The 107,442-nt window shown below is 41.7% G+C and overlaps 2 protein-coding genes across 2 annotated transcripts; both read left to right on the top strand.

Moving 5' to 3' along the window:
* Nucleotides 1-4,212: 4,212 nt before the first annotated feature.
* On the top strand, nucleotides 4,213-79,020 carry cux2b (cut-like homeobox 2b). The gene is made up of 22 exons (XM_029511433.1): nucleotides 4,213-4,275; nucleotides 33,598-33,708; nucleotides 35,859-35,906; nucleotides 55,440-55,518; nucleotides 65,280-65,420; nucleotides 65,582-65,741; nucleotides 66,099-66,178; nucleotides 66,776-66,842; nucleotides 68,722-68,770; nucleotides 69,438-69,542; nucleotides 70,861-71,052; nucleotides 71,175-71,233; nucleotides 71,335-71,383; nucleotides 71,605-71,704; nucleotides 71,947-72,576; nucleotides 73,573-73,674; nucleotides 73,846-74,684; nucleotides 76,550-76,715; nucleotides 76,897-77,205; nucleotides 77,464-77,652; nucleotides 77,736-78,033; nucleotides 78,207-79,020. The coding sequence occupies exons 1-22, from the start codon at nucleotides 4,213-4,215 to the stop codon at nucleotides 79,018-79,020; spliced, it is 4,650 nt and encodes a 1,549-aa protein (XP_029367293.1).
* A 3,265-nt stretch (nucleotides 79,021-82,285) lies between these two features.
* mtmr3 (myotubularin related protein 3) lies at nucleotides 82,286-107,049 on the top strand. Its single transcript, XM_029511434.1, has 20 exons — nucleotides 82,286-82,454; nucleotides 84,322-84,395; nucleotides 85,324-85,380; nucleotides 88,153-88,242; nucleotides 89,412-89,528; nucleotides 91,393-91,475; nucleotides 92,629-92,795; nucleotides 92,871-92,967; nucleotides 93,258-93,371; nucleotides 94,176-94,366; nucleotides 94,637-94,768; nucleotides 94,916-95,027; nucleotides 95,770-95,965; nucleotides 98,470-98,655; nucleotides 98,921-99,091; nucleotides 99,812-99,957; nucleotides 100,391-101,870; nucleotides 101,989-102,099; nucleotides 102,259-102,347; nucleotides 106,116-107,049. The coding sequence occupies exons 3-20, from the start codon at nucleotides 85,378-85,380 to the stop codon at nucleotides 106,285-106,287; spliced, it is 3,657 nt and encodes a 1,218-aa protein (XP_029367294.1). The 5' UTR covers nucleotides 82,286-82,454; nucleotides 84,322-84,395; nucleotides 85,324-85,377; the 3' UTR covers nucleotides 106,288-107,049.
* The last annotated feature ends 393 nt before the right edge of the window (nucleotides 107,050-107,442 follow it).

The raw sequence follows: 107,442 nt of genomic DNA, 5'->3' as shown, positions 1-107,442 counted from the left end.
GCTGTGTTGTTGTTGTTGTTTTTGTTTTTTTTTACTTTAGAGCACTGTTCAATAGTTATTCTCCATATATGAGACAAAACATCTGTGTAACATAGACCTTGGCTTTGTATGCCTAACCAGTTAGGAGGCGCTTTAAATACACAAGATACACAAGAGTGTATCAAATGAAATGGTTGTCATAACAGTGGTTTAGTGGCTATCAATTTAAGATTCAAAAATCTAAAGAAATAAAGGTCTGACCCCAAATTATTGAGAGTAGATACATATAATTTTGTTTAACTTTGAGAGTTACATGGTTAAAATGAATACTTTTTAGTTTAATTGGATCAAGTAAATAACACCAGACACTTACAATGATCATTTTAAATTTGCCCTTCTCAAGAATACAATGTTACTTCACTTAAATGTACCTGCCAAATTTTGACACCATAAGACTTTTTGTACATTCATCTATAGCACATACAAGTGATAAATATCTGTACTCTCCTCAAATCTCAGTTTATGATGTTTTGACTCCACAACCAGTGTAAAAGTGGACTGCATGTTCACTAAGAATGGACTTTATAGTTAGTAAGGAAACATATAGTGTCCAGCTATTAAACTAAACTCTGGAAATGAAATATATTTGCACACATCACAAATCCTGCACTTTCATATCAGAGGACATAGATGTGATTTTTACAGTAAAAAAATATTTTTTAACAAACCACATTAGAAACAATATTTTATTATATTTGTGCATCCTAAATATATTTCACTTTCTTTGGGTCTCACAAAGGAATGACTTCTTTAAACATAAAACATATCTTTTTGAGCCACTCTGAGAAGCTGGTACCACTGACCTGTAAGTTCCTGCTCAAAAGCTGCTTCTGCAATAGCTACTATTAAATATCCCTATCTGTCATTATTAATCACTACTATTATTACTTATTCTGATATTTTTACTCAGTGAATGTATTTACTAGTATACTTTGTGTGGTATCAAACATTATGCTTCCTTACATCTGTATGTTTTACTTGTATTTTTAATGTGCTCTTTTTACTCCTGCCCTTGTTCTCTCGCTCAACCCAACCAGTTAAGGCAGAAGGCCGCGCACCCTGAGCTGGCTTCTGTTTGAGGTTCTTGTCTCTTAAAGGAAGTTTTTCCTTGCACTTGTACTTACTGGAGTTTGGTCTTGACCTGTTGTTTGTAAAATACTGATGCACTATTATGATTTGCTGCTATATACATTAAATTTGACTGTATTTGATATGATTTTTAATTCGTTAAACTGGAAACTAGCAGAATTTAGCTTTCTAGGAACTGAAGAACAGAACAGTCTCAAACATCAATGATTCATCTAAATTAAGATATACACACATGCACACACACAGACTGTGACAAAGGGAGCAATCCATATCAGGTTACAACATTGCCATCATGTATCAGGAACCATGACACATCATCCCAATAATCTCTCAGGCATTGAATATGGTTGAAGTCTGGTGACTGTGAAGGCAATAACATTTCATATACCATAACTTTCATACTCATCAAACCATTCAGTGTCACCTCATGTCTTAGGTGTGTGAGAGCTGACATCCTAGTGGAGACAATTCCATTTAGGATAGAGCGCTTTCATTGAAGATAAATGTGATTCAGAAAAACTTTATTATGATTAGCACTGACCCCTCTGTTAAAGAGAAGACGGGAATCCAAGTCATGTCGACATAATTCCCTAAACAGTATAACAGAGCACCTACATACCCTTAGAGTAGGGAAAAGCAAGCAGGTCTGTTTAGTCTGCCTGGTACATACCACACATACACTTGCCCACTTATTAAGAATGTGGTGATGGATAACTGATCTGAATGATAGATAGATAGATAGATAGATGGACAGACAGACAGACAGACAGACAGACAGACAGATAGACAGATAGATGGTTGATTGTTTAACAGTAAACATCTATATTGGTCTTCAACCATTCATTTACCTATTTTGTCCAGTAGGTAGTGCTAGTAATCCACAACATTCAGCATCTAAACTGTTGTGGAAGTCTGATTTTATCTCATCGTCAGGTATGCTGAATCAGCCCACAGTTGCTCCATTTAATTTAAACTAAATACATAGATTACATAGATTTTTCTAGAAATGTTTTTTTTTTCTTGGAAATTTGGTTTCAATAAAAGCAACTGGTAATTCAACTGGTATCATGTGCCAAACTGGATTTTTTTATTATGTTGGAAAAATTTATATTCATACTATTTGCTGCACATTTTCAGTTGTAGTATTTTGTTAAACTCTTATACTATACAGAAATCACATTTAAAGCAAAACCTTTTTTTTTTTTTTTACTATTAAAATGCTGATATAGATTGCCTTTTGTTCACTAAGATACATCTAAATGATAAGTTAGCTTAATATTTTTTATAAAACGCTGCAATACATATAAAAATGATTTCTCGACTTCACCTTGTTCCTTCTCAGGGCTGTGATGTCACACTGTGGCACAGGTGGGCAGAGACCTTTCACATTTCTTTTCGGTACGGCGTTGCTCAGGTTTTATCAACTCATTTGGTTGGCCATTTGTTGAATTCACAACAGTAAAAAGGCATGAAAAGATATAATTCATAGATTTAGTAAAAGTGAATGGATTATGCTCACACCAACCTACTAGAGTTTGGGTGCCAAGGGCACTGACACTGTGGCACACAATCAAATTGGGCCTATATCCTCCTGAATAAGAAACAAACAGAAACTAAGCCCTTCGAGGAGCTGGAGCTGCAGTTTCTATAGAGTAAAATCAGAAAAAGCTACGGTGTACATGATGTTTCTAATGACAATAAAATCTTCAAAGGCACAGCTATTGGTCATCAAAAACAAGACATTTTGTTAAATATTTTTCAAAGAAATCCCTCATTCAGTGTAATCCCTAACTTATTAAAACAAATATTTACTATGCTCCTCAATAATTTCCCCTCTGAGTACACATTTACTCTTATTTACAATATTCTTTGGTGATGTGTTAAATGTGTTAAAGAGGTGACCAGGTGACTGGACATCATGCTTTATTGATAACAGCAGAGAAAGTGGGCTCCAGATTATGCCCAGAGATACAGAATTGATTGAGGCTAGATTCACCTGTTCTGAAGGCTGAATGTGGATTCAGGGTCCTGACAGATTGGCATCAGTATCTAGAGATTATGGCTTCAACCTGGGCCCCTACTGAGGCCAAGTGCTCTACATTCTTCTTAATACAGAGCACATCCTTGCTGGCATATGATTTCAAACGCTATTTAGGCAAGAAGAAGGTTTTTTGGATGACTGGCTATATTTCTGGGGGATAGAGACAAAAAGAAATGTGTGCATGGCACGACCTTACTTGAAGAGCGCTGGATTAGGGTTTTAGGCTGTTGAGGTGTCACTCTTCTCTTTAACTGACACAGCTCTATACAACCCTCTGTTGAGTTACAGTGAATTATTTTCATAATGTGTTCAATGGCAATTAGATACCAGAAAAAAAAAATCACAAAAAGATTTCACTCACCAAATTATAGAGAGATGCACTTTAATACTTAATTTTACTTATTATCTTGTCCATACAACAATATCTTGGGCAGTACCAGTAATTTTTTAGGGGGTCATTTTATGTTTATTTCTTTAATGTGTAAAGATTTAAAAGACATTGTTTAAAGAGAGAACCTTGCAGCACAGATCATTTTCGAATATTTATACTAAAATACCTTTAACCATATTGACACAATGCACCCTATTTCCATTTCCAACGAGGGCTATAATTTCACAGACCCAGATGTAATAAAGCCGGTAAAAAAGTAGACTTTTCCCTTCATTTCCTTCCCTCTTCCAGACGCTATTGATTAATCCGGACTTCACGTCATTATTGATAACTTTTCCAGCGCAAAATCAAGTGCAATTGCCCAGTTAACGCTTCTTACGGAGTGACGGATATGCTTGCTCTTTACTTTTCACCAACCTGGGCAGTTCGCTAAAAAAAAAAAAAAAACTACTTCTTTCCGCCTCGCTTCTACAGAAAACATGTTGGCAGGCTTGTCAAACATATTGGTGGACTCTCGTGTTGAGTGTGTACGTTACTTTTTTTTTTTTTTTTTAAAGTGGGACCAGTGATCGTAAACGTTGTTTAACAAGGGGGAATCCAGCCCACATATTTATTGCAGCCGCTGAAAAAAATCTCCTCAATATCCCCCAAGATGGCCGCCGATGTAGGATCGATGTTTCAATATTGGAAGAAATTTGATCTACGGCGGCTTCAGGTTAGTGTTATTCTTACCTTTCTCGGGGTATTTTCCCAGTGGCATGTGTTCTTACTGTACACGGGCGTGTGTTGTCTCATTTCGGGCGATTGGAAAGCGAAAGCCGGCGATGTTTGCATTGATAGTTATTAGAAATTGATCTCTCTTCTGCCTTTGTTCAGTTCAATCATTGATCAGCAGTGGAGGGACCATGGAGCAGCACAGCCTCTGTGTTAGCCATACCGATCTGGGATCAGCACCGCGGACAGCACTGATGTTTACATGCTCTCGCTCTTTTTGCCTTTTTACTCTTTATCGTCTGCGACAACATCCGCCGCACTTAAATGTACGGAAACTTTTAATGCGCCCCTGAATCGCTGTTCTTGGACGTAGGCTCTAACTTTTTTCACCCAGCTTAATGTTTTATGCGTTTTGTGTCGACGAGCCGTTACGTTGCTGCTGCATCTTTCAGTAGGCTTTAGTACAATTCTTGTCATTATTTTTCACATCTTTTTTGGGGGTATCTTGTAATGTTTTGCATGTTTGGAAGTTTTATTTTGTGATCTGGAAAGTTAATTTCGTGGACGTTTGGTCATCGTGTTCGGACATTTTTGCGATTGAATATTTCCCCGGTGTGTAGACTATCGGTTTAGAGACGTTTGTCACGTTAATGCAGCACAGAAGCAGTTATTTGTTTCAAAGCGACCCGTTAAGTGTTTGGCCGTCGAAGCGTTGGTCTCTCTAATGTCTCTGCTATTTGTTTCTAATTGATAGTGTGAAGAATGTGGCAGGTGGGCAGTTTGTATCACAGCCACAACGGGCACCTACATAGTCCCCTTAAATAGCAAATATGTAGCCTTTAGCTTAATCCTCTGAGCTGGAAGTTGGATTATAGAGCACAACGGTGACAAGATATAATATTTATATCCCAGAAAGCCAACCTTGGAAAAAGGTTTGGGGAGCTAAACGCTGCTTTCAGTGAGCAGTGCCCTCCTCTTCCTCTGCTCTCCTCTCTCCTGAAGCCGCATAGGGCTGCTGGGCCGGGGGGGCTGTGTAATTGTATTCCCCGCTAATGTTTGTAAATCAGCTGCGGCCGGTGCAAGGGCACCGTCTCTGCCATGTAACTGATGTTCTGTAACATGAGAAATGACACGAGTCATGGCAGTCCTCGGGAAAAAAAAAAACCTACCGGGGAGAACAAATCACATCTGGTGGCTCTCGGTTGTCTCGTGGCTGGTCGAGCCTTGTTCCAGCTACCAGCCGCTGGACCTCTTTTTCATCCAGGCTGGGATCTGGAGGGGCGAGGGAGCTATTGTTGTTGCGGCTTCATGTAACGTCTCTCTCTGCGGGCTCTCATCCCGATGCACCCCGGCATTTATGATTTATGTGTACATTAAAGCTTTTTCCATGAAATGTGACTGACTAACCTGGGTTCTCCATTTGAACTTGGCCCTTAGAATGCTCGCACCATCACCTCGTGTCATGAGCAGTGATGTAGTGGTTTATAATAAAAAGGGACCGTCCCGTCAGTAATCATTTATAAGGCACACAGGCACTGATGTTGAGGGGAAAAAAATTCATGATACTTGCAGAAAAGTCTTAATTGATGCTCGTGTTCCCTTGACTGACCTTATCCTCATGCCATGTATCCCCATTAATAACTTGCTAAGAAGCAGAAGCAGAGAGGGATCGTTGTCAGAAAATGGATAATCAGTTGGACCAATGAGGAATAGGTGAATAGGTTTACCTCCACTGCATCCATATCCTATACTCTTTTGGGTTATTTGGCCATTTAATGCAAACTAAAAGTAAAACACTGAAACTCTATAACAGGTAATTTTGTAAACAGAGCGTCTTTATAAATACATATTAGTTCAGATAATCTCAGCCTTAAAAATTAAATAAGCTCAAACACATATGAATCGTCTTGAAAGGTAGAAACTGTAGATGATGTATAATTAAGGGTTTGTGGTCTTGTTATTTGTGGTCTTGGTCTTTATCCTCTTGAACCTATTTGGCAGAGAACTGATGGTTTTACAGGTTATTTTGATGGGCTACATGCGTTAAAAGCAGGGGTTGTTTAAAAAAAAGAAACATTTTTTACTTAAAGTTAACGTTGAAGCCATTACTATCTCACAGGACTATCTGTCTGACTATTTATCTGACTGCATATTTGCCAGCGCTGGTAAATATTCTTAGAGCAATCTGCTTGTGCACATATCTGTAGCTCAAATGTGACAATCTCTGCTACATGTGTCACAAATTAATTATTTCACCAATTTCTCATCCAGTCATGGTTGAAGCTAGTTTCTTATAGTGTAAAATAATTACAGCCTTTTCACCATCTGAGTACATATACTAAATCTGAGGACTACCACAAGCTATTAATTATAATGGCTCAGACTACAATCTCTCTGAGTATAAGTTATTATATCAGTGGACTAAGTGTGCAGTTTTTCCTGTTTGTGCAGTAAATTTGTGCCTCTGAGTTGTACAGGATGAATAATTCACCTGCAGGCTGATGAAAAGAGGGCAGGGAAAGTGCGAAGTGCTGAGGTGGAGTGACCTTGGTTCCTGCTGGCTGCAGGTCACCCGGCCGTTGCTGTGGTAATCATTCACACAAGCCAGATGGCATTTCCGTGGGTGAGCATGAAAAGGACGGGTCAGGGTCTGTCCTGCCAGGTCTTGCTAGGCCCAAAAACAACTCCTGGCCAATATGGTACTTCTAGAGAGATTGCATCGAATGTGTAGAAGCCCACTACAGAATCAGCTGATGACAAGATGTGATCAGATCTGGTGGAAATGCAATTTGATAACATTCATGATTTTGTCCAATGCTACTATCTGAAATTTTTATGTACCAGTAATTAATTGCGCAGATAGCTCTTGATGCCCTTTGATTATGCTAAAAATGCTTTGCATGGATATCATTAGAGCAAGAAATTTGTACTTGGATATAATCCAGAAAACCTTCAAGGATTTACCAACTACTGTAACCATTCTATTAGTTTCAGTGATATTGAAATGCTGTGATCTTATGGTGGAATAATGCCCCACTTACTTTAAAAAAATAATTTCTTTGCGTTGTTTCTACATGGTCTTCCATGAATCTAAAAAGCAATCGGGTTTTAGATCAAGAACAAAAGCTTGTGATTGTACTACATTTAGCATGACTCAGTTGCTCCTGTGTCAGCTCTAATCTACACACAGAAACAACAGTATTGCCAAACAGTGAAATTGCTTTGCAGCCTGCGAGCCTGGCTGCCTCTGCTGCCAGCTTGGTCTGTGTGCTCTTTGCCAGCCCCCACCCACCCACCCCACACACACACACACACACACACACGCATTCACATTCACACACAGACACAAATACACTAACACTGCTATCTCAAATTGGCTGTGAAAATCACTCTCTGTCTTCCTTTCATTCATGCTTTCATATGTTTGTTTGTTGATATTGTTGATGTCACATACATCAGTATAATCTCATTGTAGTGGAGAGTAAGTAAGTCCAGAGCGCCTCACATCTTGTATTATTTATCATAATGACTCTATCATTTTACTCATATGCTGTGATGCATATAAAAAGCTTCCAAACTGACCTCCGCAGTTGGTGCCATATGTTTTCATTAATTCATTTCTCAACAATCATCTTCTTGTCAGGTCTTTTAAAATGTTCAACAGATTGAATGCTACTTAAATGTAGAGGCTTCCCTGCCATGACAATCAGCAGTAGTTTGCCTCTTGTTTAAATATTTCTTAACATGCTTTCCTTGTTGGCACTTCTGTGAATGAACGGAGTGGATGTTGTCCGTCACTGTCCCATATCCTTCAAGTTGCCCCGGTCTTCCTTTGACAGTGACAATAAAGCAAATAAGAGAAAGGGGAACTTTTTACAAGACTGACTGGGGCAAATTGAGATGTGAAATCTAGGAGCCATAACCCTGATGCATAAAAATGCAGTGAACAGAAGAGAGCAAGAAGAGTGAAACAGACTTCAGCATTAAGCTGTTTAACCTCTCTGTGTAGCATTAGTGGTAGAGACTTCAAAGCAGATGCTTGAGCGTTGGAAGCAGAATGACAAATGGGTTTAAAGACGGCTGCGGTGAGCATTCTCACAGGAAGACTGGGACTGTCATTAATGTCAGCTTAATCACTGTGACCTTCCTTCAAGTTGATTTCCATACCTATCCAATCATTTTGCCCCGTTTGAGCTCATGTTCGCAGCCTATACTCCTGTTTGATGAGCCTAAGCGTGATGATATTCTTTATTCTTTATTTACAAGGATAGCCCCATGAGATGGTCCATCTCATTTTCAAGGGGGTCTATGTTGTAAGTGTTTACGATTGTCTACTTGGAGTAACTTGGAAGCTTACATTTTAATGTTTCATGCAGGTGCGGTTTATCATAACTAAAAAAACACATTCTACTGTGTTCCAGTCAGGTTTGGTGTTACTTTCCCCGTGACTTACAGGCCTGAGTTTTCTGCCTCCACCTCAGTATAGTGATGTTGAATGCAGTTTCTTTACTTGTCTTATTATATTTAATGTTGCAGCAACTAAAGCTCACAAAATAACGATCCAGAATGAATCTGATCCGAGACTGTCATGTTATCAAACAAAAAGCAACCAAACAAATAACAACAACAGCACAAAAGTTCCTCCTGTGATTTACTGTCCTCAGTTACAAGTGTGCATTGTGCAAAACGAAGGGTGGAAGTGATATATAAATGAAACTAGTGCTTCAGTCAGGGGTGTTGTTATGATGCAGCTTCTGGCCACCCATTGCAGCACTGCTCCTTTACAAAAGTAAAGTAAGTAAATAAAAAATGAAGGTTTGGTGTTTGTATTGATTTTAATACAAGATAGCTTTCTTGGTCAGAGCAAATGATGATTCCCCCCCCCCCCCCTTTTTCTTGCTTTTCACCTGCTTGATCTTTGCCAATCTTATTGGTTGCTCAGTAGATTACTGACTGTCTGAGTTTGTAGCTCACATTTTGTTCAATCAGATGCCAATAGAAGTAAGTGAGGAAAATATTTGCTATGATTTGAGTTACTTGACCATTTTCAACTGCTTATCTTACAGAGTAGCCTAGAATTGTTGTCATCACCCCAACCTAATCCGTCATCGATTATATAAATTGTTGTGGCTAATGTCTGCACACAAGCTGGCAATTTCTTTGATTGTTCCTGTAATGTTTTCTTTTATGTAGTGTTGTGCCAAAAAAGCAGCTCCCCCAATGTTTCAGCAGGAATGCCCCCTTAGTAGTTGACAGTGCTTCATGGCAAGAGAGGCAACATTACTTGTAGCAGCGTGTTCTCCGATCTGCTGCCCCTAGGCTGGAGCAATTGCTTTTGAGAAGTAAATAACCAGCTTTAACAAAACTTCAGGGACACATTAGTCTGCTGGAGGATGACTACATGGTGGTAGGGCAGCCTATTCTCTCATTGCAGTGAGGAAAGCAGAAGTATCAGGAAGAGAGAGCCAATGCCTCATCAGCATTGGTATGAAACTGTGTCCTCTCTCCCTGCTGACAGCCAGTCCCCTGCCCAGTAAGTCCATATTGAGTTGCGTATCTCCACTGCAGTCTGGTCTTTATTTGTTTTGACTGTCTGACGCCACTGCAGATGTATTGAGCACTGGTTCGTTCTTGTTCATTTTACTAGACTTAAAATGAAAATGCACTGCCTTGGTCAGTCTCTCTCCCTGTTGCTCTATCTTTCCACCTAACTTTTCTTAGTGTTTAGTAGGGCTTCGCTTACTGTATTTCATTCTCTTGTTTTTTATTTTGCCCTGTGTGACTTAAAAAAAAAAATAGCATGCCTTTCTCCCAAATGTACAACTGCCAGACTTTTTGTATAGTCTGAATGTTCTGACGTTGGCTGTCGTGTAGCGTGGGTTAGGATGGTGTGAAGGGTACTCCAGGGCCCATCACACTCATGAGATCAATGCTTCACTAACCTTCTCCATGTTGTCTTTGGGGAACTCAGCCTCCTCCTTTATGTGCCACTGCTCAGAGAATGTTTACCTGAATGGAGGAATAGAAGTCTAGTGTATGGCACCCATTTGTCCTCATTTAAAATTGGAAGACAGAGGGTCGAGATAAGACAGCCTCTTGGTGGTGTTTTGAGTCTTAAAGCAGTATTTGTCATTACTAAGCAGATGTGTTCTTATTTATCAAAATAATAAAAAACGGTGTGTTGTGGCGAAAGCAGATGGATCAGGCCTGTGCTGGCTGGGCTTGTCTTTGTGCAGCTGCTACCCACACAAAGTTAATTACTCTCTTATTCATCTCAACAATGAGAGGGTATAGAATAAATCTGAGGTGCACACTCTCACTTATTCACCAGGAAGGTGCAGACTGGGACCTTAAAGCGAGCGAGTGGCTTCAAGAGGTACAGTTTATCATTTTTAATGGAGAGGAACAGGAAGTTGAGACATGGAGCTGGGCTCTGATTTATACACCACCTCAGTAGTGGGAAAAGTCTATCTCCCATTCCACACCTCTTGTTTGCAGCTGCTCCTGCTCAAATCATCCCCTCTGGAGTTCTCAGCTCCTCTTCAGCATCGACAAAGTACACACACACTTTGTTGTTGGAGCTCATCTGGGGAAATGGCAGAACAGAAGAATTTGCCTACCCAACTAAAAGAATTTGTAAAAAATAGCATCCTATGCATTTATCATCCATTATTAATGTAAAGTATCATGCCAACATCAGTCTGCATGTCTTCACTGTTTTCTTCCTCTGTCTATCTGGTTTTGCTTTTCCTGGAAAAGCCCAGTGATGTCATGCCTCCATTGTCACCTGTTCATTTACTTTTGTACTGGAGGGCATTAGGGTATTGATTAGGGTTTGCATCTGTGTTAGCAGCTCTGCCGGTGTGTAATATAGGCCTTGAGGCTATTCTGCCTTTCCGTTCAGTCTCATGAGTGCTTTCCAGACCTTGTAATCGTAATTAAATATGCAACTTTTGATCGCAACAGGGTCACCATTTTTGCATGTAAATGTGGTCATAGGCTCCCCCTCTTCCTCAGATGAGAGAAAAAGTAGACATTTGAATCTTGATGCAAAATAGAGAAAAGAACAAAGAACTGAATTGAGTTTCTCCTTTTTCAATTTCCCTGGTTAGCCTCCTGCTGCATTACCTCTATAGTTTTTTCCCTATTTTTTTCCAGATTAATTTTATGATGTTTTCCTCTCCTGCCCTCTCCATCTCTTCCTCTTTCTCTCACTCCTCTGCAGTTTTCCCCAGACAGGTTCCACAGTGTTTTAGAGGGGATGGATTTAATTGCTCTGTGGGGATTGGTTGGCTGTGCCGGGCTCGGCTGTTTAATTAGTGTACCCTGCTGGGATTGGTTTAATGCTTCATGATCTTGAAATTGTCTGATTGTTCAGCCCTCTGGGGACTCTCACTGCCTACGTAGGCCAGCAGGTTTAGCTAAACATTGCTCAAGGCTTCTGCTGTATGCGGCAGGAGGAGGAATATGCCCAAGGAGCTCATTTTTAGTTGAACTGGGGGTAGGGGGGTTAACTTGTATGACAAACCATAGGACATGCACATGAAGTGGACAATCCTTTGGATTCTTGACTGCAGGATGTCTGCAGAAGCCTCAGAGAAATTTTATCTCTACAGTGCTTCATCTTAGCTGGATGCTATAATGATCCTGTTGACTATTAATGCAATACCAATATTTAGACCTATGATACAGTAGAGCATATGGTTTTTAACTGCAGCCAAGCAAAATAATCAACTGCTCCTGTGCATCACTGTGCATTCTTGGCCTACACATTTACCACATTTGTACTGAACTCTCCGAATAAATATATTGTATTGTATTTCTGAAGGAGCTTCTTTGTCTGACTGTGTTATGACCTCTGCTGTCTGGCAGGCTACCAGGATCACCTTGCCAGTATCAGTGAATTATGTCCTTGGTCACCTTGAGTGAGAGGGGCTAGGGAAATTACATTTGTGTAAATGGGCGCAGGGTGTTTGTGTCCCCTCTGTAGCCTCTCACAAGATGGCCTTGATTTGGCTCAAACAGGGCAGTGATGTTAATCTCAGCTTGGCATCAGATCCTGGGTAAGGGTTGTCTGTGTTGTGGTGGTGCAGTCTAGCGCAGATACTACTTATTGAAGGCTAAACTCATTCAGCTTCATTAGACTTAGCGAGTCCCACTCGCTCAAAGAATTCAACCTTGAAGTGCATAAATCTCTAGTGGATGATAATAAGAATACATTCCTCTGCCTCTCCGTGTGGACTTTATTGTGTATTTGTCCTCATAGTGAGTGATGCCTGAGGAAATCTGGTGCAACAATGATTACTTTTTGTCTGAGAGATTCCTCTGTTAGGAGCCCTCCAGGTAGATGCCAGGATCATGTATTCTGTTGTTGTTGACTGGATTATCTGTGCCACAATCAGGGCAGGGTGGGGCAATTTTCTTAAATTCTGCACTTACTGATGTGTTTACACATTCAGAGACAGAGAGGATGTACATGATCACCAGGGTGATAGACCACATGTTAACTGAGAGCCACTCCCAACAAAAAGTCACATCCTTAGTTTCATCCCCTCTGGGGGAGTTGCCCTGATTACTAAACAACTGTCTGTTGGAGTTGGAGGCCCTACCCAGTTGCAGGAATGATTTTTATAACAATGATAAGGGGTTGTGTATCAGAGTTATGCTTTGTAGACTGTAACAGAATATGATGTGAGGTTTGGCGATATTCATTGTGTGCTGTTATTTTCAGAGGCTGGTCCTGAGGTCAAGTGTGGATCATGGCCAAAATCAACAATGTTGCTCTTTCATAAATAAACCTCAAGACTTAATATTACGGCACTGGTTCCTCTTCAAATATAAAAATATTATTGTATCCCAGCCCCCTACTGTCATTTGGGCAGGGTGTGAGCCCAGCGTCCGTCTAGACGTGCAGCATCATTAACCTGCTACGACCTCAGCCCCTGATGATTTTGTTCTCACATCCTCTGCAGCCCGGCGTTAGCAGCCCTCCTCCCGTCCACTGGGAACTGGGGTTCCTCTGGACTGGCCATTAGAGCCACTAACCTCTACTGGCAGGCATTAATAGGCCAAGTGACCGGAGCCTCTTTCAGACTGCTGAATAATTCAGACCGTCTGGGCTATGTCTAGTCCCGGGGCACAGGGGGATGTGAACTGGTAAGCAGGGTGCAGGGGGCTGCATGGAGGTGGAGGGGTTAATAACAGTTCTGCCTCTCTGTACCAGCAGCTGCTCAACCTCCTCCTGCCCCCAACAAAGGCACTGAACCCCACCCCTGCATATGAAAGAATCCTATTCAGTTGATTAGATTTTTGAAAATGGATCAATTTTTAATCAGCAGTTGCTCTGACTACGATCAATACCTTTGTCGCTGGGAAGTTGCTGGACAACTATCTTTATTTACAGGAATGTTTGTTTTTTTTTACTGTATGGAGATGGAGATGCAGGAAATGGCTCTCAGATCACAGCAGCACTGCACCCCTCAATCTCCATCAAGGCCACAGGAAATTCAACATTCTCTGATCAAGGAAGATCAGTAGCGAATATTTATGGAAAGGTGGATTAGTGCAATTTCTTTTCCTGTGCAAATGTTGGTCTGTCCAAAGAGAGTTCTTTTATCCATTTGCATCTGCATAAGTAGTGGGTAGGAGTGGGGAGCCAACAAACTAGCTGTAATACTGCATCAAAATTTCATTGGGCTTTGGGGAGACCCTAACATGTTAAATAATGAGAAGCCCATAAACTTAATGTTCAGAACCTCTCTACATCTGCTGATGACATCTAGTTATGACTTGATACGTAGGCAGAATTATGAGGAGATATTCCTTCTTCAGAGTGATTGTTGCATTTTAGCACAGCTGGTATTTAAACACGAAACCACAAAGATCACTTTCAAGAATCTGCTCGATGTAAAGCTCAAAATTAAGTACTTACTTATTCATAGTGTACTGTGTTATCAGTCTTATTTTTCCACACAAATAATGTATATTATTTATATACATGTATACAATTATTAAAATTAACCCCATTCTTCTGGCGCCACTTCACCTGAAAAATTCACATGTAGGTACAAATTAAATGCATGCATATACGAATTACTATCATAAATTATATGTTCTAAAAATAGGAATCCTCATAGTTTCAGTGCACAAACTCAAAAGGTAATATACGGTGTGAAATCAAGGGAGTTTAATAAATTTCTCTAAAAGGTGTCAAGAATATGTCAATACGAACATGCTTGTGTATTTGATACATTGTGATATGAACAAATGTTTTACATGTTTGTTCTTATCACCCACAAACCATAGCTAACAGTAAATCTCATAGTTTTTCTATCGGCACACACAGTTAAAGTAACGGCAACTATAGCAACTAAAAGTAGAAATACATATTTGCTGAAGCTGTTGGCTTCAGATAACAATAATAGGTTTGGTAACATGGGCCAATGCTATCTGCATTTAGAATTTTAGCCAATTGGGAAGTATATTGATATGAGAATAACGTTATATACTATAAAACCAATGAAGGGTCAAATTATAGGATTATCTATAGTTGCGCACCGGATAACCTTATTTTCATTTTATTCATTCTTTTGGGTGCAATTTTCCAAATGTAATTATGTTTTATGACAATGTTAAATCTGGTTACTTGGTGTCATTTATACAGTGGTTTTCATTACACTTTGGCATAGTTACATATTGAGAAGGTGGCATATGCTGTCCAGATTGCATCATGACTTTGACCTAAGCGCAAAACCCCAATGACTTAGTGGCATCACATACTGACAATTGCTAATATGTTACTGACTGACAAAATGGATTATTGACATAATGACATATTGCAATATTCACACGTAGACATGCTGACTACAGCAAAACAGATTGAGACTGGCATATTGTAAATATTGTTTGCCAGAGTGGCATTGTCACCCTGTGACGTCATGACCTGCCTGCTTATTAACATTAGTGAGAAAATGTTTGGCATTCTGGCAAACGGGCAGAATGGCACATCAATGCATAGACGCGTTGTCAGACTAGTGCTTAACACCAGTGTTATTTTGTTCCCTGATTTTTTTTTTTTTTTTTTTTTTTTTGGGGGGGGGGGCAACCCTATTCCATTTGATTAAACTGGTTGGATTGGCTATTCATTTACTCAATGGAAAGGTATTATCGGTTGATATATGTATGAACTAATCAATTAATTAAATCACAATGACAATTTAGCATCAAAATGAATGAAATACTTGGAAAAATCTAAATACATCTAATCCTCTTATACATCAAACTTATGCAAGAAGAAGCTATGCTTTCTCTAAAGAATACTTCTTTTTCTGTAACTAATGAAAATGTTTTCAATCTCTGTGCTGCGATGCCAATGGCTTTGTTTTCGTTCCCTGCTCTTTGATTACAGGACTGTATAAACTGGGTGAGATTTTGAATTCTTGGCTGATTGCAGGCCTGTAGCCATGCAGTTTCTCAGCTTCCTCTCTCCAGACCTCATTCTCCTGATAACTTCCTATTTTTCCAGTACAGTGCAATGTCGTGTGCTTTACATCCAGTTATGCTGAATAGATGCTGATGGATGATGAAAACAGTTTTGGAGGTACTTAGCCAAAATGTGGAGTAGATGGGCAATAAGACAATCCTGTTTAATATACTATCAATCATCCTGTCGATTCCCATTTGTATATACACAATTATGAGTCTCCTCTTCTCACAGATTCTTGTGACAGTGCTGGTGCTTAGCTGTTCTTATGTCCTCCAACAGTGTGTTCCTATTGTCTATTTGTCTGTTTAATATGCAAAGGTGGTCTTTCAGGGAGTCTTTTTGGACCACAGTGTAAACGAATCGGCAACAATGATTAGCTGGCGCTGCAGAGGAAGTGTCCATCATTGTGTTAGTGCATTTGGAGACCATCATTCCTCCCTCAGGTCATCTCCCTGCTGCTCCCTCAGCCTTGCAAAAGATGCTCCCTGAAAAACACCCAAATAGGACTGGAGTAAACACACTATAAGTGGAGTTACTTAATGGGAGATTTTGCATGCGTAATTGTGAGTATGGATTGAAGGTCCATTAAAAGACATCAGTGTCATGGAGTCCGGCATACAGTTTGAATATACTTGAGATGGATTGATCCATTGACTTCCTGGCTTCTATCTGAGAGAAGTGATTAAAAACAAAGAGTGCAAAACTGTTCTGGAGAGGGTTTGAAAAACACCCAGGGTTAGGGTTAGACAGTCAGACAGTCCCGGTTCTGATGCATGGATTTTTTTTTTTATTTATTTTTTTCCTCTCTCTCTCTTAGATTATACGTATGCAACCATGCTTCATGGTGGCACTGCAGATGTCCTCAGGGAAATATCAGGCTTATTTATTGGAGCCTTTTTAGCCCCAGTTCAATAGCTGGAGTCTGATGGCTGAGGTACAGAGGGACTATCTTGCAGAGAAGGTGGAGGAGGAGCTGGGCCTGGCGTCAGCCCCACTGAAAAGCTCTTATTTACTGTCCAGATCTATGACTCATTTTATGTACCTAATCGTAAAGCACTGCGATTTATTGGAGGTAAGGGGACGGTGGGGAATACCCCAGGAGACTGGCAGATTCAGCTCCCTCCCTGTCTGCTCCCCTTTAAGCTTTGGGTCCACTCTAACTGATCCAGCACACCAACACCTTCTGGGGAGAAGAGCGTTGGGTTCCAAACGAAAGTTCATACTTCTGTCAGATATGTAAAGCTGATAGCTCATCTAATAAAGAAGAGAGGTCATAAAAATTGGATGGGCTAATGGATGACTCTGTAAGGATTAATAACAGCTTATTGGTCAGGTGCAGTGACCTTTTACAGATCTAACAATACAGAGGCCAACTGGGCGCTCACTGCATGCACTAGGGGGGTAAGAATTAAATTACTCTTATGGTGCACTTTTGGTGTCTACTGTATTTGTGGGGTGCAATTGGATTTTGTTGGTTTATAAATAATGTATTAATGTCGGGGAGAAAAAAAATTTGACATCCTCATTTACCATGATTTTTTTTTTTTTTTCTCATGTCTGTCATACAGTACAGTAATGGCAAGGGTGGATACAAAAACAAGAAGGTATTATAATACTGCCTTTGTTCTGACAGGAGTGCTCTCACAGCCTATTTTATATTCCTGCAGAAAATGAAAAACTTTCATTGTTGTGCATGCTGTTTAATCCAATAACGATCTGATGTAACAAACTGCTCTAATATCTCTCAGCATACGTAATCGGAGTGGACTTAGCCTTGTCACTTTATATTAACCTCTGCTGCAACAGGAGAAGGGCTTCACTAATCTGCCATTGTTGGTTTTGGCAGTCTGTAGTTGGTGCAAAACAGATTTGGCAGTCAGCGTTAAAGTAAAGGCTTTATAATGACAGCAAGGCCTCTCTGCTATTTGAGCTAATAATGTCAAGATCTAATAATGTGGTCCTTGGAATTAGATGGGAGGTGAATGGGTGGGAATTGTAGTGATGTGGAAAAGGATTTTGGGGTGGGGGTGGGCCAGCTATCCCACCTCCTCTGATTATGCAGTTCACTTTTTAGACTGTAAATTGGCAAACAATTTAATCCCCAGTGACCTTTAAATTCTCTATGCCTTGGTGTATATGTGCCAACACAGTCATGTCTGTATTGCATTTGGTATCAATATATGGATTGGTGAGGACGTAGTATGAAAAAAATGCACCATCCAAACGTGAAATTTTAAGTTGGTAATTTTCTTAAATGGATGTTAAGATTGCAGAGAAAACAAGCCTCAGCTAACAGAGTGACCTCACCACGCTCAGCAGGACAGCATCTGCAGCATCATCAAAGCAGCCACCTCTACCTCCCAAACGCAGACTTTTAACATGAAACAAAAAGCTGATCACTAAACTTACCCTGATCCTTTCGACTTATCACAGGACTCGGCACAGGAAATAAAATGGCAGTTATTTCTCATGTGCTATGCCATTTTTGTTAGTTTGACTGTTCCACTTATTCAGTATTTTGTGACTTGCTGAGCTTGAGGGGATGTGAGTGCCATTTCGCAGCCAGATCTGACTTGTACTGATTGAATTAGACAAAGTCAGAAGATAATTAAGAACCGCAAGGCTGCAAAACTGTCTGCTTCCAAACTGGTGAAAATGAGACACTGCCACATCAATGAGCAAGCTAGCTCTGCTTGATGTCAGTGGTGGGTTATATCAGTTGACACCCTTACCTCCTAGTGCTGGAGCCAGTTTCCTCCTTTCCCTTTAATGTTTCTCCAAATACGATTAATCACAAGCCTTTAAACCGTTGCATCTGACAGTGCACCACGTTTGCACAGCTTTGTTTGTTTCTTTCGTGGTAGTAATATGATCCTCTGCTGCCAAGTGTAGTTAATGGCATAAACACAACCCAAAGAGGTTTGTCTGGGAGTCAAATGGGAATCGCATAGCCCATCATAAATATCATTCACACTATATTTATGTCTCTATTTTTTTATTTATTTATTTATTTTCTTCATTTTTTTTTTTTTTTTTATGTTTTACATTATTTCTTATTGACCTCCTGATATTCTTGAATGTATTGTGATAATTACATTTCCAGTGTTAATCACTGCTAAAATCTTGTTACACCGACGTTAATCTTGCACCGTTCTTGGCTTAGTTCCAGTCGGATTTGTGTAGCCCATACATTTTAATGCCTTCCCACTGCTACCAGTATTTATGTACAATTAAGATGAAAGTAGAATCAGTTTGACCTGCTTAGCCACTCAACTTTTTGACTATTTAACTAAATGATCCATAGACTATTAGCCATTTGACTAAAAATAAATGCTTACTAGTACTTTGTACAGTTTACAAATATTCTTTACTTTTTTTGGACGCTCATTTTTTCTAGAAAGACATTGAAGAAGTGCAAGTGGGAAGAGATACTAAAAATGTGCTAGCATTTCATGTTATTTTCAGGCACTTCTCAGACCTTCTGACTTTTCCAACCATTTCATTTTCTAGTTTAGTTTATGGAGGATGGCCATTTTGGGGCCTCTTTGTAATCTCCACTGCTAGGTAGGAAATTTAGCTGTAGGGTTCATGTCGAAGATCATAATGCTCATTGGACAATAAAACTGACATTGATATGACACCCGGAGAGGTATATTCATGTTAGTGTCTGAATGTGTGTCTGCCTTTGTGTGAGCCTAAATGTGAAAAAGCGGTCTGGATTGTCCTGAAACTCCCAGAGGGGCTGGACTGCAGGCTAGGAGAGTGGGGGAACAGAGGAACTTAGGGTGTCAGAGGCTAATTTTCAAAGCCACTCACGGGCGCTCATCTCTCACTGTGAAGTGGCAAGCGTGGCAAGTGGCTTGAACGTTGTCATGGATACTGAGGCATGGGACCCCAGAGATTGGCGGGGTGGGGGCTGCCCTGTCTATAGGATTCCTGTCAGCTATTGCCTGATAGATGGCACTGATGGATCATTTGTCATACTGTAATTGTTCTCTGCAAACACAGAATACCCACTAGTATAAACAGTAGTGTGCCGTTGGGCTAATAAAATGGGAAAATGGAAAGGGATTCACTGATCCACTGACTCTTTCACTTAGAGAGACAATGGCTCTGTTGTGCAAGCAAGGCGGTCTGATTAGAGCTGCGAGGGCTGAGAAAAAGCCTGGTCGAGAGAATACAACAAGGCAATCATAAAGCAAATGGCAGTCACTTCTCTGTATCGATGTGCCTAGGCGAGGGTGAAGTCTGTGAGAAGTGTTGACAGCTGAGGGAACAACGGGAGTATGTCTAGGAGTGATTCGTTTTCTCTCCCCTCTCTATTTGGCCAGTAAAGGAGTGAGGCAGAATACAACAAGTGCAGATGCATCGCTGGGATCAGGAGCTCTATTTGCCAGGCTTGAAGATAGTCAGACGCCTGAGCCGGGTACAAATGACTCTAGGTACAAAGGTACTATTTGTTCACCCTTGTTTTGGTATGGGCCTTGTGTCTCTGCTATTACTTTTCAGATTGACATAGCACACTGTCTCTGCATGGAATGCTCTCTCCAGTTTGTCTGTGTGTAGGGGCACTCAGGCATACGTCACTGTTAAGGTATGTACAGGACATGACCTGGGATCTTTCTAATGTGAGCATGAATTAGCAGAGAAGAGTGCCAGGGCACCAGCTGGGTGCCATGGGTTAGAATTCCCAGCACAACACACAGTGTAACCATCAGCCCGTGTCTTAGAGCCTTCTGATGTTGGGTGTTGAAGGGAAGGGTCCTGATTCTCCTCATGGAGCGCTTCAGCCCGCTGACTGTACCCTGACACACTGTGATACCTTGAGCACTTTAGGTTGACCTGACCACTCACCGCCTGTCTGATGGACAGATTAAAGGACCATTAAGCACAATTAGTGTTTCAGTTGAAGAGGCCAACTCATCTTGTCAAAAATGGTTACAAATTGCTCCACCTCTGCCCCCTGTGCAACTCTTAAATTCTGAATTTCATTACATTTGTCTACTTTCTTACTATCAACAACTTCGGGATTCAACACTGAAAATTTGTTTTGTGGAACAGGGAAGGCAAATGGCGAATAACAGATGTAAGACTATGATTAATGTGTAATATTTCAGTTACTGCAGATCTGTGGTTGCAGGCCAGTGAAATTGAGATGGCTGATGCCTTCAGAGAGGAGTGTGACAGGTAGTTGATGTGATCTGGAGTGGTGTGCTGGTTGCTGTGTTGTCTATCTGATTATATAAAATGTGGCGAGGTAGTGTAACATTGGCTGACTGTTGCAGTGGTTTGCCAGCTCCAGAGGGTAAGCTGCCAGTTTAACATGTGAATGTGCAGCAATGCCGTGTAATGTTCTACTTTCTGTATCCATAAGAAAACCCACACTGCCCGAGGGAAATTGGTCGATACCATCAACCCAGCAGGAGGCCCGGGCGGCAGACAGAGTTTTCCTGTTTTTACATCAACACTGATGTTTATTATGAGATCTCTCTTTACTGTAACCTGCCCCACTTGCGCCCCTTCTCTTCTTCATTTGGCCGATTATTATACCCATGGTGAGAACAAACAGTTTCCCTACTTAATAATTCACATCACTTTCATCTGATACTCAGTTACCATGGGCAATTTAGTAGTTGAATAATTTTGTGAAAAATTCATTTATTATTGCCATGCGATATGAATCTGGAGAGACAGAGAGTGAAGTGGTGGAGGATTTTAAATTGCGTCTGTGGAACGAGGGCTCCAAGGGTAGGTAATGTGTTCTAATGTTCTCAGCCATATGCATTGTTTTCAGGGCTCATCGGTTTTACATCGATTCCCACTGAAGTGTTTAATTGCGTCATGAATATGATCTAATTCTGTCCTTTTCACTGAAACTGGAGCACTCTCTGCAAATGATGTACGGCCTTGACAGCACCACATCAGAATGTATTTTATATGGAATGTAAATTATAGTGTTAAATTAGCCTGGAAAGATAACTAGCTTGCACGGGGGAATGGACTCAACAGTTTAATTTAGTGTCAAAAGGCCGTGAAGGGATAAATCACCTCTCTCTCCCTACTCTACTATGCCATATTAGGCTTTAATCATTCTTTTTTTCTTGTAATATCACTTGTTTCTCACTGCTGCCTAAGGACTTCTTGTGAACAACACTGTATTTCTTACAGCACCATTTGCTGTAAGATATTGTGGCTGAAGACCTGCGAATCTGAGCATCTGGAATTTTGTTTTCGTTGTAATACGGAGAGAGGACAAAAGTACCAAAAGTGCAAGGCTTAATGGTAGTGTAGAGCCTGGTGGTTGGCGTATTCCTGAAACAGATGAAGAGCCTTAGGTAGGCTTTGGTTTATGTGCGAACTCTCCCCATTTCCTGTCCTCAAGACGAGAGTATTCGTCTGAGTGGTATTGCCATTATATGGGGTTACCCTCCATGACCCTAATAGGACTCCTGGCCTAGAAGCAGTCCACTTGCTGGATGATCCATCTGGTATCCTTGTGTCCTTGACACCAACAGCTAGAAGCACTGCCTGCCTAAGATCTGGACACGAGAACTCACCTGTTACCGGAGTTCACGCTGAATTGTTGGATGGGATGTATTGATGAACAGAGAGAGAATCATGGAAGAGCTGGACAGGCAGCTTGACACCTCCAGGTTACTTAAACACCTGTCTACCTTCAGGGATACCTAGACAGTAGTACAGACACAGAAACCACTAACCTCCGCACTACCAGGGTGCTTCCTTGCTCTTTGATATCCCCCTATTGTTCTGTTTGATTTGGATCGCTCTCTGGAGAAAGGAGCCTTTAAATGATCAAGTGGAGCTGTAGTTGTTTTCCTTGTTTTTATCTCTTCGGAGAGGGTTAGGATGGGCTTTGGGTAGGAATTGGGATGTTAAATCAGCTATTGGAGGCCTGCTGAGTGTTTCTTTTTTTTAAGAGCAGAGGGAAGTTCAGTCAGATGAGAATTGCTGCGTTGGGCGTTTGAGGCAGCTGTGTGAAGCTATTTTCCGGGAGTGCAAGCGGGAGAGAGGTGCGGATTAGGCAGCGCCTCTGAGCCGGAACAAGTCTGTCTGGAAAGGCATGAAGGCTACAAACCATAGATCTAATTCCCACTCGCGCTGCTAGACAGCAGAGACATTTTCACATAGCTAGTGTGAGCTAGGCCCATTTGCTCCCCCAGTCTGAAGCAAGCGAACACAGGAGCACACAGGGAGAAGTTGACAGACTTCTCGCACCCTGCCCTCTCTCCCTACTCCCTGCACTGTTTCCAGCCCACCTCTAAAAACTGTCTCCAGCTCATTCTTGTTCTTTTATCGTTTCTTGTGCTGCAGGTCTTTATTATTGCTGACATTATAACAGAGTGAAACTGGTTCCACTGAACTCCTGAGAGGAGGAAAAAGGGTATTCCACAGGCTGTGCACAAAATGTTTGCATCTGTGGTCCCATTGATTGCATGCTTGAAACTCCATTCCTGTGAAGTTCATGTCTTTTTAAAGTGTGTAATGCTTTGCCTCAGGTCATGCAATCGCCCTGAGGTTAAGGAAGGTTCACAAGGTGTGCACAATAGTGGATAAACTGATTTCTTCCATCCTCCATTTTCTGCCTAACTTATAAACACACCCCCTTTTTTGCTTCCATGTACACCAAGTGAAAACCTGGTGCGCTCTTGTTAGGACACTACAACTCCAGACCCCAGAGCTATGCATTGCAGGGGCTGAGATCAATGTGGCTGACCCAGATAAATTGGGTCACCCACTAACCTCTGAATGCTGTCAGTCATGTAACTAATGATGACCAGGTGCTTGGACGCTCTGTGGCATTTTCACCTAAAATGTGATTAGCGTTTTCAGCTCACTTTCACTTTCAGTCTTCAGAAATCAGCTTATAGAACAGAGGCATGGAGATGTTGATATGAGGGCCACATACTTTCTCCCCATTGTGCTCGTTTCTCCCATCACAGTCCTCTACACCCTGCAAGCCCCGTGATCAGTTGTATTACATGCTCTGTGGTGAGAAGGTCTTGTCTTAGAAAGCTGTATTCAATTTTTGTTGTAGGACTGAAGAGGAAGACTCTTTGGGTGTCTTTGAGAAGCACTGAATTGAGACGGTGTGCACAGAGGGAAGCTGATGAGGAGAGTGTGCGCGTCCTGAGAGGAACATGTGGATGCCTGGCAGACAGCAAAACGCTGTAGTATGTTTGTGTGAACTTGAGCATTAGACGTGTATCTAACAGCGTGTCTGCAAATGATCTCTGTGTTCCTGCAAATGCTTTCTTTGTGCTTGCTGCTGACGGAACTGTGCCACTGAGCTGGGTATGAGTCTAACTCTAGCCTTAGCCTCAGTTATTCAGTTTATTTATCCCACCTTTCAAACACATTGCCAACTGTTACTGTTACATTATATGAATGAAAATCTACTCCAGTTTCCTCGTTCATCACTTAAGCCTCCCATTGTGACCCTTTGGGTGAGGGTCCTAGCTTTGGGCTGTCATTTTATGAGCAGCATCATGGGGCTCAGGTCCTACTTTTTTTTTTTAGCAATGAATTTTCTACTTATATGGCAACAAACTGCATTTGCACTTAAAACATATTCTGTAATCTTCTGTTATTTTACATACAAATTGCATCCTAGGCGAAGCATTCATCATTGCTCATATCCAGCCCACTCTTAAATGAAAAATGTATCTGAGATGAATAATGGATCTCTCCATAGAATAATTTTGTGTTACTTGAATATAGTCGAGAGTTTTTCTCCTCATCCTCTAAATTTTCCCTCTTGCCTGAATGATGTCTTAGAATAGTGAGATATGAAGAAAAATTACTTTCTTACCACAGTTATTGTTTACCTACGAATTTTCACAATATAAATCCTCTTTGATGGACATAATATGTGAAGTGTAGAATAAAAAAAAAAAAAAATTGAAGTGCTCTTGCATATCATGGTGTAGAGACTTCAGGACGTTTGAATGCCAGTTAATCATGATCATGCACCATAGCTTTTAACATTTTACAAATGTAGTCCAAGGAGGAGTTGGTTGGGTGCACAACTGCAGCGCTGGTTCACACAAGTTCTGGTGTAGTACCAGCACTGGAGCGTTCCTCCGAGGTCTAGGGGTTGGCAGCCTTTTGTGAAGCCGGGAGAACTTAGGTTGGGTAGCCAAGCCTTCTGTCTTTATCTCTAATTATATGGTCAGGCTTATGGAGTGGGCTGAAGTGTAAAGCCCCCAAAGATAGGCTACCCCCCCGGGCTATAACATGGTAGAGTCCGCTGGTGTGAAGCACAACCTCGCCTTGTGGGGCTCTAATCCCAACACAGGCATATTCCCCAGGTGGCCCACTGGTGTTCTTTCCCCTGCACGGCAGCACTGTAGTCTGCCGGTTGGGGAGAAGCATGTCGAGGCTCCAACAGCCCACTCTGTCGTGCTCTACTTGCTCCTGACGGGTTTTTGTCGTCCCCAAAGTTTCCTAGCCAGTCATGGGAGACATCCTGACACAGAGTTGCAGATGGGAAGCACTGGACCAAAGCAGCTGGTGTCACAGTGTGGATTGAAATTCACAGTTGGGATAAAATATGAAACAAATATGTCATTATACATATGTTTTTCCACAGTTTGTTCATCCATCTGTTTCCCTCATGGCCCCCCTCGCTCCCACTTGTCTTGCCATATAAACCTAGGTAGGGTTGACATCACAATGAATGATTTGCGCCATTCTGCCCTGAATTTCAGCCACTTCTAAGCATCACTGGCACTTCACACTGCTGGATCATTCATAACAGTTTTGTGCTCGGAATTTAATGTTTACACAGTTTGTTGTTTTGATGATGCGAGGTAATGCTATCAAAGGAGAGCACAGAGCACACTTCACTACAAATGAAGAAGGCAGAATTATTCCCAGTCAGTTAACTGTCCTTTGATTCCCTTGCAAGTTTAATCTGTTGAAATCAATAAAAGGATGCATGTTGGGCTTGGGAGTCAACAGCAGCAGTGTTTGATGGGTAAACAGACAACCAAATGGATGATGTGGTTGAGCATTCATCTTTCTTTGCTAAATTAGGCTGCTAGAACCTGACTAATTGATTGATTTCATGAATTGCTGATACAATCAAAACCTTGCCCCTTATTTATGGCAATAAATCAATTGATTAATAAGGTTTTTGTGCTGGGGTTGGTCCGTGATAGTGGTGAGAAGGTGTGTGTGTGTGTGTGTGTGTGTGTGTGGGGCGGCACCTCCAAGTCATACATCCGCTCTGTGCCATCAGGCTTATATCTGACATTTACAAAGACTACAACCTGCTCCCTAGATTAACCTCAACTTGTTCTCATTAAAAGATGTGGAGCAGCAGCAGCTGAGAAAGAATTATGTGACTTTTTGTTTGATGGCGTACAACTGAGACAACAAAAATCAATCACACATTTCAGAATAAATACAAACAAATATCTTGAGTGACACAATGCAAGGGCCTCTCACACCGACTCTTTCTAGATTAAATTTAGTCCAGTGTTTAAAGACGGATCTATTCAAAAATGGAGTCCATCCGCTGTGCTCGTCTTCCTGTCTGCCTGCCTGCTCAGACTATGAAATGGAACTTAAACACTGTGAATCTCCAGTGTGGGGAGGAGTGCTCTGGACGTGTGGGCAGTGTAGCATCAAATAGATTGTGTTTCCTTCCATGTAAATGCCTAATGTGTGCCAAGTGCTCTGACACAGATGAATGTAAGGAATTTGCTGTAAAGACTTTATGGCCCTTTTGAGGGATGTGGCTGGGAAATGGTAACATGTAACTTGTTCCACACCCGACCTGTGTGTATGTACATGCTCACATGCTTGCACAACCGCTTACACGCACACGTGTCAAGACACATGGCCCTTGAAGGATAGAAGAGATCTCAAATTGTTAAGGCTTATGCGGAACTGGGGATACTTTTTTATTTGCTTTGGTGCAGAAATGGCAGCCCTTATGATGTGATGAGAATTAACTGACAGACCTGCTCCACACGGTGTGCTCTCATGGCAGAAAATAATCCTGGCCACCCTCTTGACCAGGTTTATCACTCAGATTTGAGAGCTACCTCCTGCTGCAGCACAGGACAAAAAATGGTTCATGCATAAACTGCCCTTTCAAATGGTTGCTCCTATTCTGTGGTAAAGGAAGGTGTCTTCCATATCTTCAAACCTTTGTGACGACACTAAAAGCTCCTTGTTGTCAGCAGCGTTTTTATTCCCACTTTCACCGCTCTATTTAGAGTAATTTATTTTTGGTTCAAATGCTGTAAAATGAAAGTATGATAGAGAGAAGGAGGGTAAATGAATGTTCCCTCTCTCTCAGACAGGTGCCCCAGGTTTATGTCGCCAGGCTCCAGGGGCCCTACTAACCAAGTCTGAGTGAGAGGTGGGACCTTTCTTGCAGCGCTACACAGGTGGTGTGAAACACATTCCTATCTCCACACCTGAAATATTCAGATTCTTCCAGCGGCGTCACTTTGATCTCGCTGCAATCGACAAGGGAAAATGGAGAGAGTGGGGGGAGAAAACAACAAAAACAAGAGGAAGAGCAGCACACCTGAGAGCGAACAGATTGACATTTCTTAAGAGAGAATAAACAATTGCGGGTTAGCTATGTTGCATTGCTGCAGCTCGTCGCTTCAGGTGAAAGTGGGCCACTGCGGTGATGGCTGCATGTATGGAGTCCTCCTCCCTTCCCACTTACTGACCTCAATGGTGAAGCTTCACAGAGATGAGCCCTCCTCATGGTGCAATCTTCTTCTCCCACTATGAAAGAAATACAAAAACAAAGCTTGTTCCCAATTTCGTTGCTCAAGTTTACCACTGTTGCCACACTGATTTTTTTTTTTTTGGATTTTTTTATTTTATTTTTTTTTTTGCTCCTGGCTAACAGGTAAACCTCCCAGTTGCTGCTGCTATGTTCATATCTTCATTCAAGTCCATTTTTGGCTGGCCGAGGTTATCATATCTTCAGGTTTCAACTCAGAGCCTGCTAATGACTCATGAAACTATGTAATTAGGCACTTGGCATGTACCACACAATAACAATAGACACCTTGATTGTAACCACAGAATTTGAAAGGAGCAGAACAATGATCAGCATTAACAGTGATAAATAAGGTTTTGTAATTGCCTTTCATTCTGAGCATTCTTTCAGAGATTATGATTTGCCATTTCTAGTCAGACGACATTTAAAGTTATCCATTGGATTCACAGTGGATATGGAGTTGCTTTGAAAGGGTCGTAATATAATGTTTTCATGATACCTCCTGATCTCTTTTCAATAAGATTTGAAAATAAATGGAATCAGCGCCTCTCTGATCAGATGTTTAGCTATACATCAGCAACCAATAAGAAATGTAGGTGCATGTGTGTCCAAGTGAGCACTTTGGAATTATAGAGAAGGAAGTGTTGACAAGTGGGCTGTGCTCTGGTGCATCAGGCGCTAAAAACTCACTAAATGAAGCAGGGTATGACAAATAATGGCTGACAACACCAGTCACACCTTTTGCTGATGGTTGTAATGCTTACACGCTTCTCCTTCCTTTTGTAAGATTTAACATGCTGTTTGAAGACAGCCTGACTGACTGGGGATTAATTATTTTGGATGATTTATCAGACTTACCAGTCCAGAGTTTAGAGAAGTGTCAAAATGAAATGTGATTATTTTTTATTTTTTTAAGTTTGTATTTCTACAGAGTGCAGTCAGTGTCTGCTGCAACTGTGCGAATAATCTGTGTGGTCATGGGTCCCCAACCCAGACATCAGGACCTTACGTAGGGGTTGTAAGGTGAATTAGAGTGTTCAAGAATGTAGCAAAGCAAGATAAGTTATTTCTGGAACATTCTTTCAATTTTATACTTTGTGATGCAAATTAGAAGATAATTTTATCCCTGCAAGCCCACAAACATTGCTAGTAATACAGGTGTTAAAATATTAATAAAGAGAAACAAACAAACAAACAAACAAAAAAACAACTAGCAGTTTGTAGTGTGTGAATCATCATATTGGAGGTAAATGATGTTTGACACAGGTGTGGTGTGGTCTAACAATAATGTGAGGGTGGTGTGAATTGGAGTAAAAATGGAGGGGCAGCAGTCAGTGGTAAACAGATGGAAGGATAGCAGCACTCCAGTGCACCCTGTCAGGGGCAGCATGCTCCTTTCATGTTCTGAGTGCTGGGTCATGGAGGTCAGAGGCTCCTCCCACACTTCTTCTGTCTGGATGGTCTAGCACAAGCACATGCGCGTGCACACACACACACACACACACACACACACGCACCAACCTGAGTCTGCCCCTTAACGAATGCTCAGCGAAAGAAGGCCAGATAAGAGTTTGTTTTGGATATTTCATATGGACAGGCGCCAATGTCCCCACACCACTCCACCCCACCTACACAAAAACCACTCCCTCCCTTAGTAGCTCAGGGTTGGGGGGAGGGAGGGGTTGCCAGTAATAATGTTGAGACCAGACTAGACTGCAGTGACTGAGGCCATTGATTGTGGCAATTTGATTTATTGATCAGTCCCCCCTCTAAAATGTGGCGTCTGAGATGCGGGGCTAATCTGAGGCAGCTATGGACAATCTTGTGCCTCCACAGAGAATGGGAGGCGATAAGAAATGTATGAAAGGAAACTACACTTATCTTAATCACACACAGGTCCCTGCTCTGCCTCACCGCAACGTTGTGCGCGTATGTCAGCACCTGTGCGTCTCTGTGCATGCTACGTGTGTTTGTGTGTGCCCACCTGCTCTTTGTGCGAGACCTTGCGTGTGAGTGTGTGTATTTTTGCGTCGGTGTGCAAATATGGTGGGGGTTGCGAGGCAGTGCAGTCACCAGGCAGAACAGAGTGGATCTATAAATTGATGGAATTCAAAGCCTCCGAGCATCGATTACCATTATAACAAACAGCAGCACACAGAATGTCTGATTATTTTTAGACAAAGATTCTGTGCTCTCAGCAGCAATTCTGCTGATGCTGTCACACTTTGAGACATCTGCCTATGATTGCAATTAGATGGGATACAAAAAGAAAAATAATACCCCATCTGCATTTTCCCCACTCTCCTCCTTATTTTTTTCCTCTTTAATTTGTGCTATCCAAGCCCAGTGCACACAATAGTGATTTTGACTTAGTCTAACTCATTGCAGTACCTTGACAGTTTTTTTTTTTTTTTTCCCTAGTTGTCAACATTTTTCCACCACGGGTTGTCTTTGTCAAAGGCTAGAAAATAGCTTACCACTACAGATGTAATCAAGACAAGCTAGGTTTAATAAATCAATGTCAAATCTTCTCCGAGACAATGTGTTAGGGAGTCCTGCAGTTTACTTAAAACATTCACATTTGCGCAGATTGTTATAAAACGCTCTTCTTCTCCAGGTTTTGTCAACGGGTTTTTTTTTTTTTTTTCCTTGCAGATCATTGCGGGATTGGATTATTAGACTTGTTACCCTTTGCTCGCCCTCCTCATTGAAAATGGACATTACCTACCATCCAACATTTCTTTCTTGCTTTTTTAAAAATTTTTTCACAGATTTGTTGATGTTTGCCTTGCTTATTTCATCTGTACGTGAAATCAAATGTGAAAGGACCACTCCCTGCCCCTTTGGCAGCAGTATACTTGAGAAACTTGAGATGTCTCAATCATATATTGGTATAAATAGCTCTGTGAGAGGCATCCGCTACAAATGCTGATAAGATCCATGTTACAGTTCTTCAGTGTGATAGGAATGGTGCCTACACTTGTTCACCAAAAGGTACATGATTCATAGTCTTTTTTTTTGGGGGGGGGGTTGTTGTTGTTCTTCTTCTTTTTTCCTGGCTGCAAATAGGCTGCAGGTCTTGGCTGTTGAAGCCAACAAGCTTCTTGTTTCTTGGCCTTTGTTTGTGATTCAGATGTCCTCTAACAGATTAGACACATTTGCTACCAGAAATGGTTTCCATGTTGAAAATCCCCCTTTCAGGCCCATCCGGCCACAGTGACAGCTTCAGTCTCCTCAACCTCAATTATGGCAAGGATGTTGACTGGCAGAAGCTTAATGACAGGAGCTCTGTATTGACCTGACTGCCACACATTGGAAATTTGGTCTAAATAGTCCTTTTTAAATCCTGTCAAATGATTATCCAGAAGCTCTTCGGCATGCAGCCAGTTATATTTGTCTGTCCACTTCTTAAGTGGTCAAAACAATAGAAGCAACATTGCAGTGCAATATGTAAATAATTTGATGGAGGTTGAAGCTCAGCCGAATGGATGAAAATGAATTAATTTTGGATCTCAAAGGTGCCCTATTTGTAGGTTGAAAGCGATCATGTCTGATTAGGAAGCGGATGAAAAATTTTCTTTCGTATCTTTTGTCTCATGGGATAGTTGCCAAACACTGTGGAATTTCTCCTATGATCAATCCGAGCTAGACAACCACAGCAGCAAACAGTGTGTTCTGCTTCACTTCTTCTGAGAGACAGAAAGGAGGTTTCATTTGATGGGCTGTTGCCCAGGCTTCCCTTCCTTATAATGGCCTAGAAACTGTGGGTGTGCTTTGAAAATAACTGCCGCAATAACAAGTGAACCCATGTCTAACTCTGAGGCCTCTCAACCACTAGCGGACTTAGAATCTCCTCACTGTTACATCTTAAGTACTTATAAAATCCACTCAGTCACTTCTAGAGGAATTTTCTTTTGGCAAGATTAGCTGGTCTGGGGCCATTTGAATCTAGGGGAGGTTGGACGGCTTCTGAAAGCCCTCTCTAATCTGCAGGAAGGTTCATCCCAGATGGACTGTAAGGCCTAAAAGGAACTTATGCTGTCCTGTCGCCTTATCCTGTACAGCCATGGACTTTTTCAGTGACAGTATGATTTACCGAGAATAACACATTTTGCACAACTGCATAACCTGTGATTTTTAGAATAAGAATTGGTGGTGGGAACAAGAAATTGAACTCTCTTTGTCACAAATAGGAATTGGAGCATGTCTTGGTGAGAAAAAAGACAAAGCTAGCATTCGTGAATCACAAAGCTATTTGCCTCCTTCACCCATTCAAAAACTAACATACACTCACAAGCATATTAGGTGTGAGTGGCCTACCAGGCAAATCAGTGTCCTGGCCACTGTGCACATAGCAGAGACGTCTGTAAGTATTTAGAGATGTTTTACAGTTTTAAACAAAGATTGTTTATGGGACAATAATGAACAAAGCATAATCTTTTTTAGGAAGGTGGAATGCTGGTGAATGTATGATTTTTGACGTTGCAGACCACTATATTCACACATCGCAAGTAACTTAGGTTGGACTGACATGGGTGAGGACGACACAATGCAAAAGGTTCATTATTTTGAATGGTAACAGTAAGTTAAACATCTTTTGGAAGATTTGTTTCCAATGTATCATTTAAACCTATTGAATCCTTTGGTTGAAATGTATTACTTAGTTTATACAGTATTTAATGAAGAAACTCAGTTCACATTGTGCCCTCAGTTCCATTTACTGTAGGCCACTTTCTGACTCTACAGTCCAGGGACTTGAACCAGTAGACCTTCAATTAACTGCATACTTCTGACCGACAGGCTGCAGCAATCTCACGAGGCCACCACTAAAGTCTCATCCTTCCATTTTCACTTTCACTTTTTTTTTTTTGGGTGTGTGTTATGATTTATTAAATTGCCTTGAAGTAAGAGTGCAGATTAATGAAAACACAGTCAACTTAATTTCCTGGCATCATATCTAAATTCAAACTTATAGTTGAATCCCCTACTCCACGTTCATATTTTAACCCAGCAGTTGCAAGAGGAGACCCTCGTAAATTAGGAGAAATCAAAGTTAAAGTGAAGAGGAGGTGAATGTATAGTTGTTTGGTACAGCACTGCTCCATACAGGGGAGCAGAGTTTGAATTTGTTTTCTTTTTTTTTTTTTTCCTGTTAGCTGAAAAAGCCAAGAATTGGATGACTGATCGATAATATTGGATTTGGAGATGGCATGTGGTGCAGCTAAGTCCAGCATGAATGCAAGGTTCTGATGAGGGGCCTGCAACACAGACAGCTCTGAATAGTGGATCAGACATGTTGCCAGAGTGGAGCTCTCATTTCGTATAACACAAACATGAAAACAGCCAATATGCAGAGACATTAATGGAATAGCGATCAGGGCTGTTGTAGTGAGAGGATAATTTGGTTATAGCTATAGGGGCTGCTGGCATTTAATCAGTGTGGGATCAATATAAAGATTGGTGCAGGCGATGGGAAAAGAGATTTGGGGGGGGGGGGGGCTGAAAATAGTTCTGACCTGTTGTAATTATTACAGCAGGCATTGTGTTTGTGTGTTTGAATCAGGTTTTGGCTGGACTTTAAAAAACAGCCTTACACAGGAGGAAGCTCTATTGGTTTATAAGGATGTTTGTCAGGTTATTGGGTCTCGACACATGACTCACACCCCCATTCCCTCTCTCGCTCTCTCTCTCTCTCTCTCTCTCTCTCTCTCTCTCTCTCTCTCACTCTCACTCTCACTGTCTCTGCCCCTCCCTCTTGCCCCACTCCCTTACAGGCGCTCTATAGCTGTTGCAAGCGTATTGATTATTTCAAATACTGATTATCTAAAAGGCCTTCTGCTACTGTAGGCATTGGATTTATTTTGGCTTAATTATTTATGGGCCAGGGCTAGCTGTAAGTATTACTGCTGTGAGATCATGAAGGATTACATTGTTAATATTCAGCAGTGTATTTTTATTTATGTACACTCTAAGCTTTACTGGATGAGCATTGGCAGGCTCCCTAAAGTGCTGTCTCTCTCCACTCCCTTCTTCTGACTGTTCGTCTCTCTTTTGTGTTTGCATAGAAGGAGCTAAACTCTGTGGCATCTGAGCTGGCTGGTCGACAGGAGGAGAGTGAACACTCCCACAAGCACCTGATAGAGCTGAGCAGGGAGTTCAAGAGAAATGTCCCTGAGGTGAGTCCAGCTCCCCAGCCCGCCAGGTTTTCTTATAAATCCAAGTATTGTTTTCCTCATCTTCACTTCAGCACCTACTTACTGTACTGTCTGTGTCACCGCTGCTACACAAGTCCCTGCGCAAAAGGTATATGCAACATATACATATCACTTGTGAGCAGGCAGGGCTAACCCTTCCTCCTCCCACGCCTCCTTGTTCAGTCGTACAGTTATTCCTTAAATGCAGAGTTCTTGTTGTAAATGGGGGTCGGGGGTGGGGGTGTGGCGCTCTAAAGTTAATGCACCAATTGATGAAAAAGTTGTCTTGGTCTTGGGCCACTGACATTGACTTTCTCCAAATTTTTGTCACAATGTATATACAAACCCTTAAGGAACAGGACTGTGGTGGAACCGATCTCAGCGGGGTACACCCGCGCTCGCCCACTTAATCGCTGCCACAGATTAATTTATACATGCATGTCTTTGGACGGTGGGAGGAATCCCAGTACCTGGAGGAAACCCACACAAGCTCGGGTAGAACATGCAAACTCCGCACAGAAAGGCCTGAAGCCAGGAAGCGAACCCACAACTTTCTTATTGTGTGGCAACAGCACTAACCACTGGACAACTGCATATTGAGGGGAAAAAATATATATATCTTTTAAATTATTATTATTTTAAAATATGGATTTAAATCCTTCAAATCAAAATCAGGCTCAGGAGCTGATGTTTAAAATTTTCCCCTTCTGTTCATACTGTCACATTAAAATATATGTTTCTCAGCAGTAATAGGCTCTGATTGTGTGATGAAGTTCGCTGCTAAATGCATGTATTAGCTGAAACTAATACAGTGATTCAGCAGTGCGTCAGAAAAATATTTGCACAAATTGTGTTAGCAGAGGAATAGTGATATGACAAAGTAATTATGCACCAAAAAGTAATTTTAATGCATTTTTAAAGCAATATAAGTAACATAGGCGTTCAAAGAATTTCTCCACCTCAGACTACTGACGCCTCATGTTAGCTCGAGCTGAACTGCAGAATGCACGTACTGTACTCCTCTTTCACTGGAATCACTTTAGAGACGGCTCTTTGCGTAGCCAGGACATAAGAGGGAATGTTACAGCTACCTTCCAATGTACATAGAGACATGCGCATGTAACACAACAGACCTCTTCATCTTTAACAACTCACTTGGTCAGTACTGAGTGCAAAAGCTGACAACGGTTGTATCCAACACGACTGGCAGATCAAGCCGATATATAAGAAACCCCTAAATCAACACACAAGAGCTTCTGCTTAGAGAACTATCCACGTATTCAAATGTGCATGTTGTTAGCACTACTTTACACTTAAGTTTGAAATGAGCGTAACTGAGTAATTTGTATGCTTAATAATGTAGCAGCAATAATATAATCAGTTCTTTATGCACACAATCATTTAAAATGCCACAATGACTTTTTTATTTGTTTTTGTTTAAATCACTTGCAATTTCCTACGTTATGTTTATAACATGGGAAGATCTTAATCAACCTTTCTTTTGCCAACTGATTATTAAGGTATTGAACTGAATATACCTGAAGCTAAATTCTATTAATTACACGTATGTTACTTTGTCTTTTTATCGTCTATTTTTGAAATTATCGGCCATTGGCATCTAGGCAAAAGTAAAAGAATATTTTTTTATATTTTCAAAATGAGCCCTGAGGCAGTTTGCTGTGGCTGTGCTGCCTGCCTATCGCAGTCTGCATATGCAGTATAGTGCTGTAAGCTTGACAGTATAATATGCGTGTTTGAGACAGAATCAGGCTGTCACCACTGGCAAGCACAATCTCCTTACCTGAGGCTGTGGGAGCTCACACAAGTTTGAATCCCTGAGCTCTAACACTAGCTACTGGAAAAGACCCACTTTTCAAACATGCCCACTCAAACCTTTTAGGTTTAACAACTAATACCCACACCCCATAACAGCATACCTCACTCACACATTCATGCAATGTAAGGAGAGCATGGAGAGGTTCAATTAACATTCAAGATTTTCGGTCCTCTCTCGTATTGTGCCTCACTGGGGCTCAAGCTGACTCCTGAGCAGGTGGGGCATTTGCAAAATGAAAAATGCTGAGACTGGATTTGCTTCTTTCTTTTTTTTTTTTTTTTTTTTCTGTGCATAGGAAGTCCGGGAAATGGTGGCTCCTGTTCTCAAGAGTTTCCAAGCACAGGTGAGTCCCATGTCTTTGCACTTCAACAGTACATGAAACATAGAACCTCTGGACATCATCCAGCAGTCATAGCTTCTTTAATGATTTCTGCTTTATAATTAAAGACACACTCAAGTCAGATAGTCTATGTAATGACCAGTGCAGTTTGCTGTGCTCCAGGAGAGAATGACCTGATAGATAGGGCGAGTAATCCATGCCATACTTTTCATGTGACTGCTCATCTGGTGCTTATTGACTGATGCCTTTTCTGTCAAAGTGAAGTAGCATCTATCTACCATTAGATGATCAGATATCTGGCTTCTCATATTTTCTTGGCTGAGACAAGCCCTCATTTCCTGTTACGATGGTGCATTCACTGTGCCCCCTTTGACGTTGCCATATTGAAAAAGTCATCTGATACCTACCAAGACTCAGCTCCAGCCATTAAACCAAGGTCGTAAATCACATTTGTGAGCTGCGTTATGGTCCGCAAAGCAGAGGCTTATGGAAATGATACCACAAGTATGTTTCCAGTTTTGCCCTCCTCTATGAACTGCTCAGCATAAACCTGAAAGTCCTATCATTGGTAAACATGAGGACACTCAGCATGGATTGTTTAGTTTGCTTGGAAATGATTATTGGCAGAGTCTTTTTAATGCTTTATAACTGACTATGCCCTAGCAACTGTGTGCTCCCTGGCAGGAGGCCCCAGATTCAATACTACACCCTGCAACACTTTGTGGTTTATTTGTCTGCTAATTCAATTACTTTAACTGTAAACACACACAGATATAAGAAGCACCCTTCCATAGCTTTATTGTATAAACACCCACAGGATTAATTTGAGCACCATTGATATCTGACAACTGGGAGTCCAGAGATGTTTCTGAGTAGATAAAATAGATGGCTGATAATGAGTGATGATTTTTTTTTTTTTTTTTTTGCTAGCTAGAGGCCTAGCTGAATACATCTTTGCTTCTCTTGTGTAACTTCCACAAGCTCATGTTTTGCACATGGATAAGTAGCCAGCTAGCAGTGGAAAAAGTAACCTTGGCTTTATTTTTTTTGATGGCACATGTATTTCAGCACGCCATAATATTATAATCCTCTGGTGTTTTTTTTGATACACTTTGACCTTATTGGTAATGTCAAACAGCTTGCGGAGGTTTATGAACTTTACCCAGCGGTAGACTGTGCGACTAGAGTATAAGCTGTGGGACCTCAACCTGCTGCTGCAGGGGCAGTATGTGGAGAAGTTAGAGTTGTACTTGCTTGTTTGGCTGTGTGGTTTGGGATAGACAGGAGCTTTCCTGCAGCTGTACTGTACAGGTGATGAATGGTCAAAAAGTTGCGTGTGTGTGTGTGTGTGTGTGTGTGTGTTAAGATGGATATATAAGAGAAAGACATACCCCCTCCCCCGCCCATCTCCCACTCCCAGTTTGCCCACAGGAGTATCTCATGGTATTTGGACCCTCATCATGCCGCCTCTAAGAAGTCCGCTCCTTTGAAGTGTTGCGACATGACAGGTTCTCTTTCTTTTCTTTTTCATTTCAATGTTCCCCACCCACTTTTTCTCTCTTCTCCCGTCCAATCTCGCCTTCTAATTATTGCTAACCAGGCGGCTGATTAGAAACACGTTGCCGACCTAGTTTTTCTGTGGAACTGGAGGAGGAGAAAGGGTTAATCCCAGAGCTGGTGGCTGTCATTGGTCGCTCCCCTCCTTCTTCTCCTCTTTTTTGTGCTGCTCTTTCTTTCCCGGGAAGTTTGCTAATGAGGTCCCGTCAGAGCTGAGGAGAGGTGTTAATTTGGCCTTGTGAAGTAGGAAGGAGATTAAGGACAGTGAGGAGCTGAGTTTACGGCTTAAAATACACCGCTGTCCTTATTAATCCACAGGGCCCTGGGAGACCAGCGTTTTTGGTTTTATAATGAACACTGTCTTATAATGAAGGTAATTTTAATAAAAATTTACGGTAAAGAAGAAGAGGAAGAGATGGTACATGTCTCCATGGTCTCAGGCACACCTTTGGGGCTGAGGGATATGACAGTTATTTCTCAAATAACAGATCGCTGGAGAGACGGGGCCCATTGGACTATGCTGTTCACACAACTTTCACAGAAGCTTTTGCTGCCATCTGAACATACAGAAAGCAGTGTTCACCAAGTCTCTCCAAGACTGTGGGCTTCTCAGTGCAATTTACACATCCCTCTCACTTTAAACTGTAAACTCCCATCAGGATGAACCTTTGTGAGGTTTAAAAAAAAACCAAAACAAAAAAAACAATGACAGATTTCTTGTGTTTGTTGTTTCTTTTTTTTTTTTCTCCAGGAGAGACAATGTGAATATCAGGCCCAAATTACCCTGTTATTCTATTTTTTCCTCTCCTCTTGATGTCGTTTCGTGCTCTCAGTAAAAGAAAACAGCAGTATGGGTCCCTAATTACTGAAACTTCCTTTACAATGATAATCCTTGGAGTAATTTAGCGTGCACAATGCGCAGATGGAGATTCTGATAAATAGTTCGTAATGTGTAATTAGCAGCTCTGCTGGTTACATACCATTAACCCTTCAAGCTCAGGAATCATTATTAGCCCTCATTATCAAGCAGCAAGGTACAATCGAGCTGACTAGACATCAAAAACATCAAACGGCTATTAAAGCATCAAAAACTCAGGGCTGGTGGCCACCTGTTTATACATCTAACTGTGCCATTTCTTCCCCCGAGGTTGGAAGTGATGATGTAGGTGAAGACTCTTTGTATGCACATTGTTGTTGTTGCTTGCTTTTTATGGGAACATGGGAGGTGTTTCAAATATGCAGCAGCTTTCCATCTCCTTAAAATGGAGTGAAGATTTCAAAATGGCTGCTATACTGTATGTCTCACCTATGCAACTAACTTTTGACTCGAAAAAAAGCAATGTGTGGTTGCGCTGTTATGACGATCTATGTTGCATATAACTCACCATGTAACCTATGTGTTTATTAATAATCTGCCCGTCAGTTTATTTCAAAATGACAAGAAAAAGGTAGGATAATATGCAACATTTCAGAAACATCTGCAGCCATGATTTCTACCTGAATACAGTCATCCAGATGGTTTGACCATATTTGGGAAGTAAGACTGAAGAGTTTTTAGTGTTAGCGGAGTGTGCATCGCCCTGAGCTCACCCGCCAAGCAGCAAGGTAGACAAACACTGTCTTTGATCATCCATTGAGAGATGACCAGTTCTTCCTCCTTTTGATTAATTCCTGAAGGAAATGATAATTTCTCTTGAATGTATGAATACGTTATGAATAGTGGAATGAATCAAAGAGTAAAGGATGATAATTAATTACAGCGCAATGATAAAAGGCTGTGGGTGTTATGACGCAAGCTTCCTCAGTGTCATTATGAGAGGCTCCATAATTACCTTTCTGCACGAGCCAGCGCTCCTGGCAGTGCTGCCGGTAAGAGTGCCGCTCACTGAGTGAGTCTAACGGTCATAAAGCTTTTCCCTGCCTAATTGTCTAAGGGGCTCTACGGCACTTTCATAGATGAGGTACTGTGCCGTTAGGAAAAATGCTTGGCGACATTACAGCTTTTCCAGCTCAATGAAGACAGATCTTCATCACGAGTGAAGCCTTGCATTTATTGGGTACAGATTGTGTATCGGTGGGCTAACTTGGGAAAGTCAGTTTGGAACAAGTGTGCATATAGTTGGATGCAAAGCAGATCATGGTCTAAATACAGTTAAAGCAAGCTAGTATTGATTTCTATGTAAATTGGACATTATAGGCCCATATTTCTCTGCTAATAAATCAGATCCCTACTTTCGAGTTGCTGAGAATCTTCCCATTTTTTTTATTATTCATGCCCGACCTTATGTAAGGGGCAATAATGACACTCTCCTACTCGCTCCCACTCTTATAGCTGTGTGTATGACTAGAATGTTCCATATTGGACTGATATGGTATATCTAATGTCTGTCTCCTGCTTGACTGTTTCGGGCTCATTGAACAGGCCGGGCCCAGGATTGCCAGGTCATTACCTATTCAATGCACGTTCAGGCCCCCGGCCTATTGTGGGGAGCATAATGGGCTCCAGGGCCATGTAAACCACTGGCTCTCTGCTTCTGGTTTATCACTTTAGTCCTCCTCATACTAAAGGGGTGGTGGTGGGGGGGATTTGTGGAGATTCCTTAAGTAATTTACGAATTTACATCCTCAGCATTCTGCAAGGATGAATGTCCTCATCTATTTTGCACATTTGCAAAAAAAATGTACTTTGACCCAAGCTTAATGCACTTCTGCTCACTTTTTTCAGCCTTTTTTTTTTGTAAAAGTTTGCTTGTATTGATTATGACTTGCCAAGAACAAACAGATGGTTTTAGATCAAATATTGTATGTCATACTGGCTGTCTGTCTCACCTTTAATACCTGTTAAACCATTTATTGCCCCGTGTTTGTTCTAAATAAGTACTTTTCTGCTGAACAGTGGCCACTGTATCCACAGGTGACACAGAATAATAATAAATACACAATTAGCAATAACACAATAGCAATTGCAGCCGTGTGTGAGGTCCGACAACAATGGACGGCTCTTGTGGGACGAGCATGGATGTTGCTCTCACATCAGTTAAATTTGAGCTGGTGAGTATTTGTTCATTGAAAGAAGAGCAGAGAACAGTACTGCCTTCGACTGATGGGATAAGTTGTTTTTGCCCTTCCCCCGACTAGCTACCAACTGGCCTTAGTAGCAGTCGAAGTAAGAAGGGCATGATGGTTAGTGCTGTTGCCTCACAGCAAGAAGGACTGAGGTTCAGTTCTTACCTGCTTGTGCCTGAGGGCTTTCTGTGTGGAGGTGGCATGTTATCCCTTTGCCTGTGTGGGCTCCCTTTTTGTGCCTGCCCGTTTCCAAACTGTTTCTTATGTAGCCTTCCGTAGGTGCTCGTGTGTAGCAAACCATGTGTTCTGTCAGGTTATCGAGCACAAAGTGAATTTAAGAAATGTGCAGATTTTATCAAGGCAGAGTAAATATGGTGCATTTGCAATGCCTAACCATTTCACTAAGCTGGATGACTTCCCTGAATGAAATGAAATAAATTTTAGGAAGAGAGAAAATGATCTATTTATTTATTTATTTCCACAGTAAAACAGTTAACTAGCTATGGCTAAAGTCGGAATTGACAATACGCTTTAGGTGAATAAACACAAATAAATGCTGCTGTGTTTTTTACCACTAAATCAAAGAATAAATGTTTTTGTAAGGTCTGAACACACAAGAGAAACTAAAGGTCATAGACAATAAATTGTTAGCATAAGATAATGTTAGGCACCACAAGCAACTGGCCATAGCAAATATGGCTGCATTGTGCAATAACACTTTAAATAAGGAGCGAAAAAGTAGAACAATATGTTTCACTGGAATATTTAAATAGAAGATACAAGTACTTTTTGTCTGCAGTATTTGCAAAAATGATCAAAGTGAACACACTTCTCAACCCAAAGAGAAATTTACAGTGAAGGATTCATGGCCAAAGGCCATCCATCTGTTTCTCAGAAGTTTAGACTGTATCTTTTAAAATTAAATATCATCAATTTAGTTAATGACTACATAAGCAAACCAAGTTGTTGGGTGGTGTTGTTTTGCAAGTGGAGCATCATCTTTTAGCTCCAGACGAAACCTTTCAAGAAGTTTAATACATCTGACTGCCCTTTTTTGTTTACTTGACTGCTGTGATTATGCTGGGTGTTTTTATGCTGAGGCGACTCAACCTTTTCATCACCCTTCCCAGTGTCAGTCTTATCACTCCTCTGCTGTGCTGTGATCTGATGGTGTGTGTGTGTGTGTGTGTGTATGTTTGCATGTTTGTTTCCCTGTCCTGACTGATGCCCTGTCGGAGCATCCCAGTTGGGTGTATTCATCATTATGGATGCATGTTTAGAGCCAGGGATGCACACCAGGTAAAGAGAAGAGGGGGGATGTTATAAATAGACACTTGGCTCTCTAGCCATGTGGAATTGATGAGTTTCAGCACATTCTGCTCTGCAGTGCCAGGTTTAATTTCTACCGTCCTGACAGCACAAGCCTAAGAGCCCGAAGACGTCACGCCTGACTGCCGCTTCTGTGCAAATGTTAGGCATGTTTGAGGATGGACGCACGCATAGCACCGGCTGTACTGCTCCTATGAGGCGTCTGCTTTGGTGTATAGCGAGTCCTCTAAACCCTTGTCAGCTTAAGAGACAGGCAATAACATTCCCCTCCTGACCCCTCACCGAGCAGATATTCACCAGAAACACACTAATCTAAGAGGCAGTTTCTAAGATGTAACTTGCCCCTCTCTAACATGGACAACTACTTGTTATGAGACAGGTGAGAGCCCCTCTCACTCCCCATCTCTGCTCCCTCCGTGCTCTTCAAGTCAAAGAGCAGCAACACTAGCAGCAGAAGTAGCGCTGTCTCTGTGATTCTCCGACTCCTGGCTCACTCTCAGCTGCTGGCAAGAGCACAGTCAAATTAGCCAATAAAAATGTGTGAAATCGGTGGCTCAGTGCCGGCGAGGACATGCCAAGAGAAATAAACATCAGCGCAAGCGCAACCAGGAAAAGCTCATGTGAGGAGGAACAGGCGGAACGAAGAGAGCTGCTCCACCAATTCTACGGTGCAATTCTTTGATTTCAGGCACAGAATTGTAGCTACACAGACACAGTCAAAAAGCAAAGTTGTTTCTTTACTCCAATGAATGAACACCAAGATCCAGCCTTAGATCTAGTCAGTGGCAGCACAAGTCAAAAGAACATGGGCTTTTGTCAGAGGATACACAGACCTCATTACGTGCCCACCCCCCTCAGTCTTCATTTCATATGATGCTTGGCTGTAAAGTTTAATTTCAGCAGAATCTAAACACGCTAATTAAATATCATAACTTTCAGAAGAAGGCTCTTGTAAAGGTACCTGAAATTTTAATTGAGAATTCAAAAGAGCAAAGACTTTAAAGCAAATCTATTGTTTTTCATTTAGACTTGCAATTTTCTTTTCTCTGCAGTACTGTAGTCTAGTTATGATTGATCTGGTAATTAAAATATGCACAGAGGGAAAAATATTAACTGCTCCTTTTTTCACTTTCTTTTTGTTTTAGAAAACAGCCGACACATTTTCCTTCTCCTTTCCAGCACAGATAATTAAATTTTGCACATTGATGCTCTTTACATAGTATTCATCTGCCTCATTATTTTTCCATTTTCATCTTTCTGGTGAAAGATCGATAGATTGATAAAATGATGGAGCCTATCTTGAATAATGCAAGCAGAGAAAAGTTACACTCACTTTGCTGCTGGCTAAGTGTTTGAACTTTTATTCTTCTTTCAAATTGTATTTAATATCCCATGAAGGTAGAATTTGCAGCATTACATGCAAGTATAAATAATTTATTTCCATTTTTTGCTGTCACTCTGCAAAAAGCTCCTTTCCTTTTTTTAGTGGGTCTATGGTATATGGGATGATGCTTGTCAAGGTTCTAATATCCTAAATGATAAAGAAACTGGCAATTCAAAGAAAGACAGCGCAAAGTAGGCCAATTAGTACCTAGGGAACATTTTGCTAGAAGAGATAGCAGCTCCAAATGTCAACATAGGACTGATTGTTTATAATATGACCTGACAGTTTGGGTCTCTTTAATATGGGATTAACTACAATACTAATTAACATGTGGCTATATTAAAACAAGCAGCTGCAAGTGAAGTAACTCTTTTAGCAGGAAGGGAAGCAACTCTCCTAATGTATTCCCCACATTAAAATGTTGTTTCCTCACCACAAATCAAACGTGTTTTTGCACTTGGGTGAGACCTGCTTGTTTTTTTTGTTTTTTTTGTCTCATTTTATACTGGAAATTGAATGTCCTAAATCACACCGCTGCTCTTAAATGTCTCAGTCCCACATATCAGAATGTTCTTCGCTTATGTCACAAACAGATATATGCTTTAATGCCCCACTGCAAGGTTCTGTGTGTCATCCAAGACATAAAGTAGCCACAGTGGCCGGAGGAGAGTGTTAAACATGTCCTCAATTAAAGCAAAGTATCATTGAATATTGTCGCGATTTCTCCTGCAGACCTTGTAATTGGGTCCCAATGGATTAAGTTGGAAAGCTCAGGTCTTCTTCTGGAATGAAGGGCTCAGCCTGGAGTGGGACTGAAGGGATGGGCAAAGAAAAAAGTTGCTGGTCGCAAGGCCAAGGATACTGGCAGCTGGCAGGAAAGAACATGGGCACGTAGCCATATGGGAGGATGGGTGGAATAAAGGAGCTTGACCATGGTTCAGTCTCCACAGAGGGGCACTGTCACTTACATGGTCAGAAATTACTTTGAAACAAGTATATTATATGTATAAGTTTTGATGTACTTAAGCTTGCCATTCAAAAGCTAAACTTGGAGAAAATAAAAAAACAAGGACATCTCACAATTCAGATTTATCTCATGGCTCAGTAGAGTACATAGGTATAAACAAAGTCGTTAAAACTAGCTCTAGTTCAAGCAGCTAAAACAAAAAATTATTGCTGACATGTTCAGCAATATATATAGCACCAGTCAAAGGTTTGGACACACTTTCATATTCATTAGAATGGTTTGTGACTGTCGGACATGTGATGCATAGATTTTGTCTATTCAAGATGTTAATGAGATGAGTATAGGGTTCATGTTAAGATATTGTAAATGGTGATAAATATAGATAAAGAGAATGTTTTATAAAAAAAGGAAAAGCCATTATTTGTTCCAGGGGTTTCTTCAACATCGTATGTCACGGAGTCCTTCCTAGAATTTGTGCATGTGTGTGTGTTCTGTTGAGACATGAAGGACGGCTGAAGGTGTGAGATCCAGTGATGGGCTTGTTTTATTACATCTCTGTCCATTCAACTGAAGGACAGCCAGATATTCCCTAACTAAATTAGCCAAACGCCGTGGTGTGAGAGAGTCTCTCCCCAAAAATAGCTGACCTGATATATAAAACAAAAACAAACGCATCACTGAGGAAGGTACAGACAGTAATTTTTTTTCTTCCCCCGTCCTCTTTCATTCAAGAGTTTAACAATTATGCACCTCATTTCCTATGCTATCACTCACTATCCCTCTTCCGTACAAAGACACACATGTGGTGCCCTGTTTAGGGCAGTGAATGAGCGGTAGTTTCAGTCATTGTGGAAGAGTTTCTGGCCTCCTCCTAATGGGACCAAGTGACACAGATCTCTGCACTGTACCTTTCTTAGCTATCATCTCTCACTATTTTGTACTTTAGTGTGTGCTTTCACTATGCGTCATCTCTTAATGTTTGCAAATACATAGAGTTTAGTCCTGAATGTACTGTGTATGCTCTCTCTCTTCTTTGGTCACTCATAGTGGATGTGATGTTCTCATGAGTCAGTCCTGAAATAGTAGTAGTAGTTCTGATCATGCAGAACTGCAACATCCCACGTGAAAACCCAAATCTAAGTGGCTGCAGCCGTGCTTTAGGTTTCTTTATTTATAACCCATATGGAATTGCCCTACGCTCTGAGCATATGGATAGTTGTGTAACACTCAGCATACAACAGATAACCGCAAAAGTCAGGTCTTGTATTAAAGTTTGTTTGTTTTTGAAGCTTTATAACTTTAATTTCACACTCCTGGATTTCTGCATTATAATGATGGAACAAAAAAAAAAATATTGCGATTGTGACACTAGAGCTTCTTCACTGAACAACTACAACTCTGGGAGTTATCACCTGCAAAAGTTCTTGGCCATTATGAGGTGTGTAAAAGGGGGACAAGGAAGGGTACAGGAAGGGCATTGTTTACTTTGTAGACTGGTGTAAGCAAAACCACCTTCAGCTCAACTCCAGGAAGACAAAGGAGATGGGGATTGACTTCCAGAGGAGAGCGCTACAGACTGCCACACTAAAACTTGGGTGTTTACCTCAACAATAAATTGCACTGCTCTAATGGAGTTCAACATGGAGTTCCTGTGCAAGAATGTTCAAAGTTGTCTTCACTTGCTGAGGAGACTGAGGTCCTTTGATGTGTGAGGGACGCTGTTGAAAACCCTTTGACTGGTGGCATCTGCACTTTTCTAAGCTGCGGTGTCTGTGAGGGTTCTCATTCACTGAGCTCATACTTACAGTATCCAAAGAGAATTGAGTCTCTATCTATCTATCTATCTATCTATCTATCTATCTATCTATCTATCTATCTATCTATCTATCTATCTATCTATCTATCTATCTATCTATCTATCTATCTATCTATCTATCTATCTATCTATCTATCTATCTATCTATCTATCTATCTATCTATCTATCTATCTATCTATCTATCTATCTATCTATCTATCTATCTATCTATCTATCTATCTATCTATCTATCTATCTATCTATCTATCTTCAGTCGGCACAACAATGAGTAGAGAGTTGGTATCTATCTAGATGGATAGATAGATATAGACTTGGTTCTATATTTTTGAAGATGTTTTGCCTCTTATCCAATTCCACCTTTGGGAGGAACCAGTTTCTATCGGAGTGTGTTGATGAGTTTGAAAAAAAAAAAGTAGAAATCCTGCCGACTTTCTGAGACCCCAGAAACGTAGGGGACAACTATGTGGCTCCTTCTGTTACTCTTTTCCTCACTCAGCTGGTTGGTCCTTCTGGAACGTGTTGAAGTTTTCACAATGCTCCATCTGGAGTGGCCGCAGGTTTTGAGAGCTTCCCTCAAGTGTTTGTGTTCTTTCATTCGGGCCTAAGTGTTGTTGGGAACATTGTCTGCTCTGTGTTGTACAGCTCTGATCACACACAGTTTGTGTTCTGGACGGCAGCATGAGTCAAATAAATACATATTGGTCCGTGTGCGTAGGTTTCCTGTAAACCCCAAAATGGAGCAACAGCACTAACCACTATTCAGCCTTGCTGCCCTTGATCAAGGTTATCTTAAATTATTAAGTTTATTTACTTTTCAGATGTACATCTCTGATCTTTCTGTGCCCACTTGAGTCTTGTTGATGTGAACAGTTTGGTTGGCAATCACTGAAAAATAAGAACCTGTATAAATAAAAATAATCTTGCGTATGTGTCTCCAAGAACAATCCTGTTATTCAGTATAATCCACCAACTCTCTACTCATTGTTGTGCCCACTGAAAAAAGTCACTTTGAAAACTGTTGACATGCTGTTCTGTGGCTTAGTGGTTCCCAAACTGCAGGTTCAGACCACCTGCAAGAGGCTGCAAGATGAATCCAAAGAGTCAGCAAATACTTGCTAGAGTAAGAGGCAAGAAAAAGCAAAGCATTTTTCTGCAATAATTGCTACTTTCCTTGGATTCTGTATAGTTTTACCCCTCTGAAACACAGTCAAATGAAGCAGTCCAATAAAAGAAAGTCAATTATTGATAAACTAATTTTGGGCTCACAAGCAAAACCGGTTGAGAGTTCTGAATAACCATCAAAAAATTTATAATTGCAAATGTTCCACAATATACAAGAAATGAAATTTCATTTACCTTGGCTTTTACTGGGAAGGAGGCAGAAATCACTGATAACTGAAGAATGGTGAGAAAACGTATTTATTTTACGATTTTGCTGGGCTTAAATAAATATTCACAGATGCATTTTAAATGCAATCATTTTATGTTCGGCATTTGCTTTGCTATCTCAAGGCATCTCATCTGATTAGCCCTGAAATGTTACTTTGTGCACGTCATACTGTATGTGAGTGATCAAGCAAGCTGGTCATTACAATCATGGCATCAAATGACTGGCAACGGTGGACAATCAGTGTACATTAACCAGACGGAGTTCATGTGTTTTACAGCCGTTAGTGGTTTGTTGGCACCAATGTACATAAGGTTTAGGCTGGCATCCAATGGGCACAGAGGGCCTCCCAGCCAAGCAGAGGCAAGATGGGCCGTAGCCAGTCCTCTAACAGAGGAATATGAAGGAGAAAAAGAGTAGGAGTATAAATACATACTCCCACCTCGAGTCTTCAGCTACTCAGATGATTTATGCAACAGAAATAGACTTCTTGGTGTTGGGCAATCATGGGTACATAAAAGGTTTCAAAAAGATGGTCAAGTAGCCTTTTTTTTTTTTTTTTTCTTTTAGGCAAAATAATATTTGAGTCTTTCCCACCTCAGTCTTTTCTTTCCTCTCCCCTTTTGGCAACTACACTTGAGTGCTATGTGTTGTCACACAGATGCATTGTGTGTAACACACTTCATTCATCACTCTTAACCCTCACCTGGTGCTAATTATAGCGGATGAACACACACTTCGGTAGCACAAAAGTGATCTGTCATTGACAGGCCCTCTCTAGTTTGGCTGAGAGTGATATCTCTCTGTAAAATATGTATGACATCAAAAAGCCTTAAAGGTTATTACAAATTAATAATGAGTATTGGGCTGAGAGCAGTAAAAAATAGCCTTCCTTTGGTGTCATGTTTAAATATTTAATTTAACATGCTTCAGCATGAATGTGGGCTGCTTCCCAGCAATATGTACGGAGCCACAAGGCGTCACCAATGTCAATGTTCTGTACCATGCAAACCTGTCCACCAGGCCTATATGTATTTAAATCAACATTCAGATTAGTCAGATTCAAGTAGATATGGATGATGTTCCTTCTACAGCCGTCAGATGTTATTTTGAAAAGGCAGAGCGCCTGTATCTTCGTATCTCTAACAGCATACAGAATTATAAAATCACTCAAGGAAGCAGTTTTACTTGCATCAAGCGAAAATTCTCTGAAGACTCCATGACATAGAAAAGCTCTTTTTGAGCATTTCTGTAAAGCAAGTCGAATCATTGGCCCTGAACCCCTTTCACAGTAATGTTTGACGACACTGTACAAAATTGCCTTATTTATGCCTGTAATGTAAGCTGTCTGTTCTGGTGTCGCTCATTCTCTGTGGAACCGACGATGGTGGCAGCTGAGTCTGGAGTGAATTTGCCGGGCGACTACCTGAGAAACATCAACAGTCATTAATTATGTAAAACCCCTCTCACTGTGGGAGCAGGGAGAGCTGCATACAACTGCAGCGCCCGCTCCTATTAGACTCCGTGTACTCCACAATGAACCCCTACTGCCTGAAGGCGTTGAGGGATTATCAACCTACTGTCACCCCCAAAAGACATACATGCTCTATAGTACACATGCACAGAAATGCACGCTAAATAGTTCGTAACTAATGTGTGCCTGTGTTGCACTGAGGACAGTAACAGAACTCTCCGGGTGTCTGTCCTCCCTCGTTACCCCAACATTCACTTCTCTCTTTAATGGGTCTTTTTTTTCTTGCTCCCTGACAATTGTCTGCTTCCCAGCTTTCGGAATCGGCAAATCTGACAGGACAAATGATACGCTGTATTTGTCAGCAAAGCTGGGTAAGGATGCTGTTTTCGTTGTTTTTTTTTAGTGCCACCACCAACGCCATGTTAGTCCCTGCCAATCTGAATGAAATTACGCACAGAGCTGTTATATTCCACCGCTCACCTGAAATCTTTCTCCAAGCCCTGTGATTGACAACAGCAGATTTATCAAACAAATAATGGGCCTAATTTCTGCACCATGTGTTTCCAATCCATCTTCTGTTAGCAGGAGATGCGGGATTTTTTTGGCAGACTTCAAGTTGTCTGTGCAGCACTTCACTCCTATCAGCTGTGCTTTCCAGCCGCTGTTAAAGGCTCGTTCATCAGCGCTGTTGTTCTTAGCGGATGCAGTTTTGGCATGATGTTCCTCCATGCTAAAACAAAGGCAGTGTTGACACCTGTAATTAATTAGCCTATTATGCATTTCGCAATGATAATTGCCTCACTGGAAAGTCACCAGCCTTCAAAGAGGGAGAGAGGAGAGGTGGATAGAGAGCACTATCCATCATCATGGAGGGCTCCCTCTCTCTCTTTCCCCTCATGTCTTGCTGTCTCACCTTGACGAGTTTAGGCAGGGCAAGAGTAACACTGTCAACATGTGTCTGAGGGCAAGGTATGCAGCTGTGCTTCCCCCTTTCCAGAGCCGCTTCACCAGCAGCTCCACCATCTACTCCTGGACTTTGGCTCACACTGGCACAGTTACCCATGACACCCCAGCTGTTGTGGCTTTGTTCACTAGGGCAGTACAGAGCCAGGATAATGGGGGCACTTTATATTTATAATTAGCACTTACACTTACACTTCTCCTCTCTGCTCTCTTAACAGTTCTGCCAGAACTGAAATGTAGACCAGGTAAACTCATTACTGCTTTTCACAGTTCTACCTTTAAGCACATCAGTTGGTGCCTTAATATTAGCCTCAGTGTGTCCCACTCCCTACCATCATGCCGTGATAGATACATTTTCAGCAAGCACACTTTCCTCAAGGTTTAGGTTGTTTGTTAAACCAAACATTTGAAAGGGACAACTCAAAGAAAATGACAACTTTTGTCTTTTGAACTACAAAGACATTCATGAAAGATTTGTTTTCCTCCCTGTGTTTGTCTCCCACCTGCACTTGACTTTGACTTTGCTGTGACTTTGAAGTGTTAGCGCCAAGACTGGTGCGTTTGAGTTTTGTTAGGAAGGCAGGTAATAGTTTCACCTCCTGATGATGATGTGGGGGACCCAGAAGGCCTGGTGTAGACAGCAGGCCCTTTGATCTGGGTTTAATGTGCTGCCATGTTGTGTCTCCCATGCTGCTCCATGTGTGATGTCTAATGGGATTAAGTCAGCTCCACCTTAATGTGTGGAGATATTTTTCCCCTTCAACCTGGGTCATCATCAGCACTCCTTGTTTGGGTGTTGGTGTCTTGCTTGTATTTTCATATCTTCTATTGAAAGCCTTACATCATATATCTTGGCAACTTGATTAACCGTTTTAGCAACTTTGGAATCAAGGCTTTCAGTCATTTCTGTCCAGCACATCCAGACCAAAATAAAGTTTTACAGACATTCATGGTCCCCACAAGATTCATATTAATGACTTTGATGGTCCTACGGCTTTGCATTTGTCACCATAAAGATAAAAATTGGGATTTTAGTGAAGTGTCTCAAAACAGCCTCAGCTGTACGTGTGCTTAGAGCTAAACAATTAATGTTAGCATGAAAACATAAGGCTGTCAACACATTTGAAATTATACCTGCTCACTTAAAGCACTGTCACTGTGATGATGCATATTATCATGCTGTTTGTGTCAGTATTTAGTTTGAGCAAAAATGCAGTTAGTAAGGCTGTAGACTATTAGTTAATCTTCAATTTATTTCATCTTCAATACGAATGCAAATACTAATTACTTGTGAAAACATAAATGTTCTCTGTGGATTAATATACGGTCCTGTAACACACATTAAAATTTAACCATTGTCCTCTGCCTTGAAAAAAGATGCATCTCCTTGAGAAAGTCCATGAATTACCTTGAGCTTGTGCTGTGAATTTGTCACATTGCTTTGTGTATGCATCAGGAGGGGGTAATTGGTACAAAGGAGTATTGGTGTGGTCAGCTTTAGCCATATATTTGGCTGAGATGGCAGCTCTGTACTGGCAGAGTGACAACAGCGTCAGTCATTTGCAAGTTGCGAGCCACTGACTGACAGGCACTGCTGATTGGAATTGACATGGCGACGATCTGTGTGTCAGTGCTCTGACTGCTCATCTTGCTGGGCGTCCAGAGATGGCCAAAGCCACTGCCATGCTGCTACCACCGCTCTGAGATGGATGTCACCTTGATTAAATCTCTCTTTAAACATGGGCGACGTGCATTTGCATCTATGTGACTGTGCGACATGTGTGATTGTATGCTCCCAAGTTCAATTTTGTGCATATTTGTACATCTCTCACCATCCAGACTGTACTGCAGTAGGGTTTACATCTGCCCCTCTCCTCTACACACTCCATCAGTCACTCCACACCAACTCATCTCTGTCGTCCTGCCTCTCAGTTAAATCTGCACTCAGTGCAAAACAAACAGCTGCAGTGACAGCTGGACAAGTGCTGTGTGACATGGCTACTTACCCTACTGTAACTGCAGGATCGCAAATTCTTCGTTCAGTTGTTCACACCATGTTGATCATGTTGTGCTTTACCAATGGTGCATGTGTTCATTTGGTTGGCCAGTTAAGAAATACATCTCCTGAAATGCACAATTTTGAAATTTAATCTGCTTAGTTTAACTGCTGCCTTATTTTAGCAGTGTGTGTGTGTGTGTGTGTGTGTGTTTTAGGACACACACTGTGAAGGACAGCTGAAATCGAAATTGCATGAATGGTGGATAAATCACATTGGTATTATTTCATCTTGAATGTTTAACCTTTACAAATTTAAATGAAAATAACATGGCCCACCTCCAAATCTTAGAGCATCTTCACAGGTGTGGAGTTCCTCATTTTCTCCATCTTTATCTTAACACCAAGAACTGAATGTTTGACAGGATCCTGCCGATTATTTTGGAAGGTGTTTTGACAAGCAGAGTGTCGTTGGTGGTGGGCTTCCCACTGTTTTGTTCCAATCTGCAAGGAACGGGACCACGGTTGTTGTGACATCCTGTCAGCCTGTTGGCTGGGCTGGTGCTCGCCGAGCACCACAGTAGGATGCACTCCCTATGATAGCGCACTGACCATTGCATCATCGGGAAGATGACAGGTAATTTAGACAGGACTGCAGAACCATACATTTGCTCTTCTGTAACCACCTGCAGCAATAACCTCATTCACCTTGAGCGTATCCATGAACTGTGTGTACACACACACACACCCACATGAACATAAAAACGGAGAATGAAATTATGTGCCGTGCAAATTTAGGTACAGATGCGTATGCAGTAATGCTCCAGACATGCATCAAACACTTCTTTGCTCTCACAAACAGTGCAAGATCTGCCTTGACACCCATCCAACACCCCCATCATCATCATCACACACTCTAATCACCCACATCATGCAGACCTATCTTCAAACAACCAATTCACAGGGGGTGGCAAACTGGTAAGGCAGAGGGGGAAAACGATGATTTAGAGTGATAATTGCATAATCACCAGTTGTGATAATTGTAATTGATGACTGCATAATTGCTAATCGCACTCTTTATGGGAAGCTCTCTTTTCTGTTGTCTTTCTGCCACTAGCTGTATGCCACTCAAAAGCCTTTCGCTCTTTAATCTATTCCATTCCAGATTTATTCCCTTCTTCACTCACTTCTTTTCATTCAACCCATGCAAGCATGTTCTCGTACACACTCAGATGCACACATAGAGACTCACTAGTGTACCCTGTAAGTATTCTCAAAGGCTTATCAGGAAATATTTCCCAGCAGCCGTGTCCCAGAGGCTGTGCTCTGCCCACTCTTTTCTGGTGTGAAGAGTTATGGAGGAGCGCTAACAGGGTTCCTGTCTCTCTCTTGCAACTCTGCCCCAGGCTTTACTCCTGCTTGTATAGTCAACCTGCGGCCAAAGCCATTCCCTTGGTAGCGATATCCTTTCTCACAAAATGGGTGAAAACAAAGAATGCGCTGTGAGCCAAAGCCAGGGCCGAAGTCATATCTTGCAGCCAAAAGTGGAGGAGACATTTGGCAATTGCATTCCTTCCTCAAGCCGTGCCCGTCTTTTGAACAGCCCTATCGGCTTACATCTGTTAGCACATGACCTCTGGCTCAGAAATGCTATGAAATTTTGTGATGTAGATGACTTCCTGATGAACCCACATTATGCCGGACACCTCAGAGTGCTTTGACAATGGCGGAGGTGGGTGGGGGGGGGGGGGTTGCATACACGGCAGTCTCTAACGTGAGAGGGCATCAGGCAGGCATGTGATTGATGTCCCTGCTAGCATCTGTAGGCAGGTTAATGGTGTGATTGTGAAGGTAATCTTTGTGTCCTCGTTAAAGAATGATGGAGGGGCCAGGAGACCCTGTGTGTCTCTGGGAACCTGGGCCCAGTCGTTTCCTTCACTTGATTGCAGCATTCTTACTCATGCAGTTGGGAACCTCATTTGATGTATATATTTCAGGGGAGGTCGGGCCAGACAACAGCAGACTGCCAATGAAAAGTTGATGAGTAGAGATCGGTCCAGCCAAACCGATGTTGTGGCCGTTTAGTCCAGGTGTTAACATGACTTAGTTTACACCTCACACAAAATGGTGTTGAAGGTTAGCTCATTTTTACATTGAAGAGTGGAAGTTTATTTGATGTTACATCAGCTGAAAATGAGACCCAGGTCTCCATACTTTGGGGCTCTGATCAGAAAAAAGGAAGCACAGAGAATATTCATCAATAGTAAGAAATGGGTACGACACAAACGTTGGCTGTAGTTGGCTGAGTATTAGTGTGCTCGAAACCCACACATCAAGCTCAGAACAGTGTTTATGGGGCTTTGCACATTTTCAGTGTTTGGGAAGACACATCAGTATGTTAACATCGCGTCCCAGAAGGAGTGGGATGGATAGTGGCTGGTGGGATAGGAATTGGGGGTTAAATTGAAGTATAGCTGAGAACAGCATACAACAGCATAGTGTAGCATGGAACTGCAGACTATTGTGTCTGTATTGATTGGGCCTTTTCCATTTTCAATGTGCTCCTCTGAGCTGCTCCAAGTGGGAACGATGGGAGGATTTTCTTGAGCTTTATGATATTTCTTTAAACATGATGCTGTCATTATGCCTCCCCTGGGAAGACACCAGCCATTTCCAGTAAATCAAAGGCTTTCCGTCGCTCGCTGTTCTCCGCAAACCTTATTTATAACCCTACTAAACAGGCCAAACACACCACCTCCACATCAACTACCATTCAGAGAAGTGTTTGCAAATGTTTTTCAAGTGCTGAGGCACAGATGAGGAAGAGCTTGGCTCAGCCTTAGTATGCACTTGACCCTCGGTTGTGGAGCCTACTGAGCCCATCCAGCAGAGGCTGTAATCAACAGCGTCAGCAACGACATAGACAAGAGATGATCATATAATTTGAATTCCAACTGGTCTTGGACTGGGAGTGTTATTTGGACTAGCCTGAACTGATTTACTCTGTCCCAGAACAGATGACGTCAAGAGGCAGCCATGGTGCATCCTTCTGACTCATAAATAGGCCCGAGGTCTTAGCAGGAGCTGTGAGAAAGATAACCCACATACCCATCAGTGCAGGTGCCCTCTCCATGGGGCCAGGTGGTGGCTAATTTGCTTCTTTTGTCCCTCCTAATGAATCGTTAATTGGTTTGCATCACCTACTGAGCTGAGGATAGCGGGTGCCATTTGCTGCTGGTGTCAGAGGCCACTGTTGCTGGTGTACTTCCCTATGAATGCCAGTGCCGACATTTAATAGGCCAAATGTCACTTTCCACCATACAATATCTCTGCACTTAAACGGGATGGATATCATAACGGTTTAGGCTTTGTTGTCAGTGCTTGTACGGAAAACGCAGCCTTTGAATTGGACACGTCAAGCAGAGCTGTTTCATTTATAGGCAGTATGATGTATATTTTGCTCTTTTGCTGTTTAACAATTAATTCCGTGTTGGCCATTTAAGTCTTGAAAGAACCTAGAATGTATATTATACCATGTATTGTGAGTTATGGTAAATTATATCTGTTTGTGTTTACCTCAATTATGTCTCTTCTAGGTGGTTGCCCTGAACAAGCGCAGTAAGGAGGCAGAGTCAGCATTTCTTGGAATCTACAAACAACTTATTGAGGCCCCAGGTGAGTCTTCTACTAAGACCCGAGATGTGCATCTCCCCAAAAAAACTACAGTGCTCACACACTTACTTCTAGAATTACCTCTTCCTACAAAGATCATATCCTGGGCATCAATTCCCCATCATACTTCTGACACTACCAGTTTTACCAGACCAGCCATCTAAGCGCACACACAGAACCATGCAACGTGTCTATGAAGCAACATAAGAAGTAATTTTCCTGCCACAGATGGATATGATGTAACAGCACATGGATATAAGTAAAACCCCATACCCTGTGCCTCTTATCTATTTTTCAAAGTATGTGCTCTCCAAAACTCTGCATGAGGCCACTTCAAAACCAAGCTCTGGCCCTTGAGTGTAGCCTGGATGAGGCGCTAACATATCCTTGAGGAGCTCTGCTGTTGATTGTGGAGGTCCAATTAAAATCCCAACTGAAGACTTAGTTGGTGTGGAACATGGGCTGATAAGGCCAATGGGGGAAAAGAGAAGGGCAACGGCAGTAAGTTAGAGCAGAGGAAAGATATATTGTGTTTATTCAGTTGTTATTTCAGTGCCAGGGCACATGTACTGTATTGCTCTTTGTTGCGGGAGACAGCAGCAAAATGCAGCCCAATCTCAGTCTAGATCAGAGAAACACTTTTGGCAGGAGTAGTGAATGCTGTTTACAGATTCAATGAATACAAGATAAAAGTCTGCATCAGAGAAATAGTGAGAGCAACTACTGACTTTTAAAGGTCTCTATTTTTCCTTGAAGTCCCCTGCTTGATATTTCGCCACCACATGTACACACTTGTGCATTCATGTGCCGGCATGCTTGCACACTTCATTTGAATAGAGTTATTTCTTTGATAAGAAATACCCTCTTTTGAAGATGTTTTCAGTTTGATTTTCTGACCTATAGCCTCAATATCAAGGCCCTAATTCAAGGCTGGGTGGGCCTTGTGGGATGTATACTGTCACAAAACCCTCTCAAGTAAGGAATTAGAGACAACCAAGAGTTGTTTTGTAAAAAAGAAAAGGCTTTAAAACATATACTTACTGTCACCCATCAACTCTGTGGAAAACTGGAGCCTCCTTTGTTTTTAATTTGCTTGAGATTTTCATTGTCATCTCTTCATAAAGAGCGTATATGATTTCACAGGGAGTGTGTGAGTGTTCATAATATTGACTAAACAGTAGGAGACTTTCCTCTGTCGGGTAACATGAAGTGACCTTACCTTTACAGTGCATCGCTGGGACCCTAACCCTAACCCATGGTCCCAACATTATGACGGCATGAAATACTGTGTCGCACGTGTCCTGAAAAATGTTATCAATTACGTATTAATGACTTTATCATTAAAAAAAATTACTAATTTTAATGATTTACTAATTACTCTACATAAAAATAATTACATTAGTTCATTAATTACCTAACTGAAGATGTAGTTACACTGGATGCAGGTTACATGTTAGTTAGTAAGTTACTTGCCACTCTAAGATATAGCAGTTCACCAACTTCCTGTTTTGAGGTATTTACTGGCCGTCAACAATTGGCCTGACCCCTTTGGCTCAGTCCAAAGGCTAATAGGTTTGGCACACACACACTGCTACTCCTGAGCAGGTTATGATTTGCTAAGCATGTTAGGTAACTCAGACACAACATGTGGAACATGTGCTCCTCTTCTTTTTGCTGAGGTGAAGCAACTAACGATGGACAAGGACATCATATTTTGCAAATATTATCATAATTGTAGTTAATCACATGCTGCATTTTATAGATAAGCAGCTTATTATTGGGAGAAATAGGAGGGGAATGCCCAGACTGGTTAGAAGTGGTAGAAAGGTTGCAGTAACCCAGATAACACCACATCATGGGCCACACAGCAGAGGAACACACTGGGTTGTCATCATGTCAGCCAGTAAGAGAAACCTGATGCTTCAACTGAACAGATGCAGCCTGTCTGATCGCTCTGGATTTCTGCTGAGGCAGTAGATGATAGGGTCAGAGTGCATGAACCCTTAGACCCAACCTGCCTTGTGTCAACAGCCCAGGCTGGTGGTGGCGAATGGTCTGGAGTGTTTTCTTGACACATAACCCTATCTGAGTTGTGTTGCTTGCCATAAGCAGCACAGAGCAGAATCTCTAATCCATGCAGCAAAGAACTGAAGCTGTTTTGAGAACAAAAGGACTGTGTTCCAAATTAAGTACTTGTTGAAAACATTTCTCCTGGTATGGACTCAGAAACAGAGAACACTGTTCGACTCAACTTTGAAAATACCACCAAAGAAAGTAATTATGAACGCATTATCAGATGAACGGCCAGCAAGTCAAAACATCCATCTCCCTTTAGTAATAATACTTTTAGTCAGTACCAAAACTAGAACTTTTTCAACTAAATCTTTCATGGTACACACCAATGAAAGTCTGAGGAGTACAACCTCATAAAATTACAATTATCAGGACTCCACTGACAGATAGACCTAACTGATCGGCCCCCATTCAATGCTGACAAAAAATGGCAACACATGGCAGTGTGGGTGGTCAAGTGGTTGAAGGGGATGCCGTGTTGATGCAGTGTCCCAGGTTCGACTCTGACCTGAGACCACCCCTCTCCCTCCTGCTTCCTGTCGGCTTCTCTGCCACAACAAGTTTTAGGCTACAAGAAAATAAAGTTTTTGTAATAAGTTATTAAGCAGTAGCAAAGGTGATACAAAATCAAAAAGGACTTGGACTTGTAGGGAGATGCCAAGTTGAGACTTTGTCATAAGATGAGAACAGTTGAAGAAAACAGGCATTCAATGTCATCAGTTATCGAAATTCAAACTGTAGTGAAAGTTTCCCATGACACAATACAATGTACACTGCAGAGGAGTAGTATGCATTTGTGTCATCCACAGAGGAAACCACTGCTGAAGCCCATGTACAAAAAAAAAAAAAAAAAAAAAAAGGTCCATCTCGCATTTGGCAGACATGACAAGTTGACTCCATCGAGCATCTGGGATCTGAAAGATTTCATACTCTAAGAATGAAGAAAGAGAGATGAAGCTGTGTGTCATCAACTGGTAGATTCAATTTCTTGGAGGACTGGTGCGGTTGGAGGCCCACAAGGAGGCCAGACAAATGATTAGATATGGTAGAGTTGCTGTAGGGTGTGCTCACTGTACACCTGTAATAAAATGTAGAAACTTTCTTATCCTAAAAATGTTAGGTTACCACGTCTTTATGGCAGGAAAATAAATAATTAGTAAAAATACAATGAATAGGTCTATATTCACTGAGACATTTATTAGTCTTCATTTTCAAACGTGGTGTACTTCTTTTTTGTCAAAGTACTGCACGTATATTACATTCGCTTATGGTCAGTGACCATCTTGAAAAGTAAAAAGACGTAGTATTCCCAGTGTGTGAATAAATAGTAGGTGGCTAATGTGAGAAGTCGAGCATTTAGTTGAATGATGTGATGAAACACACTATTCAGCATGATTATTACATCATTGTGTGTGTATCTATATATATATTTGCTTTCAGCCTGGTGTCAGCAACTTTCAACCTTTTATTACCTCGTTTATTTCCTCCCCCTGTTATGATCACATGCACAATACTTTAATACTGAAAAATCCTCAATAAATCAATTAAAATGTTTTCCTGTTTCTCCTGTCAGAGAGTGGAATGAGCATGAAGCATGAAATAGTGAGAGTGATACAGTTTATTAAGGATATTAAGTCATCCAGCAGTCACATACAGTATTCTTCTGGGTTGCTGCTAAAAATCTGTTGCTAAGTTGTACAACTAAATGATGAAACATAGAAGCATTCAAGAAAAATATAAAACATAAGGACACCCTTGCTTTGTTTTTTTTTTTTTTTTACTGATTTCACTGATAAATGTATTGCTCTCGTTCACAACCTACAGCCTGTATGCCATCAGTTGAATGAGACAACTGAAGAACTCATACTCGCACTACATTAGACAACAGACAACGAATCAGGCATTGTGGTAACTGCTGTGTGCTGGGGGGGTGTACAGTATCCTGTGCCTATTTGTTAATATAAATCTTGCTGCTGGTGTCCAAGGTCACAACTCTTTTTTTCCCCACACTTTTTTTAGACCCCCCCTTGTTAGAATGGATGACTCCAGGTACACTGGAGGACAGCCATTTGGCTCTGGCCCCATATCATTTCTCTCTGCCCCTCAAACACAACAGTGAGCTTTCCCATTATTCCCCCAACAAACACTACAGCTCATGTATTTTTAATCTTTTGACAGATGCAATTATTCTTTACACGCCGTGCTCGTTAATCTTAATGCAGTTATTACTATTCATTGCAGGACGTTTTTTTTCCCTCCTATTATTTCATTTGAAAATGCCTCTCCCCGTGTGTGTGTGTGTGTGTGTGTGTGTGTGTGTGTGTGTGCGTGTGCGTGTGTGTGCGCACGCACTTACTTGTGGGCTCATACTAAGGCAGTTAGTCCAATCAGAGCAAGCTAAGAGCAGTTAATGAATGCAAGAGGCAATTAGGAAATGGGGGAGTGGCAGGGGCACACATGTCAGTAGCTCAATATGTGACCTGTTGTATCTGTCTGTCATATGTCAGTTATCCACTTTGTTGTACCTACTGTTGAATGCAAATAATATATCCGTTATATTTTGGAGAATCCAGTATGATAATGTTACACTTACTACTAATGCAAGATAATGCTGCCGTTAAATAGCAACTAGAATGAAACAAGGGTCTCAGACTGCTTACTGCAAGTGATTGAGGATTTTTTTTTTTCCTTTTTTTGCCTTTTATGAGGTCCTTAACACAACATCTCAATCCACCGTTTCATTAGTGTTCTATATTTTGATCTGTCTGTGACATCTCCCCATGCTGCGTGGTGTAACTCCCATCCAGTCTGGGGCTTGAAACAGGCCCGTTAACAGTATTTCCCTAACAATGTTTATTTCACCTCCGCACGGTTTTGATCAGTGCAGATAAACACATCCTGATCACTGAATACAGAGAAACAGCGGCTTCTGTTGAAATTCATTGGTTTCCCTGGGATGCACCTAAGCTCCTCTGTCTTTTCCCTCTCCTCCTTGCAGTCTCATCCTACTACTATTCTCTACTAAAGTATGCAAGTGTGTGTTTGTGTGTGAATGAGTGTGTTAGAGTGCGAGCGAGCGAGTTAGTTAGTTAGCTGCGTTTGAACGTCTGCGTTTGTTGCCACCTCTGTGAGATCAGCAAGGCCCTGTCGCCAAGGGCGTAGCCCTGAGACTGATGCTCCAGGTGTTTGCTCTTCCTCGCCTCTTCTCAGTACACACACTCCTCCCTCAGGATCCACTGAGCTCCCCCTCTCCTTTAGAACACAACTCCTTTTATCTGAGTGAAGAGCTCACTGAGTTTGTGAAGATTCTGATCCGTATACACCCCTTTAAGTAAGGGTGTGTATCTGTGCATGACTGAGATGTGTGTCTGTGTATCAGTGGAAAATTTTGCAGCAACACTGCTTGCCAGTGGCAATCCCAGGTACTGCAGAGTGCAAGTGCAACTAACTTGTCTCATCCTTGCCTGTCTTCTTGTGTTATGGCTGCTTCCCATATTCACATTAGAATTTTTGTGGCTTTCAGATTATCTGAAAAGAATGGTCAGACCATAGTAATTCAGAAACATTCCAATGCATAAAGAATAGTTGTCCACCTTCAATCCTGTGTGTGTGTGTGTGTGTGTGTGTGTGTGTGTGTGTGTGTGTGCGCTCGTGCGTGCGCGCAAATATAATATCGGATGGAAATGCTCTCTGAGCGGGACAGGATTATGCACAAGTGATTAATAAGAACATTAATAAACAAAGGCCCAGGAGATGTTTGAGGTGCTTAATAATGCATTATGTTCATAAAAGAGCTGTGCCTCTCCAACTGATCCCTGTGGAGTAGGAGACCCCAGAGAGACCAGGACAGAGTGTGCTCTTAAAAAAGAAAGCAATTGTGTACCTGTCTCTGTATGTGAGCCTGAGATCAAAAGACAAAATCATGTGATTCAAAGCTATAATGACAAGAGCTAGATAAGTGGGGATATTTCACGATGCTAAGTCATAGTGATTTGTTTTACATGTGTCACGACTGGGAACAGGAGGTAAATTGTTCTATTTTTGTTTAATTTAAAATGAGGTGTTACTGGCACATCGTTGTTTGCCGCAGCATCTTGTGTTAATTTTAAATGATATCCTGCTCTGGCTCCACTTTTTGTTTTGAGTTTTAAAATGTCTTGCAATGGATGTCAGTCCCTGTCTGTCCTTCAGTCTGTCAAACAAAGATATATAACTGCAAAGAAAAAGCACAGGCAACGAAGTTTGTTTTGTTCACACGCCAAAGCTGCTGCTCCTCACGATCATCTTTTTTTCTTCATTCCACCTATTTTTCTCACTCCATGTGCCACATCAAGGTAAAGTGAGACATTGGTTTTCAAGCTGAATATGAAATGCTACTTAGTCTAAAATGTATCATAATGTTCCCCAATTTTTGCGAGCAGTTTGTGTTTCTCTACTCGAAAATAATGCTTGGCAGGTAAAAGAAAAGAAGCAGCAGTTTGTCTTACAGTACATACAGTATCTTATATCACTTAACATTGCCACTAAAAGGAAACCGTAAGTATGGGTGTGTGGGTTTTTTTTTTTTTTTTTTTCAACCTACTTTTGGTCCTTGACAACAATATTACAGCAGTGTTACTGTTTGTTGCAGCAGCGACGCAGCATATTTATGGACCTTGAAGTCCACTCAGAGGAAGAAAACAAGACTGTTTTGAATGAAATGAAAAAACCTTGGAGCACAGCCTTGTAAATTAATTTGTTCGTGTTGTATGATGGGAACACAGCTGGCCTCATTAACATGCGCACAACAAATAATTATAGCTTTTTTTCTTTCTCTTCAGCCAGCCAATGCTTGGCTAATAGGCTTGCTGGGTTAATTATGTCAGAGCGTAATTACACAGGGCCCAGGGAGACATAATGGTGCACCCTGCTGCGCCTACACTGCCTAATGATGGTGTATCGCTGACAGGGCCAAGACGGACCGCCCCGACACACCTGCTTGTCTTGGCACACACCACCCTGGTCCACCCCCACCCACCTAGACACAAATCCTGAAGCTTTGCACAGTCTTCCATGGTGCCACTCACAGGCTCCTGCTCAACCCTGGTGCTAAAGCTAACCGAGATACAGTATCTGCCTCCTGCTTTGAAAAGTGCAACATACAGAAACAGTGATGACCACAAAGAGGCTGGCAGCCTCAGTGTCCCTCAGCTGAAGTGATTAAACTTAATATCAATGCAGCTGCAAATGTGAAAGAGGAATTAAAAACTTTTGTTGGCTATCTGTTATCTTACAAGCCAAACTCAGTTTTAAACATACAGTCTAATCAAGTAACTAAATAGTCCCAACTGATTTCAAGGTCAGTCTACGTTTTACATCCCTGGGTGAGCCAAAGTTTGACAGTGAAATGAGTTCCTTTCAAATAAAGTGAGAAACTGTTATAGAGACAATCCTGATGTGTTACTTTTTTCTCAAATTTCAAAACACCTTTGTCTTAATAATAAATTAAACTGTTGACCTCTTTACAACTCTATCAGTTATTTGTAACTGATAAAAATGGTCAAAGCCACTAAAGTCATGATCAAAAATGATGAACAAAATGATCCTTTTTATTATGGCTAAATAGATGTTTTCAGCATGACATTATTTGAATCTCCCAGTGCCTCTTTTGTGCCTACTGTTCCTCGAGAGCTAGATGCATGCTTCACCAAAGAAAATGATGAATTAAACGTCCTGGGATTTGTCATCTTTACATGAGCTGCTGCTGCCCAACCAGCTATCATGACCTCAGTGCTGACATCTACTCAACCATAATTATGAAAAGGGATAAATTAAAACCTGAAACATTTGTTTGCATCAAAAGAATGCAAGTCACTCGATCAGCTATATAAATATTTGACCTGTCACCTGTTATTTTCTTTACTTAGCAGGAATGTAAACAAATAGGCTGGAGTTCAATTGCTCTTGAATTCCATGTGTTATTTGGTGGATTTAGCTCCACTAAAAAGAAGCCCAAGTGCTCTATATTAGCCACATTAATTAGTAGCTCCATTTTCCAAAGTTATCAGCAGTCTTTCTGGACTCTTCTTCAGTAACTGCAGATCCTGGGCCCTTGGAGAGCACCCCTGCTGCTCTACTTTGATGGGGGATAATTTTGTATATAGTCTTAAATTATATCCCTTCACTTTAAATTTGACTTTACTTTGCTCCCCTGCCACTGATTGATAATCCTTGCTTGTCCATGTGTGAGAGATTCCTTACTATAATCTCTATTCTTTGATCTTTAAAAGTTGAAAGGATATATGGGAAAGAGGCTGATAAAGTGATTTCTGTGACAGTGGGTCGATAGAATAGCAGTGCTTTAAGTCATCCTGTTTGTCTTAGAAGAGCTGTGCTCTTAATAGTGATGTCCCTTCTGACTGATGCAATATCTCCAGAGTTGGTGTAACAATGGATGCAGACAATGCTTGACTGTAAACGGTCCTAGGAAAAATAGCTCAATCAATTAAATGGCCCAAAATGTTTGTCTGATGAAAATGCAGATATAGTGAATTGCAATGTAAGGCCACTATTTCATCAAATTGCACTTTGTAGAAGTTTTGGCTTTGTGATCAGCATTTTATTTTTGTGGCCTGTCAACAGAGTTTGTGTTCTCTCAGTGACATCTGGCAAAGTTTAAATGTCTGTGGCTCCAACTTCTTATAAAAAGTCACTTCAGTCAGTGCCCATACCCAATAAGGGATCCAATTGGGTCCTACACAGAAGTCTAGGATGAGTGGATGAAAGCTATGGGAGAAAAGTTTGTGCAGCAAAGCAGCGATTTTCCGCCTCTTTTAGAGTTTTGAAGGGCTGTGGTGTGTGTGTGTGTGTGTGTGTGTGTGTGTGTGTGTGCGCGTGTGGCTCTACATCTTGCCTCCCCCCTTGTCAAGGAGCTCCCCTGAGCTTCTCTCTCTGTGCTTTGGCACTAGAAGTCACCTCCTTTGGTGTTCGGCAGGCAGGTACACAACAGGAGCAACTCTCTCTCTCTGAGCTGCTGAACTTTTCGGGAGGGGAAGAAAGGGAAGGGGAAGATTAAAAACAGCCCTGTGATGTGGAGTGCCGAGCTGCCTCCTGAGAATTCCTGGCATAATAATTTAAATGATCAAATGATACAGAGGAGACTTGTTAGCTGAGAAACAGCCTCCTAGTTGGCCCCATGGGCCCGGTGCTGCCGCGCATGCATTGCAAAACAGCTCCTCTGTTGTGTTAAAGAATCCTGCCCCCCCCCCACCCTTCCTTTTACTCCCTTTTCAGGAGCACACATTTTCTACACACTACCTACGTGTATACTTGGGACTTAAGACTGTCACATATTCATGGAATTTTTTTTTTGTTTTGTTTTCTTTCTCATTCATCAGCATGAGAGGAGACTCATTAGATTTGATTCCTGTACATGTGAAGTATCGGAACAGCACTTGTGTCATTTGGTCCAGCCTGTGAAAATTTCAAAAGCGCCTAAGTGGGGAAAAGTCTCAGAGTAACTCTTTGGAAACAAGTCTCGGTGGAATAGTCTGCCTCTGTTCAAACTGCGATGCAGAAAATTCAGTAATGTACTGTACAGGCAGTGTGCACATTTAAACAGCTATTTTGCTTTTTTTGAAAAATAGGTTGTATGGGTGTTCTGAATTTTAGTAGTCCCTATGAAAGACATTTGTTTTTGTCAAATGTCACAGATCCAGCTCCTGTGCTAGAGGCCTCACACACACTGGAGGAAAGGCTACAGCAGCTTCAGACTTTGGCCCCAGACAGTGAGGCCCTGGTACGAGAGATTAGTGGGCACTGGAAGAAACACTTGGAGTGCCTTGAAACGACAGGTCGGGGCAAAAATCTCACACATTGGGCAGTAACACTTGATTTGTGTTAATAGGTGTGACAATTGTCTGAATAGTATTTCAAATAAACATTCTCATATTTCCTATTTATTGTCAGTTTTAGTGGTTAAATTTGTTAAACTTAACCTTTTCCTGCTACACAGAGCACACAGAGGACATTCCAGCAGTCTCATCTGCAGCCACAACAGGAAACGCTGCAGAATCCAGCTCTGCAGCATCCCTGATGACCCCCAACAGTACACTGGCTTCCAGGGCCCCAGGCTCCCCACAACAGAACTACGAAGATCGAGCTGAAGACCAAGGGTAAGACATAACAAACATAAGGTTTATATTTCTGAAGACAGAAAGTTCATTATCCCTAAACACCTTAAACACAGAATTTCTTACATTCTCCATCATTTTAATGTCCTGAATCTTTTGCAATACAAAGTTGTTCCTGTCAATTTTTATGCTCATTAATGCAAATGTTTTTCATAATAATGTAAAGTTTGCTCATTAGTTTTCTGTCAGCCGTGTCCCTGTTGGATCAGGCTTAGATTGATTGATTGATTTACTTTATTGATCCCGAGCTGGGAAATTCTCATGAAGACAAAAAGTTGCAAATTTTAATTTTGAATGTCTGGCCATGATGAATTGGAGGAAATGACTGTCTTCTCTCAGGGAGGAGGAGGTGGGTGCTGATGTTAGTTCGGTTGATAGACTATCAGAGGCTGAGGAGAAGATCAAGGTTCTACATTCTTGTAAGTAGTTAAAACACCATCACATAATGTATCTTGTTCATTTAACCTCAACCCATTAAAGAGCCAATACATGCATTGCAGTCTGGTGCCCCCTGCTGAAACACTGCTGCCCCACTGGCATCACTGTGTTCACATCAATAAGTCAGACCTAACAGATTTTTGACCATATGTGTATTATATTTCAATTTTTAATGGATTCCTTCCCTGCAGTGGTTATATTTTATATAAGAGCAGATATTTTAAACATGGAGTATGTTATTAATGTATCCATAAATCACTAAATAAATCCAGAAATGTCACTTTAAGGTCAAAGTTCATTCATTCATCTTAAAACACTTCCGGGTTGCAGGGGTGCATGGAGCCGCTCCCGGCTCACACTGGGTGAGGGCGAGGTCACCAGTCCATCACAGCGCCGACACACAGAGACCAACAAACTATGACTATGACACTACGGACAATTTAGAGTCCCCAGTTAACCCAAACACGTCCTTCTTATTTAGGGACAACAGCGCTAGCCACTATGCCACCATACTGCCCTTGGTCAAAGTTTTTGAATATTTTATTTATTCATTTATGTTGTGTTTGCCTCCTAACCAGCTTTGAATACTGCACAGACAGAGCTGCTGAACCTGCGATGTAAATACAACCAGGAGATGACAAAGAAGTAAGAATCTATTTCAGATTTTCCTTTTCACCACGCACATTTGTCAAACTTTAGAAACACCATGTTCCTCAGCCATTGTGGCCGTCCCTGCAGTCTTCCTCCCAGTTGTCTTCAGAGCATACGCCTGTGTCCAGTGTACTGTACAGCTGAAAAATGCCATTGTAAATGGAGTGGGTAAGAGTGATTCAGCCACTAATGCAGGTTGATGAGAGAGGTTTGTGTTTGCCTTCACAGGCAGCTGGGCCTTGACAGCCGTCAAGAAGAATTGCTTCATTTAAAGATTGCTTCAGAAAACACTCTAGCTTGTCCTGGTCTTTGAGCGCAATGTATCCAGCGCACGCCTGAAATGAATCGCAGCTTGTATGAAGGATGTCGATAGACATTCAAAGCAAACAGTCCTTTGTTTGGGTTGTGCTCCAGAGCACAGTCAGCTGCTGCTAATGGATTTTCTCCCAGGCTTAATCCATGGTGCAATTGAACTGATGTTTCTAGACCCACTGCCGTCTATTTTGTTGGATTAGACACCTTTTCAGTCTGGTCCTACCTTTTTGTATGCAGCAGCAGCTTTGAAAGACCATCTGTGCTATGCAGTTGGCCATTTATTTTGCGTGTGTGTCTGTCTATTGTCCCGGTCAAATTCCTCCGGGTTGAAAGCTGCACCACTGTTCAGAGATCTCCATCTGCAGTTACCATCCCTGAGCCTGAGCCCCTGAATGCCAGGCTGGCCTCTGTTACGCTCACTGACTGTTTCCTCAATGTTGACAAGAAAGACTATTTGTCTACTTCAGCTTGAGTAACTGGAAAGGTAATCAATACAAAACATTTTCTGTATTGTGCAAGTTCATTAAACGTAGAGCTGACACCTGTTTGTGTTTGCTGGCAGCAGGGTGCCATATACCTGGGCCTTATTGATGGGACTGGGGCATCAGCATGATCATTAATGCCAGGAATAAGTTTTGGCCTGAGTCTCACTGCCTGACTGATTCCACCTCTCGCTGTAGAAATATTTCAGGATTGCAGTGTTTTTCTAGCACAGTGATTCTATTGGATTACTATTATTTTGTGTTGTCACACAACCTGCTGTGAACTTAAAGGAGAAGTTGGATTTAAATATGAAGTAAGATGAAAGTTTGGCTTAGTGTAGCTAGTTCAATCAGACTGAAATAAGATTAATATCTCCTTTCTGTGTTTTTTCTTTTGGTGAGAAGAACTACTGTGTCCTGGAAATGGAGAAAGATATGTGCATATTTGAATCAATTAGAGCATTCTTGTTAATTTATCCCTGTCTACCTTTTGAAAATCAAGTCCCATGTGTGCAAAGTGAAACTGTTGAACTTCAAACAAACCTCATGAATAATCTTGCTGAGTTTCTGTTTGAATTACACGACTCTGATTGTTAGACGTATGGAGACACGTTGGAATTAAGCCTCTAAAGAGTTCTCAAAAGATACCAATTAGTATTAGCCTATGAAATTGTCACTTGGCCAGTGAATGGATGACTGAGGCCACAGAGATCACATCATCAGTTGATATCTGGTTTTATAATGACCTGTGGAGGAGCCTACATCTAACTTTACACACATTCTACATGATTGATCTTTAAGATGATCAAAATATTTGCTATATCTTAACTAAAATTAAATAATTATTTAGTAGATTTAACATTTGTCCTCCTGTCAGGGACTAAAAATGAATATAAATTATATTCAAATAGACAAATATGATTTAGCCATTTTCTGTATTTTGTGTTATTGGTTCACGAAGGGGTCAGGTTTGGGGTTGATTTTTAGGTTTAAATTTTTTGCATTTGATTTTGTGTTGAGAATGAGAAAGTATTCTCAGTAATCCCGGGTTTTCTCTTTTAATGTCTTTGTTTCAGGATGGGGGAGGTCAATGCCATCATGGCAAATCTTGAGAAAGCAAACCAGGTGAGTAGTCTTCTGAACTATTCTGTTTGGGATTCTCCCTTCTCAAGGAAATCATTCGGATAATCAAGCCTCAGCTTTAATTGGCCACCCTGTAGCCTGTGTGTCCCCAGCTTTTGCCTCTCCCAGCCCATTCCTACCCTTTGCACCTCCCCTGACTGTGTGATTAGCAAATGTAAACCTGAGCCCCCTTCAGGAGGTGCACTGTGGCAGCATTGTTTCAATCAGCAGAGGACAGATCACCTTGCATGATAGATTATGGATCTCTAAATGGCAAGATTTGTACTTATCTCATTGCCTTGATTGCTTCCTATCTCGATGATACCCCTTTTCTCCTGCTCCCTTCTTCCTCCCTCTGCTTCTCTCTCTCTTTTCCTCACTCTGCTGTGCCCTGTGCCAGCAGCTCCCAAATGTTCACAAAATGAATCATTAATTAGCAGGCCGGGTGTGACAGAGCAGGTAAACAGTTTGGGGAATAAAATGGGCTGACTAAACAGCTCCCTAAGTAAAATAAATCCGTGGCTACTCCAGTTACTCTGGAATTTCGAAAATTCCAGAGCAAGGACGCCCCCTTTGATTTATGTATGTACTCTCACCTTGATTATCTCATCAGCTAATTGGAGTGGCTTGTGGATGAAAACTAACTTTTTGATGCTATGTTCATGCACAGAGAGCAGAGATGGCTCAGATGGAGGTAGAGAGGCTAAAGGAGCAGGTATCCAGTGGTCAGAGTGCCACTACAGGGGGCTGCCATCCAGCAGAGAGCACTGGCAGGGTAAGGACAACATGACGACATATAAAAAAAACCACTTTGTTTATTGTAATGTAAATGTTAGTCAGCTGTGGTAATTAAGTAGTCAACAGTTGACTCCATCACATTTATCAAACAGCTGTAATTAAAACTAACTTTGCAGATAGTAGAGTAATGGAATAATAAAACATAATATAAATTTACACACAAAGCATGTGATCCATTTAAAAATGTGCAACAGAACTGGCAAGCATTTCAAATGACTCCATGACTTCCATTCATTAATTTATTCATCTATCTTCAACGGCTTCTCCGTTTACGGGTCATGGGAGTGCAGGAGCCAATCCCAGCTCACACTGAGGGTGGGGTCACCCTGGACACGTCACCAGTCCATTACAGGGCCAACAAACACACACACACAGACACAGACAGAGACCAACAAACACTCACACTCAGACTTACAAACAATTTAGTCACCAATTCAATTCAGTGAATTTAGTCACAATTTCGTCACAGTGGACAGTGGGACGAAACCCATGTAGACGCAGGGAGAACATGCAAACTCTACACACAAAGGCCCCAGGGCCAGGAACCAAACCCACAAACCTCCTTCTTGTGACGCAACACCGCCAAGCACTATGCTACCATGCTGCCCAACTACCTGACAATGAGCTATAATATTCAAGATTCTGTACGGCATTATCAGCTCTTTTAACACTTTAAATAAATTTGTTGATGATGAGTGTTCTTTGTAATGCATTTTTACTGTCTTACTTTGTCAAGTAAAGAATCTGTATCTACCACCTCAATAATTGTTCATTTTTTGAAAAACTGACAGGCATCATTGCTGTACTAACTTTAACTATCCTCCCAAAGATAATCTAGTAGTTTAAATTATATTTGCCTTTGTGTTCTATGTCATTTTCCTCCAATTTTTTTCTTAAAGAAAATATAGTAGATAATGACAATGCAAACTACCTGGTACCGGGCAAATACAGACAAGTACAGGAACTATCAAAATGTCCAAAAACAATTATGTAGCAATTTCCATTTTAAAAGGATTGTTGTGATTTTAAAATCTGGTCAAAGTTTTTACTGTTTTTTCTGTCCCCATCAAAACAAAGTATTTTGGCTGTGACCACCTGTCAGACAACAAGGTCATGAAATCTGTAAATTATCAGTTCTACAACTAAGTTTGCTTTTTTTTTTTTTTTTTTTATTCCAAAACCTGTGCAAATGTTTCATTTGGAAAATAAATATTTTACAGCATCATACAATCAAGTGAACAAAACCATACCACTTTTTCTCTTTCCTGTTAAACCCTGCTCTCTTAACCTGCCAGGAGAAGAATGAGAAGGGCGAAGTATTGCCCTCCCAGCTAGAGGCGGCCTTGCTGGCTAAAGACCGTGAAATCATTCGTCTTCTTGAAAATATACAGCGGCTGCAGTTCACACTACAGGAAGTTCAGGAGACCTCTGCCAATCAGATCCTGGAATTGGAACGCCAGCTGGCCTATAAAACGGAAGCTATTGAGGTGAGTTCTTTTCACACATAAGGGATGAATGATGAACTCTTCCTCAGTCCTCTGGCTGGAATCATTAACAGGAGACTGATTGAAATTAAATAAACTGTGCTACTTAATTTTTTCCATTGCAGAGATTAGAAACAAAACTGCAATCCCAGATTGACTACGAGGAGATTAAAACAGAACTCAGGTGATAAATCACTGTCAACTAAATGTGTAACTCCTTTGTAAAAATGCGCCTTAAAATCCAAAAAACCTTGACTTTGCTAGTTTGTTTGTTTCTGTCTGCAGCATCCTTAAGGTAATGAAGCTGGCCTCAGCAAATGGTGGCTCATCTCAGGTACACATGCTCATGCACAATTTCATTATTCACACGCTAGGTCTAAACAGACGTGTCTCCTTTTTTAGCACCAGAGTGTTTTGGCTTCCTTTTAACATTCTTTTCAGAAAGAAAAAACTACAGCAATGCTTTTGAGTGTTCGAAGATCATCATTTGCTATAAGGTTTTCTGCAGCACCGAAGAAAAATATGCATAAACCTTTTTTTTTTTTGTGTGTATAGGAGTCTGCCAAGGCTGCAGAGGCTCTTTTGCTGGAGAAAGAGGCCTTTCTTCCGTCTCACAAGTACCTAGTGGATAAAGCTCAGATTTTGCACAGCACTGGTAAAATAAATTTCTATAACGTTTTATTTATTGTCTCCGTCTTAAGCTTATGAAGTTTGAGGTACAGAATTTTGTCAGCTTCTAAAAACATCTGATAGGACACTGATATACTTGGTGCTTTTAGGTCAAACTCAGTTGATTTTTTTTTTTTTGGGGTCGGTGTTTTTCTTGGCATAAACATTTTGAAAGTTGTAGTTTGGGTTTGCCAGGCTAGAGAATGAGAATGCGTTTTCTGTCACCAGATGATGACCAGTCTGAGGATGCAGGGAGAGAGACAGGGCAACCACCTGGCTCCCACTCATCCTCCTCTCAGGTGGATGGCCAGGCCTCTCCCAGCCCTGCCCCCCCAACTGTGGATGGCTCCTCCTCCAGCCTCGACCTCTCCCGTCCCTTCTCTGTGTCACCATGCTCTGGGGACCGGCTGTCAGGAGACCACATCCTGCACAAGCAGCTCCTTTCCCCACACTTTAAAAAGGAGGGCCTTATGGCTTTTCCCACAGCGCTCTATGCTGCCAAAGTTGCCCTCATGTCAGCAACTCAAGGGTCTGTGGTGGCAAGCAGTGTTGATGCTGGCTTGCCCAGTGATCAGTCAGAAAGTGGCAGCTCAACTGCAGGAGAGGAGGACCAACTGGACACGGCCGAAATTGCCTTCCAGGTGAAGGAGCAGTTGCTCAAACACAACATCGGCCAGCGTGTGTTTGGCCACTATGTGCTGGGCCTTTCCCAGGGCTCGGTCAGTGAGATCTTGGCAAGGCCCAAACCCTGGAGGAAGCTGACTGTGAAAGGCAAAGAACCTTTCATTAAGATGAAGCAGTTTCTGTCTGATGAACAGAACATCCTTGCACTAAGAACCATCCAGGTTCGCCAGAGAGGTGAGTGGAAGAGAAAGTGGCAGGACGTTTAAAAAAAAAAAAAAAAAAACTCAATTCAAAAGAAAAATTATATATTAAAAAAAAACCCAAAACTGGTTTCTCCAGTGTAAGCAAATACAGTAATACAGTATCAGTGTTTGTAGCTTTGGCTTCTTGCATCATGGCTATACAACTTTACAGTGGAGACCACTAAGAAAAGCAGCATGAGCTTGCAAGTTGCTGAGATTTTTCATTTTCTAAACCACTGGCTTGGAATTTGACCAGGCTGTGAATCAAGTTGTCTGTGAAATGTCATTCATATTCATAACATAAAGATGAAGACATTTTACAGTTTTCATATTGTCTGCAGATCCTATGACAAAATCTAAACCAACTGTGCAGGCGCTGTGGCCAGAGAGTGATTAGTCAGTCAGTTTTTTCCCCTTTGCGTGGTCTCTGTTGAGGAGGAAAGATAAAAAATAATGTCAGGCTTTTGCCTTATCTAGATTAGTTTATAGTGGATTCAGCAGGTTTTTCTTGTCTTGGCTGACACCTCTTTAACTAAGACAATGGTTAAACAGGCGTCAACATAGTTGGTCAAAGCTACACAAATAGAACTAGGTTGTTTTAAAAATGAAAAATGAGTGTTTCAGGAATTTGGGAGGCTGTGTTTCCATAGGCAAGTTTTTAAAGACTTGCCTTTTGGTGGCCTAACTCTTGGACTTGTGAGCATTTAAAGCTTCTAATCCACTTGGACCTCATCCTTGACTTCTTCTTGGCTTCCTCTGCCATGTTTGTAGTGCTACTTTTAAACTTTGTTTTCTCCCTAGATTCACAGCTTTTGAAAGTTGAGGTTCCCGTATACTGCAACCTCAGACAGCACACGCTCAAAGGCAGCCATTGATCTACCAGTCAAAAGCAAAGCCTTGAAACTGCTCTCTGATCAACCATCCCACTCAGCCCCCTCCTCACTCCTCTTGCTCTGTCTCTATCTCTTTCTGCTACTCTCTGTGGCAGGGAGCATCACTCCACGCATCCGAACTCCTGAAACTGGGTCAGACGATGCCATTAGGAATATCCTGGAGCAGGCCAAGAAGGAAATCCAGTCTCAGAGGGGAGGTGCGGATGGAGCTGTGAAATATTAGTCATAGCTAAAAGCCATATTAGTTGATGCTTATAAATGACAATATTCATTGTTAATTAATATATTGATCGCTGTTTTCATGCAAATGAAGTGGAAAGGCGATTTGAATGTGCACCCGTATTGACATGTGGCCCTTTCATGTTAAGGTGATGGCAAGTCTTCTCTGAGCAGCTCCTCTGGCAGAAGCAGTAATGGAGGAGGCAGCAGCTCTGATGAAACCATAAAGAACATCCTAGAACAAGCCAGGAGAGAAATGGAGGCCCAACAGCAAGCGCTGATGGAGATGGAGGTCTGTGGGAGGGCCTCCACTGCCAGTTCAGGAGCGCAGGTGGAACGTCTGGGGCCCCCAGAGCGTTCCAGGGGTCTACCTTTACCCATCTCTATCAAACAAGAGGAAGGGTGCTGTGTTACCGTGTGCATGGGCAATCCCATCAGCAGTCCCCAAACACCCCTCAGTGTGCTCTCGCCAGCTGCCTTTGTACAGAATATAATCCGTAAAGTCAAGTCTGAGATCGGTGAAGCAGGCACCTATTTTGATCAGCACTGGTCACAGGAGCGAGGGTCGATGGGGCTTGGTGGGGGAGGTGGCTCTCGGCCCTTCAATTCGGTTTCTCCTTCCTTGTCTTCCTCTTCCTCCGGACCCTCTGTCTTGTCACGGCCATGGCCCCGTCTGGAGAACGGTGAGTGTCTCCCTAACAGTGAAGAGGCCTCTGCAGCTGAGGACGAGCTAGGGCTCAGCCGGCCAGTGGAGGTAAAGATCGAGTCAGACACATCGTTAAGTGGTGAATCGCCAGGACCAGGCCCAGGACGTCTATCCTACTACCCAGCATACATCCCCCGTGCCCTCAAGCCCACTGTGCCACCGCTCACTCCAGAGCAGTATGAGATGTACATGTACCGAGAGGTGGACACTATTGAACTGACCAGGCAGGTGAAGGAGAAGCTGGCCAAGAACGGTATCTGTCAACGGATCTTTGGTGAAAAGGTCAGACATTGTGCTTTCATATTAACCCTTGCAGCAACACAACATACCAAAATAAGAGAATGTATGTATGTACACTTTCTTTTACATTTATGAGACCAATATTTTATACTTAAAAGCTGCAAAAGGAAATTTAGCTGTATTTTATGTGCAATGACTATCTATCTGTCTGTCAGCCACTAAGAACCTCTTCTGCAGTATTACCTGCAGCCCAAAGCTTTCCTATAATTTGATAACTGTTTCACATTCCCTCTTTAAGTAGAAAGGTGCAGCTGTAGGTATTACATGCACTGGCCATTTCATTTCCACTACTGCATCACTAAGTTAGAGTGAATATGTTGACAAGACTGACAAGGCTCTAATTTTCGCCTTTGAGATGTATTAGCTGTTGAGCTATACTCATCTAAGCTAGATAGCATTGACCAGTGTTAATGCCTCCCATATACAGGCATAAATACACTATGACCTACATGTTGAACTGTTGGTATGACGATCATATCAGATTTGCTTCTGGTACAGCTCTGCATAGGTATCATAGAGCTGCAGAAAATTGCTATATGACTGAAATACTATATTTGCTTTTCTCCATGTAAACATGTTACCCATTTTTTTCTGGATAGAACTTGTCTGTTTAGGTGCTTTTCTGTAAATAATACGGAGAGTGATATTTTATGTTTGCTACTCTCCTTCAAAAGTTATTTTTCACAATCGCTTTCTTGACAGTGTTGATCAGCACCAGACAGTGCTTGTAGCTGAGAGGCCTGCCTTCTTTAGATGATCTGCTGTGATCCTTTGACTTCCTTGATAAGTTCCTGCCTCTCTCTTGTGAAACGGAAGTACATGTGGTCAGCCTCCCAGGGTTCTCCACATAGAGGTCTCTCCTTGCCTTTGTAGTTTTGTGGAAGGATTGCAACAGCTCACCTCTTGTGGAATTTCTTTTGAGGCACAATAAGACTGCATGAATTTAGTAATGTGTGTGTTGTGATGGTATGTATCATAAACATTAAGGTGACTGTCCTTGTCAAAGCATCTGCCTCTCATTGAACAAAAAAGGAGTTGACTGAGTAACAAGGGCCAAACCAGTGTTTGCTTGTTTTTTTTTTCTTTTCTTAAATTAATTTGTTATCCAATGTGTTTCTTTAAACACAATCTTTAAGTCAGGGTTTTTTTTCACACAGTTTTGCTAAGCCAATCTTAAGAAAACTTACTTTTATTTCCAGAAAATCTTTCTGGATATTTTTCCACACTCCTGTGTGTGTGTGTGTGTGTGTGTGTGTGTGTGTGTGTGTGTGTGTGTGTGTGTGCGTGCGTGCGTGCATGTGCGTGTACTTGTGTGTGTGTGCGGCGCGTGCTTTTGTGTGTCTTTTTTAATTTAATTTAATTCAATTGTGCGTTGATTGTCCAACTTTCAGTGAGAGATGTAAGGTGAACTGTTTGTTTTTGTTAAATATTTAACTTAACATTAAGCCAGTTTTTTATGAACTCTAGTTTGTGCAGTCCCTTTTATTCTCCTGTTTTTTAATCCTTCTCTAAAGGATCCATGGCAACACCTATTTTCACTCATATCTCACCAACAGTCATCAGTACAGATCCTGTAACAGTTGAAAATGATCAGTGGATGGGCCCTTCACGCTTCCATGAAATGTGCCACCAATCAAACATATACTGACACTCTAAATACTCTAAATATGGTGTATTGCTTCCCTCTAGTGGTAGATAGCAGAAAACGTCAGTAAAATCATGTTTCCCTTTATCATGAAAATATTTTAGGAAACTCGTCAGTGATGAGATGGTTCTACATCTATTTTTTTCACACTGAAGATGGTTTGTTTAATCACAGTACATTATCCTGTGGTTCCAACGCACAGGTGCTGGGGCTTTCTCAGGGCAGTGTGAGCGATATGCTTTCACGGCCCAAACCCTGGAGCAAACTGACCCAGAAAGGCAGGGAGCCCTTCATTCGCATGCAGCTGTGGTTACTGGACCAGCTAGGCCAGAGCCTCAACCAGCCTTCAAACCAGGGCCACGCTCAGGGTAAGACTGCAATCACAAATGCCTTTGTCTGTACAGGACTGATGTCAGATGTATTACCAAAATATCAAATTTTAAAAAGATTTGAAAATTTGAAAAGATTAAACTGTACAAACAACAGGACTTGGCTACCTCTCTCTAAAAAAAAGACTTACTGTTTTCCTTTGATGCCTTTTACCTCCAGATAAAAGCCCAGTTACCACCCAGTCGTCACCCTCACCGCCCCCCAGCCCAACAGAAAGCCACTCAAGTCCACTGGTTGAGCCTGTCAGCCTCTCCCTTGAGAGCAGCAAAGAGAACCAGCAGCCTGAGAGTCTGAGGTTGGGGATGTCTCCGCACCCAGAGGGAGGGAAATCCACTTCCTCCAACCTCATGGCCTTGCATCAGCCAACAAACCCACTGGGGATTCAGGAGCTGGTTGCCATGTCTCCTGAGCTGGACACCTATGCCATCACCAAGAAGGTCAAGGAGGTGCTAACAGACAACAACCTAGGTGTGTATGTCAACACTGAAGTTTAACCATTAATCAATAGCACTGGCACAACAGTGACTAAAAATGAGGCCAAATTATCAAATATGAATTAATAATATTATATTTACATAAATTTAGCAAAGTACACAGTATTAGGTAAAACCAACAAACAAAAAACTACAAGGCTATGTGTCAAGCTCATTCACCGTCTGCCAGGTTGTGGCATGGTGACAAATGCCCAGTCTAGTTCTCCTAACTGTGTTCTTATTTTTTATACAGGCCAGCGTCTTTTTGGGGAAACCATCCTGGGTCTGACTCAAGGCTCTGTGTCAGACCTGCTGTCCAGGCCCAAACCTTGGCACAAACTTAGCCTGAAGGGCAGGGAACCATTTGTTCGCATGCAGCTATGGCTTAATGATCCTCACAATGTGGACAAGCTGAGGGCGATGAAGAAGATGGAGAAGAAAGGTGTGTATAGCAACATTAATAATCAGAGAATCTGTCGATAAATTTTTGAGAAATGGATCGTATTTGTAATTCTTTCATGCTAGATATCACTGTCTTCCCTCCAGCCTACCTGAAAAGGAGGTATGGGCTGCTGAGCACCAGCTCGGACAGTGACTCACCCAGCACTCGCTCTGAGTGTGTAAGTCCCGCCTTGGTGTCGGTGGACCTGTGCCCCTACAGCCAGGTGAAGAAACCTCGTGTGGTTCTGGGAGCTGAGGAAAAAGAAGCTCTGAGGAAGGCCTACCTGCTAGAGCCCTACCCGTCTCAGAATACCATTGAGATACTTGCCTCCCAGCTCAACCTCAAAACCAACACCGTAATCAACTGGTTCCATAACTACAGGCCAGTGCAATGACTTCTTTGACATTAGACATTATGACATTGCGTTATAACCATACATTTAGCAGTACAAGTAGCAGCTGAATGCTTTCAATACAAAAAGGAGAAGTGCGCTTAAATATCCCTGCACTTAATCGTTGTTAAGTGATGGTCTAACACGCAGTGTTTGTGTGCAGGTCTAGGATGCGACGGGAGGTGCTGATGGAGGGTCTGCCAGACAATGACACAGATGCTGAGCCCCACAGCTACTCACCCTCAGTGATGCGGAGCCCCCACTCTGATGGAGAGGAGAGAAGGCTGCCCAAGCCCTCAGGAAACATCCACTCCAGCCTTCCTCTTAACACCAACACCGCACTGCCTCATGTCAAACAGGAGTCAGTAGACAGGGAAGATGAGGGCGAGGAGGGAAGGGAGGGCTCCATCAAACAGTTGAGAGTTCAGTCTTTTCCCACAGCAGTACAATTCTCACAGCTGAAAGCTGAGCATGAGGATTCCATTGCTGGCTATCATGAGACCCACTTGGCTGGCCAGAGCCTGAGGCATGAAGAGGGGATGAGCAACCAAGCTCAAGGGCTCTACCTTGGTACAGTCTCCATAGATGGACCTCAAAGAGCCAATCAGTCTAGGCACGAGGGGGAAGATGCAGGAAAGTCATCTATTGACCCAGTCAGTTTCAAGGCTTCGTCAGAGCCCTGCCGTAGCAGCCTGGAAGTCTCCCTGAACTCCCCCTCTGCTGCATCCTCACCTGGCCTTATGATGTCAGTCTCCCCTGTCCCTTCCTCCTCTGCTCCCATATCACCTTCGCTGCCCAACCCACCATCAACAAGCACCAATCACAATTTGGACCCTAACCAGATCCCTCCCTTCCAAAACCCTAAATTCAACAGAAGCACTCAGAGACGCAATGAGAAAATGGCCAACCTCAATAACATCATCCACAGGTTAGAAAGAGCAGCCAATCGAGAAGAAACACTGGAATGGGAATTTTAAGCCCCCCTTTCACTTATGTCTAGCCCTGATGACCTTTGTGGCACACAAATGGCTCAGATAGAACCTTCCTAAAGACTTTAAATGGAGCCTGGCTCCTTAACGCCTGTCCTCTCTGACTGATAACTCATAGGAAATGGGAACACAGAGCAAAATCTGTGGCTATATTCCCTGCAAGAACTAAAATGTTGAAAAATATTTATAAATGTGTATTTGTTTTTTTTGTTTGTTTTTTTGTTGTTTTTTTTTTTTTTTTTTTTGATAATGCATACTACTTTGAAATATATGTGGCAGCATTAGCTGTTGTTTTACCTTTTGGACTTGACATGAAGATTTTTGCAGCTATGGTGTCATAAAATGTACACTGAAGTTCTATAGATTGCCACTGGGTGAGATTAAAAAAGACCCCTGTCTTAAGCCATTTAAAGCACTATAACTATTTGAAAAGAGACACTGACCAAATTTGCTACTTTTTGAATAGCAATTTTTCAGATTTTGTCTGTAAGACTGGACAGTTGAAGTCAATAACGTTAAATCCTATTACTGACTGAGGGATAGTCCTTTAAGACTCTAAATATTCAACATCCTGTATGTACTTAGTTTCTTGGTGACATGTTTTGAAATATTTGTAAGTCAAATGTATAAAATGTGGTTGTACATGTTATAGAATTGTCTGCAATAGCCTTCTCTAAACCTGATGTAGCATGGTACTCACCTGACCCTGTTATCCTCTGTAGTTAGTCACTTGTGATTATACTTGCGCAAAAACAACAGAAAAAAAAGTTGAAAACCCAGCAAAAATAAGAAAAAAGTAAACGTTAAATCTAATTAATAGAGTACTTTTCGTGTTTCGTTTCCTTTTCTGAATTGGTAGTAAGTGAAACATTCACTACAAATGAGCACAGTTTACACAACTTCTCTCAGACTTACCTCTCTGACGCTCTTAAGGCACTGGTTCTCAGACTGTAACGGACACAGGACACCTGGTTTACCTCAGATTATGTTGATGCACATCATGCTATGGCCATGTGTTTCATTTTTACACATGAATATGAGCCACATATATTTTAATCAGTTAAGGGAAATTACATCACTTGGATTGCACTTCAGACACGCTGAGATCAAACACCATTTCAAATGAGTAACACTATATATATATATGTGTGTGTGTATGTGTATGTGTGTATATATATATATATATACACACGCACGCACGCACACACACATACATAAACTGACAATTCCAGTGTATTGTGCTCCTCTTTGCTTGATTGGATTCACTCTCGCAAACCATGTGTACTTGGTCATACACCTCAAGCTCTAGGTACTAAAATTGTACTCAGCTTAGAAGTTGGATAAAGAAAGGTTGCCAGGACTGGCACATGACAAACACAGTATGACCTCTCATCAACATGAAAACATTCAATCTGTAAGTAGGCTATATTCAAGAACACAAAAAGCTATAGGCATCCCCTCATATTATCTTACCACTTCTGTATTGTGTCTGTAGAAGTTTCTTTGTCATGCTTGCAAAATGTTCTTTATGTATTTTGCTATCTATTTTATACTCAGAACAGTTAACTAGATATTCAATACCTCGTGTATGAACTACTTACGGCACTTAGATTTTGATAATTGTGACAACTCAAGAAAATTTCAAATATCAACATTATTCTAACTTAGTGTCCACAAGTCTTTGCCTTTACTGTATCGTTGAAGTTGGTAGTAAACACTTGCACATGTCTACATAGTTCAGAGGACTTGTATTATGTAGAGATATATATTACACATTTACAAAAAAATATCTTACATTCTTGGAGCAAAATGTGCTGACTATATTGAAATAGAGTGTACAGATTTAATAAACCAAACCCATTCAAGCCAGTTCTGGTCTGGAAAGCTTGCCCATGTTTTAGACCTTCTCTCAGGGTAGTCTTGCTTTTTAAAGCTTTACTGAAACAGTTGCTCTCATCAGTGGTGGTGACTATGACAAAACATAATGCGGTGTTGGGAATGACTCTGTTATATGTTAAATGGGCAGTGAAAGTTATGGGAATTGCACTTTTCACAGAAAGCAATGCTTTGGTGGAGAGTTGTTGCTGTTTTGTAATTAATTACACATATATGTCAAAGTACAGTGCCGATTGGAACTACCAGGATTAATCTTATGGGTTGCATTTTCAAGATCAGTAAACTGCTTTCTAAAAGTACTGTTCTTATTTTTCTCAGAGCCACAGAAGATTGTTCTCTGGTTATTGTAATACCATTTTTGTGCATATTATGCTGTATGATTAGAAGTGACATTTCTTTATTTGAAATGTCATTGTCTTTAATCGTGACATGGGCATATGATTGAAAATGAAATGTATTTACCTTGACCATTATCTCATTGTGTAAATCTCATTGTTTTGCATGCAAAACCATTCTGGACACATGACAAGGGATAGGCAGCATTTTTGTGTTGTTCTTGCACAGAGACATTGACTGAAGTCTTTTTACATTAGTGAGAGTCCCTTGCATGGTGAGTGATAAATTTGGCTCTCAAAAAGCTATCATGAATCTTGTTAACTCCAAACCCAAAACAACCCAGTATACATAACGTGTTGGTGAATATTTAAATCGGTTATTTTGTGCCACATTGTATGCTGAGAGAAATGTTCTGTGGAAATGTGTGAACTAAAAGGGATGAAGGGCTCACCTGGTTCAGAAAAAAAAAAGCCAAGCTTTCTGTAACAATAGCCCTTCACATGAAATGGTTTTATTTCAGAAATGACATTTGTCACTAAATAATAAGATAATTGGTCACAAAAGAAAATTTTGAATGGTCGTATTTATATTTGTTAATAAAAAGAGATTTCACAATCTTCCACTGAGGCTGTTACAATGAAAATATGTCATTCAGCTGTGAGCAAAGGAAGAGACGTGTAGGTGGGCTTAAATACCTGCCTAAAACCTCACTTGTCAGACTATTAAATGTTAAAGAATGGACAAAAGTATGTCAAGTGTCTTGGAATTGAATTTGCATATGTAAGCCATTATTCAATACATAATTGTTTAAGACCCTGCTGTGTTGTGTTTTTATTACCAAATTAGTGGTGTGCCACATTTACTGACAGCTCAGATGAATACTCTCATTGAATTCAGATATAACAGGAGTTGCACGGTGCAGTGTTTACATGGTCACACCGCGTGGTTGTGAGCCTCTCCCCGCCTGGAGTATCGCTCCGACGCAATGACGTCATAGATCACGTAGGTTGTTGGGCTGGAGAATTCGCTGCGATGGCGACGACGGCTCTGTCCTGGAAGGGGACCTAGTGAAGCTGGCCTCGGCTCGGAAATGACTAATGTTTCTTTGGCCGATATTGACTTGCTGCTCAGTAATTGCAAGGGCTTTGGTTGACTCGTTGGCTTTTTACTTCTCAGCGCCTCTTTGACTGGTGAGTCTGCCGGTCGCGGCCGTTCTACGGTGTGTTTTGACAGAGGCCTCCTTTCTGGGGTCCGCCCTCCATCTCATAACAACAAAAACTGAGAGCTCTGCTAGCCTCACTAGCTAATGTTAGCTAGCCGCTATATTGACTGGCCTGTGTTACAGCTCTTAATGGAAAACGCCGAGTGCCACGCAACTACAATACAGCCACACATTGTTGACAAGTAAATGTTAATGTCCGTTGCTCGCAATCCAAGTATCCACTTCGGGCTAAGCGTTAGCTTGCGAGCATTACTTCACCGATGTCCCATCTTTGGTTGACTGTTCTTTATGACGTTAGATGGCCGCTCAAAAAATCTATCTTAGCGTTATGCATGGGAAGCGAAGAGTTGCAGTAATTGTATGTAGTTTAACTTGTTCTACTTTTCCTATTGCGATCTTTATCGGAAGAGCCTGACATGTTAGCTTCCGACTCTGGTTGGTTTGGGAGGTTTTGTCTTAGTTGTTAACGTGACATTGTGCACCACTTAACACGCTAGCACTCATTAAAACACCAATAGCAAGTGTTTGGGTTTTGGAAAACTTCCTTTGAGTTGCCCCCTTTACGTTTATCGCAGTAACTTGACATATTTTGTCGCAACTTATTTATTTTGAAACTGAAACCGTGCTTCTCTTTTTCAGATGACGGAATCGGATATTGCAGACACGAAATAAGCCGACGTGCATGCTTTTGTACCCTTAACTTTTAGTGCCCTAGTGCGCTTTTGCTACCTGGCCGTCAACGTACTTGATCTACCAGTCAATGCAGTGCATCGACTGTGTCAGCATATGTGGTCGGAAGTTTTCTAGAGTTTAGAGATCGAGCTCATTTGCCCGATGTTATTGCCCCCCTGTGATGCGTGGTGGCTGGTCACGGGGTAGGAGTAATGTTAAGGCTCTAAGGGGCTTAGCCCTCCCTGGGCGACTCTCAATCTAAACTAAGAGCTAAACAGACTAGTAGCCACAGGTCATGAGCCTGGCGCGATAAACAGCTGTGTGTGTGTGGCAGATAGTCTTTATCAGGCTGCATCTGCAGTAAAAATTGGACGCATTTGGCCAGTCTAGTAATGACCTCCATTTCTTGCTTTACACCACTCTCCTGACCAGGCTGTGTTGAGGGCCTTCTCTGTCTGCGGTGCACGGGGATTTTTGTCTTCTTTCAGCCCTTTGGATCTTAAATGTTCTTGAGGAGGTGTGTTCAGCAGCTCATTCACTGGCTTTGTCAGATCACATTTCAGGCTCTGCAAGAGTAGTTGACCTTTACAGCTATTTGTGGGCCTCTGTGATGATAGACCACTTGTTTTGAAGATAGACTATGAGTAGTATTGCTTTCTGGCAACAAGTCTATGAAAATAGTGAAACAATACCCAAACAAATGTTGGTATCTGCTCATTTCTTTTAGTAAATTGCATGTTCACTTCTTTTGCAAGAAATCTGGACTACGCAACACCCATGTGCTGTGAGATCTCTGGATGTGCCATATTTGCCATTTGGGCATCATTGTTGGGAAGTTTGACCGTACCCTACTTTTCAGTGACTGGCATTAACCTCAGAAGTTTGTAGCATGAGTTTGAATTTAAAGATATGCATGGTCTATTTCTAACTGTACTGTTAAGTCCCTCACTGGCTTTTTCGCCATTCCAAAACTCATTTTAAGTGGTATTTCTGTGCTCACATGCAACCCACGGTAACCACCAGCACAGTTATACTTTTGCAGGGGAATCAAAAGAGCTTCTGTCGTTTGAATGTCTCAGTGAAAAAGTCTGCTGTTTCTAAAGTAGACACAAGGTTATAAGGCAGAGCATTTGGTCATTATTCAGTTGTTTGTTTGCCTTCAGTTCCACAGATTTCCATGTCTTACTTGTGAGAGCTTCAAAAAGTACTGCTCATCATTCATCACTGATCGTCTGTGGTAAGTCTGCATCGTGTTACATAACATTATATAACTTTTCATGTGACATTTTTAGGCTTTTGTTGTTTCTTTGACTGCAGGCCATCAGTACCTTTGTCCTGGTTTACTAAATGTAACTTAAGTAAATGTCTGTTCACGTTACTGAAAGCAACAAGCCTGGTTTTCTTTTTCGTACTATTACATCTAGAAATTGTTTGCTATCAAACGTTTTGAACATGTCTGCTTGACCAAGGGCTAATAGTTTCTTGGTTGATCATGGGAAACAGTTATTTTGTTTTCTTACTGTTTGCCCTGTGAAGGAATTTAAAAGGTCCTGATGCTTGCACACAACAAGGGGAGCTACTCCAGCTGTACAACTACTACAATGTTTTTCTCAGTTTCTTGACACTCTTTTCACGTGCAATTAAATAATAAATAAAGGACACACTGCTAACAAATGTATGAAAAAATTATGCTACTTTGGTTCATAATTTAAGATTGTAATTTCATCCCTGGTATATTCAGTAATCTAGTATATGTCACTCAACATTTGCTCTTTTCAGTTGATTTGAGCCAATGATATAAACTTTAAAACTACACGACATTAAGCAAACTAACACTTTTTATAAGATAAAATATTGACCCATTGACATGAACAACTGAACCCTGTGTACTAATTGAATTGGATTTTAAAACCAACAAGAAACAGTTGAACCAACATGAAAACACTGCTGATAATGCAACATTTTGACTGTGTCTGGATCATGGTTTTTGTTTCAGAAAATGTTGCTCCATACCTGGGCACCCACAGTATCTGACCCCAGGCTGGAGATGAAATGTACATTCTAATGTGAAAGTGTTTTAAACACAGTGGCTCATAGATAACAACTACATTTCACATGTTTGCTGTCAAAATTACTTATCAGTTGTCTTTATTCCTCTTGTACAGATTAATCCAGGCCAGAGTACCTTGCTGGGTGACCCACACTCCTTCACAGGGGCCATGGTAAAAACCAATAGCTTTATTTATGCTTGGAGAATAGCCGCTGTCTGGCCTGTGGCCTGAGTGCAGTTTGCAGAACTGGAAACTCTCCATTGATTGTCCCTGTTAATCAGACCTGTTTATCAGGAAGCAGACATTTACACCAGCTGCAACAGAGTCAAAGGTCGTCCAAGGCTGCTGCCTAAGCACAACAGCTTTCAGTTTCAATTGCAGAAATTTGTGTTACATAGTTGCATAATAATCTCTGGTGGACACTGGTGGATCGAATGTTTCCCATTGAAATATGTATTTTACTATTATTATTATTATTATTAATTATTTATTATTATTACTATTATTATTATTTATTATTTTATTTTTTTTTTCTCTTGGCATGCTGCAGTCTGGTGGCTACATTTTGGCTGCCCTCAGCACACACCATCTCCAGCTATGGGAAATGTGTGTATGGGCTTGGCTCCTGCTGAGCCAGCAGGATGCACTGCCACTGTCAATTATCTGCCATCTGTTTTCATTCCGCAGTATTCAGACAGCTTCTAATCAAACACAGGTTATCCATTTATATTGATCTCACAGTCACACATTTTTTCCATTGAGGTAAAATCCCAGACTGTAAGCCCTGTATGTGGCATTTCCCATGGAGAGTCTTGGACAAATCTACTGTGACCTCTAAAGTTCTGTTGCTCACAAACTTTCCATGTTGCAAGTGATAACTTCTTGTAATTAAAAAAATATTACTTTGTACTTTTAGCTGGCAGTATCAAGCTGTAGACTATTCTTTTCAAAGTTTCTATTACAATGCTTATTTCTAGTAAGGACTGCATGTTCTTCAAATTCAGAATTCTTTATTTGCTCAACAGTGGATAAATTGCAATTCTACCAGCAGTGGAGAGTAAAAGACAAAGCAAAGATGGGGTACGAAAGATGTCGGGGTAGATGTAAAAGGAAGGGAAAAGGCCAAAAAGTATTAAGTAGGGGGTGTGGTGAGATCTTGTGCCGCAAGATCTTGCGAGATTAAAACATGACATTTCTTGTCGAGGGTAAAGTAGTTTTACAGAGCATTATTCAGCTGCAACCTATATGGATGCCCCTGCCACTTTAAAGTTGTTTGCTCAGCAGCATGACAACATGCACAGTGCCCTACATCACCACTAGTGCAAGTGTGAGGGGCAGAACCACCATAGCTCTCATTCAGCCATGCCATAGGAAAAATATGGGTAGATGAGACAACACAGACAAATGCTTTTTATTTATTTAAATTTTTTATATAGTTTTTATGTCTTAATTTCCAATTTTGGAAAGGAGCTTGGTTAGATCAAACACAGCTTTGAGAAGAAGTTAGAAACTCTTCCATAATTCACAGTGCTTATATATTGTTCTGTGCTGTACTGTATATACTAATCCATACTTAGAATCACAAGATTAGTTCAAATGTTTCAAAATTCACCTGCATTGATTTGCATTTTATTACTTTAATTTTCCAGTCAGATATTTTGTCTTTGAAGTATTCTTAAAAATTGTTTTAAAATCTCTGTCTCATTCTCGCCAACCCGGTATGCATTGTACCATCTCGTGAGCTGAGTGTTTTGTCACACCGCAAGTAATAAATAACAGGAATAGAGTTAATTTATAGTTGTATGTGGTAGTACAATCTTAAAGAAGGAATGATCTGTGGTAATGGTCCTTCACACTTTTGGCATGGGGCAGTGTACCGCTAAAAGAACTCTGCAGACCACTGAGTCCTGCAGGGGGTGATAATTGATCTTCATCACAGACGAGAGCTGGCTTTCCTGTGCAGTTTGTTCCATCTCAGATGCCGAGATGCTGCCCCCTAGCAGACTGCACTGTGAATGATTGCTGATGCCATTACAGTAAAAGAAAAGTCTTCAGGACTGTTCCATGCACCCTGAAACACCTGAGTCTGCACAGCAGATACAGCCTGCTCTGCACCTTCCTGTATGGAGCTTGGGTGCTATCACCCCAGTCCTGTTGTACAGTTGTTTTGAACACCCAGGTAATTTTAAGATGTCACCATCTTACTTACACCAGCTGGAGGTGGTCTGGTTGGCACCAGTCCACAAAGTCCTGTGTCAGTCCTCTCTTTTTGTTATTCCTGTCTGTGACAAAGTTGCAGATGGTGCAGTCATGGGAGAACATATTCATGATTTACGCAGGCCTACATATTTCAGTCTGTTTGGGAAAGACAAGACACCCACACCAGCCAGCGTAAAAACAGCACTATGGTTGCTTTTAAATAATCTGTCACAATAGGGTTGTCACACTTCTGCTATATCCTAACAATTTGAGAGCTGTTCAAATAGTGTAGTGGCTGGCAGAGAGGAGTGACCCCCACCATCATTAAAAAAAAAAAAAAAAAAACCCACCCAAACAAACTACTGCAGTGGTGGTCTTGAGTAAGGCTATGAAATTCCCAGGTAATCTGCTCTGAACAACTCTGTAGTAAAGCTATGAATGTAGAGGCAGTGCTGTGGGTTGAGTGGTTATGCCATGTAATCATAGTGTCCTGGGTTCCGTTCCAGCTTGGGACCTATGCGCTTTCTCTGTTTCCTTTTGGCCTCTCTGTCAATTACTGATTGAAATGAAAGGCATAAAATAAGTTGTTAATATATATATATATGTGTGTATTAGGAATGGGGAAATAGGTAAGGGAATAGCCTTCCCTGGATAAATATTTCAAAAGCCATATTAAAACTAAAGTATAGATGGTTGTAGTTGTTAAAGGTGACTCAAGTTCTGTAAACAAACTTTTCTCTGCAGGAGGAGGAGGGGCAGCATAGCATGGAGTGCATCCAGGCCAATCAGATCTTCCCCAAGAAGTCCCCTGTCCTGGAGGAGGAAAACATGCAGGTGAAGTTGTTGCTGCTTTCATGGCTTTTCTCATGTCAAAAAAAGCCTCACTTAATCTGACAATTATGTGGAAATACGTGGATCAAACTATTACATAACTATGCTGGCACGCCACTTCACCTCACTTGCAGTTTTTATTGTTTCAGTAGCAAAGTGTCAAGTAACATCAGTATGCCCTGAAATTGGAAAAAAGCTTTCTGTCATTATAAAAAACAGTAAAATCAGGTAAAAATCTTAACCAGCAGACTCATCTGTTGCCTTGGGAAGTTTATAGGTCATCACTTTGTTATAGACAAGTTGGTCATTCCAGTCATCGTCAGTGTTCCTCTTCCCCTATTTGATTACCTGTACCTAGTGCTAACTTATGTTATCAAACAGCTACTTGCTGGCGTTTGAAGTATAAATTGTGAAACTTTGAAAATTTCAATTTCATCTATTAGTGCTGTGTTCTTGAAAAACACAGATTTTTCATTACCCATTCGTTACCCGTTTTCTGAACAGGAGCCTTGATCAAAGAAAACAAATTGGAAAAAGTAGTAAAATTCCTGGGCCCTTTACAAATGGATGCAACAATACCAAAAATTCGGTAATAATACAATATTGAGTCCATGATACGATATTAATCACAATATTTGGGCATTGAAGGAAAACTACTAATAAGAACAATCTTTTTTTTTTCTTTTTTTTTTACCTAATAATAAGTCAAAATATAGAAGAAGAAATATAACAATCAAAATCTAATATCTATCTAAAATAGGTTGGTGTGAAGAATTGGGGGAAAAAAGTGCTGTAGGCATTTATTTGACAGCATGCATTGAGCCATGCCATACCACCATGCTTTTGGCTAGTTTTAGGCTAAATAAAATAATAATTATGAAACATAAAATAATAGAATCAGAGTGTAAACGCAATACTGTTGCAACCCTCTTCACCAGGAGTCTGGAAATGCAAAAAATTCTCGCTAAGGAAAACAAGTGTAGAGTTTACACTGCTGCTGACAAGAGTTAATATCATTTTACCTGAAATGGTTGGCACAAGTTACAAAATAGTAAAAGTGACCATGTTGAGTGAAACAGTGATTTTTTTTACCACATCCAGATGTGTAAACAGCATCTGATCTTTTTGATAGTATAGATAGTTTGAAATGTTTTATCACCTGCTGTTGCTAGGTGCCCTTTCCTGAGCTGCATGGGGAGTTCACAGAGTATGTGGGGAGAGCAGAGGAGGCCATCATCGCTATGTCCAACTACCGCCTACATATCAAGTTCAAAGAGTCTGTTGTCAATGTAAGTATTTTCTAAAAAAAAAAAAAAAGTGAGTGGAGCATTGGCAGTTCTGAGTGACTCTTGACCACCTTGGTTTCTATATTAGTATGCAGTGGTTGCAGTGATTCTATGGGGGTTGCATAATTAGTAACATTAGAGATTTATTTTATTATTGGTGGTCTCCTAACTCTAAAAGAATTTTTTTTTGTTTGACCCCTTTGACTTTAAAGAAAAGCACAAGGTTATTGACACACAGCTACGTTCTTGGAAAAAGAACTCTTTCAGAGAACAGACACTGATTGGAAAGTGAAGTTAAACTTGTATTTTCAAAACTGTATTCTATTAAGTTTATGTCTGGTGACATGCTTCACAGCTGAATCACCTTCACCCAGTGAAATCAACCAGTGGCCTTATATTTTGGGTTGTTATGTGAAGGAGATTTAGATGACCACATGGCACCAACCACACGGATTGATGCTTGCGTCTTTTCTTTTAATATTTCACAGTACATCTGCAAATTCATAATTCTATCTATGAAATGCATCCCTGCAACACCTGCCACCATTATTTTTTATTGAGGGTACCATGCATTTATCATTGTATTACTCATGCTTGTAATGCCAAGTGTGTTGGAGTGTATTTTATTTCAGCAAAGTTCTCATTCGCTACTTGAGTTGAACCAACATTTATCATCCAGGCTGCAGGTCTTAATGTTCAGTTTGAATTTTTTGCTCAGATATCCCCCCCCCCATTTTTTTTTTTTTTTTTTTTGAACATGACTGATACCAGAGCTACAAGGTGCTGGAAACTAGTGAGAGGCTGTTAACCAACAGCTCGGGAATATTGATCGTCACCAGATTAAGGATGTAGAATAGAGTGCAGGAATGAAGTTGCAAGAGCAGAATGCGTGAACATTTACATTTTTGTTGAAATGATAGCCCTGTGTCAGGACGTAGTTCCAAATCGACAGGCGCAATTTTTGATTATCGTTTCCTCTGTTTTGCCTTGAATAGAGTTGTTGTTGTGAGGTGTCTGTAAGTACCCAGCTGAGTTGCATGGTGTGGAGTGATGGAAAATAAATAATTTGTGTGTATAAAATGTTTGTGCCTGTCTGTTACCTAGCTGAGAGAAGTAGACGCTTGTCCATCCTGTTTAACACCAGCTGCTGGATTTAAGTAAATCTGATATAAAATATTTGAGGGAAATCTGTCCACACAAGCTGTCAGCCCTTTAACACATCAAGAACATATCCATCAGGCAGTGGCCTTAATTACCAATGCATTGGCGGCTTGAGCTGCTGATGGCTGAATGTTGATCATGCATGACTGTGGCCTGTGTATGAACAACAGCTTGAGAGACACAGCCCTCTGTACTACTGAAGATTGCCTCAGCTATAGCTTGTTAACAGAGCTTAGTCAAAAGCAGCATAAGTATTTCCTCACAGTATTCAAAATATTCTCTTTAGGTCACAAACACATTACAGTTCTCAACTTTGCATGTAGTTTGCCTCTTATAGATAAGAGTCTAGCGCTAGGCCCAATGGGAAAGGCTCATCAGTGTTTTTATGCTCCTGTTTAAGAAGGTTGTTTTTATTAAAAGGGATGTGATGTGTTATGAAAAAATTATGGAAATACACCTGACCAGTAATCTGCCAATTGTCATTGGTCATACAGGTAAATATTTCAACTAAAATGGGATTTTGCAGCGCATGTGGCTGATTCTTAACATGAAGGAGTTTTACTGTGTTGGTAACCATTCATTTGCTAAATGGATTTTTAGTTGCAGTATGTCACACTGTGTGTACTGACTGCATGGGTTTGGTCAGTGCATTGTCTTCTAAAGTTTGCAAATCAAGTGTTGATATTCCCTGTCCTTCACTTTGCAGGTCCCTCTCCAGCTTATAGAAAGCGTGGAGTGTCGGGATATGTTCCAGCTCCATGTGACCTGTAAGGACTGCAAAGTTGTCAGGTATGTTCTGCACACCACTCCAGAAAGTTGCAGAAAACTTCATTTAACAGTAGATTTAACAATAGACAAAAATCGACAGACAAAAAACCAGAGGCCTGTCTCACAAAGTTGGATTTCAGCCTTCACAGGTAATGTCAGAGTTAACCCTGGGTTTTCAGTTTCACAAAGATGGTTTACTTTCAGTCTTGGTACGTTACCATGGTACCTTACATGGAACACCTAACCTTCCCTGGAGCAGGTTAAATTCAGGTTTAAGAGTTTAACAGGTATATAAAACTACCTGACTACTACTGAAACTACTGACCAATCACTTCTGTTGGAAAATGACCTGCCCATTGATGTGGGTGCTAAAATTGTGAGAGGAGCTCTCAAGAGAGAGAGAAAAGTTTGTGACCGAGTAAACCTGTTTAATTTTCTGGATGAAGTAAGCGGACTTGCTCCAAACTCCGCTTTGCTCCCCTGGGGTGGAAAATAAATAATGAGGTTTAAATTAACCATAACCCAAACAATTGGTCGTATGCAGCAAATCCCGCCCCTTTTATGTGAATGCAAAGTAATCTATATGGTAAAACTCAGGGTACAGTTAGTGAGCTAATATCCGACTTAGTGAGACCATTTATCCGGATTGCGGATGTCTGTGCATGTGAAGCCCGATAACGTAAAAAGATCTCAGGCATGTTAATCCACCTTCATGATACAGGCCCCAGATGCCAGGTACATGTTGACTCTGGCAACATTTATACATGGCAGCAGAGAAAGTCTTTCATTTCAGTGATGCAGACAAGCTGTCAAGCAGGCTTAGGCAGCTTCTTGCTCTTAACCATTTATCAGCTACATTTCATTCCATTCTTGTGAAATGTGTGCTGCACATAAATTATAATTTTTGCTACTTGGACTAAGCATTGTAGAAAATCTTTGTGAAAATCACTCAAATGTAAAATGTGTTTGACATGATTGTACTTTTAGATTTTCTGTACTTTGCTATGGAAATATGTTAATATATGACATGATTTTTGCTTGATTCTAAAGTATTTGTATCATAGAACAGGGTTAGGATGTTCAGTTTGGGTTTCTTCTTGTTGTTCTTGGACTCCCATAATATTAAGTTCTATGTGTGACATAGGCTTTTGTGTTCCCTTTGTTGCGTTTCCAGATGTCAATTCTCCACCTTTGAGCAGTGTCAGGAATGGTTGAAACGACTGAACATGGTGGTTCACCCTCCCACACGCTTGGAGGATCTCTTTTCCTTTGCCTTCCATGCATGGTGCATGGAAGTGTATGCTGGCGAAAAGGAGCAGCACTGCGAGTTGTGCAGACCAGGTACCTTGCTACATCTGTCCCTTACAGCCCACACTGAACCTCTCCGTGCTTATCAGACTTGTCTGCTCTCTGCAGGCGAACATGTCACCTCCTGGTTCAAGAATGAAATGGAAAGGATGGGCTTCGACACCCAAAATGCATGGAGGATATCTGACATCAACAGCAAGTTCAGGTAATATCAGCTTTCACTCAGGACATGAAGACTGCTGCTGTGATGGTTTTTCTCACTCTCACCTTGAAGATGGATCTCTCCTTAGTTGTCATTAGTGTACAAATCTGTTTGTGTGTTAAAGGGTTCTGGTGCTATTGCATATCGCTGACGCTCTGTCCTGAGCAGATGAGGGCTCAGCCCAGGAATAGGTCTCTGTAGACGGAGACTTTTGTTGAGCCATCACGACCCTTGGCACTCCCTTCATTTGTCTCTGTTTAGCTATTGGTCTCTCTGTCTCTCTCTTCTGCCAGACTTTGCCCCAGCTATCCTCAACAGCTTCTTGTGCCAGCTTGGATCACTGACAAGGAGCTGGAAAATGTGGCAGCCTTCCGCTCCTGGAAGAGATTTCCTGCAGTGGTTTATAGGTTGGTTTGTGTTTGTTTTTCCCTAAGCTGAGCTTCGAACCAGAAGGTTAACTTGAAACAAAAATCTTAGTCACGTGGTAAGTGGCATTAGTGTTAGTGAAAGGAATAAAAATGACTTCAGAAAAGGGATATGGAAAGACATTTACTTCAGCCACTAAGACACAACCTAACGATAATACTTAATGTTAATACATAATATTTTCCAGGATGTATCTCTCTTTTGGTCACCACCAAACATGGTTTTGGAGCCTTTGATTATTTGTCATTATTTGTCGAATACTACTCCAATCAGAGACATTTGTGTGTTTTATCTTCAGTGGTTCACAAATGGCTTCTGTAAGCACCTCAAACAACGATTAATGCTTTGCTCCTCTTTTTTTTGTAATGCGCTGAAATAATAAGCTGAGTTAATATTTGATAGACAAGTTTGTCAGCAGCAAATTTAATAATTCTTAAAATTCCTTTGGTCAGTTTTTAAACAAAAATTGGAAGTTTTCATCTTCAGAATATTTGTATAAACTGAAATAAATACTTGTGTTTTGTGATGTTGATTGGACTTGCAAATGGTTTTATATTAGATATGCTCACGAATAAACCAATGACTGACTATCAAGAAAACAAGGGGAAAAAACCCATCAAATTAATGGAGATAATGGAAGTATTATTCACTATGATATAACCCACTACCCTTTACAACTGAAGTCCAGACTATAAATTTTAATATTGCAGCCCGCATAACATACACAGTGATTGTTGTTTCTTGTGCCAACGAACTGATTTTGCTCTGGCTAACCCTTCACATAGGCACGTGAGCACAGGTGCCGTGATTGCCCGCTGTGGTCAGCCAGAGGTCAGTTGGTGGGGCTGGAGGAATGCTGATGATGAGCACCTTGTTCAGTCGATCGCCAAGGCCTGCGCTGTGGACAGCAGCTCCCACAAACACCTCCCCAATGGCTCCTACACCAATGGCTCAGACCTGCCTGACACTGACTTTGGTAAGATCTCACACTCTCACACCCCCTCTCATTGACACTGTAGAAGCCACACACACACACTTTCACAGACTAACACTCACACAGATAGATTTGCATGTGATGATTGTTTCACAATCTCGCATATCACAGCTTGTCTGAAGCGGCAGAATTATACACACCACAGTAACTAACAAGGTTGAAGACTGATAATGTTTTATGCTAATGTTGTTGTTTTTTGTTTTTTTTTTACTTTAATTTCGTACATCTTTAATTTCACTGTGTTTGTGTTAGAATCCTCCATAAGCAACAGCTCAGAGGTAGAGACGTTGGTCATCCAGCCCCACAAGTTGCTTATCCTGGATGCCAGATCCTACGCTGCTGCTGTTGCAAACAGAGCCAAGGGGGGAGGCTGTGAATGTCCTGGTAGGTCCTCTCAGTTTGTTCCCTATTGACAGGCAGAATTGGGTCAATGTGGGTTGTGAGTTCAGTAAATTAGTTCACAACTGCACTAAAATCTGAGTTTAGATTTTTTGCTCTCATTTTTTGTGTTTTGTTTTCCTCCCTTCCCAGAGTACTATCCTAACTGTGAGGTGGTGTTTATGGGCATGGCCAACATCCACTCCATCCGCAAGAGTTTCCAGTCTCTGCGTTTCCTTTGCACTCAGATGCCAGATCCAGCCAAGTAGGTTTTTTTTCTGCCTATTGCAGTGCCTCCAACCTCCCTGAGTGACAAATCCACAGTTTTGCAAGACAAACTATTAAACTTCTAGCTCTCAGGCTATGCCGGAGTAACCAATAGCCACAGCATTTTTTGGCCTTGGTGGTGCATCCATGCCTGGTTTAGAAAGCTCCGCCCAACCCCAAACAGAGGATCTCTTTCCATGTACACACCGAGACTCAATTTCACAAAAGTCTCTGATTAATTCGCTCAAGTTTAACACACCACTGCTCTTCTAATCACTGAAATGTTTAAAGGATCAAATCAGAAAAAAACTAAACAAAACATGTTCCTTGTTCGAGTTGGGTCTCACAGTTCATGTCCATCTACACTCATATTGTTGATTACTTCTATATCCAGTCTATAATGATATCTTCATTTTTCTGGTAGTTGTGAAGTTTTACACCACTACACTAAGTAAGAAATGCTGCTAAGCCTTATGTCATAAGAATAAAATATACAGAGCATAAACTATCACAATCCCCTAATCATTCTGCCACACGCACCACAGGTTGATTGACAAAACGAATGCATTCATACTCGTGAGATAAATATCCTACGAAAATAACAACTGAAACATTGAGATAGCACATATACACAAATTTTGAGTTGGTGCCTGTGCAAAGTTTTGCAGAAGTTATTGATGAGTTTTGCCAACTAGACAAGCATACAAGATGGTCTGATGTTCATGATTTTGGTTTTACAGCTGGCTCTCTGCACTGGAGAGCACCAAATGGCTGCAGCACCTGTCACTGCTACTGAAAGCAGCGCTGCTTGTGGTCAACGCCGTGGATCGAGACCACAGGCCTGTGCTGGTGCACTGCTCTGATGGATGGGACCGCACACCTCAGATTGTTGCTTTGTCCAAATTGCTGTTGGACCCTTACTACCGCACTATTGAGGTACAGAAAAAGTTTCCCCTTCTTTTAGTTCTCTTTTTATACCCATTCATCCATTCATCCTTCTTCTACTGCTTTATCTGGAGCCACATCGCAGGGGCAATAGTCTAAGTAAAGAAGCCCAGGCTTCCCTTTCCCTGGGCACTTCTTCTGGGAGGGGTCTGAATGCTTTCCCAGGCCAGCCGAGAGGTATAGTCCCTCCAGTCTGTCCTTGGTCATCCCATTCGGTTCCTTTTGGTGGGACATACCCAAAACACCTCCCCAGGCAGGTGTCCAGGTGGCATCTGAAACAGATATCTAAGCCACTTCAGCGTGATTTGGAGGAGCTACGGCTCTACTCCCAGCTCCTCCCGGTGACAGAGCACCTCACCCTACCTCTAAGGGAGCATCCTTCCCCCCTGCAAAGGAAAATCATTTCAGCTTCTTGTTTCAGGATCTTACCTTATCCAAAAGGATAAGATCCCACATACAGAGCCAGAGCACCTCAGAATGGTACAGAAGCCCAATGTGCTCTTCCCCTTCAGCAGCACAGAGATTGGAGAAGAGTCGCGTTTGCAAAGCACTCTTCTTGACTATATTCACAACTTTCACAACCGGGTCCATGACATCAGACAGTTCATTGCTCATGTCCTTGGCAACAAATGACTCTCTGAGCAACACGCAGTACGTCCAAATCACCTCTGAAGCCACATCCCTGACAAATTTGCAATTAGGCCACTTATTGCAAATAAGTGTGTTGCACTTTGCACTGTCAGTGCAAAGTGCAACACATTTTGCCCATGAAATGTAATTTTCTTGGAATGCCAGGAGCTGCACGTCCTTTGACACATCCGTTGATTCATCCAGCTGTAATGCAAATGCATCTGACATTCTCAACAGTTGCACCTTCATATCCAATGCCATCTTGTCAATACAGCAAGCAATGGTTGTGTCTGACAATGGAACAATTTTGAGTTTATTAGTGTCAATATCATTCCCATACATTGTTTTACACGTCAGTTGCTGAAGGCAATATTAAATCCTCTCCAAGTGTGTATGGCTGTTTCTTTTGGGCAATCCGAAGAGCAACTTGATAAGAACATTTCAAAGCTAGCTCACCAATTTTGGCTGATTTTATTTATTTATTTATTTATTTCTCCCTTCCATATCAATGTCTGTTGGCCTTGGAGGGATTTGAGACAAGTATTCAATGGGCTTGTCTTTAAAGTGGCTGTGGGTTGTCTCCAAGTGACACTGCAACTTTGATAGCTTCATAGACTTGTTTGACAGCACAGTAGAATAAATGGCACAAATTGGATATTCAGTACCATCTGTCTTCTAATTGTTTGTGTATTTTTGGGTCTTCTCTCTTTTACACTTGCCCTTTGCAGCTGCCTATCTCTCTTTTGCTTATGGTTTTTTATCGTGTTACAAAACTATCCATTTTGTAAAAATATTACAGACGGGCTTGTGATTGGCAAAGCAGCAATAGAGGCGGGTCCTCCTCGTAAGACGGACAGGTGTGAATGAATTGGTGCTCAGCTTGAAAGAGCTCCTGGGCGTTGCTGAATGTGCACACTGCTGACTGAAAGACGTCTTCTGCCTCTATTTATCTGTTCACTACAATTTGTTGGATTCATGTTAATGTGTATGACATTTAAATTTGTGGAAAAAATTGTGCGGGCAATATAAAAAGAAAAGTCTAATCAACCAAAAATTTTGCATCCCTGCTGCAGTACCTTCACAGACCCCCAGTTGAAGACCTCTGCTTTTTGTCATGACTATAGGTGAAGACTGGTACATCAACCACTGGTGCTGATGGATGGATTGATGCTGGCCGCTGCACCAATCCATCTGTCTCTCTCATGCTGCCCCTTTCCATCACTCATGAAGACCCCAAGTCACTTAAAATCCCTTACCTGAGGCAAGGACTGTCCTCCGACCTGTAGTCCAAACCATGGCCTTGGAGTTGGAGGCAATTATTGTCATCCGAACCGCTTCACACTCGGCTGCAAACCATCCCAATATATGCTGGAGGTCCTCGCTCAAAGGAACCTGCCAGACATCATTATCTGCATCCCAGCCCATGGCTGCGCCTAGAAATTATGTCCATAAAGTAGCCCTGCAAGGTTCCAACATATAATAGGGACAGGTTTGACTCACACCAATGTGAATCCAAGCTCTGATCGTACAGAAACTGAACAGCCTTTAGCAGAGGGCTCTGGATCCCATACTCCCCAAGCACCCTCCACAGAATACCACGAAGGACATGATTGAATGCCTCCTCCAAGTCCACGAAACCAGTGTGGACTGGTTGGATGAATACCCATGAACCCTCAAGCACCCTGTACAGAGTGTACAGCTGGTCCAGTGTTCCACAATCTATTTTGTAGTTTTCTAATGCTAATACATGAAGATTGATATTGAAATTGGAAGTTGAAGTTACAGTTTCTATTTTTTCTCTGAAAAGTCTCAACATAATTGGCTTGAAAGTATGACAACATTGTGATGATCATGTGTCTTTACAGGGTTTCCAGGTTTTGGTGGAGACGGAGTGGCTGGACTTTGGCCATAAGTTTGCTGACCGGTGTGGCCATGGAGAAAACTCAGACGATCTGAATGAGCGCTGTCCTGTCTTCCTGCAGTGGCTGGACTGTGTTCACCAGCTGCAGAGGCAGTTTCCATGCTCCTTTGAGTTTAATGAGGCCTTTCTGGTGCGTACTATTGATGGAAATCAAACACAACTGGCAATTACTTACCTAAGGTTAGACACTGAAGAATATTTTCATCCATGGAAAAGGAAATCACATGCTTTTGGATTGAGGTCTATTCAGTTTTTGTTCACAATTTTAAGACGCTGATATGCCTTTACAGTAACGGCATGTAAATGAGTTGTTAAGAAACTCTCATCTGTGGTTTCATTATAATATCTATAATGTCAGTGCAAGCCTTTACATGTCAGCTTTTTTGTCTGTACAGGTCAAACTGGTGCAACACACCTATTCCTGTCTGTTTGGCACCTTCCTCTGTAACAGCGGCAAGGAGAGGGAAGACCGCCATATTCAGGAGAGGACCTGCTCAGTGTGGTCACTGCTAAGACCTGCCAACCGCACGCTGAGGAATATGCTATACTCCTCACACTCTGAGACTGTACGTTCACTGTATTTGAAGCAAGTTAAAAAGCCCCCCAAAAAAACAAACAAACAAACACACACACAAAAAAAAAAAATAAATAGAGGTGACTGAAGGAAGACAGAGGAGGAAATGTCAGTGGAATAAATTCTGATAGCCATATCTCGCCTCCTTAGGCCAGGGATTCCAGTTCCTGCAGGTATGGACAGCAAGGTTTTTAGCTGAACCAAGATGAATCCCCAAGCTATGTGTTTTATAAGTTTCTCTTAGATTTTTATTCTTAATTGAAATGATCTTAATCTTGCATTTATTTAATTGTTGCCCCCCTTCTGATCCTGTCTTTCGGTGTTATAGCCATAACTTTGAATGGGTGTAAAATCTTGCTGCCACCACCACATTCAGATGTCGCTGTTTACTTAAATAATTACATGAGCTGTTACTTTTTTATTTTTTAGACTTAATATATTTGTTCATATTACCTGTAAATTTTTCCTGTCTCCTGGTGACATTCTGTAGCCCCTTTCCACTGACCAAAAAAAAAATAACTAGAAAGGTTACGATCAGCATTCAGATCCAGGTCAAATAACTTGAATATTTATCAGCTGCTCGAATCAAACACCTGGGTGAACCTGCTTATTTTCAGTCCTCCTGCTGCTGTTACGTCTTTCAGACAACACAGGCTAAACACTTTTAGAAGGTTGTTGAAGGCTTAAGTTAAGTTTCCAGCTGTTTTTGCAGGTTCTTCACCCAGTATGTCATGTGCGCAACCTGATGTTGTGGACAGCAGTCTACCTGCCCAGCTCCTCCCCCACCACCCCGTGTGATGACTCTTGTGCCCCCTACCCTGTCCCCGGTGCCAACCCTGAGGATGCACCACTGGGCAGGTGAGCCTGGCACGCTGGCACCAAAGCCCCCCCTCTCTTCCTCTTTCATGTAAGATAAACACAGGTAGAGGACTCCCACACATTGAGAGGCCTGCTTTTTCAACTCATCTGCTTCTATACTTTTGCTCTGCTTGGGCACTCACACTCTCAGATACTTTTTTATGCTCTGCTTATCTTCTGTCTCATGGTAGTGATACCATGATACCAACAGGAAAACATTAACGTTCCAGTTGTTCTTATGTTGATGTAGTTTGATAGCTAGCTCTGAATGCTTCATATTAATTGTTTTTGTGCTGTTGACATGTTATTGATATGTTACCCAAACATTTTTTAATTATCGTGGGCAACTTCAGATACAGTGCCAAACACTTTGAGCCATTGATATGTGGTGAAACACTTCCTTTGAATAAATCTTGCATTGTTTCCTTTTCAGATGCACAAAGACGCGCTCATTTGACAACCTACCCAGTGCATGTGAGCTGGGAAGCTCCCTGGCTCCCAACCGCCGTTCCAGTGACCCGAGCCTGAATGAAAAGTGGCAGGAACACCGGCGTTCTCTGGAGCTTAACATGACAGTAGGGCCGGAGGGAGGGGGGAACCAGGATCAGGAGGTGCTTTCTAATGGAGTTGGGCTCTACCCAGATCAGGTGGACTCTGAGTTAGATGACAGCCTCCAGACTCGGGACTCACACAATGACCTTGGGAAGGGTGCTCTGGTGAACACGGCAGCAGAGCTTTCTGTGGCAATGGGTGTGGCTGAAGGCCAAATGGAGAACATTCTTCGGGAAGCCACAAAGGAGGAGGCAGGAGCAGATCAGAGACAGGGAAGTGCTGCTGTCACCCATGTCATCAACACTGTTAACATAAAGGCGGAGAAAGGAGCAGACAGTGAGGAGTGTGCAAAGGTCAATGAGACAGAGATGCAAAGAAAGGTGTTTTCTAATGGTCACCATCCACAAAATGGTGTAATAGAGCTTGAAGAGCATTGTGGGACTCCACCTCTCCCCATACAAAAGGCAGAAGAGGAAGACCAACAGGGAGCTGTGATCTCTCAGAGACCAGGTGATCAGGACAGTGATAAATCATATGTACAAGAGGAGGCTGTGCATGAACCTGAGGGCTCTAGCTCATGTCAGCTTGAGCAGTCTGCATCCCAAAGAACTATAATTAATGGCTATGCCGATAGGTCATCTGAAGACCAAGGTATGGATGAGACCTGCCTTGAGTCAGCATCTAACCATGGTGTGTCTGAGCTAGGGGAGCAGGTGGACAAGAGGGCCTCCTTGATGGAAAGCTCGACAGAGACTTTAACTGAAGAGTTCTGCGGCAGGTTTGAGGTCCCTGGTAATCTGAGCTGCACACCCTGCAGCGATGGCAGGAACCAGACACCCTCCACCAGAAAGGAGAAAGGGCTTGAGACAGGTGAGCATGGGTTCATTAGAACTTTAAATGGAAGCACCAAACGAGCCTCTGCCAGTGCCTTTCACTCTGTGAGTGCTGACCTCAGCAGAGATGGACTTTGTAATGGTGACAGCTCTGACTGGGAGCCCTGTGGAGGTCCTCACTGGGCTAAAGGGAATGGGGAGCGAGCACCTTTGAGCCGACAGATGTCCCTGGCAAGCAGTAACTCCCTGATCTTCCATCCACGAGTCAGTTGCTCCCAACATCGCTGCTGCCATGCCCTGCTGAGCCGGGCCACTGTCAGCCCAGAGCAACCATCACGCAGTCACCTGGATGATGATGGTCTGACACTGCACAGTGATGCCATCCAGCAGAGGCTAAGGCAGATTGAGGCGGGGCACCAAATGGAAGTGGACACTCTGAAGAAGCAGGTGCAAGAGCTGTGGAGCCGTCTGGAGAATCAGCAGCACACTGGCTCCCACAGGATCAACGGAGACATGGGAGATGAAGTGGTAAGATAGTGACAGACTGACCACAAATCTCTTTACTATAAACCTAAAACTGCTGTTGTTCTAACTTTGGCCACATAGATTCTTAACCCTTGCCAATTCTACGTCTCCCTCAACACAGACCTCAATGACAGACTCAGAGTACAACCTAGACCCCAACTGTTTGTCACGCTGCAGCACAGAGCTCTTCTCAGAGGCAAGCTGGGAGCAGGTGGACAAGCAGGACACTGAGGTGAGCGAGGAGAGTGTGAGAAAGACCAAAACTTTCAAAGCAATGGCTTTGTTTGCTCAGTGAGTTTGGATTTATTGACCACAAATCTCCTGTAATCTCATCAGGATAGTCGTAGTCATAATCGGGAGCTGTGAACTGAAATTGCTCTGTACATTACAGGTCACTCGCTGGTACCCTGATCATTTGGCAGCACAGTGTTATGGCTGTGAGAGCAGGTTCTGGCTTGCTACCAGGAAGCATCACTGCAGGTAAAGACTGTGAAGTGTCAAGCTGCAGAAGCGGCAATCGTCAATCATTGTCAGCGGCCTCTCCCTTTCGTTGTTGAGTCTCACACTAGGCTACTCTGTTCTATATATCTGCGGTAATTTGGTAATTTCAGTTTGTTCCTGCGGTTCATAGGGTTGATACCAAGATGCATTTTAGTGCCTAGTGTAAACAGGGCCTTGTTGTTTTCTCTTTGAAGCATTCATCGGATTATAGATTTCCACAAAGATGTGGGACGTCAGAGACGGAGTTACGAAAATGATCAATATTAAGGCATCAGAGGCTCAGATTGCCTGACTAGGAGGAGTTGGGCAGCACAGATTTCATATTGCAGCTTGATATGGCATGTGTGTATCTGTGTTCAATTTGTGCTACAAGTTTATTGTGTGATTCAAAACCAGTGATGGCAATAGGATGTTAGATTGGTTTCACTACCTCAGTTATGTGGGATAGAGCCTGTCACAAGGATAAATTCTCAAAGACAACTGTGTTGAATAATAATAGATGTCTATTCAAAGTTTCCTGGTAAGCATCAAGCGCTATTTTGGTGAAATCACAAATTGATAAATTTCAATGTTGTGTATTTTATAGGTCCTATCTTATCGTGTCACTGATGCTCTCAACTTATTTTTTGTTTGGAGGTCTGGGATAACTTAAACATCTAGTTTCTCATGTTAATGAGAATGATGTCATATTAGATGTTAATCTAATGTTAAACAGTCTGTGGTTGGCACAGCTGTGGGTCCCAAATGTACAAGCTTGCTTTAACGGGAAATCTCTAAAGCTGTCTTTGTCTCTGTTGATCTTTGTAAAGCTGACACACATCTTTAGCAGGAAGTGTATTTTAGGTTTGCTCCACTGTTCAGGCAGTTCTTATCCATTGTTTGCCGCTCTCCCCTTCTGCAGTGGCAGGGAGCCTATCCAGGAGGTTTGGTGAGATCCAGCTCCCCTGTCCCCCAACCACCACCCCACTCTCCACCATTTTTACCAGACATTGCTCCAGCTTCCTCATTCTAATCCTTATCCCTCCCTCGCTACATGCTGCATCTGGTTTCCCTTCATTGTGTTTTAGCAAATTCTCAGAGATATCGCTCTTCGTTTTTGAGTTGTATTGACTTGAGTGTGTATTCTGCAGGGTCAGTGTGTTTTCACTCAGTGGTTTTTAATGGCTGTGAGTATGGTGCTGTCAGTGGATCAGCTGTGTTTGGCTGTCGGCTGATTCTTAATTTTCCTGAAAAGCTTCAACCTAAAACAAAAACTTTTTCAACCTCAACCCTCTTCTTGCCATAGCACCACATAAGCACTCCGCCCCTCCACCACTGTCAACACACAATCTGGCAGCATGCTGCCCCAACCATCCTGCATCCACCCAACCCTCCCCACTCCCCCCACTCCCCCCCAGCAGCACAGCATGATACTGAAGACCACTCAGTCCACCTACTGCTGGAAGTGGCTGCAAACAGAATGAAGTCAAATTTTTTTTAATTTAGGTTCAGGGTGAGTACAGGCAGGTAGAAGGGACCACTGTGTGTGCAAGTGTGTGAGCATGGCCTTACATCTGAATCTGAGCATGGGTATCTCAAGCTTCCAGTGTAACCTGCCATCTTATTTAGTGATGGTAACCCATATTTAGAGTGGGTTGAATAATCAAGTTACCACTGCTGAGTAGATAAACACCTCAGCTAACACAGCATGTGCTCCAACATCACAACAAAGAGGAACTGTGAACAGTAAGCTAAGTGGAGGTCTCCACGGGTCACACTGGACAACCTACCCAAACCTGATCTCCAGTTCTTCCCCTGCCTCTAAACATCTTACAGGGGAGGAAACAGAGTTGGTATTGTGGAGCTGTGAAGACCTCTGCAAAGCTCAGAATGAACCATTCCGTTCAGACAGTTCCAGAGCTACTTTACTCCTGTTTATCATGTGTCCCCAATGATCCGAACATCCAATGTTGTGCAAGCTTACCTCTTCCTCGCTTCCATGGCCAGGAGGGTGGTTCGGGTGACCCTCACTCATGATACTCTCTCATAGCATTTGTTTCTTCTCTCCTTATGGCAAAATACTGACTCCTGGATTGCCAGACATGCCTGAGATTAAAGCAATTTCCCCCAGTTGGACTTCACAAAGGGAAAACAGGCTTTAAGACAAGCCTGTAAGGACTGAATGTGCCAGGGGTGCTGCCCTGACATCTGACCTATAAAACCTAGCAAACGTGGGGTGAGGCCCAGGAGGCAGCCACATATACTTTTTGAATGGAAACTCCCTCAAAGAGAGCCCCTGAGGTTGCTAAAACCCTGCTGGATTGTGCACACAAAATAGCAGTCGGTTGGAGACCTTTACTAGTACAAGCCATTGCGATAGCTCCCAGTATCCAGTGGGACAGATGCTGTTTAGACACAGGCTTACCCACATGTGGCTTTGCACAAGACACAAAAAGTTGATTGTTCTTTATAAAACTGAATCCTGCCATTATAAATTTTCATTGTATGAACTGAACACAGATTATTCAGGCCCTGATACAGGGGATAAAGAGCTGGTCAGCTCATAAGGGGAGCAGGAGCCTATAACCTCAGTGATAAAGGTAGCGTTATGCTGTAGAATGACCCCCTGAGGAAAACTTTGGACAGGCATGATGCACAGAAATTTCATGGATTTCACCAACACACTTAGCTGTGGCTAAAATTTTTCAGATCTGCCTGTTAAATTGGGGAACAGAAAAGAGAATTGAGCACAGCCAGAAGGTCCAACAATGGAGCTAGTGCTCTGGATGTAAGCAGCTTTCTGCATGCCCCCTTCATGAGGTGACATTTTAAAGGGTGTTGTCCATAAGATGTCCAGTACCAAATAGTATCAATAATCCTGGAATAGAGAATGATAGCTAATGGTGGGAAAGAATTGTGAGAGTCCAGGCAGGCTGGCGCAAAGGAACACAGGTTTTCAATTTTAAAAATAGGGCATTTATTCACCAAAAGTGAAGGAAGCTATAACATAACCAGCACAGTTATCATCAGGCTTCTGTCAAAGAGGTTTTTGAATGCTATTTGGCACCTTGTATATAGGATGAGGGCCCCATTCCCTCCCGACATAGATCACTAGTGCAAACCAATTAGAGCTGGCTTAATGCTATTTCAGCTTCTGATGAGGTCATGCAGGAGGCGTTCCCCGAGTGCGACAAGAAACAAACGCTATGACAGCGGACTAGAATGGAGGCATCAGATTTTATCACCATGTTTCCTAAGTAGAGGTAATAGTGTAGCTGAGTTGGTATTTCAAATCTTAACAGCATATAATTAAAATATATTCTTTTATTATTTAAATGTCAAGTTTTCTTCAGCTAGCATAATTAACTTCCTTTTTTGTGGTTCTACGCTCCAATTCTAATAGTCAGGCACTTTTTGTTGAACATATTTTGGTCCGGTCTGCATATCCACCACTTACTACTCTAGAGTAAACATGTTCCAAATCAAATCATATTTACTTTACATTAGAGTAAATAACACATTTCTCTTGTTTGTCCCACCAAAGCAGTTATTTGTATTTCAAATAAAATCCTATACAGAGACAAACACAAATCAATCAACAATAAACCAAGCTGAGAGGTTTCTGCCGATGGAGAACAGACCTTGGTTTAAATATGATAGAGCTGTGTCTCATGTGAACACAATCTTACAAGGAGACACATGGTAACTGTAGGTGTAAAGAGACTCTGTCTGTGAGTCCAGAAGTGACCCGTCTGTGTCCCCCTGCAGGAACTGTGGGAACGTGTTCTGCGCCAGCTGTTGTGACCAGAAGATCCCAGTGCCAAGCCAGCAGCTGTTTGAGCCCAGCCGTGTCTGTAAGACCTGCCACAGCAACCTCCAGCTCAACTCGGTTCCCCTGGACCTGGAACTAGAGAAACCCATCACAGCCAGCTCCAACTGAAGCTCAGAGGACCAGGACACAAGAGTTAATGTGAGCTGCCAGCTGTGGACACAGACACGCTGCTGAAGAAGGGCGCAGGAGCTACACAGAATGTTCCATGTACTTTATTAGTGTGTGGTACATCTGGAGTTTTAATGTGTATATAGAGAGGTTGAAGTGGTGGCAGAGCTGAATGATGTGTTTGTGAGATGCTGAGTGCTCTGAACAGTGGTTGGCGGGTGTGTGAAAAGAAATTGCAGATTTACCACACAGACGGGTCTGTGGCAGAGATTGGACTACACTACAGAAGGTCAGAGGAGTGAGACCGGACATGTTGGTGTCATGGACCAGGCAGGCAGAGACAGTTGTCTCACTACATCACTAAAGTAGACTCATTGGCTTTGGTCCAGCACATCTACTTTTCTTGCTCATCCACACTTCTCACAAGACTTCTATGCACCATCATACACATCTTTTCTCTGGAGGATGTAAGGCCAAGAGCGATGTAGAGTCTCTCGTGGCAGCCGCTATTAAGAGTCAATTCACCCAAATTACCAAAAAAATAAATAAATAAAAAAAAATCTGATTTCTGATACCATCCCAAAAGAGTGGTCTGGATACGATTGGGGCTGAAAGTAAACCCTGTTTGTGGACTGAGGAGTAATAACCCAGTGCCATCACTGTGACATCATCAGGGTCATTTGTTCCTGAGCACTGTGAAAGAAACTATACAGTAGTTGCAGTGGTAATGTTAAGTAAATTGTGTTTAAAAAAAAAAAAAAAGGATTTCTAATTACCGATTAGCATTGTTTATTTTCTCATCTGATTTCATTCAGTGTTTTGGGTGAACTGAACCTTAAAAGTACAGTGGGCAGAATCTCAACTCATCTTGCTTTTTTTTCTTTTCTTTTTTTTTTTTGTTTGTTTGTTTTGGTGAAATATCTTAGCTTTGCACACAGAATGGCGAAGATGTGTGTGTATATACAGCTTGACATGTAAATACAAAACAAGAAAAGAAATTTGCTGTTTGGCATTTGTGTTTTAAGTGTGTTGAGAGTCAGCCCAGAGTGTATACAAGGAAGAGTGAGGTTTGTTAACAACAATGCGGTGAGAATATTCACATTGTTCCTCCTCCTCTTCAGTACTGACCTTAACTAGAGCGCTGAGTACATTTTT

The sequence above is a fragment of the Echeneis naucrates genome, chromosome 9 (genome assembly GCF_900963305.1).
Source record: "Echeneis naucrates chromosome 9, fEcheNa1.1, whole genome shotgun sequence".
In the NCBI taxonomy this organism is placed as follows: domain Eukaryota; kingdom Metazoa; phylum Chordata; class Actinopteri; order Carangiformes; family Echeneidae; genus Echeneis; species Echeneis naucrates.
Note: the sequence above shows the minus strand (reverse complement) of the source record. Positions and strands in the feature narration are given on the sequence as shown.

Bases quoted from the DNA above. Each gene is read 5' to 3' on its own strand.
- cux2b (XM_029511433.1), top strand. From the start codon at position 4,213: ATGGCCGCCGATGTAGGATCGATGTTTCAATATTGGAAGAAATTTGAT. The intron at 35,907-55,439 runs GTGAGTCCCATG...TGTCTCTTCTAG, and splicing joins TCAAGAGTTTCCAAGCACAG to GTGGTTGCCCTGAACAAGCG. The intron at 71,705-71,946 runs GTAAAATAAATT...TTCTGTCACCAG, and splicing joins TCAGATTTTGCACAGCACTG to ATGATGACCAGTCTGAGGAT.
- mtmr3 (XM_029511434.1), top strand. The intron at 98,656-98,920 runs GTGCGTACTATT...TTGTCTGTACAG, and splicing joins AGTTTAATGAGGCCTTTCTG to GTCAAACTGGTGCAACACAC. The intron at 99,092-99,811 runs GTACGTTCACTG...CTGTTTTTGCAG, and splicing joins ACTCCTCACACTCTGAGACT to GTTCTTCACCCAGTATGTCA.